Genomic DNA, 138,239 nt, shown 5'->3' with positions numbered 1-138,239 from the left:
AAGTAAATATTTTATGAAGAATAGAATATTTACATAGTCCCAAAGTACTTCCCCACAAAATGCTAATTTCAAAGGGACAAAAGAGTCACTTCACAGTGGAGAAGTTTGGCAGACCCAGCTTCGACTGGGGGAGGTCACCATCTCCAGTAATGGGACAAAATGAAATCATGTGCTACCTGAAAGAACACAGTGCAAAGCTCAACATCTCCTCTGCGATAACGCTGCCAAAGATGTATAACCCGAAACTATAATCATGAGGAAACGCCAGATGAATATAAATTTAGAAACACTCTGCAAAGTAATTAGAATCTTCAAAAGTGTCAAGGTCATGAAGGAAAGACTGTGAAACTGTTCCAGATGGAGAGAGACTGCGAGGCCCTCCAACTAAATACAATGCTTGATTCCGGGCTGGATGCCTTTGCTAGAAAGGGCATGATTGGGCCAATTGGTGAAATTTGAGCAGGGCATGAGGATCATATGGCAGAAATATTTTGATGTTAACTTCCTGACATTTCAGGCTGTGTTGTGGTTAAGTAGGAGATTGTCTCTGATTATAGGAAATTCTCACTAAAGCATTGAGGTGATGTGGTATCAGGTCTGCAATCGACTCTCAACTGGATCAAGATAAAACAGCTATTTGTATTGTATTTGTAAGTTTCCCCTAAGTTTGAGATTGCTTTCCAAATAAAAATATATAATTAGGGGCTGGGCGCAGTGGCTCATGTCTGTAATCCCAGCACTCTGGGAGGCCTAGGCGGGAGGATCTCTTGAGGCCAGGAGTTTAAGACCAGCCTGGGCAACACAGGGAGACCCCATCTCCACAAAAAAAATTTTGAAAAATAAAATAAAATAGGAGGGTGGGGAAGGGAGGGATATATACCTACATGATGGGTGCAACGCGCACTACCTGGGGAACAGACACGCCTGGAGCTCTGACTTGGGAGGAAAGGCGGTACATGGGCAACGTATGTAACTTGCAATTCTGTATCCCCCATAACAGTAAGATGATATAAAATAATAAAAAAAAATAAAATAAAATATAAAAAGTGAGGGCCCAGTGGGTTCTTAAAAAAGAATATATGTATATAATTTTTAAAAAAAAAAGAGCAGAGTGGAATAGGGGAATGGGGAGGGTGGGACAGCTGGGGTAGGGAGGGTGGGCTGCAGTGTTAGAGTGGTTGTAAGGTGGGCCTCATTGAGAAGGTGGCATTTGAGCCAAGACTTGAGGGAGGTGAAGGAGTGAACCAAGCAGGTATCCTGGAAAGAGCATTCTAGGAAAAGGGACCAGGCTCCTAACACGGGAGCCTGCCTGACATGGTGAAGGAACGGCAAGGAGGCCGGTAAGTGTGAGAAGAGGGAAGGAGGACCTGGAGAGATTGCGGGGGTGTGAACACACGTGGGCCTTGTGAAGGACTTTGGCTCTCATTCTGAGCGAGTCCGGCAGCTGCTGCAGGGTTTTGAGCAGACGAGTGACGTGATCTGACTAGGTTTTACAAGAATTCCTCTCTGGTTGCTATGTTAAGAACAGACTCGCTACAAGACAACTGGCCTGGATGCTTCAAAAATGTCAAGGCTGTGAAAGACCAAAAAGGGTGGGTGCCTGTTCTAGATTAAAGGAGACTAAAGAGACGTGACAGCTAAATGCAAATTGTGACCTTTGACTTGATACTGGATTTGTTTTAAGGCGATGAGGGACGTTTGGGGAATAATTGAGGAAATTTTAATATGGACTATATATTAGATGTTATTGCATCAATATTAATTCCTTGGGGATGACAATGTATTATACTACCAGTGTGTTGTAATTACATATGAGAATGTCTTTGTTCTTAGGAGACAAGCTGAAATATTTAGAAGTGAAGTGTCATAAAGTCTGCAACTTTATTATTTTGAAATGGTTCAGAACAAGTGTGTGTACACATACACACACACACACACCCCCTGAAAGCAAATGTAAAGTTATCAGTTGGCAAATCTAGGGGAAAGGAACATGAGTGTTCATTGTCTATTCTTTCAACCTTTTTGTAGGTTTAACATTTTTAAAAATAAAGGGTTTTTCAAAATAATAGATTTTAGGAAACGTCCAGAGAAACAGAACCAGTAGGATCTCTTTCTATGTGTGTAAAGAGACTTCGGATAAGGGATTGGGTCATGTGATTATGGAGTCTGGCAAGTCCCGAGATCTGCAGGGTGAGTTCTGGAGACCCAGGAGAGCTGATGGTGTAGTTCCCCTCTGGAGGCTGTCAGCCCAAGCCCGGGAAGACTGATGTTTCTGTTAGTGTCCAAAGGCAGAAGGCGGCTTTGTGCCTGTTCGAAGGGAGTCTGGCAGCAGAGTTCACTGTGTTTCAGCCTTTTTGTTCTATTCAGGCCTTCAACTGATTGAATGAGGCCCACCCATGTTGGGGGGGGTGGCAATCTGCCTTACTCATTCTCCTGATTTACATGTCAATTTCATCTGAAAAGAGCCTCAAAGAAACACCCAGAATGATCTTTGGCCAAATATCTGGGCACCCCATGCCCCAGTCAAACTGACACATCAAATTAACCATTACAGGAGAGTTAGAGTAGAAGCTGGGAAACCAACGAAGAGGCCTCTGCAACAATCTAGGTGAGAGATGATGGTGGCTTGAACCGTGGTGCTAGGCCATAGCGGTGGTGAGAAGTGGTCACATTCTGTGGTTGGGAGGAGATGGATCTTTTGTTCTGGAAATTTTCAAACATACAAAAGTAGAGTGAGGAGTACAGTGAATCTCCATCTCCATCTCAGCCTTAACTATTCATATTCAGCACATGGACAATCATGTTTAGTTTATAGTCCCCCCCAGCTCCATGCCCTCCACTAGCTTATTTTGATTCAGATCTTACCATTTCCGAGTTCTGGACGTTTGCGTAAGGTAGAATGGACAGGCAGACTGGATGTGGTGTGGGGAGAGAGAAGTCAAGGAAGACTCCAAGGTTTTGGTCTGAGCAACAGGAAGGACCCAGAGGAAAGCCCTTTGGTGGTGTAGTTTCTCTCCCCACCAGCAACTGATACCAGCTGGGCCTGGCCCGAGGGGGTCCTTAGGGGAGAGAGTGCAGGACTTTGCAGAAAAGATTGTCCAGCCTGTGGCTTCGGATATAATTCATTTTTCATTTGAAAATATTTTTTTGTGTTCCAGGCACTTTCCTAAGCCCTTGGTGACTCATGGTAAACAAATCAGACACATGTGCCCATGGAGTTTATGATCCAGGGAAAGGGGAGACAAACAACAAGAGTATCAGCGTAGGAAGTGCAGTGCAGGAGTGTGGGAGAAAAAGCAAGACTTCACCTGGTCTTTGGCGGTCAGGGAGGGCTCTGGAACGGACTTAAATATGAAGGAGTTCTCCAGTTTCCAAGAGGAACATGGCATTCTGGGAAGAGCAGAAGCAAAGGCCCAGAGGCAGGAGGAGTTGTGGGTTTGAGGAACCTAGCAACAGGTAGAGCCCTAAGCTCAGGCGGGAGAGCCGTGATTTGCCTAGATTTGCCACAGCTGCATTGCAGCTGTGGTTGGGGCCAGACCACAAGGACTTTGGTCTCTATCCTAAAAACAATGGAAGTCTTCAAGAGGGCTTTGCTTGTTTGTTGTTTTTGTTTTTGAGGTAGTGGGGTACCATAACCAGATCTGGTTTTGGAACGATTTCTCTGGCTACTCTGTAGGGAACAGGTTAGAGGTGAGTGGCTCTCACCCCTGCCTGATGCCGAGACAGAAACGACTGTTTTTCTACAGTTCAAGCTTTTCACATCCATTTAATCTTCACCAGAACCCTGTGTGGTCATGTGACGGCCCCTCCATTTCCCACATGGAGAAACTGAGGTCCAGGGAGGAAACCAGATTTGCCCAGGGTCACATGGCAGAGCTGGGCTGTGCCTTCCCCCCACTCCTCCAGGAGCTCAGGGTTATAATGGGGTTGCCCAGTCCTTCCTGATTCATTCCTAGCTCCAGCCTCTCTCCATGCAGCATCCTAGGTCCTAGGACCCCCCCACCCCACCCTGCTCTAGGCCTGGCCTAGGCCTCTTCTCTTCTCTAGAGGCCCAAATGAACCAGAGGCCCCAAGCTGGGCCTACTTCTTTCTGGGCTCTGCCCCAAGCTCTCAGCTCCCTGCTGGGACAGTCCTCCTGGTATTTTCTTGATCTCTTTGAGGAATCTGAATCTTCATAAACTGTTCTCCTTTTCTTCCCATCTCCCCCAAGACATCTCTACTCCTGGGCTCCCAAGACAATCAATCTCTGATATTCTGGCCAGGATCAAAGAATGAGATATTCAGTCTAGAGTGAAGTGCCTTAAAGTGCCAGGTGGGCCAATCCTTCTCTTTTAACATTCTACCAGGTTGTGGTCCCACATGGCCTTCCTGCTTCCTATGATAGGGATCTCAGTACCTCCTGGGACAGCCTCTTCCATTTCATAGCGAAGTCTGTTCTTAAGTCTCCCTGAAGTCTCTGTTACTAGAGTCCTAGTTCTTCCACTTCTTGGATGCACTGAGGCCAAGTCTAGCTCCCTTCCTTAATAGCCTCTTGGACATGAAAGAAGCTCCCATCAGACTCTGCTCATCGAGTCTGAGCACCAGGCAACTCTAGTCAGTACTACCGTTTTTTTTTTTGTTTGTTTGTTTTCTTTTTTTGAGACAGAGTCTCACTCTGTTGCCCAGGCTAGAGTGCATGGGGTTAGCCTAGCTCACGGCAACCTCAAACTCCTGGGCTCAGGCGATCCTCCTGCCTCAGCCTCCCAAGTAGCTGAGACTACAGGTATGTGTCACCATGCCCGGCTAATTTTTATTTTTTTTTATTTTTTTATTTTTTTAATTTTTATGTTTTCAAGTAAGGTTTATTTTTATTTATTTATTTTTTTTTTTGAGACAGCGTCTCACTCTGTTGCCCAGGCTAGCGTGAGTGCTGTGGCATCAGCCTAGCTCACAGCAACCTCAAACTCCTGGGCTCAAGCAATCCTCCTGCCTCAGCCTCCCGAGTAGCTGGGACTACAGGCATGCGCCACCATGCCCGGCTAATTTTTTCTATATATATATTTAGCTGTCTATATAATTTCTTTCTATTTTTAGTAGAGATGGGGTGTCGCTCTTGCTCAGGCTGGTCTTGAACTCCTGAGCTCAAACGATCTGCCCATCTCGGCCTCCCAGAGTGCTAGGATTACAGGCGTGAGCCACCGCGCCCGGCCTCCAGCTAATTTTTTTAATATATATTTTTAGTTGTCCAGCTAATTTCTTTCTATTTTTTAGTAGAGATGGGGTCTCACTCTTGCTCAGGCTGGTCTCAAACTCCTGAGCTCAAAGGATCCGCCTGCCTCAGCCTCCCAGAGAGCTAGGATTACAGGTGTAAACCACCATGCCTGGCCTAGTCAGTACTACTGTTAAAGAGAAATAAGGCTGGACACTAAAGGCAATTAAGACAGATTTCATCCAGTACTATTGCACTAGGGGAAAGAGATTTCAGTATAGAACTAAGCTCAATTCCGAATATAGCAAAGACAGCTGGTGATTTACAGCCAACAAGGAGAGTGAGGGGGTCAGTGGATGGAAAATGATTAAGAGGAGATATCAAGGGAAGAGGGATTCTTTTTTTTTCTTTTTTTTTTTTAATTTTTTCTTTTTTTTATTTGGTCCCTCCTAGAGATGGAACAGTGGAGAAAGGATGGAAGGGGGATTCTTGCTAAAAGCAGGTCAAGGACTTACACATCAGAGGTCGGGGGTGAGGATCTTGATCAGATATGGGGGTGATCAGGTAGCAAGAGTCGGGGGATTCTGTTAAACTGAGCAGGATTTTTGCAAAAACTAGGCAGGGTAGGCAGGCTAATGACAGGGCCCAAAGACTAGGCCATGAGGCCTAATCAAAAAGGGGGTTCAAAGGAGCCTACCTAAAGTTTGATCAAGGAGAGACTGCTATCAGCCATCATAGGCCCAGTTTGGGAGGCTTTCTAAACATATTCTGATTTTTCAGGATCCCCAAATGTAGGCCCCAGAATGGGAGCCACTTGCCCCAGGTGTGTTGAGGCCAGCCTAGATGAGACAGTCTCTTTCCCAGCTGGGCTTCTTAACTCTTGTCAGGCAACTCTGAAAGTGGGAATTTGGGGTCAGTAGCTCCAGCGCTGACAGTGATTTGACGAATGACGTCTGGCAACTCACTTAACTTCTCCGAGCCGACATGTGCTTATTAAAATTGAGAATGGTAATTCAATCCGTCCACAGAGCAGCGTTGTCGAGAAAACAGAATAAATTATTGCTACCTGTGGAGGTGCTTTTTCAGCCTGGGTGAGCAGCTGCAAATGTTGTTATCTAAGGAAAAATTTCTTCCTTCAACTGCATTCCGAGAAAACCGCTGCACAGATTTTCACCAAGTTTAGAGAGTAACTGTGATGATTTGACTTAAAATATAAGCAACGTGGCGTACATGAAGTTCATGTGAGCGGGGGTCCTGGGGCTCACCTCAAAGCGATTAGGAGGGATCCTTCAGAGTAGCAGACACAGGTACAACAAATGAGCTTCATATTATCCAAAGAGATCTGCCCTGCTTACTGAGATAACTAACCATGGACAGAGAAAACAAACGATTTCAGACATGAGTCATAATGTTTTTAATTGTAGGGGCTGATTGTCAGTTGAGTTCTTCCCAGGTGGACAATTGTGTGGTGTCTGCTTCCGACGTTAGCAGCAGCAGCAGCAGCAATTTCTCTCTTTAAAACTAGTTAATGATTCTGGTAACCCTTGGTAGCCAGTTTGCATTAATAGTTAATAATTGTAAAAATACAGGCTGAGGTGGCATGCCTTTTCAGCCCTTTGCACACGGCCGGCGTATGTCGTTTATGGTTTAGGAGGCAATGCTATCGTGCAAATCTCCTCACTCACAGCCGGTCCACGTTTTGAGTGTTAACGTGCCCCATCGCAAGCTCCCTTCCAGGTCCGGGCCAAATCAAAACTACATTTCCCAAGGGCCCTCGCGGATCCCTCCTTTTCTCCCTCCCCTTCCGGTTTTACACCGGGCCCCGCCCCCATCTCGCGCGCCGGCCAATAGCGGCCCCTCATCTCGCGCCAGGCATCAACAGCACGAGGGCGGGAACGTTTCAGGCGCCGCGGGGGCGGGGCCTGTGGCCCGGGCTTGGTCTTTAGAATTGGAGAAGCAGATTCGCTGTCGCAGCGCGGCTGGGGCTAATCCGGTGAAGAGTCAGGATTGGGGGGAGAGGTTCGCCACCAGTCGAGAGAAGACGTTAAGAAAGACGGCATTAATCTCCCTCCGTGGTTCCTGCCCAGCCCCCTCTTCGGCCTTTTCCTCCTGGAAATGAATCTGCCGCCGAATCCTGAGAGTCCAGTGACTCGGCAGGAGAAGATGGCGACCGTGTGGGATGAGGCTGAGGTGGGCACCGGGAGAGCTGGGGATCCCCGAGCCGGGGCCAGCTGGAAGACGCACTTGGCAGGAGGGGAGGGGGTGCCTGGGGGGTCAAGACCTGGCCTGGTCCCGGGGTTGGGTTCGCTTGGGATGTAGGCAGGGGTCCTGACTCCTTCATTCCTGTTATTATGGGCTGGGAAACTGAGGCTGTGAGTTCGGAGAACGCGGGATGCTTGCCCTGAGTAGAAGTAAATAAGTAAATATATAAATAATTTTTTTTTTTTAACAGCAAGATGGAATTGGGGAGGAGGTGCTCAAGATGTCCACAGAAGAGATCATCCAGCGCACACGGCTGCTGGATAGTGAGATCAAGGTGGGCGCATGCCCCTGTCCAGGCCGTGGAGCCCCCGCAGGACGGGCCCTGGCGATCCCGGTCACCTCTCCTGCTTCCTTCTCCGACACTCTGGGGGAGGCGTGGGTCCCACGGCTTCCTCTTTGGAACAGGAAAAGAGGAAAGAAAACTAAACCTTTAAAGGGATAAGAAGAGAGACAAAGGGATTGGAGATCAGGGCTGAGATGAGGAGTTAACAGACTGCCTTTCTCAACAAGAACTTTAAGTATTCTTCTCAAGAATCCTTTCAGTATATCCCCATTTTACAGGTGAGGAAACTGAGGCTCAGAGAGATGCTTTTACTCTGGTAAAGTACCCAACCTTTACAAGAGGCAGAACCTAAAAACTATATTTGCCTGACTCAGAGAGGCCTACTCTTTCCAAATACTACAACTACTTCACCAGGAGGCTTCCAGGCTGGCCTCCTGTTTTGACTTGTGGAGGATGTGGACACAGTCAGGCTCGGCTTTCAGAGAGCCTTAGGGCTAGGTGAATGGATGTGGAAGGGTCCCCTGGGCAGCTTGGACCTCACCAGTTACTGGGCCCTAGCATAAGCTGAGCCAGGGCTGCACATTTGCTCATCTACTCATCCGCATTCCAGATCATGAAGAGTGAAGTGTTGCGAGTCACTCATGAACTCCAAGCCATGAAGGATAAGATCAAAGAAAACAGTGAGAAAATTAAAGTGAACAAGACCCTGCCATACCTTGTCTCCAACGTTATCGAGGTGTGTGTGTATGTGGAGGGGAAGAGGGGGTCCGTAGGGCTTGGGGACAGCCTGGGCTGGGGCCACTAGGGAAAGAATGGGTCAAGGTTTTGAGGCTAAATGCATGATAAAACTACACTTCCTGGGGCCCTCTCCCTAGTATGCACTTCCAGGGGGGAGATATAGGGTCTGCAAAGGCCTTGGAAGTCTCATGTCTCCTTTACTTTTGGTTACTCTTCCTCCAGGGTAGATGAGCCCTGTGCAGAGAAGCAGTGGCTACACAGAGATCTTACCAATCTTCAGGTTTATCAGGCACAAATCTGCCAGGCTCAGGGCTAGTTGGAGGAGAAAGGTAGCAATGGCCAGCCCTGCAGGTGTTAGGAACTGTCTCAGCCAAGGAAGCACTGGGCGTTGGGGAGTTCAAGGCATTGAGCTTTTTTCCTTCCCAGTTACTGGATGTTGATCCCAATGACCAAGAGGAGGATGGTGCCAATATTGACCTGGACTCGCAGAGGAAGGGCAAGTGTGCAGTGATCAAAACCTCTACACGACAGGTGAGGCTGGTGCAATAATGGGAGAACAGAGGACAGTGAGGGGTGGATGTGGGACAGGACCAGTGAGCCTTACTGAGGACACTGAGACTGCATCTGTAATCTTTCCTGCAGACGTACTTCCTGCCTGTGATTGGGTTGGTGGATGCTGAAAAGCTGAAGCCGGGAGACCTGGTGGTGAGTGGGCCTGAGCCCAGGCACGGCTTTTCCAGCCAGGTTTCTCCCATCTACTAGCTGAGCCCCTGCCCTGGCCCCAGGTCACTACTGGCTCTGGATCTCAGTAGAGCAGCCCAGAGAATGTGGGATCCTGTCTACTTGCTCTTTGTTTCTTGTGTTGCCCAGTCCTATATCCTTCCTTTCACTCTACAGACACTTGTCTCCCACCAGTTAGGTAGGCCTTGAGCTGGGACAAATCTAAAGGTCCTGTGCTGTGTCCTCAGGGTGTGAACAAAGACTCCTATCTGATCCTGGAGACCCTGCCTACAGAGTACGACTCACGGGTGAAGGCCATGGAGGTGGATGAGAGGCCCACAGAGCAATACAGTGACATCGGGGGCTTGGACAAGCAGATCCAGGAGGTGAGAGAGGCCTGGCAGCGGCCAGCAGCCTCGTCAGCCTTTCCGTTTCACCATGTCATTGACCAGAGCATGACCCCCTAATGTGCCTCTTATCCTCATAGCATCCTAGGGAGGTACGGAGGGGTGCCATGTGACAAGTTAGGAGACTGAGATCCAGAGAGGTTGAGTGACTTGCCCAGGGTCACAGAGAGTTAGTGCCAGAGCCAGGACTGGCACTCTAGCTCCTGGTTCCTGGCCCAGTGTCTTTCTGCCGTATCCTCCTAGTCCTGGAGAGGCCATAGCCAGCCTTGGTGGGAGTGAGCGTTCTGTGTTCTCTTGACATGGGGGAAGGAGAGGGCATGTCCCTGAACTGGAGTAGGAGATGGGCAGATTGGGGCTGAAGCCATTAAGGGGTGTACTGTAGGAGCCCTCAGGGCTTCATCTCCTCACCCAGGACTTCTTCTTGGCAGCTGGTGGAGGCTATTGTCCTGCCAATGAACCACAAGGAGAAGTTTGAGAACTTGGGGATCCAGCCTCCAAAGGGGGTGCTGATGTACGGACCTCCGGGTACAGGGAAGACCCTGCTGGCCCGGGCCTGTGCCGCACAGACTAAGGTGAGCGCTTTGGGCGGGATGAGGATGAAGCAGTGAGAGGTGACGCTCCACCGTACAGGCTCCAAGGGGCCTCTGCCTTTGGCCTGACCCTACCAACCCCTTCCCGCCAGGCCACCTTCCTAAAGCTGGCCGGCCCCCAGCTGGTGCAGATGTTCATTGGGGATGGTGCCAAGCTGGTCCGGGACGCCTTCGCCTTGGCCAAGGAGAAAGCTCCGTCTATTATTTTCATTGATGAGCTGGATGCCATCGGCACCAAGCGGTAAGGGATTTGGGGGGTGGGGGGCTGGGGATTTCGTAGCAGGGTCCTGACTCTCAGTTGTGCCAAATTCCAGCTCTTTTTCACCCTGCCCCCTCCTCCTCCTGGGACAGTGGCTCCTCTACTCTTGTGGCTCTACTTTCCTAAATTCTCTCCTAACCAGCCTCCCTGCTTCTCTGGCCATTCTCCTCACAGCTGCCAGCATGGTCCTTTCAAAACAAATCTGGCCACCTCTCTGACCCAGACTGATCCTATTAAAGCCCTTTCTGGGCCTCCCTGTTGTTCCTTGGGATAAATGCTGGACTTGTCCTGGCCTGCAAGGCTCCTCCGTGGCAGCTTCTACCTACTCTACCCTCTAGCTACCCCTGCCTCCTGCTCTGGACACCCTGCACAGTATCCCCTGGTTTTTAGGCCCATTCTGGCTCTTTCCTTGTCCTCCACTGGTTGGTTTCCCAGCCACGGTGTTTTCAGCCTTCATATCTCAGCCCTAGCAGCACTTCCTAAGCTTTAGCTCAGTTTGCAAACACAGATTCATCAGAGGGATAGGCCTGGTTTTGCTCACTGCTTTATCTTCAGCCCAGCACCTGATCTTAGTACCTCTTCAGTCTCTGAGTTTTGCAGTCCATAATTAGTGCCCATCCCTGGGCTTGGAGCCCCAAGTTGAGCGAGCCATTTCCCAGTCTTGAACAGGTTGGGTTAGGCTTCTGGTGGGTGGAGAAGGGGTGCCTAAGCTGTGGCCTCACCGGTGTCCTGGGTCTTCTGTGTGCCCCAGGTTTGACAGTGAGAAGGCCGGGGACCGGGAGGTACAGAGGACAATGTTGGAACTTCTGAACCAGCTGGATGGCTTCCAGCCCAACACCCAAGTAAAGGTGAGTATTACTGTCACTTCCCAGATGAAGAAGATGAGGCTTAGAGGTCAGGGGGCTGTCTCAGGTCACCCAGCTCGTGAGTGGTGGAGCCAGAATTAGAATTTGGTTCTGTCTCTAACATCCCTGTATCTCACCCACACCCTGGCTGCCTCTCAGCCTCGTATGACTGTGACTGTCCTCGTCTGTGAACGCCTTGCTCCTCGATTCAAGTTGCTGCTTCTCCCCTTCCTCAGGTAATCGCAGCCACTAACAGGGTGGACATCCTGGACCCCGCCCTGCTCCGCTCAGGCCGCCTGGACCGCAAAATCGAGTTCCCAATGCCCAATGAGGAGGCCCGGGCCAGAATTATGCAGATCCACTCCCGAAAGATGAACGTCAGGTGAGCAGGACGAGGGCAAGGCACTGAGACCTGAACAGGCGGCAGAAGGGCGTCCGTGTCACTCCTTTTTGTACTGAGCTTCCCCAGCCTCCGAGTCCACCACCTCCCGCTCCCCACGCACAGGCAGTGCTGTTCCACACGGTTGCCCGATAGAGAATCTTGCTGGGGCCCAGGCCCTAATCTGGGTGCTCTGCTCCTGAGACTCCACCTGCTCTGCCCAGCCCCCCCATCCCTATCTGAAGGCTTCCAGGCCAGAGGCGCTCAGATCCCCAGCCTCCCACACCCCAGCAAATGAGCACAGCCCAAGCGTGGCCCCGGGAATCTAGCCAGGGGCCAGATGGACCTGCGTTCAGATCTGTATGACTTTCGGCAGGTAGTGTAGCCTCTCTGAGCCTCAGTTTTCTGATTTGGGACTTGAGGGTGATGGTACTGACTTCATGGCGTCGAGGTAAGGATTAAATGTGACGTCACACAGTGCTCGGCACACAATGAGGACAGTGACAGCAGTACTGTGGATGCAGGGCCGCTCTGCTGGGGGAATGTGAGACCATCTTTTGTCTCCATAAGCCCCTGCTCCTCTGCCTCAGGCCGAGCCAGTCCCTGGAGTCTCAGATGCAGATTTCTAGAAGGCCAGAGCTCAGGAGACTAAAATTTCCTGGTCTAACCTGCTTTAACCTGCTCCTCTTCCCCTCCATCTTGTACTGAGAAGAAAACAGGGTTCAGTAGGTAAAGGACTGGCGTCTGGTCACAGAACAAACTGACTTTGCTGCTTTATGGGGGCATGGGAGGATATCTGCCCCTCTGTTCCCCCCCATAGCAACTGAACCTGTGGCGTCTGTCCTCTCCCCAGTCCTGATGTGAACTACGAGGAGCTGGCCCGCTGTACGGATGACTTCAACGGGGCCCAGTGCAAAGCCGTGTGTGTGGAGGCGGTGAGTGGTCAGGTGGGGTGGGTGGGTCACTTCCTGCCTTCTTACTCCTTCCCTAGACAGGACAGGGGCATTTGGCTGGTGGAGACAACTGAGAGAAAGGCTGAGAAGGCCCATACTCTGGGCGCCGGGCTGGGGTGCGGGGAGGCACCTAGATTCTATCTGTCCTGGCTGCAGGGCATGATCGCACTGCGCAGAGGTGCCACGGAGCTCACCCACGAGGACTACATGGAGGGCATCCTGGAGGTGCAGGCCAAGAAGAAAGCCAACCTGCAGTACTACGCCTAGGGGTGCCGCAGGCCTGCCTCCCCTCTCTTGCTGGTTAAAATGTATAATAAAAGATGGTTTGGGGTCCCTGCCACTGGCTGTCTCGCCTTCCCTGGGCTGTGGGTGAGGAGTGGGCGTTGTGCAGGAGGGCCCTTCCCCAGGTGCTGCAACCTGGAAACACACATGGGAGACGGCCGTGGGCCCCAAACTCATGTCAAGGTGAGGCCCACCCCTCTGGGGTGTGCATGGTGCTGTAGCTGTTGCCTGGGGCCTTCACACCTCGCCCAACCTGAGGCCCCCTCTCCATATTCACTGCCGTCTCTGTGCTGTCAGAGGCTTGTGGCCCTGCAGTTCCCGAATGAAGGGCCTAAATAAAAGCCAGCTGTCCCTTTTTTTTTGCATTTCGGTGCTCTGGCACTAGTCCCTGCCATATTGTAAAGCCAGGCTTTGGGTCTTTGGTTGTCCTGGCTCCTGGGCCTCCTGTTTCTCCACTCGCCCCCATTAGCTCTTTCTGCCCATTTCTTCTGGCCAGAAAATGAGCCTTGAGCAGGATCCACTCTGAGAGCCCTTCTAGGCCTGACTTCTGTCCCACTGTTCTGGCTCCCCTTTCCCCATTCTGCCATCTTGTCATCAGGCCCCACATCTTGTCACAGTTGCTTTAGGGTCTCACTGGCACTCTCGTGTGCACCACCAACCTTCCAGCTCTCCAGCCTGTCCCCCAGCTATCGTGATCGCCACTCACTGAGGGCTCACTCTGGGCCATGTGCCATATAGGTCTTAATGCGTAATCTTACCTAGCTATCAGGGTAACCGCTAATAGAGTGTCCCCATTTTATAGATGCATTTGAGCAACTGGGCCGAGATCACACAACTATTAGGTGGCACAGCTGGGAGTAAAACCCAGGACTGGGAATGAAGCCAGTCTCCTTTGGCGGTCTCACAACTGGCCTTTCAAAGTGATGGTCCTTCAGAACTCAGCTCTCGCTTGCCCGCTGGCAAAAGTCCCTGCGCGGCGCATTCCTCCTTTCCCCCTTTCTTTCCCCTCCCCACGTGGACATGAGCACAGCAAGCTACTGACCATCCTGGCCAGGCCGGTTCCTTCTCAGCTCTGATTTCCTCCCTCTCACCCCAGGGCATTGGGCCCGCTTGGCACTCCCACTGACTTCCCAGCCCCTGGCCCAGGGGCCCAGAAGCACACCCCTGAAGTGCTTCTGCTTCCGTCCCCTTCTCTGGACCCAGCTACCCCGACTCTAGCATTCCTGTTCCCTCTTCTAACTGAGTAGGGCATTCGCTCTTGGCCATGACACCCGAGTTCCCCACAGGGACCACCCTCACCCATCTTGGCTTCCTCGTCTATAAAATGGGTCCCCTGCCTTCCTAAGTGGGCTGTGTGTGACGCCTGCATGTGTCTGCCACCTGGCAGGGCTTGCCACCACAACTAGCAGCCCTGAGCACCTGCCGAGGTGAGGAGGTGGCCACGGAGACAGCCCTGTGTTTGTGCCTCAGATCTCTCAAGCCCGGACTCATCAGGCCCTTAAGACAGTTATCTTACTGGTTAGTCACAATTAGGTGAGGCAAATATTGTCCTTTTTGTGTGTTGGCTGATAGAAATACCGAAAGCCAAGCACTCCCAGCTGAGGATGTCGCCGATTTGTCTCCCACCCACCTATCCCAGATGTCATGAGCTCGCCCAGACTCTGGTGATCGAGGCCATAGGGCTACTGAAGGCCGTCCTGGTTAGCTAGGAGAGGAAAGGGGTGGACGAGACTAGTCCCCTCCCCACCTTCTCCGGACAGCACTGGGGAAGTGGTGCCCCCTGGTGCCCGGTGGTGCTATGCTCAGCACATTCCGGGGAAGAGGGCATATGGTTTAGAATAGGGATCCCACTTTCTCTTTCCTTTCTCTTTTTTAATGAATGAAAATTGATTGAGGTCAAACCTGGACATGATTCTGTGGATGGAGCATCCTTCCTTTGTTAAATTATTAAGGGTGGTGGGCAGAGGAAAAGCCCTGTCTTGTTGGTCTGTAACATAAAGTTTGGGTGCAGTGGCTCACACCTGTAACCCCAGCACTTCAGGAGGCTGAGGTGAGAGGATCTCTTGAGGTCAGGAGTTCAAGACCAGCCTGAGCAACATAGATCCCGTCTCTGCAAAATAGGAAATTTAGCCAGGTGTGATGGTGTGCACCTGTAGACCCAGCTACTTGTGAGGCCGAGGTGGGAGGATGGCTTGAGCTCAGGAGTTTGAGGCTGCAGTGAGCTATGATCATAGCACTGTATTCCAGCCTAGGCAACAGAGTGAGACCCTGTCTCCAAAAACTAAAAAAATAAGGACCATGTCCTTGAGGCCGGTGAGGGGCTAAAATGGCATAGGGCCAGGCTCATGTAAAGTGCTCAGCCACTGCAGGGGTAAGTTAAGCCAGGAACACGTGCAATGTCCAGATGCACTGCGGGGGCAACAGTTCCAAGAAAAGGCTCTGGCCTGGGCACTGAGGAAAGCCCTGCCTGGCCATGGAGTCTGTGTGCAGAACAGAAGAGCCAGTTTGTGGATAATATTTATTTGTATCTTATCTATAGAACAAGTATTTACAGATATAAACGGAACCACAGCAAAATTGCTATAATATTAATGAAACCATTCAGATCCTCTCGATAGCCACTTCTCAAAACACGGTCAAGGGCAGGGCTGGAACCTGGCTGTGGAGCGGGCCAGCTGAGTACCTGGGCGTCAGCCAAGGGAAATAGCTAGGGATTATGGCTTCAGCATTCTCCCAGAGCACATTCCTGAGCGCTGACAACGGAGCCCTCACCGCCCCTGCCTTACCCCAACCCAGTGGGAGAGGAAAGGGGCCCGGGCAGGGAAGGGCAGCCGTGGCTCCCCCTCTGCCCGCCCCCAGAGTCTCCGCCCGCCCCCAGAGTCTCCGCCCAGCCCCAGTGCTGGCAGGAGCATCCCTGAGCTGGCCTGGAAGGCCTCTGGCCTGGGGCTGCTTGCTGCCCTGCAGGCTGCTGTTTGGCAGCCGGAGGTGGCAAGAGCTGCCAGAGCTGCCAAACGGGAGCTGGCCTAGGCGGGCAGCCCTGAGGAAAAGGTCTTAGAAAGCATCTCCCAGCCCAGTGCTGGGGCTGGGGCTGGGACTGTCAGTGCTGGGTGGGGCTGGGGGGCTACAAGAGCACCTGCCTTTCCTTTCTTTGGCTTCGAGGTGGCGAAGGAAGGGCTGGGAAAAGGGACACAGCAGAGAGAAGCCACTCCAACCTAGGCTGCCTGGGGCCTGGGTGTATGAGCAGAGGGGTTTCCTCCCTCAGGCTAGAGGCTGGGGGGGGGGGCGGGGAGCAGGAGGCAGGACAGCTTGGGAGTCCCCTGTAGCCCTGGGCTCCTTGGGCTGTTCTCACTCCTTCTGGGGTCCCGGTGGGGTGAGGCCCCTGCTTGGGGCCAGTGCTGCTGTTGCTCACTGCTCATTTTGGGGGGTGCAAGATGACAGGGTGGCAAGGAGAGATGACACAGCCTGACTGGGGCAGGCCCTGTGTTGCGCCCTGGGCCTGGCACACGAGGATCACAGTGTTGGTCTCGCACACACGCCTCTGACCACGTGCACACCACACACACTCCACACACACACACACACACACACACTCTCCTCCCTCCTGTCTGGTCAGAGGCTCATTCTCTCTCACAGGCACTCGCCTTCTCGGCCTCTCACATACACGATCACAGAGTGAATCTGAGTCTCTTATTGCTTTTTGGGGAGTGGGGGCGTCAGGGATGGTTATTCGACGAAGAGCGAGAACAGCACCATCACCACGATGCCCGTGCAGAGCAGAAGCACCTGCTGCAGGGAGTGCCTGTGGGGAGAGGAGCCGGGGCTCACGGTGGTGGCACTGGCAGGGGGAGTGGGCAGCGGCCACAAGCTCCCCCCTCTTGGGCCCCTAAGGGCCCTGTGAGTGTCTGTCCAGTAGGTCACTCACCACGGGTCATCTTCCTCCAAGAGGTCGGGCAGCACATTCACCAGGGCAATATAGAGAAAGCCGCCAGAGGTGAAGGGTAGGATCCAGGCCACCGTCTCCTCTGCAGTGGGAAGAGAATCCAGGGGACTGTGTGTGTCCACTGCCTCCCGCGGGGGAGACCAGGGCAGACCCCGGCCCAGATACCAGCAGCAGGGCAGCCACACCCTTTGGCTGGCTCCCCTCTGCTGACCACCACCTGCTGCCACCACCCTCCACGCCCGTACCTACTCCCTTGGGGGACTGCGTACAGATGGCGAAGCAGGCACCCAGCAGGCCCCCCAGTGCCGTTGAGAGTTGCAGCTTGGCTGCGCTCCATCGGTCAAAGCCAGCCCGGAGCAGGATGGCAAAATCGCCCACCTGAGAGGAAGTCCAGATGTTCACCCTGTGCCCCAGCTGGCCCAGATCCCCTGAGCACTCCAGGTACGGACACACACACCAAGCCCCCTGCCCTGCCCCGTCCCTGGGACCCCCATCCAGAGGAGGCAGGAGTGTGGCAGAGATGGCAGCTGCAGCCTGTGGGGTGAGGTGCTCCAGGCCCACACAGCCCAGCCCCCAGCCTGCCACTGCCAGGCAGGCCCACCCTAAAGCCCTCCCCACGCTCCACGCCCATGCTGACCATGGGACCTCTTTGGTCCTGGGCCCCTTGAGACTGCCCTCTGAGCACTCACCTCATGGGGGATCTCATGCAGGAGGATGGCCATGGTCGTCAGGAGCCCGATCTGCAGGGAGGGGAGCTTGAGTCTGTGGGGTCTGTGTCAGGGCCTGGGCACCCCACTTGCCCACTCATTCTACAAAGATTCACTCTGAGCTGGCTCTGGTCTGGACACTGTGTTGGCTACTGGAAATACAGCAGGGACCAGAGGGGACCAGGCACCTGCCCTCGTGAAGCTAACAGTCTAGAGGGGGGAGAAAGGACTAAGCAAACACACCCAGAACCATGTGCTCGCCCAGCAATAGGGGCTGTGAAGGAAAAGATGGACCAGGTGTCCTGGGGCAGGAATAACAGGGACCTAATTTAGATGAGGCGGTCAGCAGAGGCCTCTTTGAAGAAGTGCATTTATGCTGAGGCTTGAAGGATGAGCAGACAGCCATTTAAAGCGCGGGTGGGAGAACATTCTAGGCGGAGGGAGCTGTGAGGTAGGAAAGAGCTTGGCCAGTTGAGTAGGCAGACCACTGGGCCAGGGCACAGAGGGTAGAGGGAGGTGGGGGGAGAAGCATCTAGAAGCCGGCAGGGGCCAAGCCTAACAGCTTGATAGAGGCATTCCAACAAGGAGTGTTGGAAACAAGAACAGACCAGTGGCTCGGGACAAAAGAAGGTGAAGGGACACCAACCAGGAGGCTCTGGCAGCGTCCAGGCCAGCAGCAGGGAGGATGGGGAGGGCAGTGCTTAGATGAGGGTGCTGGTAATGGAGGGAGCAAGAAGTAGGTAGAACCAACTGGTCAACACAGATGCCACCAGAATCGCCCGAGCCCACCCGCCTAACCCCTCCTCACCTTCTTGCTCACAAGGAAGCTGGCAGCAACGGCCAGCCCATGAGTGAAGTTGTCGATGGTGTTGGCCAGCAGGTTGAGATAGCCACTGACCTGGGAGGAGAGAGAGCGCCAGGCTGAGCCAGGCGGGTAGGGCTGAGCTGGGCTGGCTACTAGGGGCTGGGTGGCAGCTGGGTGGCGGGATGGGATTCCAGGGTGGAATCCCAGGGTGGGATCCCTGAGCGGGCCACTCACTTTGATGCTCCGGACCACCGCACCAAGGCCAGGCTCTGCAGCCGGCTGGGCCAGACAGCGGCCTCCATTGAGTGTGGCAGCAGCAGAGGCAGCAGTAGTGGGGTCTTTGGAGGGGGCCTAGGGCCAGGAGAAGGAAGGAGAGGAAACATCAGAGGCCCCCTCAACTGGGCCAGGGTAGACACAGAAGGGGAGTGAGAGGTGGAGAAACAGGAACACCCCTTTTATCTGGCTAAACTTTGCTGCTTGGTCAGTTGGGTGCCCACAAGCTCGGCAAAGCCACCGCCCACACTGCAGTCATGATCAGTCTACTAGAACAAGCCATAGCAGGGGTTGATACCATCAGTCCCCAGATGCTCCCAAAGAAGTTGGCCCAGCCTCCCACAGTTCCCAGAAAAGAGGCCTAAGGTGAGGGCTCAACTCAGAACCTGGGCCTCCAGGCCCTGGGCACCACCACCTGGGTAGAACAGAGGCTGACGTATCCAGGTTCTGGGGTCTGGGGCTCACCTGGCTGGTCCCCTCCCTCTCCTTGCTGTCCAGGAACATCTTCTCCAACACCAGGAAGGTCAGGATGCCAGCAATGACCCACAGCCCCAGTTGCTGTTGCTGCTGCAGGCTCTGTCCCTCACCACCTGCAGGGGGCAGCACTGATGGGCCAGGCCGAGCCAGGGCCATAGGAAGGGGCCGTTTGGAATGGGATCTAGTCCACTGCAGTGGCAGGGGCAGCTGGGCCCCAGGACCCCCAAAGGGGCCAGGGCACTAGGAGGACAACGATCCTCCCTCCCAGGCAAGTTCCAGCCAGACACCCAAAGGTGCTCTCCCAGTCATCTTGGCAGAGCAAGCAGGGCCCAGGCGATTCCTGGGCATGGGAACCAGCTACCTACTCCTGCCCTCTCCGCCGTGGCCTGTGGCCTCACTCACCAGGGCTGGCACTGCATGTATAAGCCCAGGCCTCCGGTAGCAGGTGCAGGAACACATTGCCCAAGAGTCCTCCCAAGGCAAAGCTGAGCAGCTGCTTCAGGCGCCGGGCCCCAGCTACAAGGCAGAGGTGCGAGGTCTGGGGGCTGCCTCACTGGAGGCTGGCCTGACCTCCGCCCCACTCAGCTCACTGGGCTCTTCACGTTGCCTCAACCAGATTGCCAGGCTCCAGGAGGCTGGATGGGGGCCGGGGGCTCAGCAGGAATACACCACACCTGCTGAACGCCTAGAGCCACTTCTGCATCAGAGTTAAGAGACTGGGCTTTGGAGCCTGGTGGGTCCCAGCTTCTCAACCCACCAGCTGGTGACCTTGGGCAGATAACTTCTGAGATACAGTTTTCCCATTTGTAAATTGGATCTTGTGCCACTGTCACTCTCAGAAAAGTGACAGAGATTTGGGAACTTTCACAGACTTGCAGCATCCAGACTTGGAACTGCTCTAAGAGAGTCCAAGCCCTTGGTTTGATAGAGAAACTGAGGCCTGGAGGACAGAGGCAGCTGGGCGTGGGGTGGGATCCCAGGGGAAGCTGCCATTTCCAGGTTGTGTGACCTTAGGCTGGTCAAAGAACCTCTCTGTGCCTGCGCTTCCCACCTTGGTAAAATGGAGCTAAGGATCCAAGTGCTCCCCATGCTGACCGCAAAGGGCTGCTCTGAGGAGGGATGGGCTGAGGCACAGGCCTGACCGTGGGTCCTGACGAGGCTCCATTCGCAGCCATGGCGCCAGCTCTGAGCCCCGCGCCTGGCACAGAGGTATTGGGTGACCATCTGCTAAGGGAACGGTTCCTGAGCCTGGCAGGCGGCACACGCCTCTGGGGTGCTCACTTCTAACAGATTCATGGGCCCTGGTCCAGACCTACTAAGGCACACTCTTAGGTGGGGGATGGGCACCTGCATTTTTAGCAGCTCCCCATACAATCTTTTGCATTTTAAATTACAACATGTTACTTGTGAACAGCCAGTACATGCACCTGGGACAAAACGGTAGTGGAGGAAAAGCCTTCCACTCATGCCCAGGCCTGGTCTCCCAGATCCCCTCCTCCCTTCCACCAGCCTCTTGTGGATTCCCGGGAAGGCTGGCCCCGCTGCTCTTGGCAGGAGAACTCTTCCACTCTGCGCAGACACTGAGGCAGCGCTTTGCTCACTGCTGCAAACACCTAGCCCTTTCCCTGCCTTCGCACTCTCCCAAGTGCTTTAAGCATGTCAGTTCATTTAGTCTGCACAACAGGACCTATGAGGTAGATACTATCACCATTCTCAGGTTTAAGGTTGGGAGACAGAGGCAGAGTGAAGTTCAGTAACCTGCCCAATGCTACCCAGCTGGGAAGCAGCAGAGCCAGCATTTGAACACTGGCAGGACGCCTGGTGTCCATATTTCCAGCTACCATCCATGCTGCTTCCCGGCGAATGCTTGCTGACCGAAAGGATAAATGAATGCACAGATGCATGAACAAATGAACATCCGCACCCTGGCCCCACAGGACCAAGGCGAGAAATTCTATTCTATCCCCGCCCTCCCTGTCAGACACACTGTGAGCTGGTATGTGAGACCTGGGGTCTCCCAGAAGAGCAGCAGCATGTTTCCCACACTGCTGGCTGCCCCTGGGCGCCATCGGAGGGTCACCCACCTTCTGAGCGCAGCATGGTGCCCATCTCCAGGGGAATGACGAGCAACGGGAAGACCCCACTGAGCCCCACCATGAGAGAACCCAGGAGGGAGCAGATCCAGGTGTCCAGCCTCTCCCCACTCAGCAGGGCCCCCCAGGACTCGCTTTCCTTGTTGTCCAGGCGACAGGCTGCCGCAGCCCCCCGGTTCCGGAGGGCTGGCTGGGAACCCCCAGCCCTTCCCAGGAGCTCCAGGGCAAGGGCAGTGAGGAAGAGGAGCCTTTGGCCTGCCATGCCACAGCCAGGGCAGGGACATCCAGGCATGCCACGTACTGCAAAACACAAAGGCCACTTACGTGAGCTGCCACCCTTGGCCGCACACCTGCTTAGGAAACGTGGCACCTCCCCCCTACCCCCAAGTGGCCATGGCATCCACTCTCCTGCTGGCCTTGCCGGGGCGTCCAAGGATCTAAATGGTCGGCACACAGCAAAGGGGTTCTGCTCCTCCAAGCTCCTACTCCCAGGGACCACACATTTTTTCCTTCTGAGACAGCTCCAGACTGTGTGTCAGCACGTCTGCCTGAGGCTAAACTTTCCCTAATGACAGGGTGAGGCGCTGGCTGGGCTCTCCTCAGCCACCGGCAGGCTGGCCCAGCTGGGTGTCTCTGGCTGCCAGGGGAGGCTTTGCTGTCAGAACGTGCCCCAAAGAGGACACCTGGGGACCGAGATGGCATTATCTAGGTTGATGGGGTGGTATTCGGAGGCACAGGTGGTGAAACTGAGCAGCTGAGCTAGGACGGGACCATCAAAGCTTCTTCCTAGTACATGAATCCAATGTCCCTGGGTCATCAGGAGGTGGGCTGATGAGAAAGGAGCCTCTAGCCAGGAGATGCCTCTCAGATGCGCAGAGCACAGGCTTTGGACACTGCGGTTAACTTTGTGCTCTGCACTTTCAGCTGCTTGGCTGTGGGCAAGTCCCTGAAGCCCCCCGTCTGAGCCTCAGTGCCCTCATCTGTGGGATGGGGATAAGCATTGCCTCCCTCACACAGCTGCGCACATGAGACGACTTTGAGCAGGTGGCCGAGTTTGGCATGGAGGAGGCACAGAGAAGCCCTCCTTATGTTGGGGGAGGCCTGGGGCACCGGCAGCAGGAATGTGCCCAGCCGGGGGAATCACAGGATGTGGACATGAGTCAACCAAGCGAGAAGTTCAATCTGGAAACTTGGGCATGAGGTTTAACCGTGGTCTGCCCTGCCTCACGCTGGCTGTGACCTTGAGCTGGTGATGTCCCTGCCTCAGTTTCCTCATCTGCTGATGAAGATGGAAGGGAGAGAAAGCAGCTGCCTCTGGGCGGTGGCAAAGATGCCCACTTCTAGGATCTCCAGGCCTTAACTAGCCGGAGACCCTGATGACACCAGCGGGACTCCACTGGGGACTCCACTGGGGACCAAAGGCAGGACCGAGGCAGGACTGAGCCAGGCCGGGACCGTCGCGCAGAGGTGAGGGGGTCACAGGCTTGGGCGATGGAAAAGGTGTACGAGGAGGGTCTGAGGGGAGAGGGAAAGGAGAGAGCAACAGAGAGGGAGAGTCCAGAGAGAGCCAGAGTGGGGCGTGGGAGGGGGACACGGACGCAGAGAGGGCAGCGAGGGAGAGATGGGAGCGGAGTGTGGGGACAGACAGCGGGGAAGAGCCCACGGCAGGCAAGTTCAACTCCCGGGCTCTGGGAGAGGCCCAGGTCTGACCAGGACGAGCCGGGGCGGATCGGGGGATCGGCCGGGTCCGTCCCGCCCGGGGCGCGGGCCCTGAGGGTCGGGCGGTCACTCACCGTGCGGCAGCGGCGGTGGCGCTCCGGGCGGCCCCGGCCATCCAGCTGCGGTGCCGCGCCCCGCCCCGGCTCTGCCCCGCCCGGCCGCCCGGCCCCCGGCCCGGAGCCGCCCCCCGCGCGCGGCCACGTCACACGGGGCTTGTCCGGAACCGGACCCACCGCGCGCCGCGGGGCCAGGGGGAGCGGCAGCAGGGGGCGCTTCCGCCTCGTGGCCACGGGGGACACGGGCGGAGAGCGCACTTCCGCCGGGGCCGGGCCGCGGGGCGGTGGGGAGAACCGGACGGAAGTGGGAGCCCCACAGGCCCCGCGCTCAGCCAGGCTGGGCGGGGCGGAGGCGGCGGCGGCTCTGCGGGGATCGCGATCGGCCGGGCGGCCGGGCTTGCGGGTCTGGCCGCCGCTTCCCCTCCAGGGCTGCAGTCCCGCCCTTGGCCGCACGGGGGCGCGCTCGATTGCCAGACCGTGCTGCCCTGGGCCGGGCTGGGAGGATGGCTGTGGCGCTCCTACTCTGAGTCAGCCTGGCCGGGCTCCTCCATGAACAAGGCAAAGGGGAAGTGCCTGCCGCAGGGAGGGGCCTAGCCCCGGGAACCTCAGAAGAGGGAATTTTATTCTTACTCATCGAATTATTTTTATGCTTTGGTTTTTCACTGGGAACCTCAGGCCACTGTCTCCAGGACTTGTAACCCTTTGGGGTCCAATGCCTGGTGGCTGGACCCTGCTGCTTAGAACTCCAAACTCGGGCCGGTGAGGGCTCTGTGCAGCTCTCACCTAGAGTCAGCTAGACCTGACCTTTTCTCTTAGCTAAAACAGCAAACAATTGACGGCAGTTATTATTATAACTGCAATTTACTGAACACCTAGTATGTTCTGTTAACTCTACTTGCCATTCATCATCTCACTGAATCCTCGTTTTATCCCACAGAAGTAGGTACTGTTAGCCCAGGGTCACACAGTGGCACAGATGGCAGAGCTAGGACTCAAACCTGGGTGTCCCTGCACCCAGGGTGTGAGATACCACCTCTCACTTCTAGGGCCTGAACAGCAGCGGGAATCTGGCCTGGCGTTTTTACTTCATATCCTACTCTGGGAATCAGCCAGGACAGGAGGAAATTCAGGAAGGGGCATGTGGGTACTTACCTGGGCAGAGATTGTGACTGAGTGTGTGTGTGGGGGGGGAGTCTCTGAGTCTCTGGCCCTCCATCGGCCCCCCTGGCAGCTTCCTCCATCTGTTCTGCACCACTTTCCCCTCTACTGGGGGCTCTGAGGACACACTCAGCTCTCACATGCTGCATCATGGTGCCTGTCCCACCTCACACTCCAATGTCTGCCCTTCCAAGACCCCAACTCCTTCCAGGTGGACCAGCTTGTTCTCTGAAAGCTTCCCGTCTACCTCACCACACCAGGCCCATAGATCTGCCAGAATGTCCTATCTCCTCCCTGAGTTCTGAAATGGAAGTCCGGGTTAATGGGTTAGTTACTTTGCAAAAGAAAATACTTGGGGATGCTTGCCTGGGACATTTAAAAAGCCCCCCCCCCCCACATGCAAATCATTCCATCATATGCAAAGCATTTCACAATATGCAAATGATTTCACAATAACATAGTCAGCATTCCTGCCTCTGGGGGCTGAGGGCTCCTGGCCACCCAGCAAGGGGATGGGCAAGACCCAGCCAGAAATGGCACTCACCTGGCCTGGAATTCCCAACATCAGATGCCCTAATGCAGCAGTCCCCAACCTTTTTGGCACCAGGGACTGGTTTCATGGAAGACAATTTTTGCATGGACTGGGGAAGAGGATGTTTTCGAGATGATTCAAGCGCATTACATTTATCGTGCAGTCAAACCTCTCTGCTAACAATAATCTGTATTTGCAGTTGCTCCCCAGCGCTGGCATCACTGCCTCAGCTCCATGTCAGATCATCAGGCATTAGATTCTTATAAGGAGTGCAACCTAGATCCCTCACATGCACAGTTTACAGTAGGTTTGTGCTCCTAAGAGAATCCCATGCCACTGCTGATCTCACAGGAGGTGGAGCCAGAGCGATGGGGAGCAGCTGGCTGTAAATACAGATGAAGCTTGCTTGCTCACCTGCTGCTCACCTCCTGCTGTGCAGCCCAGCCCGTTCCTAACAGGCCACTGAGCTGGACCTGGGGGTTGGGGACCACAGCCCTAATGGATTAAAGAAGCAAGCACATTTGAGGGTGGGATGGGGCCATGAGTGGGGAGGGCCATGTGAAAAGATATGGTGGTGGGGACTAATGTGTGACTGTTTAAAGCACTGAATTAGGTTTTCCAGGGGCTTCCAGGTACATAAGAGAAAAATGAGATGCAGAAATGTTTATTTAATATGACCCAGTATTTTAAAATAATGACAAAAAGAAACTTCATATATGTGTATGTGATTATAGGTCTCAGTATACATAACTCTACGTATAACCATGAATAAATAAAAAATAATAGGCTGGCATGGTGGCTCACTCTGGTAATCCCAGTTCTTTGGGAGACTGAGGCTGGAGGATCTCTTGGGCCCAAGAGTTCAAGACTAGCCTGGGCAACACAGTGAGATACTGTCACTACAAAAAATAATTTTTTTAAAAATTATCCAGGCATTGTGACTCATGCCTGTAATTGTAGCTACTCAGGAGGCTGAGGTGGGAGGATTAATTGAGCCCAGGAGTTCAAGGTTACAATGAGCTGGAATTGTGCCACTGCACTCCAGCCTGGAAAACAGAGGGAGACCCCTTCTCTTAAAAACAACAACAACAACAACAAAAGACCCAAAAACTCATCTCATGAAATCTCTCTCTCTCTCTCTCTCTATATATATATATAAAAATCTCTGTGTCTATCTGTCTCTGTCTCTGGCCTAGCTTGGTGGTTAAGACAATAAGACTCTGATGCCAGACTTCTGGGGCAAATTACTTAACACCTTATGCGTCAGTTTCCTCATCTATAAAATGGATTCCTGTATCGGATTGTTTTATTTTTATTTTTTAATTTAAAAAAATTTTTGTGGAGACGGGGGTCTTGCTGTATTGCTCAGGCTGGTCTTGAACTCCTGGCCTCAAGTGATCCTCCCCCCTCAGCCGGGATTACAAATGTGAGCCACCACACCCACCTTGTATTGGATCGTTGTTGTGAGGACTGAATGAATGAATACACACAAAGTACTTAGAATGATGCCTGACATGGGAAGTTTTACATAGGGTCAGATACTAACATTATTTACATGGTATTTGTATGGATATGTGTGTGTAAAGAAAATGTTAAAGCAATGAAAAGAACTGATAAATTACAGATACAGACACAGGGTAGGAGCCACCCTCTCTCTTCTTGTTCAGCACAAATGAGTGTTTTCTGACACATTTATCAATTGGTTTGGAGGCCTCAGGAACTGAGGCGCCGGACAGACAAACCTCAGCAGGGCAGGATGGGCCTGGAAACTGCTTGGCTCCCAGTGACCAGGAGGTGTCTGGGATCCAGGAGCCGCAGATCCATTTCTCTGATTTCACTGTGACGCTGACAATCTGGCTTTAATAGCTTGTTCCTATCTCTTGTACTTTTCTGGGGTCCTCTGGGGAAACCAGAACTCAGCCCTCTAAACTCAGAAGGTGATACTGTGCCCTGGGCCTGCAAGACTGGCCTGGCCTGGCCATGGCCAATGCTCTGACAACCTGCCCTCCACTGTGACCAAGGCTAGAGACTCTGGGGCTGGGGACGGATGCTTCCAGAGTATGGCCTCTGGTGAGAAAGCGGGACTTCTCCTTGTCACGGGGCTCTCTGTGGGGGCCAGCAGACAAGCAGCAATCTCTTACAGAAGGCATCTTGGCTCTGGGTGGTGAGCACCTTGCCCAAGGTCACAGCTGGAAAGAGACACAGCCAGGTGCTGACCCAGGGCCACAGGCTCTGCCTCTCCAAAGGGGACCAGCCCCTCTGGAACCCTGACCCTAACCCTCTCCCAAGAAGTTCTCTCCAGAGCAGCCTTAGCTCCCTCGTGAGTTCCTGGGGTGCCTTCTCCCCTGAATCCTGAGCCCTGGCCAGACAATGCCCCAGTGACTCTGCAGGGCCTCCCTCTTCCTCCTCTGCCACTCTGCAACTCTGCCATGTACAGCATGGCTTTCTGTCCAGCCTCTGTGCCGTGGCAAGCACTGTAGCCCCAAGCAGGCCTGGGATGTCCTTCCCCTTTCACCATCTATCTACTGAAATCCAGCCTGTTTACAAGGCCTCCTCCTCCCTGGAGCCCCCCTGATCCGTCCAACCTGAAGGCCGTCAGTGTCGGTGTGTCTTTGGGGCTCTTAGCCCTATTCCCTGTATACCCAGGCCTCTTTCCCTGCTGGGTGTGGGCTCCTGGAAAGAAGGACAAGCTTTTGCCCGTGCTCTGAATAAAAGTCTGTCCAAATCAATTTAGTATCTCCCTTTCTCCTCCTATCTCAGGTGTGCGTACTGGAGTGAAATCCTTGTGTACTATGCACTGTCATCTTGGCCCTTGCAGGACTCTCCTTCATTTAATTTTTGTTTAATTACATATTTGCTCACTTGTTACCCCTCCTTTGCCTTTTTTTTTTTTTTTTTTTTTTTAGAGATGGGGTCTTGCGTCTTGCTATGTTGCCCAGGCTAGTCTCAAACTCCTGGGCTCATGTGATCCTCCCACTTTGGCCTCCCAGAGTGCAGGGATTACAGGCTTGAGCCACTATGCTCTAGCCTGCTTTTTTTAAATAAAGATTTTTCTCACATATATATATATGCCTAGACAATATTCTGTTTGATTTGACTTTTTTTTTTTTTAAAGACAGAGTCTCTGTCAGAAGGCTGGAGTGCAGTGGTGAGATCATAGCACACTGTAGCCTTGACCTCCTGGGCTCAAGTGATCCTCCTGCCTCAGCCTCCTGAGTAGCTGGGGGCATAAGTGAGCACCAGCACACCTAATTTTTTTATTTTTTGGTTTTTTTGTAGAGATGGGGTCTTGCTCTGCTGCCCAGGGTTGATTTGGCTTGTTTTATTAGGGGAAAAAAAGCTGTATATATTATTTTTAGCTGTCCATATAATTTCTTTCTGTTTTTAGTAGAGACGGGGTCTCGCTCTTGCTCAGGCTGGTCTCGAACTCCTGAGCTCAAGCAATCCGCCCACCTCGGCCTCCCAGAGTACTAGGATTACAGGTGTGAGCCACCGCACCTGGCCTTTATGTATTCTTTCAATACCTTATAAACCAACTACATTTTCTGGGTTCTAATAATTTCTCAATATATATTAATACTCTTCAATCTTTTAGGTACCTAATCATATCATCTCCTAATAATAAAAGTATTAGAAGGAAGGAAACAACATTGTTATTAGTTAAGGTATAGTTTGGCTCTTGGTTTTGAACTTCATAAGAAGGGTAGGTACAGCTGTCCCTTGGTATCTGCAGGGGGATTGGCTCTAGGACCCCCTGAGGCTACCAAAATCCCCGGAGGCTCAAGTCCCTTATATGAAATGGCTTACTATTTGCTTATAACCTATGCACATCCTCCTGTATACTTATATTACCTAATACTACATACAATGCTATATAAATAGTTGTTGCAGTATATTGTTTAGTGAATAATGACAAGGGGGAAAAAAAGTCTGTACATGTTCAGTACAGACACAACCATCCATTGTTCCCCCCAGATATTTTCGATCTGTGGTTGGTTGGATCCATGGATGTGGAACCCACGGGTGTGGAGGGCCGAATGTATTTGTCTTCTGGGACCAGTCCTTTTCACTGAACACCATGGTGAAGATTCCTTCATGACCTTGTGAGAAACTGTGGGTCATTCGCTTGCACTGCTGACTGATGTGCACTGTGTGAATGAATCTAGCATAATTTACTTATCCATTCTCTTGTCGATGGGCACTTGGATTATTTCCAGATTTTTGCTACTGGGGACAGGGCAGCTATGAACATTCTTGTCCACGTCTCTTGGAGCATACCAGAGAGCGTCTCTTGATTTGCTGCTGAAGGGGCATTTGCTGGGTTACAGCCTCTGTCACGGTCAGCTTCATAATAAGAAAAGGCCAGACTGGTCTCCCTGGTGGCTACTTGGGGCTGCACCCTGGCAGCGACAGGCTGGAGGTCTTGCCACTCCGCCTCTGCTCCAGCACTTGGTGCTGTCAGTTCATTTTTGACCTTCAAATGGTGTAAAATAGCATCTCAATGTGGTCTTAATTTGCATTTCCCTCATCACCAGTGAGATTGAGCATCCTTTAGATGGTCAGTGGACAAATGTGTTTCCACTTCTGTAACAAGGCTGTTCATGTCTTTTTTTCCTATTGCATTATTTGGGTTTTTTCTTATGGATTTGCAAGAACGCTTTATATATTTTGAGCTATCCTTCCCCGCTTGCACACAGCAGACGTCTCCAGTTTGTGGCTCGCTTTTCACTTTCTCCAAGGTGTCTGCACTTCTGTCTTCCTCCCGCACCTGCACCAGGGAGACCCAAGGGCATGGCTACAGTGTGTGTCGGGGTGGGGTGGGTGTCTCCTGCCCTTCAGAAGCCCCTTTACACTGACCCCACTGCTCCTCCTTAAAGTCCCTGGGGCTTTAAGGGACCCCTCTCCTCGTCCCTCCCAGCCCCCCTCCCATTTTTCGCAGAGGCGGGCTGGTTGGGGGGGCCACTGTCGGGCTGGGCTGGGAGCGGGCATTCTGGGGCAGGGAGGGCCTCACTGCGATGGGCTCCCCCCCCAAGTGTATTTATCACTTCCGGCTGCCCACCTTGGGGGCCGGGCCCCCTCTCCGCTCGGCTGGGCCGCAGCCGGCCGCGAGCGCTCCCCTGGGGGCGGAGGCCGCGGGGGAGGGGCTCTCCGGTCCAGCCCCTCCGGAGGCGGGGGCGGAGGGGGGACGGAGTGGGGGCGGGGGCCAGGCCTGTGGCAGGGGTGCGGAGGGGGCTGCGGAAGCTGCCGGAGCAGATAAGGGCAGAGGTCTGTCCTCCGGCGAGACAGTGCGGGACGCCGCCTCCTCCCCCGCCCCCTCCGGAGCCAAAGTCGGCCTGGAGACCCCCTCCCCCCAACCCGGGGCTGGGCATCCTGGGCCGGAGACCCCAGGGAGTCGTGGGGGTGGGGCTCCAGCCCGCTCACTCAGCCTCTGGACCAGTGACAAGTGACAGCAGGGATCCACGCCTTAGTGATCTCAGCTGGAAAATGGGGGTAGGAGCCCCATTTTCCCCGCGGGGCTGTTGGGGATGGAACAAGCGCAGGCTGCAAAAGCCCTCTGTGGGCTTGGACTGCTTTGAATGGTGGGTCCCCGAGCTCCCCTCATGGCTTTATGCGTCCCCACTGCAGATGGGAAAGTGGGGGTCTCGCACATCCCCCACGGAGCCAGCAAGCCAGGAGCAGGCGGGGAGAGGGTGGAACTCTTTCCACTGCCCCACTCCAGAGACAGATCTAGGTTTTGTGGAGCCTGAAGCTTATACAATTTGGGGGCACTCTTTAAGGAATACCAAATTGCTGGGGCCCCGCCCAGGGCCTTGGAAGGGGCGGAGCAAGTGAGGAAGCTCAAGTCCAGCTTTCTTAGCATCCCAGCCGCACCGGGCAAGCCCCCCTGGAAGAGCTTATACCCCTCTTCCAAGAAAGTGGGAGACTAACCTGTTACAGGGCAGGGTGACCCAAGGCAATATGGCAGGGGCCCGCCCTGGAGGAGGTGTGGTGCCGCTGGTCCCCAGCCCTTTACATGCCCAGACTGCAAGCCCAACCAAGAGCAAGGGCAGTCAGGCATTTGGAGATGGAGCCACAGCCGTGCAGGGCCAAGCTTGACCCTGCAGGCTGGGGTGGTAGGGAACAATTCCTAGGGGAAAAGGAAGGAGGACCTGGCAGGCGCAGTATAGTGCGTGGGACTTGAGTCAGACGGCACTGGGGTTCAGTCCCTGCAGGACTGTGTGGCCTTGGGAAGTCTTCCCCTTGGTTTCCTCATCTGTAAAACGGGGGTAATAATTGTACCGGCCAGAGCTGTTATGAGGCTTAAATGAGACCATGCATGAAGAAGGGCTGAGCCCATGGCCATTAATAGAAACATATTTCCCTTCTGTGAAATCTCCAGGCAAGAAGAGCTATTTTTCTTTCCATTTTCTGGTTAAATCCCTCACTCAAGGGATGTTCTCACAGCTGCAGAGCTGGAATTTAAATGCAGGAATGTCTGGTGCCAGCTCTGACCCCCAGGAATGCTGCCTCCTTGGGCCTGTCTCCCCGGGGAGTTGAGTCCCACTGGTGGGTGCCCGCCCAGGACAGGGAGCCGAGGGGGCTTCTTAGCCCAGGAGGCTGATTGCCTTTCCAAATATTATCATCTCCCTGCCCTCACGGGCACATGAGGTTGGAATTTTTCCAACTCTGACATCCTCCAACCTGGACCAGAGAAGCAGGAGAATTTGGGAATAGGGAGAGGGCAGGAGGGCTGGGAAGGAGCCCCTGGGCCTGGGGGCAGTATCGAGGCTCCACAAGTTTCCAAGTCTTTTTCCAAACAAAGAGGTGCTGCTTTGCCTCAGGGTTTGCATAGGATTTCCACTGGACTGGCACCAGAAAACTGAGTTCTCATCTCAGAGCTGCCCCCTTCTCGCCAGCTGACCTTGCACCAGGCCCTCCTCCCCTCTGAGCCTCAGTTTCTTCATCTGTGACATGGGGATGAGAATACCCCCAGCTGCAAGGACCACAAGATGTCGTGTGTATGGAGTGCCTGGTCAATGTCACCAGGTGTTCTAACAGTCTTGGGGGTCTGAGGATGCCATGTGAGGGCAAGGAGTGCCAGCAGAAGTGGGGAGTGCTGCCAGGGCAGCAGAGGGGCCCCCGAGGTCTCTGTCCCAGAGAGGGAGCACCTTGGGGCCAGGGCTGGGAACCCCAGCTTCAGCACTCTCCCAGATCAGGAAGGGTCAGAGCGAGGCCAGGGGCCCTGAGGGTGCTCAGAGAAGAGTGGGGAGCTGAGGTTCTCACCCGACTCAGGCAGGTGAGAGAGAGGAGGAGGAAGTGGGGGCTTCTGGGAGGACAGAGGAGGGCAGCCGCGGAGTGGTGCCGCCACATGATCACTCTCAGGCCCCGTTCCACGACTTCATTTGTCTCTTATGCAAACTTTCAAGGTAGGCACTTCTCCCCCATTTTCCAAATGGGGAAACTGAGGCACACTGCACACGCTCTTGGATCTGTCTGGCTTCATAGCCTGGATTCTTACGGTCACTGCCACTTTCTTTTCTTGTCTGTCTGACAAGGTTGCAAGTGAAGCAGTGTGATCCTCATCCTACAGACGAAGAAACAAAGGATCCCGTGCCCTCCCTCCCAAGAGCTCCAGCTCCAGGCCAGCAGCTGTCTGGGAGACATCACCGAGAGACCCAGGGCTGGGCTCCCAGTGAAAGCGGAGACCCCTGGAGTAAAGGAGTGAGCTCACCATCTCAGGAGGGCTTCAAGTTGAGGTATCTGGAATCTCCATCAATGCACCCCAACAGCTAAGATGTAGGAAGGTCTCCTGGGCATGGGGGACGTGGCTCATGGTGGCCCCAAAAACTAGCCAATATTTTTTCTGAAATTCCTTATTTTATCTTAAAAAGTTCGTACAAGTTTACATCCTTCTGTTTTATATGTGAGGACTTTCCCCTCCACCCCCCAGCCTTTTTTTTTTTTTGAGACAGTCTCTCTCTGTCACCTGGGCTAGAGTGCAGTGGCTTCAGCCTAGCTCATGGCAACTTCAAACTCCTGGGCTCAAGCGATTCTCCTACCTCAGCCTCCCGAGTAGCTGGGACTACAGGCGTGAGCCACCACGCCTGGCTAATTTTTTCTATTTTTAGTTGCCTGGCTAATTTCTTTCTTTTTTAGTAGAGACAGGGTCTTGCTCTTGCTAAGGCTGGTCTCAAACTCCTGACCTGAAGCAATCCTCCCACCTCGGCCTCCCAGAGTGCTGGGATCACAAGTGGTGTGAGCCACCGTGCCTGCCCCCCCCCCCTTTCTTTAAGTTTTTCCTCTCAGTCTGCTACCTGAGGGCACCCTCCAGAAAGACTCGCAGTGGTTAAGTGGTCACATCCTGTGGCTGTGTATCCTGTGCCCGCACAGGGCTCCTCAGGCCCCACACCCCAGGCCCCTGGGTCTGGCTGGGACAGGGCTGAGCTAAGCGCCCTGCCTGTTGTCACAGTCTGCAGCTGCCCCACCTTTGCTGGGCCCCGCCTGCTGCCTTAGCCCTCTCTCCCCTCCTGTCTCGCACACGTTTGTCCATCCAGCCCCAATCCTCCTGGTAGGGGTCCTCAGGATGCCTCACCCCTCCATTTGTCCCTGAGGGTCCCTGGTGCAGAGGGGGCACGACCCATCTTCACCCCTGTCTGCTGGGCAGCCTGACCAGCCCACAGCCCAGGGGGTTCTGTGCCCAGTGAGAGGAAACTGAGGCCCAGAGATGAGAGGCGCCTCGTCCCAGGGAGCACAGTGAGCAGAGTTGTTGGGTGCTGGGGGTGTCTCTCTGCAGGTGGGGGTGCCTAGGCCCGAGGAGAGATCTGGGCACTGGCCAGAGAGGCAGGAGGAAGGAGGGAAGGCCATGGGGTGCCCGGAGGCTGCTGCCTGGCAGGTCCCCGTGCCCAGGCTAGGGAAGTTTCTTATTTCTCCTGCTCTGACTTCCCCCTTTGATTTATTATAGCTATGAAATGCTCCGCTCTCTTCTCTTTTCCTTGCTGTCCCCGGGGCTGGAGGAGCACAGGGCTCCCCAGGCACCAGGCCTCGGCCTTGCTGGACTCCCATCTCCTCCCGGCAACTGGGCCTGGGGAGCCAGAGGCGAGAGGTGAGTCGGGCGGCAGGGTGGGCTGAGGAGGGGCCCAGGCCTCCCCGAGGCAAGCCTGGGCAGGACCGCAGGTGCTGGCAGAGCCCCCGCTGGGAGGGGCTGGGGCTGGGCAGAGGGTGTGGCAGGTGTGGACTTGACAGCAGCCGGCTCCCTGGGGTCTCGGGGTGGCTGACTCTGAGCCAACGGCCTTCGTGAGGCTTGGGGATCAGGCCTTGTCAGGGTCTGACGGCTGGGCACAGATTCTTCCTATGCCAAATGCAAGGTCAGAGAAATGGCTTCTCTGTGACCCCTGACCCCATATTCGGATTGATAGCTCTGGCTCTGGCTGGTCCGGGGCTGGGGCTGAGGACCTAGAGGAAGGCCTGAGGCTGGAGGCCTGAAAGACTCTGGGCTCCTAGAGGCCACAGCTGGACATCACCCTGAGGCCAGGCCCGGCCAGCGTCTGTGTCTGGCTCCTCGGCAGGCCCAGCAGCCGGAGCGTTTCTCCAGCCACCGTGTGGTGCCTGTGGTAATGGGGCTGTTGGCGTTTTGCAATGGGCCGGGGCCGGGGAGGCGGCACACACATGCTTCCTGTGGTGACTGGGCGCTTCCTGTTTTCTCAGGCGCCGGCCTTGCTGCTGCCGATGTGGAAACAGGGGCAGCTGCAGCCCGGGAGGCTCCGGGCCGGGTGCCCCGACCCTGCCCAGAGGGCCCTAAGTGGGCCCACCTCTCCCAGGCCCCAGCCCCGGGCAGGGGCGGTGATGGCCTGAGTGCCTCCCACACCAGGCCCCCAGCCTTCCCTTCCCCAACAGCTTCTGCCAAGGAGAAGGGGCCAGGCAGGGCCGTTGCTCTGGCCGTGCAGGTGTCCAGAGGTCAGAGGTGCAGGGACGAGGCTGGGGGTCAGGGCACGTGGCTCTGGTCTCGGCTCGGCCCTTCACTCACCTAGTGCCGCTGACCCACCCCAGGCCTCGGCTTCCTCTTTTTTGCAGTATCTCGGCATCCACGGTCTAAAATCCCTCGCCTGCTTTTGCACCAGTTGTGACAGTCATTGAGCTTTACATTCCAAGGGACTAAACTTTGGGGACAGCACTGAGGCTGGGCCCCTCAGAGGTGGGACAAGGTGTAGACTGTGGCAGGGATGGGAACTGGAAAGGCTGGCGGCGGAGTGTAGGACAGGGCCTGCGGGCGGGGGCCCAGGTTGGAGCAGGGCTCGGAGGTGGGAGGTGGGAAGACCAGGCCCAAGGCTGGCAGACAGGGTGTTGACGGGACAGGAGGGCATCAGGACACAAGCTGATCTGGGGGGACTCAAAAGTGGAGGAAGCTTCTAGGCACTTTTTTATTCCTGTGAACCATAGGAAAGGGCCTGACACCCCTCACGACCTTCTTCAGGAGGAAGACAAGTGGTCATCGGCGGGGTGGGGGCAGGGCCAGCCCTTCCCTGCTGCCAAGGAGGCGGGTGCCAGCATGGGGAGAGGTGGGAGCCTCAGGAGAGACCCGTGCCTCTCCCCACCTGCCGGCCGGCCTGGAGTGCCACCCCTGGGGCACTGCCCTCTTCCCGAATCTGTTTTGTTTTTAAGCTGATATTGCAAGAAGGGGAGGGGAGATGACTTTGCTTCTTGTTGAGTTTGCTGACAGCATCTGACCTCTGGAGGAAGAACTTCTTTGCAGGAAGGCCAAGGCCCAAGCTTCCTGGGGAGTGACCAGTCCACTGGTTGAGTTCAGCCACCCCCTTGGTCCAGGAGGTTCTGAGATGCCCATCCCACAAGTATCTCCCCCAGAATCCCAAGGCCTGCCCGTCACAGCACAGGGACTGGTCCCAGCCAAAGAGGCCTTGGGGATCTCAAGCCCCGAGGCCCAGTCTGAGGGGCCTTCAGACCAGCCACCCTGTGCCCTGCCATGGTGCCCGGGTGCTGAGTGCTGAGTTGGCAGCTCGGCAGCTGCTTCTGGCCACGGAGGCCCAGTTATAAATAAGTTCCGTGTGGCCGAGTCATCAAGTTCTGTCGCTGCTCCGGCCCAGCTGCATTACCTCAGTGACCACAGGTCGGGCTGCCCAGCCCTGGGCCCACCAGAACCCGCCCACCCAGGCCAAAGGCTGGCCGGGCAGGTACCTCCTGGGGCCCTCTCAGCTCCAGGGTCTGAGCATCTGCGGCATTCCAGACCTGGGCCTCCCTGGACACAGGCCACAGAAGGATAGGGCCTGTCCTGCCTGCACGGAGCCGGCAGCTATTTACAAACCGAAACTGGGAGAAGCGAAGTGGCTGTGGCCAAAGTGGCTCCAGGCCCCGGCCCCCACTCCCGCTCCATCCCCGCAGCCCATCCCCCATCCCCATGGCTTCCTCTTTCCTTCCCCCACAGCTCCCCGACCTCCCACTGCCCGGCCAGCTCACTCCGGAGGACCTGCAAGGACCTCATGTGAACCCCAACCCCACACCTGCCCGGGGATCCCCTTCTTCTCTTCACCCCAGGACCCCATCTGCCTGAGCTCCGTGGAGCGGCCCCCTCCCACTGGGCCCAGCCCACCCTGGCCTGCAGAAGGCTCATTCCCACAGTTCTCAGTTCCCCTTCGTGCTTGGAAAAGCTCCAAGCCCAATGGTCGCCATGGTGCTGCTGGGCCCTGCCCGGGTTTGGCTTCTCTGGGCACCTTGGCCCTTCGCAGCAGCCATGCAGGGCGCCAAGGGATCAGGAGTGCTGCACCTGGGGCCGTCGGGGGCACGTTTCTCAGCAGGAGGCCACGGCCGGCCATCGGCAGTCGCTCTTGAGTGGTTTCCACCCCCTTATCAGGCTGGTGAGAGTCAGGCCTTCCCGAGGTACAGACTTAAGCAGGGACAGATGGACGCTGGGCCCACACCTGACGCAACTTAGGAGCTGGCAGGCCCCAGGGAGAGCCCCCCTGTTATCAGTAACAGTTTACATCAGTCCGCTTATTCCACCCTCAGAATAAGCCTATTCTGTTATCTCCGTCATAAAGTGGAAACTGAGGCTCTGAGAGGAAGCTTTGTGTCCAAGGCCAGCTAGAAAGGGCTTGGAGTGAGATTCCAGATTTCATCAGGAAATCTGAAACCCAGTGCCCTTCTCTCTCCATCCAGCTGCCCCCTGTTCTGTCTCATACCTCAGCCTCCCTCCTGGGAGGACGGACATTTCCCAGCACTGTGACCAGGGCAGCGGCAGGGCTGGCTTGGAGCTCAAGTGGGACGTTGCCTTCCTTGGCCGGGCCATCAGCGCCCAGGGGCCCCTGCATTCTCCCCTCCCCTGCCCCAGGGAAAGGATCTTCCTTCCCTGTTCCTTTCCTCCTGCCAAATCCCAGCTGAAGATTAGGCTGGCCTGAGCCCCATTCTGCCATAGTCAGGGGTTGACAGTTCCACCTGACCCTTCTGAGCTTCGGATATCTCTTCTGTGAAATTGTCATTCCACAAATACTGAGCACATACTTGACGCCAGCCCTATGCTGGTTGCAAGCTGTCTCTGCAGCCAGGACACAGCCCCTGCCCTGTGAAACCCATAGTGCCATAGGGAAGGCAGGTGAGTTACAAAATCCTGAGAGCTCCAAGAGAGAAGTCAAGGCCTCGGACTCAGAGAAGGAGCCACGAGTGCTAGCTGGGTGGGGAGAGGCACTATTTGGGATGGGCCCTGAAGGACAGGAAAGAGTTCGCAAGCAAAAGCAGGGTGGATGGGCTGTCCATACTGAGTCACACCCGTGTGCCTTGGTTCCAGCAGTTCCCTTGGCCTAGAGTGCCTTTCCTTCTTCTGGGCATGGTGAACTCCTACCCATCCATCAGGGCCCATGGGCACACCATAGCATGATCAGGTCTGGCCTGGCCTGGTGGCTCCTCAGTTCCCTCTTCGTGCGCAGGGCTTGGGCAGACCTGCAGGCCAGGCGTCCTCTCTCACAGCACCCTCACCAGCCCCACCCAGGCAGGCGTCTGCTCCTGGGCTCCGGCCCCCGCTGTCCCCTGCTCCGAAAAGCACCGTTTCCCTTTTCTGGGTGACCACATGCTATGCACAGGGAATTTCCATCACAGCCTGTGGAGCCTCTGATTCACTCAGGCCCCTCACGCAGTTAACTCCTTCCAGGCCCAGGCCTGTGGCTCCTGCACCCAGGGCTGTCCCCCACCACCCAGCCCAGGACCCCTGGGCAGCTCCGCACTGGCCTTGGGCCCCAGAGCCTCGAGACTGAACTCAGCCCCCCACTCACTGGCCCCGCAGGACCCACTCGCCCCCTTCACACTCAGAGCTCCGACCCAGGGGCTCGCAGCGGGCACCCAGGCAGCTTTGTGCGGAGAGCACAGGCTGGGGAGTAGGACGGCCTGGGTCCAAATCCTGCTTCTGGCCCTCATGGCCTGTGTCGGCTGGAGGAGGTGTTAAGTGTCCACTGTGCGCGCGTTTCTCGTGTAAAATGGAGCTAATTTCGGCCGTATTGAAAAGAGCCAGCCTGCTGGGCCCATGGCGGGAGCTTAGCAATGACTACTTTTCCTTCTTTGCACAGGGCACCAGTCCTCCTGTCACGGGTCCCTACTCCAGAGCCAGCCCCTTCTCCCGGGCTGGCCTTCTCCTCCCAGGAGCTGGTTGCCCAGACAGGGAGGGTGAGAGACGTGCGGCCCCGGCCAGGCAGGTGGGGGCTTGTGGGGACGGGGAGAGGAGGCTGGGATGCCATCAGGGCTCTCCCCTGCCAGCTTCCTGGCTCCCCGCATTTCTGCTTTTCCAGGGTGGTGAGGAGAGGCCCAGGTGGGAGCTCTGAGGGGCTGAGGACTTCTGAGCCCTGAGGCCGGACAGAGTCTTCTTCCTGCCTTCGGTGGGTCGCCAGGCATGCATGTCACACATGGACAGCACACGTGTCATCCCATTGACTTCTCGCAACCCTGTGCCGTATGTTCCATTAGTGTTTCTGTTTTGCAGATGAGGACACTGAAGCCTGAGATGTGAGTGACTGGCCCTCAGCCACACCATGAACGAGGGGCAGGGACAGGATTCTAATCAGGGTCCCCAGAGCCACACTGCTAACCTCTGCAGGGCTCAGTAAGCCTTTGTGGAGGTCCATGGAGGACACTGCACTAATTGAACCCCTACTGAATACGAGGCAAAGGCTTACACAGATATCTCCTTTAGTGCTACCCAGAACCTTGCTGGGAAGTGGGGCTCGTTGGCCCCACTATAGAATAGGAGCATCTGAGCACGGGAGAGGGGAAGGAACTCACCCGGGGCCACACAGCCAATCCGGGGGAAAATCCAGGGGAACCTAGAGACACGGCATGGTGCAGGGGGCTCCGCGGAGGAGGGGCCTGGGGTGGGAAAGCGGCTCCTGTCCTCAGTGAGCGAACAGGGGGTGTGGTGCTGCCCGTGGTAAGCAGAAGGAAGTCACTGTGGGTGGCGGTGGGTTTGAGGTGCCGGAGGCCTAGTGATGTGGCCAGAAGGTGAGCTCCCCAGCTGTAGGCCTGGTCAGCAGGGACGGGGGTGGGCAGGTGGCCAAGATTTGGGGCTCAGAGGAGCTCTGGCTGCTCATGGCCATTGGGGCTGGGACGCAGGGGACCAGGAGCTGAGGCAGAGTTGGAGGAGAGACTGAGGCAGGGCTGGGGACAGATGGGGGCAAACTGGGAAGGAGACAGTCTGGGGAGGCAGCCTGGAGGAGGCAGCTCTTGAAAGACACGGCCTCAGGGCGTGGAAGGGGGTGGGCTGTGAGCAGAGGCTGGGAGATTGAGAAAGAGGTTCTGGGCATGTGGAGCAGTGAGTGTCCTCCGGCTGGAGGTGAAGGTGGGGCTGACCCATGGGTGGCAGGGGTGGCTGGCCAGACTCTGGGTCAGAGGTTTGGGCTTCAGCCTCTGGACAGACAAGAGCTAGGGAAGATTTTTAGGTAGGGCAATACCCATGGGAGAACCTGGAGGCAGGGCCAGCTGCGGAGGCACAGGCCTCAGGGCCATTCGGAGTGCGGGGGAGGCTCACCACTCACCAGCTCTGCGCCTCACCTCCCTGCCGGCAATTCCCCGGGCTGTAAAATGGCACTGATGAGGCCTGCCTCGTAGGATTGCGTGAGGGTGGAGTGAGCTGATGCAGGTAGATGCAGGGGCTCAACCAGTGTCAGTGCCTTTGCCCTGGCCTTTGTCGTGGCCCACAGGCACTGCACCCGCGCCTGCTGTGGTCAGGAACTGGGGCTAGGATGCAGGCAGGCCTGGGTGAAAGCCTCACCTACACCTGGATTGGCTGAGCCACACTGTGCAAGTCATGGGGCACTTCTGAACCTCAGTCTCTTCATCTGTATGGAGGAATGATAATGGCACCGACTTTAGATTTGAGTAAGACAGAAGGCACCTGTGGTAGCGCCCCATTTTACTCAGAGTCAAAGCCAAATTCCACACCACAGCCTACCTGAGCCGGCCCTGCCATATATTACCCCTGCTCCTGGCTCTGCTCCATGGGCCTCCTCATGGTCCCTGGTTCCTGCTCCTGCCTGGGGCCTTGGCTCTGGCCGGTCCCCCGGCCTGGAACTCTTCTCCAGATACCTGCCTGGCTCCCTCCCTCGCTTGCTCCATGTGCCCAGCCCACTGCCATTAATACTGCAAACTGCCCCCAGCCCTCCACTGAGATCCCCTCACCCAGCTGCACGTCCTCACTTCCTAGGGCACGTGTTGCCTCCCAACATGCAGCAGGACATGCTGATCTACTGTGTTCCTGTGGGTCTTGCCCTGCTGCAGAGCAGGCCCCCTGCGGGCAGGGATGGAGGCCCCTGCCTGCTTGGGTGGGCTGGCACGCAGAGGCCCGGAGTAAATGGTTTGTGGAATACCAGTGCCCTAAAGGGCCAGCCCAGTGCTTGCTGTGACCACAGCTTGAGGAGCTCTGAGGGGCCCAGGTGACCCAGGCTGGGGCCCAAGGAGCCTCTCCCAGTGTCTCAACTGCGAGAGGAAGTTGCAAGACAGCCATTTCTGTACACAGCCTCAGCTCTTTTTGGTCAACTTTCCCAGCTCTTGGTCTGAGGCCTATATTTTCTCACATGCCCTGTCACGCCCTGTGGGGACCAGTTGCTAGGAAAGTGGGGGGTGCCATTTCCTCATTTTTGAGCTCTTTTGGACTGAGGTTGAGGGGTCTACAAGGTCAGGGGTCATGTTCCCATCTGTGGACTCAGCTTCGAGGACACCTGCTCAGGTTTCCTGTTGCCTGCCTACCCTGTGATTGCATTAGCACCCAGCCTACCCCCATCGGCCACCCAGCCAGTGGGGGTGCAAAGGGCCTCCCCCGCACTCCGCAGGGCCCAGCCCTACAGAGCCACCCACTTGTACAGCAGGGCTAGGAAGCAGCACGGCCTTGTGCTGCTGGGCCCTACAGAGTGACGGGCAGGGTAAACAGGTGCAACCTTTATTAAGAGCAGTGTGACATATCTATCTTCTATCTATCTACCTGTCATCTATCTCAGAACTTATGCCTTCGACCTGGTAATTGAACTTTTGGGAATTTATCTGAGATATACATCTGCATATATGTAAATGAGCATATGTTATTGATTGCAGCATTATTTGTAATAGCAAAAACTGGAAACCCGAATGTCCATCAGCAAGAGATTGGGTGAATAGATTGTGACAATGGAGCACCCTCCAGCAGTGACAACGGGCCACAGCGACAGCGACGTGCAGCAACACGGCAGGAAAAAGAAGCAAGATTCAAAAGGATATTGACACTATGATTCTCTTTATGTAAAGATTAAAATCTGTTGAGATAAAAACTAAATTATCCAAGATCAAGGCACCAGGAAACAAAAAAGCAAAGCAAAACAAACAAAACTATATTGTTAGGCATGCTTATTTAAGAAAGCAAGGAAATAATTACTGAAAAAGTTGGGACAGTGTTACTTCTAGAGGGAGGTGTGGGACATTTCGGGGTGTTTCTGGGGTGCTGGTGATATTTCATTTCTTGACCTGGATGGTGATTACACAGGTATCAGCTTCACAATTGTTCTTTAAACTGTACATAAATGTTGCGTGTATTCTTCTGCATGAATGATGTTTCTCATGATTTAAAAAGATGACAGTATATCCAAATAGTGGGATACTATTAAGTCATTAAAAAGAACAAAACACCTCTATATGCATGGGTGTGGAATAGATTTAGGAAACAAAAAACCAAGGGAAACTACAATGTGTTTAGTATGTTACCCTCTGTGTAAAATTTAAAAAAGAATTTATCTGCCTACACGATTGTGCCGGCTCATGCCATCTCTAGACAGATACATGAGAATCAGGTAAGAGGGTGGTTGTTTACTTGTGTGTACCTTTTGAATTTGGTACCATGTGCATGTATTATCTATTCAAAAAATAAAATAATTAAAATGATGTTTTTTTTCTTCTTCATTCATTGGAGCTTCCAAGATTTTTGGTTTCAAACCAATTTCCTACTGATGAGAATGAGACAGCCACATTCTGGCATGACGCACTTGGTGATCTCTGCCAAGTCGGGGACCCTCTCTGGCCCCTGTTTACTCCTGTGCAGAAGGAGCCTGGGAATGTGCTGCTCCAAGGCCCTGTGTCCTCCAGCCACCTGCTGTCCCTATCTCCCCTGTCCCTCTCTGTCCCCCTTCCCCTTGCCCTGCTCCCTCCTCTTTCTCCCCCACCGAGGTCCTGCTGCCTCCTCACCTCTTGTCCTGGCTCTCACTTCTCTCTGCGCCCTCCGTTGTTGCTTCTCCTTCCCTCCTTCTCTCCTCCCTGCCCTGCCTACCCGCTCCCTGCCTCAGCTTCTCAGTCTCTCTTCTTTCCTCCTTCCCCTGCTTTCCCTGCCCAGTAACACCCAGCCCTTCCCAGAGCCCCAGAAGCCAGGATTCAAACCCCAACCTTCTGTCTACAAGCTGCCGACCCTGGGCCTGTCACTGGTCTCTTGGGCCTTGGTTTAACAGGTAGTTGTCTTGGTTACATGACATTCTAGGCATGCCAGCCACTCAAAAGATAAGGTTTGTTTTTTTTTTTTTCCTTTTTAAGGAAGGAGCTGTTAATCCTGAAGTTGTGGATTACTAGACCCTTCCTGCTCTTGGCATCTGGGTCGTACCAGTCCCAAGAATTTGAGTTGCAGCAGGTTCCTAGGGAGGTGAGGGGAAGAGGCCTCTGGTGTACTTTGGGAGGAGGGGGAGCGGGAGGAGGGGTGGGAAGGATTTGTTAATGTGCTAATGGCCACTGGCACTGCCCACAGGGTGGGAGGCACTCTCCCCATTCCAGAGATGACTGGTTCTGGACCTCTTTTATGGGTTCCTGACCCAGGCCCCTTGGCCTTGGCCATACTTGGAACAATGGAAGGTTTTTCTTCTCCTTAGGCCCCTTGAATCTTAGGCCTCAGGAATACGTAGCCTAAGGGCTCCTGGCTGCACGGACAGAGAAGGCCACACTCCCTGCCTATAGCCAGCAAAGGCTCCACAGTTGCCCCTGTGTACAGCCCAGGCTCCTCCGCATGGCACTCAAGGCTCTTTGCCTTCCCATCCTGCTTTGCTTCCGGCTACAAGGATGGTGGCTCACTGCTCCCTTGTTGCTTTCCTTTGCTCAGGCTGACACCTCAGCCAGATGTGCCCTTTGTCTTGCATGATTTCCCCAGGCTATCCTACCCAGGACCCTGACCAAGTTAATTTTCCCAAATTCACCTAGCACCTCCTCTCTTGTGCTCCCCCCACAAAGAACCATACTCTCTGTTTATATGTCTCTACAGCCTGAGCTCCTGGAGGCCCCAGGCATGCCTCATTCGTGTTTGTCCCTTCGCAGCACATGGAAGACACTCAATAAAAAGTTAGTGATTAAATGAATGAATGAGGAGATAGACAAGCACATAAACAAAATAAACCAAGACAATAATGAACACATGAATGAATGAACACATCAGGCAGGACCTAGTTCTTGTGGAATAGATAACCCCCTCTTCCCCAGTCCAGTCAGCTGGGGCTTGGCCTTCTTGTTGGGGAAGTAGGGAGCAAAGGTGGAATGATGTCAAGCCACCCTGTCTCTCCCCTCCTCTTGGGGAGGGACCTTGGTCAGGTCCCTAGGGAGCCCTGAGGACTTGTGACCTGGATGCTTTGGAGAGTCCCAAATACAGATGCAAAATGTCAATGAAGATGGAAGTGAAGTGGAACTAACGGTGAGCCCAGAGCTTGAAGCCCTGGTCTTTGCTTCCAATGAAGAAACACTTGAGGACCTAGAAATCCACTGGCAAGGAGGCAGGCTTGTCTTAGTGGGGAGGGAATATAAAGCAAGGGGGTGGCCGGGCGCGGTGGCTCACGACTGTAATCCTAGCTCTCTGGGAGGCCGAGGCGGGTGGATGGCTCGAGGTCAGGAGTTCGAGACCGGCCTGAGCAAGAGTGAGACCCTGTCTCTACTAAAAATAGAAAGAAATTATCTGGCCAACTAAAATATATATAGAAAAAATTAGCCGGGCATGGTGGCGCATGCCTGTAGTCCCAGCTACTCGGGAGGCTGAGGCAGGAGGATTGCTTGAGCCCAGGAGTTTGAGGTTGCTGTGAGCTAGGATGATGCCATGGCACTCACTCTAGCCTGGGCAACAAAGCGAGACTCTGTCTTAAATAAATAAATGAATAAATAAAGCAAGGGGGTAAATTACACAGGGGAGGAAACTGAATGCTCAAGAAGCTCTTTTCCAGCAGAGTGGACTTACCAGACATCCATGGGGAAAAAATGCCTCTACTCAGCCCTCCACCCTCCAGACTAGATCAGGAGCTCTCTGAAGGCAGAGATCTTATACAATACTTTTCTGTTTTCCCAACACTCAGCTTAGAGTCTTGAAGTCAATTGATTCTGGGAGGATACATGGATGGATAGATGGATAGGTGGATAGATGAATGGATGAGTAGATGGATGGATAGGTGGTGAGTGGATGGGCGGATGGATGGAGGGATAGATGGATGAGTGGATGGGTGGATAGGCAGATGAGTGAATGAGTGGATAGGTGGTGAGTGGATGAATGGATGGATGGAGGGATAGATGGATGAGTGGATGGATGGATAGATGGATGAATGGATGGGTGGATAGGTGGATGAGTGGATGGGTAGATGGATGGATGAACCAATGGATGACCAGATTCATAGATGGATATACAATGACAATGGATAAACAGATGGAAATATGATGGATTGACAGCAGATGGGTGGGCTGATCTATGGACATGTAGATGGCTAGATGGACAAGTAGATAAACAGATGAGTGGGTAGATGAATTGACTGACAGACAAATAAATGGACAGTTGGATAAATGGATAGATAAATGAATGTATGGCAGGCTTGATGAGGGGACAGGTGGATGGGAAAACAGATGAATGGATGAGCAGACAAGAAAGATTTGTAAACTAGGAAGACTAGACTGATATTCAGGCATTGGCAGTGGGTGGGGAAACTGAGAAATCTGGGCTGGGAACAGAGCCCTAGGGATTTGGAAGCAGCTGTGGTACTCAGGAAGCTAAGAGGGGAGGGTGTAAGAACCCAGGACCCTCCTCTGGTGGAAGGGAAGCCCATGAGAGACTCAGAAGGAAGGAAGGAAGCAGCACTCTGTTGAAGACTCTACCCCCGAGACCAGCTCCAGCCCAGGTAGAACCTAGGCAGTGGGGGTGCAGGGCCCACAGGAAGAGCCAGGTCTGGCAGTCTGCTGGGTCAGAGCCCTCAGCCAGCAAGGCTGACCCTAGAAAGTGGAGGTCCCAAGAGGCCACCCTTCCCAGCTCTGAACTCAAGGAGGTGACTGTAGCCACGTGGGGATCTCAAAAGAAGCAGGCATTTGTTGCCCTAGGGGTTAGAGAGGCTCAGCAGGGCCCGGAGTGTGGAGGCAGCAAAGCCTCCCTCCCTCCCTCCCCAACCCAGCCCCCAAAGCCACCCCTCTAAGTCCCAGCTTCCTCTGGGCAAGGGGCCTGGAACCCCATGGCTTCCCAGCCAGCCCCTTGAGCACCACCTGCCCCAGCCGGCCAGAGACTTCCTGTAGCGCAAGAGATTTATGCAAAAGGCTGGGGCGGTGATGTCACCCCAAGGGGACTATCTCCCAGCGGCAGGCCCTTCGATAAAATCAGGAACTTGCGCTGGCCCTGCAATGTCAAGGAAGGGGGCTCACCCAGGGCTCCTGTAGCTCAGGGGGCAGGCCTGAGCCCTGCGCCCGCCCCGTGACCGCCCAGCCCCCAACGGGGCACCCCATCCTGAGGGGCTCTGCACTGGCCCCCACTGAGGCAGGGGATCTGACTGGCTCGGAGCTCAGCTGGATGTTACAGGCGTGCAAAATGGAAGGGTTTCCCCTCGTCCCCCCTGTGAGTACTGGGACTCCTCCGCTAGCCCAACCGGTGGCCCTCGGTCGCCGGGCTGCCTGCCCACGAATCCGCCAGCCCACCCGCTGCCCTCCCGGCTCGCTATCAGTGGGAAGTCGGTGTTTCCTCCCTGGAGCTCCTGGCCTGAGACCCAGTAAGGGGGCCACCGGCTTCCTCGGAGTGTGCCCTGGCGGGCTGAGGGCTGGGCCCATGGTGGGGCTGTGATCGGTTGGGCCTGAGATCGGTGGGGCCTGAACAGTTATTTATAGACGGGGCTTGGGTGGCAGGCCGGGGCTCAGGGCAGGGTGCTGGGCTGAGGGCGGCAGCAGGGAGGTGGAGGAGAAGATGGGGGCATTGGCTTGGGGGAGGCCAGTCCCCAGGACGGGGAGGTGTTGAAGGCAGAGGTCTCGACCCATGGCCTGGGAGCTCCTGGAGACTGAGGCTGATGGAACTCTGGGTCCCCAGTGCCCAGTCTGGGGCTTGGCCCAGAGGACACAGTTGTTGACCAAAGAGTCTGGGCCAGGGGCCCACAGGTCCCCAGGAGGCTGGGGCTGGGGCTGGCAAGGGACGGGAGTGGAGCGGAGACATTGCAGTCAGGGTTGGTGCCGGAGCTGGGGTTGGGGAGAGGCAGGGCAGGGGATGGGGCTGGGACAAGCCTGGGACTGAGATTGGGGCTGGGGTAGGACCTGGGCTGAGCATGGGACTGGAGCTAGGGTGGGGGCTGAGGCTGGGACAAGGACAGGGAGCCCCAGGGGACCCAGGGAAGGGCAGGGTAGCAGGCTGGGGATCTCCACTGCTCCCTGCTCTCAGTGACAGTTACAGGCTTAAGCAGGTGTCAGACCAGGGTCCCTCTGAGAGGACTCTTCTCCCTTTTCGGGGTGGGGGGTTTAAGGGGAGCCGGGAAAGGCTTGGCAGGGCCTGCCCACCTGACTCAGCTTTCCCGGCCTAGAGGCAGCTCCCTTCCACTGCCCCAGCCCAGACGCAGAGCCCCAGGAGGCTCCCCGGGCCTGACATCACAGGGCCTGACGTCCTGTGCTGTGCTGCCTGGAAACCCGGAGAGGTTTCCTCGCTCAGCCAGACACAGGCAGGACCGGCCAGCCAGCCCCCTTCAGCATCCCCAGTCTCCACCCTGGCCCCGTGCCCTGACCTGGGACCAGGAAGCGGGGCAGTGCAGGCAGAGGTGATGGAAGTTGTTCCAGCCAGCTCTGCCTCAAGAAAGCCACAGGCCCAGGAGCTTGGATGCACTGTCTCTGACCCTTGACCTCTCAGTCCCTGAACTCCAGATGGAGCTGCACAGGAGGCAAATCTTCTTGGGCTCCTACCCCAGACCCCTCAGCCTTTCTCTTCAGCCCCAGGGGCTACTCTGAGTGTCTCCTGGGAGGGGGGCTCCCAGGGCAGCGCTGGTCCCCAAGCCAAGCCCTGAGGGCCAGAGTAACTGTTGTGCAATCCTTAGGCACACACTGCGGGGGTGGGGAGAGGCCTGATGACTGTTGGGAAGGCTTTGGGTGTGCATGTCCCTCTGCCTGCTAGTGGTGGGGAGGGGGAGGAGGATGGGAAGGAGGACAGGGAGGAGGGAGGGAGGGAGGAGGGAGGAAGGAGAGGAGGACCAGGAGGAGGAGGAGGAGGGGGAGGAGTGAAGAGGAGTAGGAGGAGGCAGAGGAGGAGGGGGAGGAGGAGTAGGGGAGGAGAGAAGAGGGGGAGGAGGAGGAGGGAAGACAGGAGAGAGGGGAGGGAGAAGGGGGTGTGAGAAGGGTCTTGATCCTCCATCCCTTGGCCCCCCCAAGCCTTCCCAGGCGACCTCTGTATAAACACCAGTGTGGATGGTCATCGTGGTGGCCCTGCACCTGCCTGGGCCGGGGCTTGGCCGTGACAGAGTGGAGGGCTGGCAGGCCGCGGTGGCAGGACGAATGTGTGCTGTGCGGGCCAGTGTGCAAGTGCAATGTGAGTGGCTCTGCGGGAGGCCGTGGGTGTGAACATGCGTGTCGATGCTGGAACGTGGGGTGTGCATGCAAGTGTCAGCCAGTGCGACTCCGCGTGTGCCCACAGGGGTGAGCGTACCGTGTGTGTGTGTCTGTGTGAGCGTGCACCTGTGTGGGTGGGCAGGGCTGGCTGTGAGAGTCCATGTTTGGGATTGTGGGTGAAGGTGCCACGGGGAGCACGTGGACATGTGGGGGATGTTGGTGCATCCGCGTGACTGGGAGGGGCGAGTGTGTGGGGTGGGGACCCAGCACACCGGTGTGAGTGTGGGGTGGCTGTGGGGAGTAGCTGAACAGGGGAACGGCCTGGACTTCTGACTTCTGACCTCCCAAGCTCCCTGTGACCCCCTTTCATCTCTCCTGGGTCCCCCGTCTGTCCCAGTTCCAAGCAGAGAGAGGGCTGCAAGCCCGATGCGGCCATTCAGCCAGGGAGGGTGGTGTGGACCCAACACACCAGGGGCTGCAGACCCGGCCGGGTCCCGCACCACAGTCCAGGCCCTGACACCTCCTCTCTCAGCAGCCATCGGAAGACCTGGTTCCCTATGACACAGATCTGTACCAACGCCAGTCGCACGAATATTACCCCTATCTCAGCAGTGATGGGGAGAGCCACAGTGGTGAGTACAATGCCGCCCCCGCCCCCTCTTCCCCAGCCTGGCCTGGGCTCCTGAGCAGTTCCTGGGGTCTGCAGAGAGAAAAGAAGAAATGGCTCCTAGGGCTGCTTTGGAATTCTGAGAATCAGATCGCGTTAGCTCTCGGGGGAAGTGCACGCCAGCGTCCCGCACCCCCACGCCCCAGCCGCCATTACTGAGCATCTGCAGAGTGTCAAGGCATGTGGTTAGTTTCCTCCACATTTATCTTCTGGCTGCATCCTTGTGCTCTTTTTATACACAAGGAAACAGGCTTAGGGAGCTAAGCGACATGCACAAGGTCACGTGGCTGGCCAGTGGAATCCAGGTATGTCTGCTTCAGGTCCAGTGCTTTTTCCTCTGTCCCCCCTCCAACTCCTTCCTTCTTCCTCTCTGTTATTGTCACTCCATTTGTCACAAACTGGTGCATCCCCACTCCATGCTGTGTGTGCTTAGCAGCACTTCTCAACCGTGGCACTGCTGACATTTTGGGCCAGATGCTTCTATATTTCGGGGGGCCTCTCTGTGCACTGTAGGAGGCTTGGCAGCATCCTTGGCTTGCGCCCACCAGATGCCAGTAGCACTGCCAATCTTGACAACCAAAAACGTCTCCACACACTGCCAGATTCACGTGGGAGACAAATCACCCCTAGTTGGGAACTGCCGGGCCAAGGGAAGGCCTCCGAGGACCCCTTGTCCAAGAGAGGCCAAAGCCCCCAATTTGCTGGGGTGGGACTGAGGAAGAGCCCTGGGCCAGGGGATCCTTCTGTCTGGGTCTCACTGTCAGAGGACAGGAAGCACCAGGTGTCTGGGAACTGGGCAGGGGGCAGTGAGAGGTCACCCGAAGTGGATACCCCTGAACCCAAGGCGAGGTGGCCCAGTCAGTGGGCGAGTCTTTGGTGGGGGATTATCTCTGAGACCGAGCCAGGCCAGACACCGGGGAGCCGGCAGCCCCAGAGTGCAGAGGCGATGCAGTGGAGGAAGGTGTCACACACCTTGTGGAGGCCATACCTTGTGGCCAGTCACACCTGTAGCTCCACTCTGCAGATGTGTCTGCAGCAGTCTCAGGCTGATGGGCACACCTGGGGCTGCCACAGGTGGCGAGTCCATACTTAGGGCCCTTCCACCTGGACCCCAAACCTGGGGAGCAGCGGCATGTGGAACTCGCACCTGGCAACCATTATAAAGACTGTACCTGGTAGCCACACCCTGGGAGTAGGTGGTGGATACACCTCAAGGCCACGTCTGGGAACACACAGGCACCTTTCAGAACCCTGGGGCTAGAAAGGCTTTAAAATATCCTTTTCAGGCCAGGCAGTGGCTCACACTGCCGGTAATCCCATAGCATTCTGGGAGGCCAACATGGAAGGATCGCTTGAGCTCCGGATTGGAGACCAGCCGGAGCAAGAGCAAGACCCCATCTTACTAAAACTAGAAAAATTAGCCGGGTGTGGTGGTGCACACCTGTAGTCTCAGCTACTCGGGAGGCTGAGGCAGTAGGATTGCTTGAGCCCAGGAGTTTGAGGTTGCGGTGAGCTAGGCTAATGCCCCAGCACCCTAGCCTAGGTGACAAAGCGGGACTGTGTCTCAAAAAAAAAAAAAATCCTTTTCATTCTTTCAGGCTTATTTGTAATTATATAAGAAATACACCCTGTCTGTAGAGAATCCAGGCAATGTAGAGAGAAAGTCTCCTTCATCCAACCGGCATAGGCCCAGCTCACCCCACCAGGATTAAGATCAGGGTCTGGGTGACCCAGACCACACACCTACCCTTCCACCAACCAGTTCCAGGGCCCGAGATGGTCCCTCTGGGCCTGAGGACTGGCGCCCCCTGGTGGCCCAAGTCCCAGCAAACAGCACAGCGGGATCCCTTCCTGCCTCAGGGATGCTTTCTCCCTGGCCCCATCCCCTTGCCAAGTCACTGGGTTTGTGCATTTCCTTTGGGTCTTGCAGCCTCAGCTTTCCTTCCTGTAATATGGGGGTGCTGTCCCCATGTCCAGAAACCAGCTAGGCCTGGGGCTGGGGCTGACGGAGTGAGCACGTGAGAGAAAGCCTGTGTTTTCCTGGCTCAGGGTCCAGGTAGGTTCCCTCTATCTAGGGTGGGGCTCTAGGAGTGACTCCTGGTAGGAGGCCTGGGGATGGACCCCCAATTCCTCCAGAGACTCCTCCAGTGTCCCCAGGTGTCCTTGGCCCTGAATCATTGCCAATCTGGGCACTGGTGCTGTCCCTTTCTAAAACCTGTTGGGAGGTACTGTCTGAAGACTCAAGAATAGAGACACCCCACATCCTTCCCCCAGTTCCTGCATGTCTCCGCGTCCACAGTTTTAGGTAGTGAAGCTTAGCGCAAAGGCTTTGGGGCTGGACCTGCGTGCGGCCTTGGCTCCCTCACTCACCAGCTGGGAAACCTGGGGCAAGTAGCGTAGCTTCCCCGGAGGCCCTGTTTCCTCGTCCATAAAACGAGAGCAGGCCGGGCGCGGTGGCTCTAATCCTAGCGCTTGGGAGGCCGAGGCGGGCAGATTGTTTGAGCTCGGGAGTTCGAGACCAGCCTGAGCAAGAGCAAGACCTTGTCTCTACTAAAAAAATAGAAACAAATTAGCTGGACAACTAAAAAAAAAAAAAATATATATATATATATATATATAAAAATTAGCCGGGCATGGTGGTGCATGCCTGTAGACCCAGCTACTCGGGAGGCTGAGGCAGGAGGATCCCTTGAGCCCAGGAGTTTGAGGTTGCTGTGAGCTAGGCTGACGCCACGGCACTCTAGCCATGGTGACAGAGCAGGACCCTGCCTTAAAAAAAAAATCAAAAAAAAAAAAAAAAAAAAAAAAACATAAAAACGAGAGCACGAAAATACTTACCTTCTAGACTGCGATGATTCGGTGAGGAAACGTGTGTAATCTGTGAGGTGAGGTGACGTGTGGGAAAGGCCCCTGGACTCTCTGGACACGCTGCGCCGGCCTCACGCATCCCCCGAGGCAGGAGGACTGAAGTGGCTGGGGCGGGGGGAGCACACAGGGCCCTGGACGGGTCAGGTGGGTCATTTTCTACCAACCCAGGTGACAGCCACCCCGCCACCCCCATCCTGCCAACCCCTTACTGTCCTGCCCACTTACCCACTCATCCCCTCACTTGTCCACCATGGAGTAGTCCCTGAGCAGACGCCATGTACCAGACACCAGACGTTGTTGTCGGCTCCGGGGAGTCCGCAAGGAGCAACCCAGACGAGGCTGCCGCTTTCACAGAGCTTACCCTCCAGTGAGGGGAGAGTGACAGTGACAATCAAATAGACAGACCCGTGGTCATAGCCCCGCGCAGAGCAGCGTGACGTAGTGCAGGTGTCTTGGGGGGGAGCGCTTTAACTTGAGTGGTCCAGGAAGGCCGCTGAGGAGGTGGCGGTCAAGCTGCAATCTGAGCCTAGAGAAGGAACCCTACAGGTAAGGCAGGTAGGGGAAGGGTGTTCTAGGTAAAGGGAACGGAAGGTGCAAAAGCAGGAGGGACCCTGACAGAGGACCAGAGAGGCCGGTGAGCACAGGGGCCGGGGCAAAGTGAAGCCAGAGGGCCAGCTACGGCAGGAGTTTGGCTTTTATAATAGCTACAATGGGAAACCACTGGCGGGTTTTCAGCAGGGAAATGACATGATCCGAGTAACCTTGTGTGTGTGTGTGTTGAAAACTTAAATACATTTTAAATCTTGAATTCTTAATTATTAAAATAACAAATACTGCAAAACCAAAAAATACAACAACATATCAAATAACACATTCCCCTCTTCCCAGTCTCGCTTCTCACCTTAGTCTATCCTGGCAGACATGTTATTCTACATGTGTGATCCTGTATGTTTGTAAATACATACACACACATGCTGTTCATTCAGAAACAGAACTGCTACATCATGTTGTTCTGCAATTTGCTATTTTTTACTTAAACTTGTCATAGACCCTTCTCCATGACCTGCACAGCATACGAGAGAGAGATAAAAGCTATTTTTCCAGTCTTTCTACTGCAGTGCTATGTATATGTACAAATGAAGATGTGGAATAGAGACTTAGAACATTATTCACTCACAAACATTTGCTGAGTGTCTTTTGTCCTTGTTTTTTTTTTTTTTTTTTTTGAGACAGAGTCTCGCTCTGTTGCCCGGGCTAGAGTGCCGTGGTGTCAGCCTGGCTCACAGCAACCTCAAACTCCTGGGCTTAAGCAATCCTCCTGCCTCAGCCTCCCGAGTAGCTGGGACGACAGGCATGCGCCACCATGCCCAGCTAATTTCTTTCTATTTTTAGTAGAGACAGGGTCTTGCTCTTGCTCAGGCTGGTCTCAAACTCCTGAGCTCAAGCGATCCTCCCACCTTGGCCTCCCAGAGTGCTAGGATTACAGGCATGAGCGACCACGCCCGGCCTGCTGAGTGCCTGTTATGTGCTAGGCAGGAACAAACCAGCTTGGTTTTTCAGTGTGAGATATTCGCTATTCATTGGTACTATGAACCATGAGAATTTGACTCTAGCCACTTGCAACATACACATACATTTCTCTACATGTCCCCACACCATGACTGTATATGGTAACTTGTGTTAAATGGGTGTTTGAATTTTCCATTATGACCATGTGAATATTACTCACAGCTGAGCCACATGGTGTCCTTGAATTACCTGTCCCCATGTTTCTGAGGGGCAGAGTAACAAGGAGATAAGAGTCCTGCTTCTGGAATCAGGTTGCTGGAGTTCATCCTCCTTCTCCCCCGTTGCTATCTGGGGTGGCCGGGGCAAGATATTCCACCTCTCGGTGCCTCGACTTCACACCAATACCTACCTCACAGGATGGCGGCGAGGGTTGGGTGAGCTCCTGTGCGTAGGACGCTTCCAGCAGCGTCTGGCTCGTGGGCAATGCCACGTGCAGGGTTGCTACCATTACCGTGGCCCAAGAAAGGGCACCTGGGAAGTACGGTTTTCGTTGTTGCTCTGTGTTTTACCTCAAATTTATTCCACGCTCTCACTTGATTCATCGCAGTTTGGCTGTGTATAGAAATCTAGGTGGAAAGGCATTTTTTCCCCCTTTAGAAATTTGAAAGTATTTCTCTACTGCTTTCTGGTTACTAGAGTTTTTCTTAGGAAGTCTGATGCCATTTCATGTTCTCTTTTTTTGTAAACAACCTGGTTTTCATTTTCATTTGCTTATTTTTTCTCTGTTTTATTTCTCTGGAAGTGTTTAGGTATCTTCTGATACCAAATGGTTTTACTGAATAAGCTTTTTAAAAGGCCACTGTGTCTCCTGGGTGGAGAATAGATGGAAAGGAGGTGAGGGCAGGAGCTGGCTAAAAGAACACTCAGGAAACCACCGGAATAATCCAGGCAAGAGATGGTGGAGGCGTAGCCAAGGGTGGTGGCAGGAAAGACAGAAAGGAGTGGACAGATTCAAGATGGATTTTGAAAGTAGGGATCATAAGATTTGCTGTGTTTATAATTCTTTTAAATTGTGGTAAAATACACATAACGAAATTTGCCATCTTAACCATCTTTAGGTGTACAGTTCAGTGGTATTAAATACTTTCACACGCTGTGCACCCGTCACCTAACACTCATCTGCAGAACTCTTTTCATCGTGCAAACTGAAACTCTGCCCCCATGAAACCATGACTTCCCATGCCCCCCTCCCCAGCCGCTGGCAGACACCGTTCTACCTTCCGTCTCCGTGAATTGACTACTCTAGGAGCCTCACGTTAGTGGAATCATACAGTATTGGTCCTTTTATACTGGCTCATTTCACTTAGCGTAGTGTTCTCAAGGCGTATCCATGTGTTAGCATGTGTCAGAATCTCCTTCCTTTTTAAGGCTGAATAATATTCCATTGTATATATAGACCATATTTTGCTTATCCATTCATCTGTCAATGGACACTTGGTTGTTTCCATCTCTTGGCTATTGTGAATAATGCTGCTATGAATGTGGCTGTACAAACAGCTATTCAAGACCCTATTTTCAATTCTTTTGGATATATACCAAAATTGGGAGTGCTAGATTATATGGTAATTCTACTTTTAATTTTATGAGGAACTGCCATACCGTCGTCCATAGTGGCTGCACCATTTTACATTTCCAGCAATAGTACACAAGGATTCTCATTTCTCCACGTCTTCACCAACACTTGTTTTCTGTTTTTTTTTTTATAGTAGCCATCTTAATGAGTGTGCCAGAATTTGCTATTTGTGATAGAACTAGTGAAGGAAAGAAAGTTCCAAAGTGTGAATCTTTCCATCCATCCATCCATCCATCCATCCGTTCATCCATCCCAATTTCCATATACTTTTGCATCCTTTCATATCACTAACCACCCACCCACCCAACAATTTATTCACACACCCATCTAATCATCTACTTACCCACCTTTCCACCTGTCCTTCCCTCCACCTACCAGGCCCGTCATCCACCTTGCACTGGTCTATCCATCCAATACACACACACCAAGCATCCTTTATATGCCAGGCACATTGCTAGATGCTGTGGGATAAATGAAACCTAGGTCCTGCCAGCTCCATCTTTGTAACAAGGGAAATAACTAAAACTCTAATACCTAGAATTTAGGTAGAGAGTAACAGGTACCATGAGACCTGCAGCTCTCTGCTCTCTGGGCCTCGGTTTCCACATTTGAACAGTTTTTAGGAGAGGCTGGGCTTTGGGAGCCCTGGTCCAAGGGTCTGTGATTTCCTGAGAAGGCTTTTTCTTGGCCGCTCCTTTCTTCATTCCTCATCTTTCTTCTCCGTTTTGATTGCACTTTTGCTCCCCTGGGGAGAGTCCTGGGCTTCAGGCTGGGGTTTCTGTTCCGAAGGATAAGGTCAACCGAATGACACTTAAGGCTTGGCTTTTTTGTGGGATTGTTTTGAATATCATTTTATTTTTGTCCTGGTGACATACAAGTATTAGTGACACCAAAAAACTGAGTAAAACTAGGGATGTGTGGATAGGACTTTTGCCCTAGATCCACAGCTGGTGTAGAGGGAGGAAATAAGAGATCAGGAGGAAGGGGTCATTTCTAGCTGGCTGGATGATGGTTCAGTAATGGTAGGCTGGGTGTGGTGGCTCACTCCTGTAATCTCAGCACTTTGGGAGGCCAAGGCAGAAGGATCGCTTGAAGCCAGGAGTTCAAGACCAGCCTGGGCAACATAGCAAGACCCCCACCTCTAAAGAAAATAAAAAAAATTAGCCAGGTATGGTGGTGCACACCTATGGTCCCAGCTACTTGGGAGGCTGAGGCCAAAGCAGGAGGATCACTTCAGCCTGGAGGTTGGAGGCTGCAGTGAGCTATGACTGTGCCATTGCACCCAGCCTGGGCAACAGAGTCTCTAAAAAAATAAAATAATAAAAAAAAAAAAACAATGCCTGGGTGAGATGAATGATAGATGGGTGGCTGATGGTTGGGTGATGCATAGGTGGATGGATGGGTGATGGTTGGTTGGGTGTTGATTCAATGATGGACGAGTGGATGATGGTGGATGATGGTGGACAGACAGATGGATAAGAGCAGCCAGTAAACTCTCTCCATCACCACAGGTCTTACTTAAAGCTTTCATCAATCGCCTTGGTCCGCAGAGGGGGTATGGTGTAGTGGTGAGAGTTCAGTCTCTGGGCCAGACACAGGTGGCTTTGGATCTTGACTCTACAAATGACCACTTTGGACAAAGGACTTAACTTCTTTGAGCCGTAGTTTCATCATTTGCAAAAGAAAGATGATACTATAGTGGCCACCTCCTCAGAGCTAGGGTTAGAATTACATGAGATAATGTGGATTAAGTACTTAGCACAGAGTCTGGTACATAGAAAACCCTAAAAGTTAACTCTTGGCCGGGCACAGTAGCTCACACCTGTAATCCTAGCACTCTGGGAGGCCGAGGCGGGTGGATCGCTCGAGGTCAGGAGTTTGAGACCAGCCTGAGCAAAAGTGAAACCCTGTCTCTACTGAAAATAGAAAGAAATTATCTGGCCAATTAAAAATATATATAGAAAAAATTAACTGGGCATAGTGGCACATGCCTGTAGTCCCAGCTACTCGGGAGGCTGAGGCAGGAGGATCACTTAAGCCCAGGAGTTTGAGGTTGCTGTGAGCTAGGCTGACGCCACAGCACTCACTCTAGCTCGGGCAACAAAGCGAGACTCTGTCTCAAAAAAAAAAAGTTAACTCTTTTTGATCATTTAATCAGATGTCGATTGAGGTCTGCTATGTGTTTAACAGATTAGAGAGGAGGATCCAGAGCTACATCCAGAAACGCAAATGACAATATATTCTTCTGAGGAGCTGAGAGTCATGTTAAGAGGGCACGTGGGTGGTCTCGGGGTGGATGGTCTGTGTGACCACCCAAAGAGCCCAGGAGTGCTGACCTTTGGACTATGCAGGGTTCCTTGTACTGTGTTCTCTCAGAAGGCCCCATATTTGGAATATTTCTGCCTACCAAACAGCACTTATTACATAATTGCCCAAGCATCAAATCAAGGGTAAAGGCAAAGTTTCCGTTGGGCCTTTTGAAACCTTCATTGTAGCTTGGGAGTCTCAGCTGCAGCCATCAGGAGACCCCGGGGTGGGGTTCCAGAACTTCAGAGAGCGCAAACCTCCGTGGGGGCCTGTTAAATGCTGATTCCCAGCTTCCCTCTTACTGCTTCTAGTTCAGGGGGTCTCTGGTGGGGCCCCAAACTCACAGGCTTTTCCAGCCCCCAAGAGGCTGGTGAAGGTGAACCGAGACCAGCTTTGGGAAATGCTGGTCAGGCTGGGACCACGCGAGTGAGCTCTTGGGTCCAATGTGGAACTAGAGCAGAGAGGGGCTGGGGAGTGACAGAGGGCAGTGAGGGGCCCTCACCTCGGCCCTGGAGAGCTGCCAGTCCTCAGAGTCCCCCAGCCCTGGAGCGGGAGTGGGCGTGGGGATGGGGGCTGGGGGCTGGTAGGCAGGATCTGGGCACTTCAACCTGGGCAGGGGAGGCAAAATTAGGAGGGCCCAGGAGTGGGGCTGGAGGGGGTTCTAAGCTAAAGAGGAATCTGAATCCGCTCACCAAGTCCCAGAGCCTGAGAACAGCGTCCTCATTAAAGAACAGCAAACACACAGCAAGGAGAGTTTCTGGATCTTGTCAACTCACTGCAAGACGAAAGTACAAATTAAGTTTTGTTTTGCTTTTTCCCTTCAGGTTTAGACAATTTTGTAGAAGAGAGTCTGAGAGAGTTCTTAAGGAGCTAGGATTCATTCATTTGTTTGTTTGTTCAGGAAGTGTTTGTTGAGTGGCTACTGCATCTTTTTTTGAGACAGGGTCTCACTCTGTTGCCCAGGCTCAAGTGCAGTGGTGTAATCATAGCTCATCATAGCTCACTGTAGCCATGAACCCCTGGGCTCAAGTAACCCCCCCTGCCTCAGTCTCCTAAGGAGCTGGGACTGCAGGCATGTCACCACACCTGGCTGATTTGTAAAATTTTTTTGTGGAGACGAGGTCTCACTATGTTGCCCAGGGTGGTCTTGAACTCCTGGTGGCTACTATATTTAGGTACTTGGAATACAGAGGTGAACAAAACCAGGCCTTGCCCTCATGGTGCAATACTGAGGCCCCAACTGCAGCCTCTGGGAGGCTTTAGGGGACAGCCGGGTCCCCTAATACTATTTCTCTGGGCCATTGACTAAGGTAGCAGGGATCAGGGAGAAGAAGAAATAAACATCTATTAAAAGTGCCTGCTATATGCTCAAGTGCTAATCCAGGCTCTTTAGAATAAAATATTAATAACGATAGTGATAATAGTTATGTTTCTTGAGTCTCTCTTTGTGCCAGGTTCTAGTCTAAGCACTTTGCAGGCATTGGCTCATTTACTCCTCACAGCAAAACTATGAGAGGGGTGTAATTATTAGCCCCATTTAACAGATGAGGAAACTGAAGCTGAGAAATAGAATGACCCGCCCACTGTCACGCAGTGGTAAGGGGCAAAGCCAGGACTCGAACCCAGCTCTGCCTGACTCCCAAATCGTGCACTTTCTCACTCCTATGTCATATGGCTTCACAGAGGTGGCAATCTGGGCCGCCTGGATCATGGGCTCACGTGATTTCGCTCGGGGACGGGGCCTCAGTAACTGCCCAGCTGCGTCTCTGACTTTTACCGTGGGGAGCCAGAAGCTCAAGGGAAAAAATGTCTTGTCCAGGGTCACATCGCAAAGTCACCACTGAGCAGGTTTAGAAGGTGACTCCTCTGCTATCCAGTCCAGAGCTAAAAAACATGTCATTTTTTAGGGACGTGTGAGTATGTGTGTGTGAGAGACAGAAAGAGAAAGAAGGAGACAGACATACGTGTCACCACCCGTGCACACACACACAGAGCTGGTGGTGGACTTATCCCAGAGACCCTTCCCAGGCCTCTCACACACTCCCTCTTTGGGCCACACGAGAAGACCCCTCTTGTCACTTTATCACCATACTTCCTTTTGGACCCCAAATTGTGCCCAGGAAGTCCCTCAGACATGTGGTAGTTTTTGTTCCTGGAAAAGGGGCCCAGAGAACCCGTGCTGAAGATCTTCCCTAGTCCCAAGGCAGGGCTCCCAGTGGCATGTGGCTGTTCCCCAGACTCGGGTCCACCCTACCGCAGACTCTCGAGGCACCCACAGGGGGTTTCCAGGGAAGTCTCGGTCCCGGCAACCTCACTGGGACACAGGTGCGGCTGCCCAAGGTCATGCCTGTGAAGAGGAAGCGCCAAGTGTCTGCACAAGTTCTGGTGTGTGGGGAATGTCAGCCCTGTGACTCTGCTGTCACACCTTGGCCATGTGACAAGGCTGTGTGTGTGTGTGTGTGTGTGTGTGACTGTGGGCAGCCAGGGAGCTCAGGAACCTGTGGGAGGTCTTAAGAGCAGGGGAAGGGAATCAATTTTCCCTGAGGGCCTGCTCTGGGGCTAGGAGATTTTACAAATGTGAAATCATTTGAATTCTCCTAATAACTATTATCCCCATTTTATAGGTGAGTCAACTGAGGTCAGAGAGGCCCATGTATGTGCCTAAGGTCACACAGCAAGCAAATGGCAGAGCCACGATTCAGATTCTCGGTCATTGTGACTAACGGCAAGCAGGACAGAATAGCTGTTGGGCACACGGGCATCGCTTCAGACCTGAGTCCCTGCTCTGCTGCTGCTGAGGCCTTTGACCTTGGGCATGCTATGTAGTCTCCTCAAGCCTCAGTGTTCTCACCTATAAAATGGGGTCGCAGTGTAACAACGTGGGTGGTGAACACTAAATGAGATGATTAATGTAAACTTGCAGCCCAGCCTGGCACAGAGTAAAGGCCCCATACTGCCTGGCATCGTTACTTCAGGTTACTGTAACTTTGCCTGCCCTGCCCACCCCCGGGCTCACCCCTCACTGCCTGCTGCCCCCACAGACCATTACTGGGACTTCCACCCCCACCACGTGCACAGCGAGTTCGAGAGCTTCGCTGAGAACCACTTCACGGAGCTGCAGAGCGTGCAGCCCCCCCAGTTGCAGCAGCTCTACCGCCACATGGAGCTGGAGCAGATGCACGTCCTCGACACCCCCATGGCGCCACCCCACGCCAGCCTCGGCCACCAGGTGCGTGCTGCCGCCAGCCTGTCCTCCAGGAGCCGCCAGGCCTGTGGTGAGGCCTGGGAGCTTCACAGGAAGCTGACACAGGCTCTTACCCAACTCGGCTTCCTGCCCCGCAGCGCCAACGGCGGCCGGAGCCCCAACGGCTGCCGCCTGACCCCCCGGCTGACCTTGTGACCCCACACCCCTTATCTCCCCTGGCACCGAGGGTGGACAGACCCCAGATAATTCCTGCACCCCCACCGAGCCTCCCTGCCCCGGTGCCTTGCTGTGGGCCCCTGATCCTCACTGCCCTTCATGGATCCGCATGCAGGTCACTGAACGCTGACCTCTACGGCCCCTCTCTCTCCCCAGCGACCCCTTTTACTGACCCTAACCCCAATCGGAGATCTCTGCTGACCTCTGCCACCCCTTACTGACCTCCAGGGCCCCCTCACTCAGTCATCACCCTGCTTATTAAACCCCCTTCCATGCCCAGTTCCCACCCTGCCCCAGGGCCCGCCGGGAGGGTTGGTGGGCTGGGTTTCAGCACCCTCTCGGCCATAACCTGCACCCTGTGTGCCATGGCCCGACTGGCCTCCACTTCCCCGGCCTCCCCTGGCCTCCCGCCCCTGCTGGCCCTGCCCAGCCACTCTGGGCTTTGAGCAGTCTCTTCCTGACCCTGACCGTCACTTCCCACATTTCCAGGTCTCCTACCTGCCCCGGATGTGCCTCCCCTCCTACCAGCCCCTGTCCCCGGCCCAGCCCAGCTCAGATGAGGAGGAGGGCGAGCGGCAGAGCCCCCCGCTGGAGGTGTCTGACGGCGAGGCTGACGGCCTGGAGCCCGGGCCTGGGCTCCTCCATGGTGAAACAGGTGGGGCGCCGGCCTCCACCCCAGCCCAGGCCAGCGGGGCCACTGACCCGGCAGCCACGCCCGGAGCTGTGTGTGTGTGTGAGCGTGCGCATGTTTGCCAGTGTGTCTGTGGCGGGGTCTGTCTGTGGCTGTCTCTACCTGTGTGTGTGCCTATCTGTAAGCACGTGTGTGTGCTGTGAGTGCACACGGGCATCTCTGAAGTGTGTGAGGTGTGTGTATCTCTCTGTGCTGTGTCTTTGTGTGAGTGAGTGTGGGTGTGAGCGGGTGTGTCCATGTGAGCAGGTGTAGGTATGAGTGGGTGTGGGTGTGAGAGGGTGTGGGTGGGACCAGGTGTGTGGCTGTGAGTGTGAGCGGGTGTGGGTGTGAGCGGGTGTGTACATGTGAGTAGGTGTGGGTGTGAGCAGGTGTGTGGGTGTGAGTGGGTGTAGGTGTGAGTAGGTGTGGGTGTGAGCAGGTGTGTGGGTGTGAGTGGGTGTGGGTGGGACCAGGTGTGTGGCTGTGAGTGTGAGCAGGTGTGGGTGTGAGCGGGTGTGTCCATGTGAGCAGGTGTAGGTATGAGTGTGGGTGTGAGCAGGTGTGTGGGTGTGAGTGGGTGTGGGTGGGACCAGGTGTGTGGCTGTGAGTGTGAGCGGGTGTGGGTGTGAGCGGGTGTGTCCATGTGAGCAGGTGTAGGTATGAGTGTGGGTGTGAGCAGGTGTGTGGGTGTGAGTGGGTGTGGGTGGGACCAGGTGTGTGGCTGTGAGTGTGAGCAGGTGTGGGTGTGAGCGGGTGTGTCCATGTGAGCAGGTGTAGGTATGAGTGTGGGTGTGAGCAGGTGTGTGGGTGTGAGTGGGTGTGGGTGGGACCAGGTGTGTGGCTGTGAGTGTGAGCAGGTGTGGGTGTGAGCGGGTGTGTCCATGTGAGCAGGTGTAGGTATGAGTGTGGGTGTGAGCGGGTGTAGGTGTGAGTAGGTGTGGGTGTGAGTAGGTGTGGGTGTGAGCAGGTGTTTGGGTGTGAGCAGGTGTGTGGTGGGACCAGGTGTGTGGCTGTGAGTGTGAGCAGGTGTGGGTGTGAGCGGGTGTGTACATGTGAGCAGGTGTGGGTGTGAGCAGGTGTGTGGGTGTGAGCGGCTGTGTGCGTGCCCCACGTGGTGGAAGCTGGGCGAGCTGTCCCAGCCACCAGCCCTTCCCGGCCGCCCCGCCGCTCCCCGGGGTCCCACACGAGGCCGGGCGTCCCTGTGCTGGGGCCCCGGCCGCCGCCCACCCGACCTGGCCCCTCACCCCACAGGCAGCAAGAAGAAGATCCGCCTGTACCAGTTCCTGCTGGACCTGCTGCGCAGCGGCGACATGAAGGACAGCATCTGGTGGGTGGACAAGGACAAGGGCACCTTCCAGTTCTCGTCCAAGCACAAGGAGGCGCTGGCGCACCGCTGGGGCATCCAGAAGGGCAACCGCAAGAAGATGACCTACCAGAAGATGGCGCGCGCGCTGCGCAACTACGGCAAGACGGGCGAGGTGAAGAAGGTGAAGAAGAAGCTCACCTACCAGTTCAGCGGGGAGGTGCTGGGCCGCGGGGGCCTGGCCGAGCGGCGCCACCCGCCCCACTGAGCCCGGCCCGCAGCCCCCGCCGGGCCCGCCAGGCCTCCTTCTGGCCATAGCATTAAGCCCTCGCCCGGCCGGACACAGGGAGGACCCTCCCCGGGCCCGCGGCAGGACTGTGGCGGGCCAGGCCTCGCCTCGCCACCCTCGCCCTCGCCCCTCCTTCCAGCCCTCCACATCCCACTTCCCCTCCCTCCAGGACTCCAGCCAGGCTGCAGAAGGCCACCTGGCGTCTCCCCCTTCCCTCTCTTTTCACCCCATAGCCTTTCCCAAGAAAAAAGTAAAATTATTATCAATTAATCCTCTTGCAGCACAGAGTCTCTTTTTAAAATTTGTTGTGCATCTCGTCTGGACCTCCTGTGCAGCGACATCTCTGGTTTTCTCATTTGTCCATTGGGTATTTGCTGAGGACTGTACCCAGTGCTGGACCCTGGGGACATGAGGACAAATGACACACAGTGCCTGACCAGGAGTTAGAGCTTGGTGGAAAGAACAAGTCCTTCAGTTGTTGTTAGGGGAATAGAGCATATTAAAAAGTCCTCTGCCCCTGAGAGTTTTCTTTAAAGCCTCAATGAAGGTTAAACTCATAATCTTTAGGTTACAACCTTGATGATGATGGTGATGGTGATGACAGTAACGACACTGTGTTTTCTGGTCATTTAGTACATGTTCCCTAAACCCACGTTCCAACCTTGAGATGTGGTGTCTAATGTCACCCCATTTTAGAGAATGGGAAATGAAGGTTTGTAGAGGTCAAATAATTTGTCCAAGGTCACGCAGCTGGTGAGTGGCTGGGCTGCATCCCACTCCGGGTCCGTTCCTGCCAGGGGCTGAGGTAGGAAGCTTCGTTTAGCTGGAAGAGGATGCTCTTCGCCATGCCAAGGAACAGGAATTAAGCCCCGACGCTCCAGTTGACCACACAGTGCTCTCACAAGATAACAGCCCAGCAGGACCTTGGACACAGGCAAGTCCCTCGTGTGCAGCCAGTGTCCTGTGTGTGTTTGCTCTCTGTCCCCTCGACCAGAGTCGGGAGAAACAGAGGTGAGCGGGGAAGTCTGTAAGTACTGAGTCTTGCTTTGGACGGTAGCAACAAGGCAGCAGACAGCTGGGGAGTTAGGAAACTCCCCCAAGCAGTCGAGCAGTCGAAGACCTCAGAGAACCCAGATTCTGGGACGGTTGTCATAGCGACGAACACCCCTGCACGGGCCCCACCGTGATGCTGCCCAGCCCTGCTGCAGGAAGGCTAAATGGTGTTCAGTGTCTTTTCTTAAAGAAGGCTCAGAAGCAGGTGATGTGGTTTAAAAGTAGTTAAAATGGCAGAAAATAATAAATTTCAGTGTTTAAAGAGATGGAAAGTCTGGACCACCTGGAAAGTGCTTGTGTGCAGAAATTCTCCCTTCTCACCGTGGGGGATAAAGGACCTTTCCTAAGACTGGGTGTGGCTGGGAGTGGGTCACATGTAATTTGTTTCTTTCTGTAGCAACTGATGTGACAAGGGCGGGATCCAGTCACAGGGGGCCAGGCAAGAGGTCACAGAGGAACAGTGGGGAGGGGAATGAGAGGATTCAGAACATTCTGGCATTAATCTTTGTGCTGATCCTTGTGACTTTCGCAAGAGCCAGCTCTGCTTCTGCATTCCACTTTGGGGTGTATTTAGAGCTTCGCCCCGATGCCCTCACCTGCAGGCTCACCCAGCCCTTCCCTTTGGGTGACACCAGCCCCCAATATTGCCTCCTCCCCACCTGGCCCTGGACTAAGCCCACCCAGGACTCCACAGCATGAAGCCAGCCCCAGGCCCTGAGCTGCAATGGCGTGGGCCAAGTAATAAGAGCAAACACGGATTCAGCATTTACTTATAAACCCACTTCATACGTGGAACAGTCCCATGCAGTGGGTGCTGCTGCCACCAGCCCCACTTCACAGATGAGGAAACCAAGGTGCTGCAAGGTTAAGGGAATGGCAGGGTCAGGCACAGGGGCAGCCCGGCCCCAGGGTCTGTGGGCACAAGCACTGCCCACACTGCCGGCAGGGGTGCTCTCGATCCGTTAGTCTAAGGGCTATGGGCCTGGCACACTCCTACCACACAATTTGCTATCAGACAGACATACAGGCAGGACTTGGGGTACCCCTGAGGCTCACCAAGGGTTGGGGAGGAAAGCTGGGGGCGGGGGGGGGGGGAGCAGGGACAGGAGCCAGCCAGGGACAATGAGGCCCTACCTTCTCCCTGGAGAGACCTCAGCTCTCTGGAATTTGTCTATATTTAGCAGGTGGCGGGCAGGAGGCAGATAAGCAGAGCCTGGGAAGGGGGGAGGCCCCCATATATAGTGGGATGGACAGGACCCCGCTCAGTCCCTCTTTGGGTGGCCTGTGCCTGCTGGATACCCCGTGTGACTTCTCTCAAGATGCCTGAGCCGGGGAAGAAGCCAGGTAGCTCCAGGCCTGTGGTTGGGTCTGAGTGTGGGGTTGGGGGTGTCTACAGTTGGGGGGAGGGCTAGGAGGGAGTTCTTGAGGGGGCTGCTGAGGACAGGGCCTCTGAGCCCCAGGACAGGGATGTGGTCCTACTGGGTCCTTTTTTGATTCTCAGTTTCTTTTTCCCATCCCTCTGATGAGACTGAGGGTAACTCAGGGTCAGGGACCACTGAGAGGGGACAGAGCCAAGGCAGGAAGTGCCCAGGGCCATCACCGCATTCTCAGAACACAGAGGAACCGCTTCCCTCCCCGCATCCCCTCTCCTGCAGCAAGGTTCTTGCAGACGGGAGCTGAGCTTACTCCAGACGTGAGCCAAGCTCACTGAGCACCCTCGGGGGAGTCCTTATGCTCTCTGGGTCTGCGGGGAGGGGTTGGGTGGGGTCCAGCTGCGGAATATCATCTGTTTTGTGAGCCTGTAGTGGTGTGGCCCCATGTGGAGGGTGACACAGCCCCTCTGCTCTGGGACAGAACAGTCAAGAGGCCCCTGAGTCTCAGCCAAGGGCAGAGAGAATCACAGCCCAGGGCCTGGTCCTGGGCTGTGCCCTCACCAAGGTTGTCCAGGGCAGGGATCCAGGCCCCCATCCCCCTCCGCCTCCCAGGCCAGCTTTATCTCGGTTGCTGATTCTCAGCCCTGGACAAATTTAGCCACATTCCAAGTCACCAGAGTACCTGCGCCCTGCCAGGGGCCCCCATGGTGGGCGGCAGGGGGGCTGGGCTCGTCACTGGTACCCTAGACAGGGAGGGTGGAGCATCCAGGGGACACACCTAACAAAAGTCTTGTGTGGAGGTTAGGACCACAGCCCTGGCTCTCCTGCCCACTGGCTGTGTGACCTCAGAGAAGCCACTTAACCTCTCTGAGCCTCGGTGTCCTCCTCTGAGAACTAGACATAATGACTGCACCCACCCCGTAGAGCTGTTGGGGTGTTACAAGCGGTGGTGCGTGGAAAGTGCTTGTCACAGTATTTAATAAGAGGGGCTGCAAAGGCGGGTGCACGGTCCAGCCAGGGCCCGCTGCAGCCTCCATCTGGGCCTCCAGTCTCAGCTTTCAGCAAGAAGCCACGGTCCATGGAGGTGGCCGCAGGCAGCCCTGCCATATTCGAGGCCCAGACAGAGCGGGCAGGAGTGAAGGTGCGCTGGCAGCGGGGGGGCAACGACATTGGAGCCAGTGACAAGTACCTCCTGGCAGCCGAGGGCACACGGCACACACTGACAGTGAGGGACGTGAGCCCTGCCGACCAGGGGTCCTATGCAGTCATCGCAGGCTCCTCCAAGGTCAAGTTTGACCTCAAGGTCATAGAGGCAGGTAAGATCCTGGTCAGCCTTCCCTGAGGTCTGGGCTTCTGGGCAAAGGGGCAGCCCAGCCACCTCTCCATCTGCCCAGGGCACAGGAGGTGTTTTCACACTTTCTTGCCCTTGCTTTGGCCTTGCCCTCGGCCAGGAATGCCCTCCCCCTTTCTGTACATGACCTCTCTGAGTGTCCCCATGTGCCTCCCTGGCCTGTTCCAGCCATTGTGGAGGCGGGAAAATTCAGAGATGAGCAAGGCACAACCCCACCCTCCCATTGGAGACCTCCCCGGGGAGACGACCCACACACAGATGGCAGCTTGGCGGGCTGCGTGTGCTGGCAGGGAAGCCCCGGGAGGTGTGGGCGAGGAGGGGCCCAGCCCAGCCTGGGGGCTGGCCTGAAGCCGGAGCCTGGGGGTGCAGAGCAGGGTGGACCCAGAGCTGTTCGGGGCACATGCACCAGGACGTTGGCACAGGTGGCCTGTGACGGTGAGGAGAAGGTGAGATGCAGGCTGGCCCCCTGGCTCAGCACGGGCCACCTTTGAGAGTGGCCTGGCAGCAGGAGGACAGACGTGGCTGCAAGAGTTTGCTCACAGGCGGTGGGTTCACGGGGCTGATGCTCAGGAGAGACGCAGGTCAGGTCTCTGGTTAGAGGCTGTACCATGACCCCCACCTGATCCCCTCCAGAGAAGGCAGAGCCCATGCCAGCCCCAGCCCCTGCCCCAGCTGAGGCCACTGGAGCCGCTGGAGAAGCCCTGGCCCCAGCCACTGAACTGGAAGGAAGCGCCCCAAGTCCCGAAGGTGAGAGGGGCTGGGCAGGGAGGGACAGGGTCCGTGGGTAGGGGGTGTCCCAGGCAGGTCTCCGAGGCCTCTTTGCTCACAGGGTCAAGCTCGGCAGCCCCCAGTGGCCCTGTGCCTGGGTGCCCTGGAGCCCCCGAGGACCCCATCGGCCTCTTCGTGATGCGGCCACAAGATGGCGAGGTGACTGTGGGTGAGTGTGGGCTGCTGTGCCCCAGGGTTGAGGTGGGAAGGAAGTCAGCAGGCAGGGCACCCCTCAAGCCCAGCCTGTCACCTCTCTCCACAGGCGGCAGCATCACCTTCTCAGCCCGCGTGGCCGGGGCCAGCCTCCTGAAACCACCCATGGTCAAGTGGTTCAAGGGCAAGTGGGTGGACCTGAGCAGCAAGGTGGGCCAACACCTGCAGCTGCATGACAGCTATGACCGGGCCAGCAAGGTGGGTCCAACTGGGGTGGTGGGGACACGTGGACAGGGGACATGGAGAGCTCCTGGGAGGCATGGGGCACGAGAGGCAAGGGGGCACCATGAGACTGGGGGCACGCGGAGGTGCAAGGAAGGGGCGTAGGGAGACGGGAGGCAGGTAGGGGGCCAGGGAGCACGGTGAGCCGCCAGGGGGGTTCCGGGGGACTTCGGGAACTTGGAGAATGTGACAGTCTCAAGGGGGCCTAATAAGGCTTGGGGGCCCAGAGAGCTCAGGAAGGCTGGGGGACACCATGAAGCATGAGGGCCTCAGCTAGTGAGATTGTAAAGCCCCTGGATGGGCGGGTGTCAGACCTCAAGGGACCCTCAGGGATTGACCAGAACCAAAAATTCCTCATTATACAGAGGAGGAAACCAAAACTTGAGAGGTTAAGGGGCTGCTCCAAGGTCACTCAGCGCCAGGCCTAGAACCTTAAGCCTTAAGTCCCCTTGTGCTTTGACTCCCAGCCTCTGCTTTTCCCAACCTTCCACAGTCCTGGGCCAGACAAGGGGACCTCTAGCAGGGCAGGACCAATGTGTTCAGCTGTGCAGGCTGTACACTGCACAAATGCGCCTCATCTTGTAGAGGTGCCATTTGCCTTGTAACCATCACAGCTTTGTATTTTATCATGATCATGTGCCAGCAGATGGCAGTCTTGGGTCTTGAGAAGGGGCCCCTTTCTCTACACAAAATCTCTGTATGGGTTAACTAAACCAGGAGGGTGAGGTTGATAGGTATTTGCCACTCCCAGTCCCCTTTAGGGGTGAAGAGCCTTGCCTCCTGGCCCCTGGTCTCCCCTGACACCCCCCACCATACACACAGGTCTACCTGTTTGAGCTGCACATCACCGATGCCCAGGCCACCTTCGCTGGTGGCTACCGCTGCGAGGTGTCCACCAAGGACAAATTTGACAGCTGTAATTTCAACCTCATCGTCCATGGTGAGAAGGGCCCTGATGTTTGTCCTGGGCTCGGCCGCCCCGTGGGTCCTCGTCCCCCACACTGCCCCCATTTCCCAACACGAGGGAGCTGCCTAGTCTGGCCAGATGTCAGTGCTGATCATGTGCCCAACACTGTGTGCACAAGGTGGGGACAGAAGTCAACGGAGGCTTCCAGGGTTGGGGGAGGCCTCATGACGGAGTCCAGATCTCATTTGGGTGGGACTTTGTCTCATCGTCTTGGTGTCCCTGGCTCCTGGCACAGAGCCTGGCACCATCTGAAGGACTGGAGGACAGGTGGAGGGTGAGTTGAGAGACGAGCAGGAGACCAAACGGGGGTCCATAAACTGCCCCACCTCCCTGGTGCCTGACCCCTGGGAAGGCAGAGAAGGTGGGATTCTGGGGCAGATGCTCACCCTCAAGGGTCATGGACGAGCAGTCTGCAGGTGCTGAGGGACCCCAGGGAAAGGCTTCTCGCATGGCCCCCTCTGAAGCCCCCTTCCCTGCCTCCTCCCCCTCTTTGAACCCAGAGGCCATTGGCCCCGGAGAACTGGACCTCCGAGAGGCTTTCCGCCGCACGTGAGTGGCCGTCTCTCCTCAGGGCCTGGGGGAGGCCCGCGCTGGAGCCTGAGGCTCCTGGGGTCGGGGCTGGGGGCTGAAGTCACTGGGGGGTGGGGGAGAGCAAACTGCCCTGGGCAGGTGAGGAAACTGAGTCTACCCCACAGGAGCGTGGCCGGAGGCGGTCGGCGGATCAGGTACCCCTCCCCGGCCCCCCCCTGCACCACACACAGACCTCCGGGGCTCTGAGAGGGGGCGGGGAGCCCCGTCTGGCCCGTGTCTCTTCCTCCCGCTCCACCCCACACCCCGTCCTGCCCCCAGGCCTTCCAGTGCCTCCACTGCAGCCTCACTGGGGTCCCTCTCCACAGTGACAGCCACGAGGACACTGGGATTCTAGACTTTAGCTCACTGCTGAAGAAGAGGTGAGTCCTTGGCTGGCAGCTCCTGGGGGAGGTGGTGAGACGCAGTTTCAAATCCCAGCACTGTGCTTTTCCAGCCATGTGGCCCTGAGCAAGTCACCCTCTCTGAGCCGGTTTCCTCGTCTGCCAAGTGGGTGATCTCAGTGCGGGGAGGAGCTAAAGGGCTCTGCAGACATTATGTCCTGTGAACAACCGTCCTCACAGTGTCCCCCTAGGCACCCCACACTTGACTCTGCAATAACTCACCTCAGTGGACTCCAGGGTCCCCAAAGCTGCAGGAATTGTGCACCCAGTCTGGCCCAACCAGAGGACAGAGAGGACTTCTGTTCTGTCCTCTCCCGCCCTCTCCCCCGACCATTCCATTATGGCTCATGCTGCTGCGGCCCCGAGAGTGAGAAATGGGGTCCGAGTGCTGGGGGCAGCAGGGTGCTGGCGGGTGCAGAGCTCACCCTTTCGGGATCCTGTGCCCGTCCCTGCCAGGGTTTGGGGAGAGACTCGGACAGCCCGGGGCGAGGCTCCCACTGACCGGGGCGAGTCTCTGAGCCTTGGGATCTCCCGATACCCACCTGACTGTCGGGGTTAGGAGGACGAAGGAGCGGCAGTGGATGTGGGGGCTGCACAGTGCCTCCGGCGCATCGTGGGTGCCCTGTGCACGCAGGGGGTGCACGTGTGGCAGGAGGGAGGAGGGGAAGGCCCACGGGTGGGGTCCCGGGTCTTCGTGGGGAGGTGCCCAGACCACTAATGTGTCCACTGCCCTTTCTGCCCCACCTGGAGCAGCAGTTTCCGGACCCCGCGGTGAGTACCCACCATAGCCCAGCACCCTGGTCACCCCCCCTACTTAGCCAGGAACCCCTCCCTAGCCCCAGTGCCCCTTAAGCCCCCTTGGCCCCCACACCTGGCCCACCAGAAGGGCAGGAGAAGAGGGGCAGGGCAGCTACGGCTCCTCAGTCCCGGGCCCAGGAAGCCCCATCCCAGGGAAGGGGGCGCTGCAGTCTTGCCCCGGGCCACAGGGCATCCCCTGAGGGCCCCCCCCCCCCACGGACTGCGGGACGCAGGGACTCGAAGCTGGAGGCGCCGGCGGAGGAGGACGTGTGGGAGATCCTGCGGCAGGCGCCCCCGTCCGAGTACGAGCGCATCGCCTTCCAGCACGGCGTCACCGACCTGCGCGGCATGCTCAAGAGGCTGAAGGGCATGAAGCGCGACGAGAAGAAGAGCACAGGTTGGCCCGTCCCCGACGTGGGCACGCAGAGGGCACGGGTTAGCCCCTGCGTCCGCGTACGTGGACAACCGGTCCAGTTTAGCGCAGAGACACACGGGAAAGAGGAGCCCACGTTAGCCACCCGCTTGTATGGGAATAAAAAAAGGAGTGCCCAGGTTAGCCGCTTCCCGCACGGAAAAGGACAACAGCGAGCGTTAGGCCAGAGTCAACCGCAGGGAAAAGGACGGAGCACAGCTTAGCCCTCCTTCCCGGCAACAATCAGGCTTTTCTCTTCCGTCCTCTGAAATGAAGCCCAGTTAACCTTTCCACGCCCAAAGGACGAGGGAAGAGGCCAGCGAAGCCCAGAGAGCCACAGCTGGGGAAAAGAGCAGAGCCTAGTTAGTCTTCCTGGAGTCCAGCATGGTGCCCCCTAAACGCCGACTGAACGGAGGGGTCAGTTTCCGCGCAGAGGCCTGGAGGACGAGCCCCTCCCAAAACACACGGAACACACGCACTCACATGGAAGGGGAGAAGAGTTAGTCCCTCCCTGCCGACCTCCCTCAGGCTCCCTGGCCCTCTACCCCACCCCCGCCGGACTCACCCTCACCAGGCCCCCACTGCCCCATGGCTCATGGCCTGGCCCTGACCTGCCTGGGGCCCCCATGTAAGTCAGGAGTTCCCTTGATGCTGCACGTGTTCCGCTGGGTTAACCCTCGAACTTTTGGGCCCAGAGGACACCAAGCAAAGGCCTGCAGGTGACTCAGGAGGAGCAGATGGAGGCCGGGTGAGGCAGACGGAGCCACTGAGGGTAGGAACATCTCACAGTAGGAGTGATAGTAATATAGTAAAAAGAGGCCAGGTGGGGTGGCTTCCGCCTGTAATTTTAGCACTTTGGGAGGCCAAGGCGGGAGGATCACTTAAGGCCAGGAGTTTGAGACCAGACTGGGCAATACAGCAAGACCCCATCTCTACAAAAAATATAAAAATTAGCCAGATGTAGTGGCAGGCACCAGTAGTTCCAGCTACTTGGGAGGCTGAGGCAGAAGGATCACTTGAGTCCAGGAGTTTGAGGTTGCAGCGAGCTACCATGACGCCACTGTGCTCCACCCTGTCTCAAAACAAACAAACAAACAAACAAAAAGAAACAGAGGGAGAGAAGGTACATTTATCCCATCCCTGGTTCTCCTACAAGCTTCCATCTTTCTGGAAGCCTCTAACCTTACCCCTGAGCTAAGTGCGTGGAGAGTGCCCCAAGGAAGACAGAAGGACAGAGGCAGAGAGACAGACAAGGACGGACACTTAGACAGAGATAAGGAAACAGAGACACAAGGGAGACACAGAGAGGTGGAGGCAGGAGGCTCAGAGGGGTGGGGAGGCCCTGCCACAGCGGCAGTGGCCAGGCCCTGGGGAGGAGGTTACGGGCCGTGGTGGCCAGGGGCTGAGGGCTGGTGCTCAGTCTTTCAGAAGAAGCTGGAGCCGGCCTACCAGGTGAGCAAAGGCCACAAGATCCGGCTGACTGTGGAGCTGGCTGACCCTGACGCCGAGGTCAAGTGGCTTAAGAATGGACAGGAGATCCAGATGAGCGGCAGGTGCGCCGAGGCGGGGAGGGGCCCTGGGACCTTGAGGGGGTGGGAGACCCCTCGGGAGAGGGCTGCTCCTGCCGCCTGCCTCCCTGCCTCTCTCTCCCCGCACGTGGCTCTGGCTCTGGGTCCCCACCTCTCTGTGTCTCCCCACTCCTCTCTCCGGGTCTAATTTCCCATCTTCCTGCTTCTGCCTCTCTCTCTTCCTCTCGGTCTTGCCGCCTCCGTCGGGAACGCTCCAATGACCCTTTCTGCTCCACAGCAAGTAAGTCCCCCTGGACGCCTCGGGGTGGGGCATGGGGGCTGCACTGGGGCACCAAGGGCCAGGAGGTCCGTCCACGACTGTCCGCCACTTCCCCGCCCAGGTACATCTTCGAGTCCGTGGGCGCCAAGCGCACCCTGACCATCAGCCAGTGCTCGCTGGCGGACGACGCGGCCTACCAGTGCGTGGTGGGCGGCGAGAAGTGCAGCACGGAGCTCTTCGTCAAAGGTGGGCCCGGGACCCGGGGGCCTGGGGAGGGGAGGGGCTGGCCGCAGGGGGCTCACGCTCTCCCTGCCTGGACAGAGCCCCCCGTGCTGATCACGCGCCCCTTGGAGGACCAGCTGGTGATGGTGGGGCAGCGGGTGGAGTTTGACTGCGAAGTGTCTGAGGAGGGGGCCCAGGTCAAATGGTGAGTGTCACAGGCAGGGGGGGTGGGCGGGGCTGGGGGCATCCGCCCAGAGGAGGCCACAGCGCTTGCTGCACACCCACCCGGCCAGGCTGAAGGATGGGGTGGAGCTGACCCGGGAGGAGACCTTCAAATACCGGTTCAAGAAGGATGGGCGGAGACACCACCTGATCATCAACGAGGCGACGCTGGAGGACGCCGGGCACTATGCGCTGCACACCAGTGGGGGCCAGGCACTGGCCGAGCTCATCGTGCAGGGTGAGGCCCGGGGGCGGGGGTGGGGGCTCATAGAGGGGTCGGGCCTGTGTGACCTTGGGCAAGTCACTTTGACTCCCAGAGCCTCCCCTTTCGCATCTCCAAAATGAGAGTACCAGGCCGGGCACAGGGTGGCTCACGCCTATAATCCCAGCACTCTGGGAGGCTGAGGCGGGAGGATTGCTTGAGGTCAGGAGTTCAAGACCAGCATGAGCAAGAGTGAGACCCCGTCTCTACAAAAAAAATAGAAAAATTAGCCGGGCGTTGTGGCCTGCACCTATAGTCCCAGCTACTTGGGAGGCAGGAGGATTGCTTCAGCCCAGGAGTTTGAGGTTGCTGTAAGCTACGTTGACGCCACTGCTCTCCAGCCCGGGCGACAGAGTGAGACTGTCTCAAAAAAAAAAAAAAAAAAAAAAATGAGAGTGCTGAGGCGACCACTCCAGCGGGTGTGGAGGGTCAGCTGGGCCTGGTAAATGTTCCCTGTTCTCCTGACCTTTGAGGTTCCTTGTGTATGCGGCACACACACGTCACACGTGTTTTCACGTGCCCACACGTACCCAGACGGGCACACTGCCGCCCACGAGCCCACATGCTCTCCACAGGGATTCACGCCCACGCCCACGCACCCTCCCGAGCTCACTGGCTCTGCCCTGCCCCCAGAGAAAAAGCTGGAGGTGTACCAGAGCATCGCCGACTTGACGGTGGGCGCAAAGGACCAGGCCGTGTTCAAGTGCGAGGTCTCGGATGAGAATGTGCGGGGCGTGTGGCTGAAGAACGGGAAGGAGCTGGTGCCCGACAGCCGCATAAAGGTGTCCCACATCGGGCGGTGAGTGTGCGGGGCAGGCAGAGACTGAGACGGAGACACGTGGAGAGACAGAGGGAGACAGACAGAGATAGAGACAGGGAGAGAAAGAGACAGAGAGAGACAGGACAGAGACTTAGAGTCACGGACAGAGGGAGAGACAGAGAGAGAAAGACAAAGAGAAAGAGAAAAATAGTCATAGAGAGATGGAGATACATGGTGAGAGAGAAACCTGCAGGGAAGGGGAGTCCGTCAGGGACGGAGAAGGACGGTGCTACAGAGACAGAGAGGAGCAGGGAGACAGACAGACAGGTCAGGATCCCCCGCCCCCACCCAGCCGGTGACCAGGGCAGGGCAGGCGCCCCGGAGCCGGCTCTGGCCGGAGGCCCTCGCTCTCTCTCCTACCCTCTTGCTCATCCCCGGAGCATCTGGGCCGGCCGTGCCGGGCCCGAGTTCACAGAGATTAGTGAGCCCCAGCCCCTGTCCAGTCTCCAAGAGCCCAGCCACGGGGACGCTTTGGGCTAGAAATCACTTCTACACTGCCTACCTCTGAAAACATGTGAGGGAGCTGGAAAATTGGAAAATAAAACATCATTAAAAACTGGAACACCACCAAGCCAGGACAAGGTGAGGGCCCCTTGATTGTGGGGTCATTGGGGTCCCCTGAGCCACTGCTGCCCTGCAGGGTCCACAAACTGACCATTGACGACGTCACGCCTGCCGACGAGGCTGACTACAGCTTTGTGCCCGAGGGCTTCGCCTGCAACCTGTCCGCCAAGCTCCACTTCATGGGTGAGCCTGCATCGGACGGGGTGGGTGGGGGCGGCAGGGCCAGGAGTCCCTGTCCCTGGGCCCTGCCTTGGCCCCAGTGTCACTTGCTCTTCCTTCTCTTGCAGAGGTCAAGATTGACTTTGTCCCCAGGCAGGGTGAGTCTCGGGGCCCTGCGTGCCGCCTCGGCTCTGCCCACCTCCCCGCAACCCACCGCGGCCGTGTCTCCCCTCACTCGCAGACAGGGAGCAGCAGGGTCATGGACGGGGCCCTGAGGCCCAGCTCCAGCTGTGCCACTCACGACCGTGGGCCAGTTATAATCACCCTGAGCCTCAGTTTCGTCATCTGTAAAATGGGGGTTCTGACAGTGCCTCCTCCACAGCATGGTTACAAAGATGAGGTGACGTGTCAGAGCTGTCAAATGGTGTCACAGATGGGAAGTTTTATTATTATGTCTTTTCTTGTGGAAGTATCACTCCTGCTTTTAGATTAAATTTTAGTCAAACATTTTAGGATTCTAACCTCAGGAGAACAGTCCAGGCTGAGGCATGCTCCAGGCTCAGCACTTTCCGAACTGGGTTCACTTAGCATTATTAACCCAGTTTTAAAGGGTTCTGTGGTGAAGTCAGTTTGGGAGACACTGAACATTTGATCCACCTCTTGTTGACGCAGAAGGTGCATTAACATGTGAAAGCTCTGAAAAATCTCACGATAAAGAAATGCTTCACTTCATTTAACCCCGGGTGGGTTCCCAACATATCTGTTTCTGGCAGGCCATTGGTGTGCCCCCAAACACAGTTTGCAAGGTGCTATGGTAGGTGACCTGAATATCAAAAACCTCCCGGAGAACTTCCTGGGGTGATGGAAATGTTCTCACCCTTGACTGGCTCAGTGGTTACACAGCTGTATGCATTTGTCAAAATTCATCAGACTGTGCTCACCTCTGTGCATTTTACCATGTATAAACTATGTGTCAATAAAATTTTAAAAATAAAACCAACAACCGGGGACATGGATCCCCTAGTGGCCCCCTGCCTGGTGACCCGTGCTCGTCCCATCTTCCCCCCCTGTCATCTCCCCCCAGAACCTCCCAAGATCCACCTGGACTGCCCCGGCCGCAAGTCAGATACCATCGTGGTTGTGGCTGGGAATAAGCTACGCCTGGATGTCCCTATCTCTGGGGACCCTGCCCCCACTGTGATCTGGCAGAAGGCCATCACACAGGTACTGCGGGTGCCTCCTCAGTTTCTCCCCCTGTAAAATGAGTGTGCGGGACCAGCTGAGGAGTTCTGGGACCCGCTCCACGCCCCAGCCCACCCCAATGTGCAGGCCCACAGCTGGCTGCGGGGACACCAGGGCAAGGTGGGCAGTGGGGGAGGGGCGTGGAAGGAGAGACAGAGGGGCCTTCGGGCTGAGTCAGCCCCTCTTCCCCCTACTTCCCTCCTGTTCTGTTCCCAGGGGAGTAAGGCCCCTGCCAGGCCAGCCCCCGATGCCCCAGAGGATGCAGGTGCCAGCGACGAGTGGGTGTTTGACAAGAAGGTGAGTGAGGCTGAAGTCAGGACACGGCTCGTTTGTCTTTTGTCTGTTTCTACCCACCTGGTGTCCACCCCTGGGCGAGGTCTCCATGGAGGTGCCACACCTGGCCAGGTGTGTTCCTGCCCCAGGCAGGGGCCCTCACATCTCAGGCAGGTGCACTGCAGAGCAGGTAACTGACAGGCCCCCCACAGGGGTGTTGACGCCCTCCACATTGCCAGGAAGCTCTCGTGACTGGGCTACTCCCTGGCTCCCTTCCTCCTGAGCTGACCTTGACTTTGTGTTTCCTCCCAACTAGGGAGTGGGTTTCCCTGGCACTTTTTGGTAAGTGTGGCTGCCCAGGGTGTTGGTTCTCCTGCAGGCCTGCCCACCTGGGGTCTTGCTGGATCCTCACAACAGCTCTCTGTGGTCGTGCTATCCCCATTCAGCAGACAGGGAAACTGAGGCACAGAGAGGACAGGCCATTACCCGAGATTCCATGACAAAGCTAGAGCCAGAGCCTGAGCCCCTTGCCCTGAGCGCTGCCCCCGGCAGGTGCTACATAAAGGTTTTTGAACAAGATGCTCACATGGTGCAGTTTTCCCTCAGGCTATGTGGCCCCCCGTGGACCCTGTGCTGAGCTCCGTTCCGTCTCAGGCCATTTGGCTGTTGCAGAGGCTGCAGGGGCCTCTGGGCTCTGACTTGAGTCCTGCCCCAACTCCCCCTCCCTCCCAGCTGCTGTGTGAGACCGAGGGCCGGGTCCGTGTGGAGACCACCAAGGACCGAAGCATCTTCACAGTTGAGGGGGCAGAGAAGGAAGACGAGGGCGTCTACACTGTCACAGTGAAGAACCCCGTGGGCGAGGACCAGGTCAACCTCACAGTCAAGGTCATCGGTGAGGCTGGCCGGGGTCCAAGACAAAGAACACAGAGGGGCAACTCCAGGGAGGGCCCATCCATTCGCTCATTCAGTCACTCAACAGACATCACAGGGCGTGCTGTCTGAGCTGGACAACAGGATGGGTTTTTCTGCCTGCAAAGAGCCCTGCTTTAGGGGGCGATGGAAGCGGACACATTTAGCAGATTTCCTGTGCCACTGCTGTGCATGAGCTAGTGCCGTGGGAGCGCTGCGCATGGAGCCTCCCTTGTGCCTCGGGGTGAAGCCTTGAGGAGGCTGAGAAGACGGTGGGGAAGGCATCCCGGGCAGAGGAAACAGTGTGTGCAAAGGCGTGCAGGGGTGAAGGGCCTTTGGGTGTGGAGAGCGGATAGAACAACTCTGTGTAAGTGGAGGACCGCGAGGACGCAGAGGATCGGACCTAGGACATGGGTGAATGTGGGGAGCCGTAAAGGGCTGCTTGCAGGCTGGTGACGTGATCAGAAATGCCTTCTAGGAAGATTGCTTTGGCTGTGGCGGTGGCGGGGACAGCCTGTAGAAGTTGGTTGGGGTGGCGAGGGGGCGGGCAACGTTGTCCAGGGCCCTGAGCCGGGCAGGGCTGATGTGGGCCCACCCCATCCCCCCCAGACGTACCAGATGCCCCTGCGGCCCCCAAGATCAGCAACGTGGGCGAGGACTCCTGCACAGTGCAGTGGGAGCCACCTGCCTATGATGGCGGGCAGCCAGTCCTGGGTGAGCCGAGGGCACGGGGGACAGAGCGAGGGCAGGGGGCGGGGGTGTCTGGGCCGCAGACCAGAGCTCCCGCCTCCCCACACGCCAGGCTACATCCTGGAGCGCAAGAAGAAGAAGAGCTACCGGTGGATGCGGCTGAACTTTGATCTGCTGCGGGAACTGAGCCACGAGGCGCGGCGCATGATCGAGGGCGTGGTGTACGAGATGCGCGTCTACGCAGTCAATGCCATCGGCATGTCCAGGCCCAGCCCTGCCTCCCAGCCCTTCATGCCTATCGGTGAGCCTGTCTGGCCTGGCACTGCCACCCGCGCCGTCCCTGGTCAGGCGGCCCCAATACCAGCAGCTGCTCTGAGGACGGCTGGCACACGAGACATTTATGTCCACGGACTCCGTTAATCCTCAACTGGGGATAATCTACCTCATTTTACAGATGAGGAAACAGGCTCAGGGAAGTTAAATGACCTGGTTGAGATGGCCCAGCTGGTAGGGGGATGGAGCTGAGATTCACACCACCCTGACCCCTGGTTTACTTTTGGAGCCTCACTTTCCACGTCTGCAAAGTGGGGATAACCACACTACCTATGTTATAGAGCTGTTAGGATGAAATGAGATGACACAGGCAGGGCATCTGGCATACAGCAGGTGCTCAATAGGTGTTAATTGTCCCCCGTTCCCCACTCCCTTCAACCCAGGGTTTTTCATATGTGGGATGGGGCAAGGGTAGTGGGTACCAGAGGAGTCCGGGGGCATCTGTCTGTGCAGAGTCCCGGACCAAGACTCAGAGACGTGGTTTGCAGAGCCAGCCCCATCGTCCCCAAGAGGCCGTCTGGAGTCATCTCTCCTGGAAGCCTTGGTTTCCTCATCTGTACCATGGGGGCTGACGGGTAGAACAGATGCTGAGCGTGTGGCAGGGCTCCTGAGGGACACCTGCCCCCACCAGGGTGTGTGAGTCTGGGGGCAGTTGTCTGTGGAAGGGGCAGGCACAGGAACCCCTGAGCCTAGGGAGACGGCACAGCTTGGGGAGACGGCAGGAAGCAGGGGGTGCCTGTGGGGAGAAGGGTCCCGGCCTCTCTTTTTAAGGACTGACTTTTGGTTTGCTCATCTTAGTCAACTCACCTAATCACACAGTGCCAGGAAATGCTCATGTTTTAGAATAATTTTTTTTTTTTTTACTTAAGTTACCATTATAGCATTTCCTACACCACTGACAGGAGCTCCCTGCAAGCGTCTCTGTGCTGTCTTGGCCATCTTTTCCTATTTGAGTGCCTCTTTTGTCATTGCTGTTTCTGATTTTTTTTTTTTTTTTTTTTTTTTTTGAGACAGAGTCTCACTCTGTCACCCTGGCTAGAGTGAGTGCCGTGGCGTCAGCCTAGCTCACAGCAACCTCAAACTCCTGGGCTCAAGCAATCCTCCCGCCTCAGCCTCCCGAGTAGCTGGAACTACAGGCATGCGCCACCATGCCCAGCTAATTTTTTCTATATATATTTTTAATTGTCCAGCTAATTTCTTTCTATTTTTTAGTAGAGACGGGGTCTTGTTCTTGCTCGGGCTGGTCTCGAGCTCCTGAGCTCAAACCATCCACCCGCCTCGGTCTTCCAGAGTGCTAGGATTACAGGCGTGAGCCACCATGCCCAACCTGTCATTGCTATTGCTCTTTGTTTTTAACCCAGTCTGGAGACCTGTCTTTTACTGGAACCAAAACATTCCTTCAAGTGCTTCGGAGCCAGCGGAAGGGGAAGTCCTCCCTGTGTGACCAGCGGGCAGCGGAGGGTCTGGGCGTGGATCTCCAGCTTGCCCACACTCGCTCAGACCCCTCTCTGACCTCTCCTTTGCCCAGGTCCCCCCAGCGAACCCACCCACCTGGCAGTGGACGACGTCTCTGACACCACGGTCTCCCTCAAGTGGCGGCCCCCAGAGCGCGTGGGAGCAGGAGGCCTGGACGGCTACAGTGTGGAGTACTGCCAGGAGGGCTGTGAGTGCCCTGTGCCCGCAGCACCACCCTTCCACCTGTCCCCTGCTGGGCCCGACAGCCATCAGAGGGGTGGGCAGTGGGGATGGGGTGTTGATGCCCACACGGCCTGTGGCCTTGCCTCCCCCGTCCCCACCCCCAGGCTCGGAGTGGGTGGCTGCCCTGCAGGGGCTGACGGAGCGCACGTCGATACTGGTGAAGGACCTGCCCACGGGGGCCCGGCTGCTCTTCCGAGTGCGAGCACACAACGTGGCGGGGCCTGGAGGCCCGGTCACCACCCAGGAGCCTGTGACGGTGCAGGAGATACTGCGTGAGTGCCCCTCACACACAGTCCCGAGACCTGCCACTGACTCCCAAGGTGGTGTCCAGTGGAGGTGGGGACAGTCCTGTAGACCCTTCCTCTGTGCCCTAGGCTCAGGGTACAAGTTTTTCTATGTCAGCCCCCCAGTTCTAGAACAGGGAAAATACAGGCCATAGTCCCCAAGCCCTGTTCTGTGAGTGTCTCAGCTCCAACAGGTAGGTTATCGTCTTTGTCATCAGGTCCGAGCAGTGACGCCACTCAGGGTCACATTGGTCATTTGGGATCCACTTCCCATTCCTTGTCCCAACAAAGGGACAGTCGTGTAAGAGTTGGTTCTCTAAGTTGGAAAGAGGCAGCAACCTGGGGTGGGAACAGCACGGGACGTCTGTTACATAGGTGTACATCCTGGCTGTGGCTTCCTAGCTGTGTGACCTCAAACAAGTTGCTTATCCTCTCTGGATCCTGCCCCTTGCAGCAGTATGGAGAGGCTTCAGTGGACGCAGCTCTGTAAACCATTTGGGGCCAGGCGGGCTAGAGGCGTGTGGGTTGCGGGGAGCTGAAGGAAGGGCAGGGCGCTGCCTAAAGACAGGAGGGCGCTGCGGAGCTCCTCAGGGCTGGGGCTGTGGTGGCCCCTCGCTTGGCCACCCACTCTGTACCCACAGAACGGCCGAGGCTCCAGCTGCCTAGGCACCTGCGCCAGACCATCCAGAGGAAGGTTGGAGAGCCTGTGAACCTCCTCATTCCTTTCCAGGTAGGGCTGGCCCCTTCCCTGTCCCCAAGGGGAGAGGCTCCGGTGCGTTGTTGACACCCAGCAGATGGGAATGTCTCGGGGCTGACCAGACCCTGAGGCCTCAGAGGCCAGGATGCTGGCCGGCCCATGGGGAGAGCCAAGCCCAGGCTTGAGCTGTCCCTCCCTTCAGGGCAAGCCCCGGCCTCAGGTGACCTGGACCAAAGAGGGGCAGCCCCTGGCAGGTGAGGAGGTGAGCATCCGCAACAGCCCCACGGACACCATCCTGTTCATCCGCGCTGCTCGCCGGGCCCACTCAGGCACTTACCAGGTGACAGTGCGCATTGAGAACATGGAGGACAAGGCCACGCTCGTCCTGCAGATTGTTGGTGCGTGGCCTTGGGCCTCCCTCTGTGTCCACTAGTGTCCTAACCCTGAGCTGGGTTGCCAGGGCCCAGGGCCAAGACCAGAGCCCTTGCAGAAGGTGGCAGGCAGGTCCCGGCTGGCGGGGGTGAGGGGCCCCTGGAGCCTGGCGTCCCTCTGCTCTGACTCAGGCAGTATTAGGGGGCTGATCTGGCCGGGTCTGTCTCCTGCAGACAAGCCAAGTTCTCCCCAGGACATCCAGGTCATCGAGGCTTGGGGTTTTAATGTGGCTCTGGAGTGGAAGCCACCCCAAGATGATGGCAACACAGAGATCTGGGGTTACACAGTGCAGAAAGCTGACAAGAAGACCATGGTGAGCCGGAGGTCCGGGCCCCCCACATAACCTTCCCAAGGCCCGGCAGACCTGGGCCCAAGCTGCCCTTTCCAGGGGCCCACCTCACCCCTCCCCTGCCCATCCGGTTCCCTCCACAGTAGGAGTGGAGATGCCAGGGGTGTTGAAGAGAGGCCCCTGGTGGGGGGGGGGCCTTGGCCCCCACGGATCCCTCATAGCCCGCACACCCCCAGGAGTGGTTCACCGTCCTGGAGCACTACCGCCGCACCCACTGTGTTGTGTCAGAGCTCATTATCGGCAACGGCTACTACTTCCGGGTCTTCAGCCATAACATGGTTGGTCCTAGTGACAGAGCTGCCACCACCAAGGAGCCTGTCTTTATCCCCAGACCAGGTGCTGTACCCTTACTCTCACCCTGGGGGTGGGGGGGTGCTAGGGCAGGGAGGCAGTGGGAACGGGGAGGGGAGCCTGGCTTGGTGTGGCCCTCTTGGTTCCAAGCGCTATCACCAACAGGCATCACATATGAGCCGCCCAACTACAAGGCCCTGGATTTCTCCGAGGCCCCAAGCTTCACCCGCCCCCTGGTGAACCGCTCAGTCATCGCAGGTTACACCACTATCCTCTGCTGCGCCGTCCGGGGTAGCCCCAAGGTAGGGAACCTCAGGCCCTGGTCCAGGCTGACCCTGGGGCAGGGCTTGCAGGCCATAACCGCCAGCAGTCCTCTCCCCAGCCTGTGTCCCCTGCTTTCTTTCCACCCTGGGGTGTCTGGGCCAGGTTCCTCTCTCTGAACAGGGCCTTGGTACTCACTGTGGGCTCCGTCTCCACGCACACCTTGGGCATAGTTTGGGATTCCAGTGGGAGACCCCAGAGTAGAAACACAAATGCCAGTTCCCCTGGGTGCCTGCCAGGCCCCTCTCAACCTGGGATGGCCTCCCTCCCTCATTTATAGCCCAAGATTTCCTGGTTCAAGAATGGCCTGGACCTAGGACAAGACGCCCGCTTCCGCATGTTCAGCAAGCAGGGAGTGTTGACCTTGGAGATTCGAAAGCCCTGCCCCTTTGATGGGGGTGTCTATGTCTGCAGGGCCACCAACCTACAGGGCGAGGCACAGTGTGAGTGCCGCCTGGAGGTGCGAGGTGAGGAACTCGCTGGGCCAGGGGCTGGGAGGTGGAGAGAGAAGGGCAGCAGTGGGGACCCTGGGCTTTGCTCTGCTGTCCTGGTCCAAGCAGCTGCTCTGGCTGCAAGGGCACTGACCCTGTCATGTCCAGCCGGGTACTGGCTTTCTGGCATGGCCTCCTTCTCTCCTGCAGTGCCCCAGTGACCAGGCTGGCTCCCTGGGGATGGCCAGGTATGTACTCCAGACCGCTCTGACACCCAGGGCGCCAGTCAGAGGCTAAGCCCGGGCCCTTGGGCCAGGGGCAGCCATCAGGAAATGGGAGGGAACAGGTGGACTCAGTTCACTTACAAAGGAACCTGTGTCTCAGGTACGGCCAGATGCCAGCCCTATGTGCCAGGAGCCTGGAGGGAAGATGGAGAAGCCCCCTTCCTGCTGTGGGACGTGTGTACAAGCGTGTCTCCTGGGCTGGGGGAGGGACCAGCGGGCAGCAGTTATGATGGGAGGCCGGGGTGGGGGCTGCACTGGCCCTCAGGGCTCCTGCGGAAGCTCCTGGATCTCTGGGGCAAAATGGGGGTGGGCTCAGGAAATGGCGGTTGGGGACAGGCCTACCACGTCTTCCCAATGTGTAAGGGCAATAAAAGATCAGTGCAGTGACAGAGAACTCACTCTTCTTACCCAATTCCAATGTGCTTGTTTCCACAAAAAAAACACCGGGACGTTTACTTATCTTCACAGCAAACTGAGGGCAGGTCTTCCGTTTCCTGGTGGTTACATGAGGCTCGAGTGGACCCCTAAGCTCATAAAGCATTAATCCTAGAGTCTTCCCCCACTGCACTCACTGCTCGAATGAGGAAACTGAGGAGCTGTGACAGAGGAAAGTATATTAGCAACAGAGCCAGAAAACCGGCGTCCCAGGTGCTCAGATGATCCCTGTAGCCCATGGTCACAGCAGCCTGGGGCTGAGGCAGTGCCCAATCTCAGTATTGTGATTGTGTGTCCACAAGGCCTGGAGTGGAGCTACGCTGGGTTGCTTTGGGGTCCCAGTGAGCAACAAGCCCACAGCCCATGCATACCCGTCTTACATGGGAGAAGGCAATCCTGTCCCACCCGGGACACTGCGACCAGAAAGGTGGAGGGGCCAGGGCCCTCCTCTGTTCTCACTTTTCCTACAGGGAGCCTAAATCTATCACCAATTTCCTTTTGGGAAGAGGAAGCCGGAAGGTCTCAGATGTTCCCTTACTGTAGTGGGTAGAGCACCAGGATTTTCCGTGGCATAGAAATTCCATGAAGGCTGGTCCTAGGGTTGCTTTGTAAGAGTTCTCCCCAATCAATGGAACATGCTTCTGGCCCGGAGTCCAGAGCCCTGGGCTTCAGACCCTGTGAGAGGCCCTGGCTGAGTCACAGGACTTCTCTGGACCACACATAACCTGTACAAGGAACAGAGAGGGCCAGGGACTTGGATTTCTTTCACTGCTAAATTAATCTCTGTTCAGGTGTCAATGCCAGTCCGGCTGCTCCCTCTAGTGGCCAGTTCGTAGCACCACAGCCCTCTGCAGGGCCCCGGGAAGGAGCCTCTCACAGCCTTTCTGGGAGCCCTGGAAGCCCAGAGAGTGGTGGCAGGAGCTGAGACCTCTGTGCCAGAGCTTGGATGTGGATGACCTCATCTCCCTTCCTCCTTCAAGCCTGAGGTGTCTTTTTAGAGTCCAGGGACAGCCCTCCTCAGGCCTGGGCTGAGAGGAGGCATCATTTAATAATGCAAGGCAGCCAGGCAGCCCAAGGGGAGTCAAGGACATTTATTTCACATTCACACGGAGCTGTACATTTTCTATAAATAATGAGGAGCTGAAATATTTACAATCATCTCTTGCCCACCCCCAGGCCGTCTCTCCCTTCTGGCGCCCAGTGCCAGGAGGTACTGCCTGCAGACCAGCTATGTGTACCCAACTTGGGCTTTTCCCATCCCCTCCCTGATGCTGGGGCAGAGCAGCCATCGGTCCCTGGGACTCTACCAGCCCCGACCACTCTGTCCTCCAATGCGGAAGGCACGGCAGGCCACAGGGAAATCGCTGCTCCGCTGCAGGGGTGGAGGCCATGGCAGGCCGCAGCAAAGCAGCCGCTGCCAGCCTGGGAAATGCGTAAGGCAGCAGGGAGGCCGCCACTCCCTCCAGCTGCCCCGTCTCTTCCTTCCCTTCCCTGCCTGCCCCTCGTCTGGGAGGCAGGCCCCAAGTTCCCCTCACTCCCCACAGAGTGGGATTCTCCAGGTGCCCAGTCCTACCGGATCACAGAGGACGGAGAGCCAGATTCCTGCACTGGAAGGTTATGATGCCAAGGACAAGGAACCACAACACGAACGTCTCAAGGACACACAGTAGTGGGCTCACACTGGCCCGACAGACACACACACACACACACACACTTAAGCCCTGAGGGGATAGTAGTTTGGTCTTCTGGGAGTGGAGAGGGAGAAGGCGGAAGGGTCTAGCTTAGCCCTGCGACAGACGTGCTCGAAGACACACTCAGACGCGTAACTGGTAACCAACTTAGCCGAGGGGCTTGCAGAGAACGCACACGCATCATCCACGCCTCAGTCACGGCAGCATCATGCACTTGGGAACAGCAAGAGGCAAGAGGCGTCCCCTGGGCGGGGGCAGCTGCTTAACCCCTCTCCATCAGCTAGAGACAGGCCGGGGTGGGGTTCTGAGATCTTCCTCGCTGCTACGCACTGCCGCCACATACGAGAAGAGACACAACACTGAGTAGCAGATCTCGTGGGCCTAGGGGGGAAAGAAAAGCAGACAGATCAACAACACGGAGATCCCCACACCTTCACATGTGGAGGACCTGCCAAGTGGGCACCTCCTGTCCCGACACTGGGCACGGGCCTCTGGGCGAAATGCGAGCCCCAGGCAAGGCCTCAAGCTGTCCCAGTGGGAGACGGGATTAGTGTGTGTGCACCTGTCTCCCGGGGCTGAAGATGTGCTTCGGCTTCGGTTGGAACTCTGGCATCAAGGCCAAGTCCCCTCTCACCCCTGTGCCCTCAGAGGGCCCACCCTTCCTCCTGTGCGAAGGTCCCCAGGGAGCCCTGCGCAGACCGGCCTGTCAGGGTTGGGTGGCATACTCACCATTGGTGTCTTGTACTTGTGGCTCACCACTTCTTTAATTTCAGGAACTAAAACCGGACGGGCAAGAGACAAAACAGAAAGTTCAAAACTAAGAGCAACAGTGCCATGCTCCCCCAGGCGGCAGCGCCCGGCACCAGGGTCCCCTTCCCCTCTGTGGCCTCTCACAGTGGCTGCAGCAGCTTAGGCTACGACAGGGCAGAGGCCACCAAGGCTCTGTCTAGACCCTTCAGGATGAGAGGACATTGCCCCAGACTCCTCAGTTAGACCTCTGATGTCTGCTGTGGCTCTTTATTTGATGGCTGTGGTTCTATCCACTTGTTTGAAAGCCCCAGGGCGGAAGGGGCTGCCCTTTCGTCAGCCAGGTCACAGCTACTCTCCAGGGTCTCAGGAGTTGCAGGGAGGAAGGCCCAGCTTTTGGCCAGGAGAAGACAGTTGTCTCTAGCCTGTGCCCAGCCTTGCTGAGACGCCTGTGAACTCATCCCTGTCACCGGCCCGAAAGGCTGGTAGTGTTAAACCCGGTTCCTTTTACACCCAGCCCCTACACAGAGGGCCCTGAGGCTGGATGAAGAAGTATCATGGCACTAAACCCATCAGACTTGGAAGTGTCCTTCCCTGAGTGGCAGGAGAAGCCCAGGCCTGCCTGTGTGAGGGAGAGCGTCAGAGGGCTCTGGAGCAGACACACCGAGCAGAAGAGACAGGCGAGTACAGCACCCGGGAGGGAGGTGACGGGGAGCATCAGGCAGAATACACACATGTCCACAGCCCAGAGTGCACGGTAAGAGTCACCCCGCTCCAGCCATGCAGGGGTTCTGCTTGGCCAGAGGAAGGAGTAGGGCCCCCAGGATCAGCCACTGTCATGGCCCCTGGAGACTGGGAGCAGAGGGGCATGGCATCCCCCTGGGGGCCAGAAAAGGCAGGATGAGAACTGGCCACACCTTCTTCTGACCCTGGGAGGTAGAATTCCGGGGAACCCAGGATTAGCAGGGAATAAACTCATCACAGGTAGAGCAAGGAGCCCCAGGTCATTCTCCCGAGTTGGAAGACTCCCTCAAATATCTCTCTGGCAGAAGAGAGAAGGGAGCACATGAGGGGAGAAAACTCTGAACCAGTGAGCCAGCAGGAGGGTGGAGGCAAGTAGGGAGGAAGAGGTGGGGAGAGAGAGGAAGAGACGACTTGGCGATGTGAGCAGCTGGTTTGAAGGGAGCCCTCCCACCCACTGCAGGGCCCAAGGCAGGGGCCTGGGGAGAGGCAGCACGAGCCGAGCCGAGGTCACTTTACCTGCTGGAGAACGAAGGTTTTCATAGCAGCGATGAGGGGCACAAAAGAATGAAGCACAAACACAGCAGGAACTCAAAGCCCCAGGGTGAGAAACACTACACCACTCCTTAGCGCTGGCTGGGGGAGGCTGGCTCCCACTTCCCGCTACAACTGCCCCTTCTGCCTCAGAGGCCCACTAGGCTTCTCTGCCCCTGGAGCGGGTCTGCCTGGGATGTCCCGCGCCCCTCCTCTAGCACAGAGGCCAGGTGGAGACCAGAGCAGTGCCAGGGCGGCTGGGTGGAGCGCTGGGCTGCTAGAGAGATGGCAGCAGGCCACATGGACACAGCAGAGCTTGGGCGTCACCAGTCTGCTCTGCCCCAGAACTTCCTGACCACCAGCCAAGCACGGGAGGGTGGCGCTACTTCACTGACCTCTTCAGTACCATCCCTAAACTCGTCTAAGGCCACCTGCTCTTCTGTGACCCACTGTCTATCTTTTCCTTCTCTTTCCCTTCTCTCATCTCAGGGCTCTCTCTTCTTCCCTGTCACTCCTGTTCCTCCTGACCTCTCTGCAGAGGGTCTTCTTCTCCCTGCCCCTAGACCCTCCTCTGGAGCTCCAAGGTTTGAGTTACTGCCATGTGAGTCCAGACCTAAGAGCAAAATAGTGTAATTACCAAATTCCTCCAGGACAAAGACGCCTCGAACTGTATTGCACTTTTTAATGTGATTCAGCTCTATGAAAACCTGCAAGAGAGGGAGGGAGGGTGGGGTAAGGCCCAGAGGCTCCACCCCTGCCCCACGAAGCACACTCTCCCAGCTATAGCCCCACCCACACACAGAAAACCTATTTCCCAAAGGGAGGACAGAAGAATCCACACACACACACAAAAAAGCGCTAAGAAGCGAAGATAGCAGAAAGGGTATGTACCTTCCGCTCCTGGCCGGAGGAGAAAGCATGGGAGAGAAATGAAGGTGTTAGTTTTAATGGTCAAACCCAACCCGAAGGCCCCTTTGCTGGCCTGGGCTGCCCGCCATACCCTCTGCCCGTAGGACACTGTGCCCCAGGGGTCCCCCCACTCAGCCCATCAGGTCTCTACCCTTCCATGCATCCTCCTCCGGCGCAGAGGGCTGGCACGGGCGCAAAGCTCCCCTCAGACTGTCCTTGGGGTGGGAGGTGTTGGTATCCTCCTTGAAGCAGGATCCAGGATCTCCCAAGAAGTATGTGGGGATAATAACAACAGCTACCACTTGCTGAGCACCTACTTGGGAGTTTTACAAATCCTATAATCCTTACACCTATGTGGCAGAGTATATAGTATCACCCCCATTTTACAGATGAGGAAACTGAGGATCAGAAAGTTTATTTGCCCATGAATACTGAAGCTGGGCTTCAAATCCAAGCATGTCCTGACTCCAAAGGCTGTGCTTCTGTTCAGCCCAGACTCCGTAACTTCACCAGGAGGGTCGAGAGCTTCCCCCACTCCCACTGCTTGCTGTGGTACAAGACGGACCACAGGCCACTATCTCCTCATCAGACTGTGAGGTGAGGCCCCTCTGTAGGCTCTGTCTTCGAGGGGCCAACCCTTCAACTAAGACCAGTTTGTACAAGCGCTGTAACTGTTAAGCAAGGAGGCGGGCCCAGAGGGGCTACACCAAAGGCAGCACAAGGAAGCGGGCAGAGCATCTGGGCATTGTTTAGCAGGATCTCGTCTTCAGAAGGGGAGGCCACAGCACTAAAACATGGTCAGAGACCTGCTCCCCCAAAAGTGCTGGCACCTTCGCAGTCCAGGAAAGTGCTTTGGCAAACCCCTCTCTGGGCTGGCCCTAAGGTCTTTGGGGGTTTGCTGCTACTCTAAGCCCTAGATTGGAAATACACTAAGGGGCTGCCAGGAAGCCCAGGCAGCTATTTCCTGTTGCACCAGAGCTGCCCACTAGATTTCTGGAAGCAGGAGAACTACAATGGCAAGTGGAGGGAGAAAGCCACAGTCACAGGCAGACGTCCACCTCCCCTGAGTGTGTGTTGCCTGGCCAGGGCTGTGGGGCCCCACACGTTGGGATCTGGCTCCGAGCCTCAGGGAGAGGAACCAGGACATCGGGGAAGCGGGGGGAAGGCACTTGTGTGAAGAGTCAAGCTGTGAACGGACCTGGGATGATGCGCTGGCCTCAGAAAGGAATTAGCTTAAGGAATGTCCACTGAGAGAAAAAGTAACACTGTGTTAAAAGACCAAGAGAAAAAAAAAAAAGTCAGCTCCTATGGTGGAATCACAATGAGGGAAAGATGTATCCAGAAGTCCTCCCCAGTCAAAAGAAGAGGAATGGGGCCTGTGGAGCAGGGCACAGAGTGGGAACACTCAAAGGAAGGAAGAGAACGGGAAGAAGAATCAGCAGGAGAAGAAAAAGGCAAATAAACACACACACTCCAGAGGACAGATACAAGCTACTGACGCACGCGCACACACACGCGCACACACACACACACACACACACACACGCACACAAGCTTCGAGCACACCAGAAATACGCCAGGGGACAGCCAGTCTAGACTCTCAAAGCAAAACCACCGAGCGAAAGCACACCCTGGGAATAAAGGGAGGCAGAGACACTGCGAAGAAGGGCCAAGTGAGACGCTCCCACTCACACTGTGCGGAGTCTAACGGGTGGGGCAGCAGCACTGCCACGTCTCACTCTCTTTCCAGCCTCCCCACAGGCTCCCTGCGGCACGTCCACAGCGCCTGGTGGTCGCCAACGTCACTGTGCCCTCCCCTGTGATTCTCCTCCTGGGTCTAGCTGCTCCAGTTCTCCCTCTAGCTGCAGAGGCCCTCTCTCATGCTCACTGGGACACACCGGAGGCCTGAGCACTGATCTTTATTACGGATGGAACAACAGGGCTGGAAGCCTTGTGCTGCCGCTTGCACCTACCTGGTTGTGCATGAACTTGAGATTGATCCCTTCCAGGGTGACCTGCAGCAAGCCACCCTCCCCAGTCTTCATGTCCTGCACAGGGAACTCGCCACCCAGTTCAGGTCCTGTGGTGAGGGAGGAGGTTATCAGCTAACCGGTGAGGCAGGGAGCCCACCCCCTGACTTCTTCGTCAGGCCTCTGGCACGCAGGACTGGTGAACAGAGAAGGAAGACACTCTCGCAGGAAACCGTTCTCTTCTCACCGGGTTTGATGCTTTGCTGTCGGGCGGCAGCACGCTCCATGCTGTCCTTCACGCAGTAGTACAGCTCCCGACACTGTGACATGGGGGGAGAGAGCTGTCCTGTCATGCGAGCCAGCAACCCCTGCCGGGGACCCCCAACCTCTGCTCCATAATGGCCACTGAAGGCCTGGGCTGATGCCAGGACCTCAGTCAGCTTTAGGTATCCCACACAATAGCTGGGGACAAAAATGTGGCTCCAGACATGAATTTTGGAATTTATTTTATTTTTTTGAGATAGAGTCTTGCTCTGTTGCCTGCGCTACAGTGCAGTGGCGTCAGCCTAGCTCACAGAAGCCTCAAACTCCTGGGCTCAAGCGATCCTCCTGCCTCAGCCTCCCAAGCATCTGGGACTACAGGTGCACACCACCATACCCAGCTAATTTTTTCTATTTTTAGTAGAAACGGGGTCTCACTGTTGCTCAGTCTAGTCTCAAACTCCTGACCTCAAGCGATCCTCCCCCCTTGGCCTCCCAGAGTGCTAGGATTATAGGCGTGAGCTACCGTGCCCAGCCCAATTTTGGAATTTTAACTTCCCAGTGAGGAACTCAATACTTGGCCTTCAACGCCTACCCCAACCCCAGCCCAAACAGAGATCCTGGGTACCTTTTTAGTATAGAACTTGTTGAGCTGGGTCTCAGAGCCATTTCTACGCCACAAGCACAGCACCTTGGTCTTGGGACAGTAGGTCATGTTGATGAGCTTCTCGTACCACCAGCGCTCGTACACCGTCCCGATGTTACTGCGTAACACCACACAGTCATCGCACACCTGTGGACGTGCACAAAGCAGTTCAGCGGTTCTCGTCTCTGAGAGCCCCCCCCAGCACAGCCCACACTACATTGTTTCCCACAGGGAAAGGATGGGACAGGTGGTCCTGGGACCATTCCCATGGCCTGGTTTCTGCCTGGTACTTATGGTCTCCCTAGGTGGAGACACAAACAGACTGCTGGACATAGTGTCTGCTATAAGGATTGTGGAAAGCAATGGAGTCATTGAAAGGAACCTGTGTATAAGGAAGGAGGCTCTGGTTGTGCATGAACTTGAGATTTCTCAAATCAGTGTTTATTACCTCTCATGTTCTATAGCCTTAAAGTACTCAGAGGGTATCTCATGCCTCCATCTTACAACCCTAGGAATCATTGCTGTTGACAGCCGCAAAGGTAGGAGATTATGGCAGACTTCACCAAGAAGAAAAAAAACAGAGCCAATGCATTTTCTAATCCTGGCTGTGCCCTTTTTCTATAAAAATATTTTGAAAAATTATACAAGTGACATATGAACAATTCTTACTGCATAAAAATTATACAATACAGGGTGATATAAATAAAAAATCAAAGTCTTTTTCACACCCTCTTCTTATTCAACATTATCCCATGGGTGACTTCATCCATTCCTTGGCTTCAATTATATGGCAGACATTAGAGCACAATGGTTTAAAGGCACAGGTCTAAGATCAGACAGCCTGGTTTTAGATTCTAGCTCTACCATTACTTATCTGTGTCACATTGAGGAAATGCATCTGTGCCTACATTTCCTCATGTGTAAGATGGGGACAGCAATAGGAATAACTTCGTGGAGTTACTGTGAAGACTAAATAAGTTAACGTGGATAAAATGCTTAATGTGCATAAAAAGCCAGGCACCCTAGTTAGCTGCTAGAATAATATAAGAAATATAATTACTATTATTATCATGTTGATAGTTTTTAAGTCTATCTCCACAGTATATGTCTCTTCCTAAACTCCTGAACCTCTCTTTATCTGGAGGTCTCACATGTAGCCCCTCAAACTCATCATATCCAAATCTGCTCGACTCTCCTCCCAGGCAGATCCTCCTAAGTCCACTATGTGAGTGAACGCCCCCCCCCCCCCCCCCCCCCCGCAGCTGCCCAGGGCTGAACTGCTGCTGGAGGTGTAAACTGGGACAGCCCCTGGGATGGCAATTTGGCAGAATCTATCAAAATTTTAAATGTATATGAGCTTGATCTGGAAATTGCACGTCTAGGAATATATTATAGAAATTCCTTTTTTTTTTTTTTTTGGACACAAAGTCTCACTCTTGTGCCCGGGCTAGAGTGCTATGGTGTCAGCCTAGCCCACAGCAACCTCAAACTCCTGGGCTCAAGCAATCCTTCTGCTTCAGCGTCCTGAGTCGCTGGGACTACAGGCATGCGCCACCATGCCTGGCTAATTTTTTTTTTCTATATATATTTTTAGTTGTCCAGCTAATTTCTTTCTATTTTTTAGTAGAGATGGGGTCTCACTCTTGCTCAGGCTGGTCTTGAACTCCTGACCTCGAGCGATCCTCCTGCCTTGGCCTCCCAGAGTGTTAGGATTACATGCGTGAGCCACCGCGCCTGGCCTAAAACCCTGATTTTTAAAAGTCTTCCCAAACTGCTGTCCAACTGAGCATGCAGCCAGCAGGCTGTGCTATGAGAAAGGCTAAATCAGATAACCTTATAGTAGCCAGTTGATGACACAGTGATCAAGGTACACTCTCACTTGGAGTGGCAATACTTCAAGAACAGGCATCTATGAGGATAACGAATCCAATCCCACACTCCAGAGACGTAGCAAGAGACTCCCTTGTACAGTGGTGAGAGTAAGTCTTATACTTCAAGGAGTCTTCTGGTGAGACTTATTTTTAAAAGAAAAAGGAAACGGCAGAATCACCTGCTGCCTCTACTGTGGTACAGATGCTCTGAGAAACACTTAGCCAAATTCTAACACCTTAAAGGGTGACATGAAAATGACTCCCTTCTTAGTTACACTGACATGTATGATTCTGCTTCAGAACAAACTCCTCTGAATTTGGCAAACCACCTGTTCAAAAAGCTTTGAATGTGAAAACCAAGTTCAACTAAACCAAAGGGGAACAGATAACTTGTAAGCATTATTTAATTTCACTACTTTATATAGGAGTTGTACCTAGTCCCTAAAAGTACTCAGAAGAGATCCATTTTAGAATTAAAAACATGGGAATGAAGAAAACCTGGGCAATTTTCTTTACAATCCTAGAGTAGGAAGGCTTTTTCTTTCTTTCTTTCTTTTTTTTTTTTTTTGAGACAGTGTCTTGCTCTATTGCCCAGGCTAGAGTGCCGTGGCATCAGCCTAGCTCACAGCAACCTCAAACTCCTGGGCTCAAGCAATCCTCCTGCCTCAGCTTCCTGAGTAGCTGGGACTACAGGCATGTGCCACCATGCCCAGCTAATTTTTTTTTCTATATATATTTTTATTTGTACGGATAATTTCTTTCTATTTTTTAGTAGAGACGGGGTCTCGCTCTTGCTCAGGCTGGTCTCGAACTCCTGACCTCGAGCAATCCTCCTGCCTCGGCCTCCCAGAGTGCTAGGATTACAGGCGTGAGCCACCGCGCCTGGCCAGCTTTTTCTAACTATGACTCAAAATCCAAGAGCCATAAAAGAAACAACTGATTAATTCAATTATATAGAAGTAAAATTTTCTGCAGGTCAAAAAATACCTTAGGCTGAAGTACTGTCTTGGGTAGATTAAAAAAAAAAAAAATACCCTGGCAAAATCAGAAAACAAATGAGGAACTTTCCAGTAGGTAGATTAGGCTGCCCACATCTGAATCCACTAATTACTAGGGGAGAGACAACCAGAAGAGGCAATAGGAAGCCTTCTTGCCAAAAGAGTGAATCTGAAACGGATCATACTTCTAGATTGAACTACTAGTTTGTTTGTTTGTTTATTTATTTATTTAATTTTTATTTAGAGATAGGGTCTCACTCTCTTGCCTAGGCTGGAGTGCAGTGGCACAATTATAGCTCACTGCAGCCTTGAACTCCTGGGCTCAAGCGATTTTACCGCCTTAGCCTCCTGAGTAGCTAGGACTACAGTCACATGCCATGATGCCCAACTAATTTTTAAATTTTTGTAGAGATGGGGTGTCGCTATATTGCCCAGACTGGTCTCAAACTCCTGGCCTCAAGCCTCCCATCTCAGCCTCCCAAAGTGCTGGGATTACAGGCATGAGCCACTGCACCCAGCCTGAACTGCTAGTTTAAAAGAAATATAAGTGATAGAGAAACACATTAATGACAACAAAGAGATGTAATCAGCAAAAAAAAGAGATATTTAAGAGTCATGTCTACTCATGACTAGAAGGATGTAAAAGAAAAAAGAAAAAAAAAATGTCAACCAAAATTACAAATACATTGCATCTCTGACCCAGCAATCCCACTTCTGGGACTTCTTAGACACACCTGTACATGTATGAAATTAAGCCAGCACAGCATCATTTATAATAGCACTATTAGCAACAACAAAACATTGGAAGCAACCCAAGGATCCATATGTACTGACTGGCTAAATAACTTATGGTACAGTCACACAGTGGAATATATGTAGTCATAAAACGAATGAGAAAGGTCTTTTTGCACTGATGTAGACAATCACCAAGATAATGTTTAATGAAAAAAGCAAGGTCTAAATCAATGTGCTACCTTTCTGTAAGAAAGGAGAAAAATAAGAATTTATGTTCATATTTTGTTTGCATAAAAATCCACTGGAAGATACAAAGGAAACCAATAAAAGTGGTTACCTATAGGATGAAGGGGTGAGGTGAGTAAGAAATTGAGTGGAAAAGGACAAGAATGAGTATAAGACCTCCCAAAGTATACTCTTTTATATTGTTCTGATTTATGGACAATGTGACCATATCATATATTCAATATATATGTAAAAGAAATGGTAGGTATCATCTACTATTATAAATTTAATTATTTGCATAACAACTTGATGATTTAATAATGAATGGATCATGAAGGTGAATGAGATAAACGGGACAAATATTCTGGCATTGGTTCTACAAGTTGCTTGTGACTCTCAAACATCCCTTTGGGCCTCCAGCATGAACTAGCACCCACCTCCATGAAAAAGATATCTCCATTCGTGTCCGTCCCTGCATGGACCACAAATGTCTGCTTCTTCATGTGCCGGCTGCCACTGGACCGGATAGAGAGATCACGTCCATTCTGATGAAAGAGATTTTTAGGGACATTCATACATCCTTCTTACAGAGGGCTCTGGGCTAAGAATCCCCATTCAGCAATTAAATTCATAGCAGCTTCCTTAGCACAGTCTCATCTGCTGGCCACTGGCCACTAGGGAAGTGGTCTCAGACTTTTTGGTCTCAGGATCCCTGTACCTCTTAAAAATTATTGAAGATTCCAAACGGCTTTTGTTTATGTGAGTTATATTTATAGATATTTACCATACTAGAAATTAAAATTGAGAAATTTCTTAAATGTTTATTAATTCCTTTTAAATAATTAATAATTCTTAATAACCCATTACATGGTAAAATAAATAACATTTTTAATAAAATAGCTATATTTTCCAAAAAAAAAAAAAAAATGAAAAGAGTGGCACTGTTTTATATGTTTGCAAATCTCTTTAATGTTTGGCTTAATAGCAAATAGCTGCCTTCGCATATCTGCTTCTGCTTTCAATCAGTTGTAAAATGTTGCTTTGGCTGAGGAATATGAAGAAAATCTGACCTCATAAATAACGTACTTGGAAAAGGGAGGAGGGGTTCATTAGCCTTTTCAGATAAATATGTATATTCTTCTTTGACACTATGCCAGAACTTGAGAAGCAGCAGTTACTTAAAGTTAGTTGCAATGTAGAATCTGAAATCTGACGTGGTTTCACACGTCAATGAACATTTTATACTGTTACCTTAAAATCTATTTATCTGCCTTACATTTTGAGTGGATCTTTTATCCATACTTGAATCTGTAACATCACACATTAGTATTTGGAAAATACTGGTTCACTGAGTTATGCAGCTCTTCCAAATGTTGCCATATTTCATTACATAATATTAAAAAAAAAATCACACTCATTACTATTATCACCATTCTCATTAGAAAAGACTTCAAATTGGGAAGCTTCAAGCTCAAAAGTCTCCCAAAATTCTCATTTTCACTTAAAAGTTGAATCTTATCATTGGTGACAAATACTGTCAGTTGTTTTCCTTGAAAGAACAGGCTAACTTTAGTAACTTTAGAGAAAATATCTGCCAAATACCCAACTATGAATAACCATAGTTTTTTGGTCATTCTTTCAAGTAAAAATGATGTTCCATGAACAAAGCTTCTAGCTCACCTTGCAACTCAAACTGTTGTAAATTGCTCTTTCTCAAAACAACCATCATACTTGGGTTTGCAGCAGAAATGCTTTATGTATACTTCCCATTTTGTCACATAGAATATTAAAAAGATGTATAATCAATGACAGAAATTTAATAAAATTAATGATTTTCACTGTTTCATTAAGAACATTCTTAAGTAAAACGAGTTTTTTGTTTTGTTTTTTTAGAGACAGGATCCCACTAGGTCACCCAGGCTGGAGTGCAGTGGTGCAATCATAGCTCACTGCAATCTCAGGCTCCTGGGCTCGAGCAATCTTCCCAGTTCAGCCTCCCAAGTAGCTAGGACTACAGGTGCACGCCACTACACCTGGTTAACTTTTAAATTTTCTGTAGAGACAGGGTCTCACCATGTTGCCCAGGCTGGTCTCGAACTCTTGACCTCAAGCAACCCTCCCACCTTGGCCTCCCAAAGCTCTGGGACTATAGGCATGAGCCACTGCACATGACCTAGATTTTTTTTAAAAACTGAGAGTGCAAAAGGTGAGGAATACAATGGCTGCTAACATAGTTTGGGGCCACTGCCTTCATTTGTGTTAAGGCACCAGCAGTTTTACCTGCCTCTGCTTTTGTACTATCACTGCTAACGTTAACCCATTGGAAAAGGCAAGTAACATTTTAGTATTGTGATGAAAATAGTTTTCACCTTGTGTATCCTCAGAAGTCCATAGACCACACACATGGAAACGGCTGCACTAGGATGGCTTCGGTAGAGAGAACCCCATCACAGAATGGCTGAAGCCTCATCCAGAGCCAAAGATTACTGCCCCGTTTTCGAAACTAGGGGTTTACTGGACTGCAGAGTGACACACGCCACGCAAAGACCAATGGGGAAGCATCTGCATTAGGCCAGAAGGCCCAAGCCAGGGAGGCTGACAAGGGCAGTGGAAGGGGAACCTAAAGGAGGGCCCAGATGTGCTTACCAGGTTCGCCAGCTGATCAAGCACCTCATTGATTTGCTGGCTGTACACAAGCCCAATATGGGACTTTCCCATTAGGCGCCTCACCTTCTTTCGTATGTCATTCTTATTTACCTGAAAAGCCAAAACAGGAATCTTGATAAGAGATCTGTCCTCCTCTCGACTGAAGTAGACGGAATAGAATGTAGCAGGCTTCCTTCTAGCTGATAGAAATGGAATTCTGAAAGACCACATCACTGAATATGGCAGAAAACTTTCAACTGTATATTCAGCGAACTTGCTGGGAAGAAAAGCCCTGGCTTTACCTCTAATTAGCTTCTGTAGAAGAGAGGCTCTTACAGCAGTTCTAGTTCCTCCCTATCCTCAACCAAGACTACAACATTTGCCCCTAAAGGGGCTCTAAAAACCCCTAGGGCTCCGCAGAATATAATTTAGAAGCAATGACCTACAGTGGCAACATCGGGATTCAGCCGCAGCCAAGACACCTTCTGAAGGTTTAGGATCATCATCCCTTCCCAACCAGGTGATGAGCCTTAACCTTCAGAGAGTGTCTTGGCTGCAAAATGAGTCCCAGTGTTGCCACTGTTCCCAACCAGAGTCAACTGGTACCCTGGAATTCAACAGAGTAGAGTGAACCTCACAACATAAAATGAAGCAAACCAGGAGGGGCATTCTCTGCATTCGATCGACTGCTCTCTTCACATTTAGAGAGGCTGGGGAGAACAGGAGGAGGAAAAACTCAGGGGCTCCTTCTCAAAACAGCCCTCTTGTACCCACCAACCCCAAAGTTATGTTTCCCTTTGAGAGCAGGACTCTTCTATTTGGTAACACGCTTCTTCCACAGTTACAAAACAAAGTGCAACCAAATCAAGCTAGACCCTACCCTTACTTTGTTAATGGGTAGCTTTTTTTATAGCTATAGAAATTCTCTAAGATAAAGGGCTATGCTAAAACATGAATTCTGAGCATCCTAAGATTTTAGAGTCTACTACTGTAAAAAAAAATTTTTTTAACTCATTGTCTTCTGTGGGGAGTTCTTTTGGCATTCTAAAACTACTCAGCCTATATAAAATTCAAAATAAACAGATAGTATGGAATTATTAGTTACCTTTACACTTTACAACATTCCTTAGCAAAACAGCCTAACAACTTCAGATAAATGGATCACATATAAGCTGGCAGAGAGGCCTCAGACTTTTAGTCAGGAAGAGAGCCCTAGTAAGGTACTTTGACAGCTTCCCAACTGCGCCAGAATTTAGGTGGTAGGAATAAGCCTTGCTCTTTTAGCAGTATCTGGTCTTGCTCTTTTAGCAGTATCAGCAGTAGCTGGATTGCAAAATTGACATTACCTTCATCAGCAGCATGTAGGAGATGAGGTTGTGCAAAAGCGTGGCCAGCAAGCGATCTTCATCATCCTCTAGGCGCTTCCGATCATGTTCTCCCAGAGACAGATATCTAAGCAGAAAACCAGGCACAAGTCAGCCCTCGGGTAGGAGACCACAGAACTAAATGGGAGGAGGCTGAATTTGCATTTTCCCAAGGGTTTCCTAAGCCCCATACCTGTCGATCATTTCCTGGGGACCCTGGTCCATACCCATCCCTTCTCTCTCCAACATCACAGCATCTAAGAACGCATCCTCCCAGAACTGCATTTGGTCCCATAAAGTAGAACGCTCTTTGCCTGTGTAGAATCAAGAGTTTTTTAAGGGGCTTTTTAACATTTAAAGAATACAGCTATCAAACAAAAATAAAGAGTAAACTCCAGATAAAAGGGAGTCATCACAAATTCCAGGGCAAAGGAAACACAAACCTCTCTACCCCAGATCCACTATTCCTGCCACCAGCCCCAGATGCCTCCAAGTAAGGCCCCGTCCCTCCCAAGAAGGAGGGATGAACACAGCACACAAAGAAATGTGGTTACTTATAGAAAAGGTCTCCATAGCAGCATCCTCTAACTGGTCCCACATCGATCCTTTGTCCCTTCCTGCCAATTTGTGAACAGGAAGGACCACATGGTAGCAAGAAAGGAAAGAAAGGAAGACAGAAAGACAGAGGCTGTTGATTAATACCAAAATCCAGTCTCATCTAGTTTTCACCCACTACTTGTTCCAGACCCAGTAAGTTGCTTGCTTCAGATAAAAAATGCTAACTAATGTCAGCAATGAGATCAGCAAAAAACCAAGCAGCTTGTTTGGTGCTACCCTCTGCCCTGGCGGAGCCCAGCTTTCTTCCAGTGCAAGCGGCTTCCCAGACTACTCACCTAGGAGTCCCTCATAGAGATAGACTCGCTGGCTCACATCTTCAGAAGAGCGAATTGGGCTGCCTGCTGGCTTCTCCTTTACGTTTGGCTTCAAGCTGTGGGCTTTACCCTAGAGAGAAGGGGTGACAGGTCAGCTGCCAGAGGTACCAACAAAGAGAGGCAAAGTAAACCAAGCATCTCACTAAGAGGCTTGCACACTCTCACACCAGTCTCTATCCATTAGCAACATAATCGCCAGTACTCCTGCTCCTGCTAGTCTGCTTGGCCTAGGATTTGACCAAGTCAGTCTGATACTCCCGCTTTCTGTTACTGCCTCCTAAACCATGCTATCAAGTTTTCATTTTGATTTATCTTTAATCTTTAGTCCCCATAAAACTATTTTCTCTTTAAGAAAAAAAATCAGCCTAATTCTCTGCAGTAGCATGACACAGAAGAAAGAACGCAGGGTTGGAAGTCAGATTAACCGAGGTTCAGATCCCCATCTCTTATTAGCTGTGTGAACTTAAGCACAAAACGTAGCTTCTATGAGCCTCATTTTCCTCATCTGCAAAAAGAAATTTATAATACCTTCCTCATAAGACAAGGATTAAATTTGAAAATACATATAGGCTGGGCGCGGTGGCTCACGCCTGTAATCCTAGCACTCTGGGAGGCCGAGGTGGGCGGATCGTTTGAGCTCAGGAGTTCGAGACCAGCCTGAGCAAGAGCGAGACCCCATCTCTACTAAAAATAGAAAGAAATTATATGGACAGCTAAAAATATATATAGAAAAAATTAGCCGGGCATGGTGGTGCATGCCTGTAGTCCCAGCTACTCGGGAGGCTGAGGCAGGAGGATCGCTTGAGCCCAGGAGTTTGAGGTTGCTGTGAGCTAGGCTGACGCCACGGCACTCACTCTAGCCTGGGCAACAAAGTGAGACTCTGTCTCAAAAAAAAAAAAAAAAAATAAGGGACAAATAAAGTCTTTCCCAGACAAGCAAAAACTGAAGGAATTCATCACACTATGCAGGCTTACAAGAAATGCATGAAGGAGTCCTACATTTGGAAGTGAAAGACAATAATCACTATCATGAAAACACACAAAAGTATAATACTCACTGGTAGAGCAGATATACACAGGAGAAAAAGAAAAGAATCAAACTTTATTACTACAGAAAAACATTAAACCACAATGATAGATAATAAGGAAGAAAGGAACAAAGGATATAAAAAGCAGTCAGAAAACAATAAAATGACAGAAACCAGGAGCAGTGGCGCAAGCCTGCAATCTCAGCACTTTGGGAGGCCAAGGAGGAAGATCGCTTCAGGCTAGGAATTTGAGATTAGCGTGGGCAACACAGTGAGACCCCGATTCTTCCAAAAAATATAGCCAGGTGTGATGGTGCATGCCTATAGCCCCAGCCACTCAGGAGGCTGAGGCAGGAGGATCTTTCTCTTAAGCCCAGGAACTCAAGGCTACAGTGAGCTGTGATAGTGCCACTGCACCCCAGCCTCCACAACAGGGTGAGACCCTGTCTCTAAAAAATAAACTTACAAAATAATAATAAAAATGAAATAAAATGACAGGAGTAAGTTCTCACCTATCAATAGTAACCTTGAATGTAAATGAATTAAATTCCCCACTTAAAAGATATAGACTGGTTGAATGGATAATAAAACATGACCCAACTATATGCTGCCTACAAGAAACTCACTTCGCCAGTAAAGACACACATAGACTAGGCCAGGTGCAGTGGCTTATGCCTGTAATTCCAGCACTTTGGAAGGCTGAGGTGAAGGATTGCCTGAGGTCAGGAGTTTGAGACCAGCTTGGGCAGCATAATGAGACTTCGTCTCTACAAAAAAAAAAAAAAAAAAAGATGCTGGACACAGTGGCTCACACCTATAATCCTAGCACACTTGGGAGGCCAAGGCAGGAGGACTGCTTGAGGTCAGGAGTTTGAGACCAGCCTGAACAATAGTGAGACCACGTCTCTACCAAAAAAAAAAAAAAGAAGAAAAGAAAAGAAAAAAAAAATAAAGAAAAATTAGCCAGGCTTGGTTGAATGTGCCTATAGTCCTAGCTACTCAGAGGCTGAGGCAGGAGGATCACTTGAGCCCATGAGTTTGAGGCTGCAGTGAGCTATGATCGCATCACTCCAACCTGGGCAACAGAGAGAGACCCTGTCTCTTAAAAAAAAAAATAAATAAATAAATAAAAAAATAAAAGACACATATGCATTTAAAGAAAAGGGATAGAAAAAGATACTCTGTGCAAATGGAAACCAAAAGCAAGCAGGAGTAGCTATACTTATATTAAACAAAACAGACTTTAAGTCAAAAACCATCAAAACAGACAAAAAAGATTATATAATGATAAAGAGATCAATTCAACAAGAGGATATAACAATTGTAAATATATATACACCCAACACCCACAAGATATATAAAGCAAATATTATTAGGTCTAAAGGGAGAGATAAACTCTAATATAATAAAAGTTGGGGAATTCAGTACCTTGCTCTCAGATCATCTAGACAGAAAATCAACAAAGAAACATTTTTTTTTTTTCTGAGACAGAGTCTCATTCTGTTGCCCCAGCTAGAGTTCCATGGCGTCAGCCTAGCTCACAGCAACCTCAAACTCCTGGCCTCCAGCAATCCTCCTGCCTCAGTCTCCCGAGTAGCTGGGACTACAGGCATGTGCTACCATGCCTGGCTAATTTTTCTATATATATTTTTAGTTGTCCATATAATTTCTTTCTATTTTTAGTAGAGACGGGGTCTCGCTCTTGCTCAGGCTGGTCTCAAACTCCTGAGCTCAAATAATCTGCCCGCCTTGGCCTCCCAGAGTGTTAGGATTACAGGCGTGAGCCACCACGCCCAGCCAACAAAGAAACATTGGATTTAAACTATACTTTGGACCAAATAGACTTAATAGACATTTACAGAACATTTCATCCAATAGCTGCAGAATACATGTTTTTTCATCAACACATAGAACATTCTCCAGGATAGACCACATGTTAGACCATAAAACAAGTCCTAAGAAATTTTTAAAAAGTGAAATCATACCAAGTATCTTTTCTGCAGAATTCCACCAAATGTTTAAAGAACTAATACCAATTCTTTCCAAACTCTTCCAGAAAAGAGAAGAGCAGAGAATTCTTTCAAACTCATTATACAAGGCCAGCATTACCCTGATACCAAAACCAGACAATGACACAACAAAAGAAGAAAATTATAGGCCAATATCTAATGAACACAGATGTAAAAATCCTCAACAAAATATTAGCAACCTGAATGTGGCAGCACATTAAAAAGATCATTCACCATGATCAAGTGGTCTCACTTCATCCCAGAGATACAAGGATGGTTCAACATAAATTAATAAACATGATACGTCACATCAACAGAATGAAGGACAGAAACCATATGATCATCTCATAGATGCAGAAAAAGCATTTGATAACATTCAACATCCCTTCATGATAAAAACTCTCAACAAGTTAGGTACAGAAGGAACATACCTCAACACAATAATTAAGGCCATATATGACAAACCTAAAATCAACATCAAACTAAATGTGGAAAAGATGAAAGCTTTCCTCTAAGATGTGGAACAAGACAAGGAAGCCCACTTTTACCACTATTATTCAACATAGTACTGGAAGTGCTACCCAGAGCAATTAGGCAAGAGAAAGAAATAAAGGGCACCGAAATTGGAAAGAAGGAAGTCAAGTTGTCCCTGTTTGCACAGAGAACATGATCTTATATATAGAAAACCCTAAAAGCTCCATCAGAAAAACTCAGAATTGGCTGGGCATGGTGGTTCACGCCTGTAATCCTAGCACTCCAGGAGACTGAGGCAGGAGGATCACTTGAGGTCAGGAGTTGGAGACCGGCCCAAGCAAGAGCAAGACCCTGTCTCCACCAAAAATAGAAAAATTAGCTGGGTGTTGTGGTGTGTGCCTGTAGTCCCAGCTACTCAGGAGGCTGAGGCAGGAGGATCACTTGAGCCCAGGAGTTTGCAGTTGCAGTGAGCTATGATGACACCACTGCACTGTAGACAGAGTGAGACTGTGTCTCAAAAAACAAACAAACGAACCAACAAAAAATCCCCCTCAGAACTGAGAAGAGAATTCAGTTAAGTTGCAGGATACAAAATTGACATATAAAAATCAGCAGCATTTCTATACACCTACAATGAATTAGTGGAAAAAGAAATCAAGAAAGCAATCTCATTTACAATAGCTACAAAAAAGAAAAAATAACCAGGAATAAATTTAACTAAGGAGGTAAAAGATCTCTACAAGGTAAATATGGAATGTTGATGAAAGAAAACGAAGAAAACACAAACAAATGGAAAGATATACCATGTTCATGGCTTGGAAGAATATTGTGAAAATGACCACACTACCAAAAGTGATCTACAAATTCAATGCAATCCCTATCAAAATACCAGTGATATTCATTTTGTGAGGGAAATAAAAATTATTAATCCCAAATGACTCTTATAAACTGTTTGTAAATGTCACTTATTCATTAGTGTTTGGCAGAATTTTTTAAACATTTATTTTGAATCAACCCTTTCATTACAAAAGGCTTGAGGTCTTACGCCCTCCCATGTAAGCCCCAATACATTGTCAGCACAAAGAAAAAATAAATAAATAAAACGGCCTGGTTAGACTTGAAGAGCAGTTAAGGCCCATTAACTTGAGTAGCCTTACTGACTCTCAATCCTATTCCCAGCCTTAACTCTGGGAGGTCACTGGCTCTATTAAAAACACACATGCAAAAGGCCCTGGGGGTGGGGATGATCACTAGTGTTAAATAATTGATTTTATTTAAATTCAATCTTCCATTTTCCCCACAGACCAAAGAGAAGGACCTTCAAGCTCTTGTAAAGAAAATCCATTCTCATCTCTCATAAAGTGGCAAGTGTATCAGAGTGTTTTAATACCGCCTGAAGAGGCACATATACATACATACTGAAAAGCAGTGTGTCTAAAGCAAGGACTAAAAAGAATTCATCTCATTCCAATGGATCATGGGCTTATTGTGCAATCTAGGGAAGTCTTTTTTCCCTAAGGCTTCGTTCCCCTCACCTATTAGAGACCATTCACAGCAATATACTGAATTGCAAACTTCTTAAAAGTGGGAATCATGCCTTATTCATCCCTATTTCTTTAGTACAGAATCTGGTACTTAGTAAATCACAGATGTTTATTAATGAATGAAAACTTCAAATAACTGTTAGGAATATACGAAAATAAAATGCTATTTTAAGGGGCTATATAAATAGAGCAGTGACCAGAATAAAACTGGACTAGTTCACAGAAATAGGGAGACTGGCACTAAACAAGAGCTGTACTTGCCCTGATGTTGCCACAAAGGTATTGCTTTGTCTGTTTTAAACCTGGGGTTTATTACTTCATAGGATTGGAAGCTCTTATCTGACTGGGCAGGGAGCCTAACTCATCAATGATTCAAGGGAGGGTTCTAAAAGTATATATCATGGAGTCACACAACTCTGAAAAATGCCTTAGGAAACATTTCCTTAAAGCGAAATATATAAGGATTACCTATTCCTTATTTAACCCTTTCCACTTATCATCTTTTAACTTTTCATCCACTTCTAATCTACTTCCCTCCCCCATTAAAGTAATGGCCTTCTTTTGATAGTAAACAAAGCTTACAAAGATGGTGCTTGTGGCAGAGTTGGTCTCAATTTCACTATCAGACAAAGTGCCCCGAGAGCCTGCCAAGTGGGCACCGCCCTCGCCACCTGGTCCATCACCTGCATTGCTACTCAGGTCACTGTCTGCTCCAAGGGTCTCTCCAGAACTATTACTCACCTGGAAAGGAAAAAAGGTAGTAAGAGACATTCCCCAGGGATGGGCCCCAGAAATGCCAAGCTGTTAGAGATTTTTGCTATCATTAAAAAAGTATCAAATTTCATACTTTACTTAGCATAATGGTAAAAAAAAAAGAAAAAAAAAGAAAATGAAAAAAAAAAGTATCAAATTTCAAAGGTGTGTCAGTGTGTGGAAGTACCTTCTTTATAAGATGAGGAGAAGCCCTGGGTGAAATCTCATGTATACACACCTATGACAGGTAAACATCTCCACCAGGAGAACCATGTTGACTTGAGACTAAGAACAGCCTCCAGAGAGAAAATAGCTCCCTTTTCCAAAGGGGAAGTCCATACCCCACCCACCAAGATGCCAGTGTGGTGTTCCCCTACCACGGTGCTAACTTCAGAATCCTGACTTGAGCTGCGGATCATAACAGCTGGACTCACACCAGTGACAGAGTCTTGATCAGTCCTCTGAAACAAGACACAGGGACACAGACACATTAGGGGAGGTGTCCAGTGCTCTCAGTTTCCCTCAGAAATACTGTACCTTCTTCTTTCTCTCCATCCCCACCCTTCTGTTATCATCCCTAACAGTCGTGAGCAATTAATTTTTTCCTGGATATAAAATATATATGACTTACATAATAAAAACGAAATAATACACATGAAAGAAATACATGCTCACTGTAGAAAATACATGAAAGAATGAAGAAATAAGAATAAGCTATAAATCTACCACCCACATTAACCACTGTTTTTAGTGTATTTCCTGTAATTCTTTTCTAAATATGCTTTAAAAATAAAACTGGAATCATACCGTACATAACTTGTAAACATTTTCCCATGTCACTAAATTTTTGAAAACACAATCTTTAATGGATACTAATATTGCATTACAGGGATCAATTATACTTATTTAATCATTCCCCTATTATTAGATATTTATGTTGTTTTGAGATGATTGTTTCATTTTGGTTTTTTTTTTTTTTTTTAACTTAAAGAACTATTCTGAGATAGCAAATTTAATCCTTGCAATTTTCAACAAAGTTGTCACAAACCTGGGAACCAGATGTCAGGCTCACACCACTGTCTGCGCTGATCTGGGACTTTTTCTCCTCTGTCTCACCAAGGTCAAAGACAGGTTTGAGTACTTCAGGCCCTGAGTAGGGGAAGACTTCTGTTACTCGGTAGACAAAGGCAAGGGGCAGGCTGGTGAAGGGAGTGGGACAGTAGCACAGCCTGGTCCCAGACCTGTTCGGCCCGTCCCAGTCACCTTTCCAGGGACTGCCCCCCACTCAGGACCACTGGAAGAAGAGGTCCCCAGATGCCTTAAGAACCAAGTAGGACAAACTGAACGTGGTCTCAAAGGTTCTAAAGCCATCTTCTCAACCTGAGAAAATTCTGAGCACATCATCTTAAAACAGAAAAGCTCCACAAACAATATCTAAACCACATTCCACGGCACTCAGAATCAGAGCTTCACTGGTGCCCGAGACCATTAAAGGGTCCCAGGTCACTCAGTGTTTCCCAGACAAATGCGTCTAAAGGAGCTAGAAAAGGTCAGGCCCCAGGAAATAAAGAAACACCACCTGCTTCAGAGGGCACTGCCTACCCCCAGCCTACAAATTCGATATTTGAGATAAAAACCACCCCCATTTTTCCCCACCCATTCAAAATGGTATGGCAGAAGGACAGAATGACAGAAAGCAAGAAAGCGTGCCTAGGCAAGCCACCAGAGAGAGAGTTGGGCAGCTACAGACTCAACACGGAGGGACAGCAACCATCTCTGCCAACTTTACCCACAGGCCTTCTAACAGGTGAGGGAGATATCAGCCAATGAAGGGCACTAAAGTAGGCAAACTTCTCCCCACCAGCTCTGAAGCATACAGAACCAAGTTCTAGGGATTTCATTCAGTAGACACCTTGATTATAGCCTGATTGCTACGAGAGGAGAAGCAAAGCATCAGCCTACAAACCACACCTAGGAGTCACATACCACCTACCTGCTTTCATTCCAAACACCCTCCAAGAGCAAATTTGGGGTGGGGCTGACAAAGAGAGCCTGCCCCAACTGGGCCTGGGGAGTTGGCAGGTATGGGAGACTTGGGAACAGGAAGGGGCATTTGTTCCTTACTCTGTTTTTCCAAAGCTTTTTGCTTTTTCACTTCCTGGTGCTTGTTCCACAATTCTACCCCAGATGCAATGCAAGCGGGAGAGAAAGACAGAGAGAGTGAGAGGCTGGTCAGACAGGCGAAATGGAAACCCACCCACCCAAGTTGATTCCGTTTCAGGCACAGGATTACCAATCAAGAGATATCTTCATCGGGAGGGGCTGGGGAATCAAGAGAGCCAATGCCTTCCCCCAAATTCATGAACTAACGACTTCAAATTTCTAATTCTAACCCTATTGTGACAGTAAAAACCCTGCAGAATGTTAGGGCTGGAAGGGCCCTTAATGAAGCACCTTCATTTTTGCACGAAGAAAACTGATCCTAAATAAAGAGGATCTTCAGCCCTTGCTCAAGATCATGTAACTTAGGATCAGTTTAAACTTCTACCACGCCATGCTCTCTCTGCCAAATGAGGTGGGGAATGGCAATTTTTACAGATTTCAGATAAGACAGGTGATCACCTCAAGTAGCCAAAGGGTTTCAGAAGCATGAGCACCAATCAGTTTGATTTACTGGACTGGACAGAGGCCACTCATGCGGGCAGTCAGCATGCCTCCTGATTGCTACCTGAGAAACCAAGTCACCCTCAGAAGCAGTTCCTACACTACCAAGAGACCCATTCTTAGCCAGTCATCTGGGAAAATGCTTCCAGTAGAGGTGACAGAACATAAAATGGTCAAGACTAGCTTCTTAGCAGGGGAAAGCAGACAGAATACCAATCACAGCAATTCTTTTTCTGGAAGGAACTTCAGAGTTTATTTAGTATGATCTCATTTCACAGCTGAGGAGACAGAGACCCTGAGAGAGGAATTGATTTACCCAAAGATGCATTCCTAGCTGGCGGCAGGTATAGGACTAAAACTCCAACCTCCAGACTAGCAGGTCAGTACTTTTTCTAGAACATCACATCAGGCAGGAGAAAGCCAGGGTTGATTGCCTCTAGAATTATATTATGTTGCTAGGGAAGTGTAGTGCCCCTAAAAAGGAAACTGGTTCCTCATTACCATTGATGGGAACATAGGGCAACTGCTAATGATCGTGGCAAAAGGCTTCAGCTGGAAGCATAGTGCCCAAGGACCCAGAACCAGAAAAAGACAGATATAACCTAGATGACTCAAGGACAAGTAGGGAGCAGGCCAAACAGATGACACCGAGAGCTCACTAAGGCACTACCTTAGTGGGAATGCAGAAACCAAATATAAATAAGACTTTAATCAAGTCCAGTGAGGAGGAGTTCAAAGAAGAGCTGACTCAGAAACCTGTATCTCTAAGGTCCAGAACACAGGAAAACCCCATGTCTGGGGTTGCCAGACATGTCCCAGAGGAGCAAATTCCAGGGCAATGTAATGGTTGAACAGGAGGAAACTGGTTTCAGAGACCCAGATGATCATAATTTTATAGCCTAAAAATGCATCTGTAAACTTCCTAATAGCTTCCAGGAACTCACATGGCCTCTAGACTATGTGAAGAAATGCAGATGTAAACAAAAAGAGGGGCCAGGAGTACAGCTCAGACTCCCTGCACTAAGCCTCCTGGGACCCTCTAAACAAACTTCCATTCCTCAAAGACATAGGTGGGGGGTGGCTGGAGATGAAGCTTAAGGAATAGAGAAGTACAAAGAAATGCCATTAGAAATGGACACAGACCTATCTCCTTCTCTAGAAAGCAAAGCATGGGGAAGAGAAAGGTGGGATTCTGGATGAATTGAGACTAGAGAGGGATATTTAAGAAGCCAGGACCCCTCCACCACAAAACACAGTGATACGTACCAATAGATGCTACAAAATTCTCTTCCTTTAAACTTCTGGTGTCTGGTTCCTTAGGACCTTTTCCTGTGGCACTTGATGCCCGAGGTCCCAGCTGGGGAACTCGCAGCTGTGTCATAGCCTTTGGGTCCCCCCGCCCAGCCAGGCCAGGATCCTTGCCAACTGGGGTACTTATACTTTCTGTTGGACTTCTCTTTCGCTTATCTGGTTCTGAGGGAAAAAAATTGAATATAGCAAGAGGTCAAAAGAGGTAATGAGTAGGAATCAAGGCACAAACATGAGGTGAGAGAAGCCAGGATACAGGAGGATGTGGAATGGAAGAAATGCAGGGAAAGAAGAGCTGACATTTTTCATGACAGAAAAATATCCACTACATATAAACATGCACTAGAAAATAAAATCCCAAAGCCTGATGAGAAGCAGCAGGGAACGGCCAAACTTGTCCAGGAGACAAGTACATTTTCTCTCTTTTAGAGATAAGTGGGAGAGTTGTGGTTGGCATGGTGCCCAGCTGGTACGATCCCTACCTTTGCTATAGTAGTGGGTCTGGGCGATCTCCAGAAGCCCAAAGATGCTGGCCATGCCACCCAGACCTGCATGGGCATAGGACTGCTCCAGACTGAGGACTGTGCACTTGAGGAGATCTAACATTCCCTTATACACCTTTCGACTGATCTCCTGCAACAATAACCCAGGGGCTAGAGTTGGCAAAATTGTCTTTGGTGTCCGCATCCCTCTCCCCAGTTTATTCCGACTCCCTACCCCAAACACTGACCACATCCGGGATGATGTCCTGCCGGGCATCGTCCTCTGACTGCACTGTGCGGTTCAGCTTGCTCAGGACAAAGACTCGCAGCTGCTCGCTCTCCAGCAGCCGGCGCACCTTTTTCATGTTGAGCCAGCCGACTCCCTGGCCGTCCAGCACGCTGTGCACCACCTCCTTCAGGAACTGCTGGTTCTCACTACGGGGTCCACAGACCACTTCTGTGGTCATCAGCTCCTTTGCAGAGTATCCCCCCCCACCAGACTAGATGTTTGCCTCCAGGGGCAAAACACAAGCCAATTCTCTGAATGTCCAAATCCACCACATCCCCCAGCTCTCCCGATAACCTGGTTTGCCCAAATACCCACCACTGCTGTTCCACCCTTCTCAACACTGTAAGCTCTGACTGTTGCACACGGATCGAGTCAGATGGGAACTGCTGGCAAGAAACTGATTTTATGTACCTTACTGAGAGCTTCTCTCTCACTCTTGAGCATCCCTGAAGTTTTTACAGGAATCACTACCTCTACTTGAGAACTTTTAAAACAGCTCTCCCATTTATTACCTAGAATTGCTGGATCGACCCTGGGGTGATGGAGGTTCTCTTTTCACTGTTGGGCTGTGTTTAATGACAGATGACTTCTGATCCACTAAGGCCCTCCTGTTTCCTATAGCAGGGAAGGTAGGAATGAGAGACATCACCACTGGAGTCCAGAAGCTAGTGTTAGCATAGCCCTGAGTAGCCACGTTCCACACCCAATCCCCAGAAGGGCTGGGTGAGGGTGGCACCAGGGTATCACACAGAGGTAGAAACCAGCCATGGCAATGTGAGGAGGTGGGGATGGAGACTCAGGCCACTCCACATGCACCAGCAGCACGCCCCACGGGCAAGCATGGGTGTCACGGGGGGCGGGGCAGGGCAGGTCACTCAGGTGACGCTGCTTGCTCCATAAGGAAGATGGCCCTCAGGCAGGCACGAAAGATGCTAGGAAAAAAAAAAAAGATCATGCACAGCTCACGGGCAAGACCCACCTTCACCACTCCCGGGGCCGGCTTCAGTAACAATCTCCATTAGAGTATTTAGCCCAAATACTGGGACACAAAATACACAATTAGTAGGTGCACCACAATACCGCAACCCCTAGACCCCTCAGTGGAGCATAAGTCAGATAATCTGAGCATTTTCCCAAAGCTTGTATAGTGCACATAACCTTGGTTCTTGAGCACCTCAGAGCTGGAAGCCAAGTGACCAGGAGAAAACCAAGGCTGTAAGAAAGACCATCCTTAAGACGGTGGCCTCTCAAAGCCAGGGGCAGGGTAAATGACGCAGTGAGCCTTCAGGTACTAAACAGACACATGCGTGAAAGAGGGACCACGGTTTTCATGAAACATCTGGCACAGGGGTCCAGAGGGCCTGCGGGTATGCACAGGAAAGCATCTTGCAGATGCTGCTGTGAGGAGTGGACTGGGGGTATGAGGATGGGAGGTGGGTGGGAGGAGAGGTGCAGCAAATGAGATGAAGCATCAGCATGCAATGAAAGTCTCAATCACTCTGCTCTTCAAATATATCAAATGAAAGCCAGTGACATCAACACCTTTCCACCCCTACCTACCCAGCCACGTGTGAACTCACTGTGGCGGCACTAGTCATTCCCTACACTGCAGCTCTGATGTCCTTTTGCCCATCTATCTCATGGTCTCATTCCCACCAAAGAACATTCCTTAGACTCCTGACATTTTTAATCACTGGGAATGAAAGGTCAGTTAAATAATATACGGAGTTGCTTCTCACCATACATCCTATCATAATTAAATATTTCAGCACAATATCCAGAGAAAACAAACAAAAGGCAAGTTAATTTCAGAAGAGACCCTCAAACTGTCAGAGATCACAAATAAAATTCAAATACAGTCTTAACTTCCCCTAGAGGCAAACCAAAACTATCTGGCACACTTATAGGCCCTAAGCTGACATGAAGCCACAGTAACCTAAGGGACTGGACTCTAACGCTGCCAGGCTGTCCACAACCACCCTTTGGTGGGCCAGCTCCCAGGGATGGAATTCATCCTAAATTCATGCAGTGGGAACCTGGCAGATGACGTGGGGCATCTGATGATCCCTATGTTAATCATGTCCCTCTAACAAGGTCCCCCCAAGAAGCAGCAGTAATCCCATAGTTGCCATTATCCTAAATGATATAACAGGGCCTTCTCTAGCTACAAAGACCGAAGACAGTTTCCATCTGACAACCATCAAGAGCCCATGATGTGCAGTGAAAGCCATGAGAAGCGATATGACGGGCGACAGCCAGATCAAATGACTCATCATACACAGGGGTCCTGACAAGCACCCATACGCCTGAAATGTCTCTCAGAAAAATCCGTTTTGGCAAAAGGAGGGCTGTAGTTACCTTTCAGACTGGGGAAGGGTGTGGTCTTCTCTCGGGCACCTTTGGTGGGCAGTGTAAGGTTTGAAAGACTGAAGCTCGTACTGTGGTTCCGATACAGGCTGCCTATCAAGGGGAGGGTGTGAGCGCAAAGAGTTAAGTTAGCAGGATAAACAATCCAAGCATTATACTCCAATGACTGTTATCATCATCTCCTCTCCTACCTTTTTTTTTCCTTTCTTAAATCTAGCTTAAAGTATACTATCTCCCTCCTTTTCGAACAAAATCCAAGTCCGGTTTATCAGACAATCTCTGATCTATCTTAGAAAGGATCAAGTCTAACTTAGGGCAAACAACAAAGCCATCACCAGGATTACTCAAAACCCAGTAACAACTTTCTCTGACTACCTTCCATGATGATAGATGAATCTCTCATCTACTGCTATGGCAGCATGAAAGCTGGTAGTTAATATGCTCCTGGTCTGAAACTGGTGCTGTTCTTCCCTAGCTTCTGAAAAAAAATTCACAATCACCATTATTCCCTACGTCTCTCTCTAGTTCTAGTTCGTCCTCAACCTTTAACTGATACCACCCCTCACTGCTGGCAATACTTTCTGAGCACTAAAATCAATCTCACATAGATTTCAAAGCATGTTCATGAAAAAGTGCCTCACCAGGGAAAGATGATATCAGATATATACCCAAATCAAATTTGAGCAGAATATCTCCACAAAATGTAAGTGATTTTGAATTTAATGCCTATTTTTCAGTTGACCACTCAGCTATCTTCCCTGAAACAGACTGAAACCTCCAGGTATAATCTCTCCTATCCTTTATTGACCTCACTTGAAAACACCTTATCCAGTATCACCCAAATGATCTGAATTAGGGGTTGGTAATGCTAACCCAGCCCTACACCTGAATTTCTGAGCAGCCAGGCCCTACTGTAGAGAGAATGGAACAGAGGAATGACAGAGCATAAGGCACTTACTGGCAAAAGACATGAGGCCCCCGAAGCCCTCGGTGCTGGTGTTGGAGACGGTGGAGGTGGGAGAGCTTGCCCGAGAGTCTGACTCTGCGTCTGAGTCACTTGCCAGTTTCAAGCTGTTGGGCCGCAGCAGCTTTTGAGCCCTTGAATGCACAGTGGCACCTATGAGCCCCAAGCAGGGGTGCCTAACCTTGGGAGTGTGGGCCTTAGGCTACACTGCAGTCACCGCGCCCTTCCCATAATTCCTAAACCCTTACATCAAAGCACCACCCTCTGGGATGGCAGGACCACGAGAGCATTCAGACTTCTCAGACTTTCTGATTAACCCTCGCCCAGGGTCCACTGTAGTGAGGTCCTTCAGTCACCCATCTAGAAGGGATCCCCAGGCTCTCACCGATTGCCATTGACATGTTGGCTGAATCGGGGAGTGTAACTTTCCCCCTGCTCATCATCATCTTCCTCAGGGGGAAAGCCATATTGGGGCTCGAAGTATGGATTGTCATAGGTTCGCCGGCGCACTGACCCCTCTCCAATTTCTGTCTGACGCCTGTCCACGTTCGATTTGCCAACGCTGGGAGGCACGGACGGGAGGGGCTTGAAGACGCCTACTGCTGCCTTATCATCCATCTCGGTAGAGTCAGCAGGTTCCTAAAAGCCATATTAAATAAAAAGTGGTCACCTGGTGCCCAGTGATGCCTTCCCATATTCTCAGTTTGGCAGGGCTGGGCCAGGCCTGTTAGATTCCTAGCCTAAGGAATATGTGGGAAAAGATCTATTTGGCACTCCTGTTCTTGTCCCCACAAACTATGCAAGGGGGATCTTAGTTTTTCCCTGAACAAAGCCCAATGACCTCCTTCTGAGGTCAAAACTGCCTCTCACAGGGCTTTAAGCTCTAGGGCCTATGGAGAGGAAGATGGGAAAATTATAAGGAAAAAAGCAAATGAATAGCTACAACATGGCTTTCCTAATAGACATAAAGCCCACATCCCAAGCAATGGTTTTCACTCATCCACCTCTCCCAGTCCTCACGTACAGAGTTGGCTCCATGGATGACGGTGCTGGGGCTACTGCTGGCGGTGGTGCTGGAGCTAGAGCGCTGTGGGGGGTTTTCCTGAGAGTTCTCGCTGTCTGGGCCAGGCTCCTCTGCTTCCTTCTGGTTCTGAAGCTCATCAATCTCCACTTCGCTGGCATCCCCCAGTGCTGCGTGCGTTAGAGGGTCCACATCTGCCAAAACCCAAGGGAGGCAAGTACAGACCACCCCATCACTGAACCCCGACGCCTGCCCAGAGCTGGCCAATCTCCCCAAGCACACTTACTGGGAGTGTCACCATTGATGTCGCATTTCATCATTTCACTGACAAAGTCACCAAGAGAGGAATAAGAAGAGCTCGAGTCATCATAATCCATACTGTCACTGCCACTGCAGAGTGTAAGGGCATAAAAAACAAACAAAACAGAAAGGGACAGGGAAAAGAATCTACAATCAGCACTAGTTAAAATAAAAGGGGAGCAACTCTTAACTCAAGGCCAACAAGATAAAATAAGGAAGCCAAGAAAAACAACCAACCACAATATAATCCAAGGGCTCAAAGACTGATATGTAAATCCTATGAGATTTTGCATCCTATGTGCTGAAGAAGGGCTAGGGAGAGCCTCTTCACCTTAAAAAGCACTGTGCCGCCACAAGGGCTGCTCACCTGTCGTCAGTAGGGTCAGAGTCAGAGTCACGCTCTGGTGGCACGCTCAGTGCCTCGGCCAACTGGGAATTGCTATCATAGACTCGATAGTGGATGGGCTGCAGCTGATGAGCATACCATTTTGGCTTGTCACCAATCAGGGCTGGATCAAACATATCTACCAATGAGGAAAAAGAGAATTAGCAGCAAGGAAAAAAAGGCAAGCAACACATAAAAGAAAGGCAGGAAAAAAGTCTAAAGCAAAACAAGAGTAGAAGGGGCAGGTCAAAGATTAGCAAAGGAAAAAGCAAAGGCAAGAGCCATCGGGACGACAAAGCCAGAAGGTAGGGCAGAGCAGAGGGCAGGTAGACTCACTGTTGTGAATTCGCTGAAAGGCATAGTTGGTGGGGTTAAGGATCCATTCCCCAAAGTACTCCACAGCCTGAGTCCTGGCCAGTTTCTCAGCAAAAGGAGTCTGCCGGGGACGTGAGGCTAGAAAGGAACCAGCTTGAAAAGCTACCACAGGCCGGGGGAAGAGACGCAGGGTACGTGTGTGCATCTGAAAGCCCTGCAGCACGTTGGCAGAGTTGAAGAAACGCACCATGGCCACTCTGGGGAAGAAGGGGATGGTGAGATAATCCGAGACCCATACCCTGTAGAGTAAGGATTCCTATGATCCAAGGTCTTAGAACAGCTCCCAAAGCCATCATTTAACAGGCTTCCAACATCAAGGGGAGAGATATCTTAAAGGATCATCATCAATCCCCTTCTTCATCCTGAGAGTGTGATTTACTATTTCTTCTCTTTGTTTTTACTAAGGTAAAAGGTACAACCAAATATCATATATATTTTATATAAAGAAACTCTGGCTCAGAAAAATAGTCTACCCTCAGGTCACTGACAGAGCAAAGAGACCAACTGAAGAATTTATGATTGTATAGTGTGCTTGGTCTTACCTGGTTGCAACATCCACGGAATCCACATCATTGCCATAGATAAGTGGGTTGAATTCAGTGGAAGGTGTGGACTGCAGGTCATTAGAAGGCCTTCCCAACAGAAGTGGGATCTCCTGGCCCTCGTGAAATTTCTCCAGATTGAGGATGGGCTGAGTGTTGAGACTCATGCTTGCTAGGGCCTGTAGAACAACAAGAAATTCCTCATATTAGGCAGGTTCCTGGGCAGCTAGCCAATCTCAACTCCTAGAAAAGCGCCTTCTTGAAGTCTTCTACATCATACTCTCTGGTGAAAAAGTTCTGCAATAGGCTAGGCACAATGGTTCATGCTTGTATCCTAGCACTCTAGGAGGTTGAGGGGGGAGGATTGCTTGAGCTCAGGAGTCTGAGACCAGCGTGAGCAAGAGCAAGACCCTTTTCTACCCAAAATAGAAAAAAAATTAGCCACGCATGGTGGTGCACACCTGTAGTCTCAGCCACTCGGGAGGCTGAGGCAGGAGGATCGCTTGAGCCCAGGAGTTTGCGGTTGCAGTGAGCTATGACTCTACCCTGGGAGACAGAGCGAGACTCTATCTCAAAAAAAAAAAAAAAAAGTTCTACAACAAAGGAACTGTGCTTATTTGCAAATCATGGCAAACGTATTTCAGACCCTTCAACTTTGAAATAAGAATCCAAATATTTTAGTCTTTAGAAAATAGTCTAAACTATGTAGCTCTTCATCTTAAGCCAACCTAACCCAGGGCAACTTGATCAGATCTGAAGTCCCGGACAATAGTTTTCAAATTTATTTTAGTCATGAAATGTTTTTCAAAATTGAAATCTATGTGGAAATACAAACAATTGAAATGTAAAAACAGAACTTCTTTGAAGGACATAAGGAACCACAGCCTCATATGCTCAATGCTCCCAACCTAAATTAGCCCCTAAGAGGCTCCATGGGGCAGTTTGAAAACCACTGGTCTAGACTAGCAGTGTTTGTTAAATGTTAGTGAGTACAGCAGTCACCTGAGGATGTTGTTAAAATGCAGATTATAATTCAATTATGTATGGATGATTCGTTGTTGTTTTTTTTTTTTTTTTTGTTTTGAGAGACAAGGTCTCACTCTGTTGCCCAGGCTGGAGTACAGTGGTGTCATTGTAGCTCACTGAAACCTCAAACTCCTGGGCTTGAACAATCCTCCTGCCTCAGCCTCCCAAGTACCTGGGACCACAGGTGCACACCGCCATGCCTGGCTAATTTTTCTATTTTTTGGTAGAGATGGGGTCTCTCTACGTTGCCCAGGCTGATCTCAAACTCTTGGCATCAAGCAATCCTCCCGCCTCAGCCTCCCAAAGTGCTAGGATTAATAGGTGTGAGCCACCATGACTGGCCTTGACTCTGCACTTTTAACAAGCCCAGGTGATGCTAATGCTACTGGTCCATGGACCACACTTTGCGTAGCAGAGATCAGAATACAGGATCAATGAGCCCAAGGATCTTAGCTCCCACAAACATTTAAAGAATAATTCCATATATCAACCTGTCCATCTCAGTAGTCATACTAAAGCAATCATCAAGAATGAAAATACAGAAAGAGAAGACACCTAGAGAACTTTCTGAATTTGCAATTTTCACCAGACTCTACAGCAATAAGATATCATATTACATCAGGTATGATGAAGCAAGTGAGAGTGAGAAGGATGATACAAAATGACCCATTTAAATTCAAACAGATATCATCTAGAGGTACTACTAAGTACTTCAAACAACATAGGAAAAGATTTCTAAAGACCTTTCAAATGAGAGCAGGGGTTCCTAAAAATAAATACAGCGCTACATAACACATAAAGCAAGGGGCAGGAATGGAGCCTTGTCATGTTTTACCTTCAGGTACTGTGTTCAGCATGCAGAAGTAGAAGAAAACAATCAATAAACAATAAATAAGGGATTACTCAAATAAAGGAATTTTCTTTTTTTTTTTTTAGGTAAGTATTAAAATAAAGGAATTTTTGAAGAAAGGATTCTACAAGAACCTCAGGATCAATTCTAGAAGATAAAATAAAAGGAACCAGACTGTCCAAACTACTGACTCCCACCTAGTAAGACTGAGAAAATGCTCCAAGGCCATAAAGAATGGCAGACATGACAAGAAACAGAAAAGTGAAGGGTTGTTTTATACGGCATCTTAAGCATTTAGAGGGTGACAGGGCATGTACTGAATTAGAAGAAACCTCAAAAGTTCTTTTTGGAGAGTCACCCTGCCACCCAGAAATGGGATACACCTCTTCTTAAGCCCATATGAAGCAAAGAAAATCCACTCCACTTGAAGTTTGAAAGAAAACTGGCCCTTAGAATAGCTGTCTTCCTACAGGAATCCCACAGCATCTATGACCCCAAATCCTCTCTTTCATTCTTCACCTACCTGCTTTAAATGTTTCTTCAGCTCTAATGATTCTGGTTCCGGCAGGATAGGTAGCACTTCTGCATTGGTGGGGGCAATCACCTACACCAGAGAAATGATAAAAGACATGACCTTAGAATTGCTCAGGAGTTTCATTTACATAAGGGTAAATAACAACAACAAAAAACGAAGATAAATATACAATGTTATACATGTATGTGAATACATACATTAAATACCTATACGTATAAAATATATACACATACAAAACATATATACATGCAAATATATGATATTCATACACATCTGAAAGGAAACATACCTAAATGTTATTTGTAATTATCTCTAGATAATAGGAGTACAGTTTTTATTTTCTTCTTTACACTTATTTTTATTTTTAAAGTTTTATAATGAACATATATAAGGGCTTCCTACCAAAGTTTGAATGTATTTGCACTGAAAAATGTTAAGTTTTTAAGTCTGAAAGACAGTTTCCTACTGGAAACTACACCCCAGGAAAACCATTAGGAGATGATCTACACCACATACAATGGTCCCGAAACCACAACTGCCCTACTGCTCTTGGAGGATGTAGGGGGAGCATTTAATTCTGGCAAAACTAAATCCTGTAATTCTTTGAGTCCTAACCAAGGGCGTATTTGGCCAATTAAGTAAACAGCATTTTTAAAAATTATTTCAATGAGTCTCATATTAGAAAACATCCAACAACTTAGAACCTTCCTGAGAGTAATCTAGAAAAACAGATATCACAGGATCGGGCCCTATTTGCAGGGTCTAGAATGACACTGTAGACCCTACAATGCCCTCGGCCAAGAACCTCACCCTATTGCTGTCCAGATCCACTAGCCATACATCATCAGGCATTTTGAAGTCCAGTTTGTAGAGGAAGAAGCTGGCAGGGACCCCGATGATGTATGGGGTTGGAGCCAACAGCAGCTGTGGAAATGATAAAGAGGATAAGAAACAAAGACAAAAATCTATCACAAGTACTTATCAAGTCTGGATTTTTCTAGATAAGGAAGTACAGATCCACAATCCCCCTTCCAAAACCCTTGAGGCTAGATGTCTTTCAAAGTTCAGAATTTTTCAGATTTTAGTACGGTAACATGGTACATTTTCTGTATACGGTAGTCCCTCCTTATCCGCAGTGTTGCTTTCTGCAGTTTCAGTTACCCACAGTCAACCATGGTCCAAAAATATTAAATGGAAAATGCCAGAAATAAACAATTCATAGGTTTTAAACTCCATGCCAGGATGTGAATCATCTCTGTCCATTGTAGCCATGCTATATACGCTACCGGTCTGTTAGTCACTGAGTAGCCATCTCAAGTTATCAGATCAGCTGTCACACTATCACAGTGCTTCTGTTCAAGTAGCCCTTATTTTACTTACTAATGGCCCAATGCACAAGAGTAGTGAAGCTGACAATTTGGATATGCCAAAGAGAAGGCAAATATATGTCAAAGAGAAGTTGTTAATCTCTTACTATGCCTAATTTATAAATTAAACTTTATCATAGGTATGTATGTATAAGAAAATAAATAGTATATACTGAGTTCAGTACTGTCCACAGTTTCAGGCATCCATTGGAGGTCTGGGAACATATCCCCCACAGATAAGGGAGGACTACTGTTTTACAACGTATAACACCTGCAGCGGGGTAGCCAGTAACTTACAATCACCAACTGTGACAAATAAAAACTATAAATGGCATAGGTTTTGCCACCAGATCAGTTCAAATCAGTCAGATTTTGCAGACAAACAAATTATGATAAGGGATTGAGTGCTGACTTGCTTCTCTGGGCATTGAGCCTCCTCCCTCAGGAAGACAGAGGTGACAAAGCCAGAAGACACTTTGACACTCACCTGCTCTGCCGATGCCATGCAGGTGGGAAGCAGTGGGATGACAGGAAACATATATTCCAGGGGGTAGATCATTGCCACAAATGCCATCACAGACATGGAGAGTGCATTGTAGTCTCGGGACTGTAGTACCACCTGCCATAAGCCATACCATAAGGATGACTCTCAACAGCATAAAACAAGGTTTATAAGAAAACACCTTCCAACATTACAATTTAATTTCAATTTTGCCACGCCTACAGCTCCAGCTTAATTTCCACAATCACATTGTCCCCTGCCCCACCATGCCTGCCACCTCCCAACCCAAGCACCATAGTAATCCTCCCTCAAATAACTCCCTTGTCTTCCCAGTTCTTATGCTCCCCAGCCCAAGCCCACTCACTGAAACAGAACTACTGACATTTCCAGAGAATTAGGTCAGTATAATTAAGGATAATTCACATGAATGGCAAGCCTTCTGAACATATCCCACACGATACCAGTACCTTAATTCAACCCACATCTACCAAGTACCTCCTGTATACCTGGCATCATGTTACCTCCTGGAGACAAAAAGATGAAAAAAACATAGCCCCTGTCCTCAAAGAACTCATGGTCTAGCCTCTGCCATATTTCAAAGCTCTTTCCCTAGAAAGGTGTATAAAGCTGGCCCCTTACCTTGTGCTCTAACAGGATGCAGGTTAGCACCTGAAGACAGGCATCCACACCCAGAAGTTCCAAGGGAAGGTGCAGTGGGAAATCCACTAGGGTGAATCGAGAGGGGTCTGGAAGAGCAAAGGTGAGAGCTGGCTGGAGCTCCTGGGGCAGGACCTCAATGTCTACTCGCTTCTGCCCAGAGACGGGTACTGGAGAGCGCAGTAATCGATAGATCCAGGCCTCAATCTCCCGAAGGTCATGCAGAAGGGCACTTGACTTCTCCTCCACTAGCAGTGATCCAGTAAAGATCCGCCACATGGTGTCCCTGAGGAGCAGATAGCAGGAATGAGACACGTATCTGCAACAGAAGCAGACAGTCCAGTGCAACCCAATATAACCACAGAGGGTAAAATGATGACAAGTGGGAAGTCATTATGAAAGCCCACTCTTTGAGCTCAGATAGGACCACAGGGTTTATACAAGGGCAAGGACAAGTATAAAAATGTATACACGGTAGGACTTAAGTGTCCTGCCCACCATAAAATATCAAATTCCTCATCATTATTCCAAACACAATAATGGTAGGGGGTCTATCTCTGCAGCAGTCTTTTGCTTAGTAAGACTAACATAATATGCTTAACTAGGTCTGAAGGACCTCAGGCTGTAGAGGAAATCTCCTGTATGCCTCATAGACCAATTACACCTAATCTCTCAGTGCTCCCCCTTGCTCTGAGCATCAGTGGCAAACTCTACCTTTGTATGCCTCGAGGGATGCCCAGTTTCTTGCCCAGCAGTCGCTCACTACAGCAGTCCACCAGACGTTTGAGGGTGTACAGACACTCTCGGAAGGTGGAGAAGAAAGGGTAGTGGCTGAGCACACATAGGGACGTCAGAGTACTGTTGCGGGAACGGCTGCCTCCCTTGGCCCGGCGTTTGCCCCGAGGAGACTGATTCACATCCGGGGTGGAGTCGGCACTGGGAGGCTGCAGGGATGAGCCACTCTCTGAGCTCTCAGTGCCAACCTCTTCTGAGGAGCAGGTGACACGGGTTCCTTCCTTCCCACGGGACCCTGCCCCACCTTCCCCCTTTTCCTTAGGTATTCGCTTTTGGAAGGAGCGGTAGAAGTTAACACAGATGCCGTAACGAGTGACTCCTGTGTCCTTGTCAGTGAGGGTGAAGACAAAGGAGGTATCATCCCGAAGGCTCATGCGCCGCTGCCGCACACTGAGACAGCCCTCTGGCTGGCAGAAGAATACAACGTCTGGGGGCAGGGGAAACTCAGCATGATCCTCTAATGGGTATCTCCGCAGCAATTCAGGAGTCTGGGCCACACTGTCACTGCTCGGGTGCCTGAAGAATGGAAAGACAATTTCAGCAGCCTGAAGTGATAGAACACTCTATCAAATTTTAATGACAGTCAACAACTAAAGCTCAAAATGCGATTTTAGATAAAGTAACCTAACCGTAAGACACTGGAAAATATGGGTGCTGCCTGCCACATTTAGTTGGTAGGCCAAATGATGTCTGCACTGTCATGAAGACAGCTATCCTGAAATGAAAATTTTGACAATAAAATTCTCACTAACATGTTAAGATGATTAACACCTTGCCAGGTTAATTAGCTAATGACTTACTAAAAGAGCATATGGATATGGAGGTAGAGAAGGAGCACAATGTACTTTTCCTTTTTACAAAGTAAGAAACCTGGGGTATAATGAGTATATGTGCTCAAGATCACAAAGATGCTAGTTAAGAGCAGCAGTCTCTGTCCAGACTGATACTCTCAATCCACCTTGCTGTGTTGTTTTTCCTACTGGCATCCATGCTCCCATCAGGGTAAAATAATAGGGAAAGAATGAGATAGGCAAAGTGATACGGAAATAAGGAAGGGGAATAATTTTGTGGCTATCCCATGACAAGACAAAATCAGTGTCTTCTTGGTTACCTGGCCCCTACGATCACTAGATAGTCAAGTAACCGAGGACAGAACTTCTTCTTTTGCACCATGGTTCCAATTCATCAGTTCATCTCAGAGCAACTTCAGGGCACCAAGCAAGGCGTCAGTGTTCCCAGGAGAAATTCTGATATTATCTGAAAGTCCAAGTCTAATAGGAAAAAAGTACTGATAAGATCCATTGCTGTGCCTAAGGGACTCACCCCTCTCAACTTCATCCCAGCCAGGGCACAGGTCAGAAGTTCTTCCACTTTAATACTAAAGATAGGAAAACCTGATGCTTGCCTATTCTAGTGTCTGGGCCTATGAGCTCACAGAGTCAAATGTCAAGAAGTAGGATAAATAATGGCTCATCTACCCATCTCTACCAATAGCTCATTTCCAGCCTAACTCATGGGGCTCTGTTTCTGAAAACAGACCTAGGCAGTCTCATCTGGACTCAGTCATTATGATAACAAAAATTGAGTCACTTTCAGGACCCCTCCAGGGTGGATCAAGATCAAACCAGGCTCTTCATCCAGCACTAATCTGCACTTCTAGGTCTAGATGGAAACCTAATTATGCTGTTTCAACATTCTACATTCAGCTTGATGTGAAACTACCATATAGCTTGTCTAGTTAATTGCACTCAGACAATAACAGCTGGCTATTCTACCCCATGCGATCTCAATTGAGGAATGTCCATACCCAATTGCTTTATTGGAACTATTATACTTTTCTCCCCCTTCAAGCAAGAAAGGGGCCCCGGGGCTACCGCTACGAGCTCTGCCCTTGGTGCTGAATCATAGTCTTTCTCTTCTATTTTGGTCTCAGGATAGGAATCAGTAACACAATACATACAGATAAGGCCTTGTCCTACTATATATCACATAGGTTCTGAATTAGATGCAGAAATCCTAAGGACAGGGAAAGGTGCTCAGGGAATTTCTAAACTGTGTCCTAAAATTAGGAAAAGCTTACATGGTCTTAATTTGAATTTATTTCCTCTTAGGTCTCCACACATTTCTCTAAATAAAATGTTTCACTCCACTACAGGGCTATTTCCAGGGCTCCAGGATTCCACCTCTGTGCTCCGCATGTGGCCTTATTAAGACCTTTTTCAATATTCACACAAAGAATCCCATTACACTACACACACACCCCCCCCAATCCCTAGTCTGCTGCTGCGTGCACGCCCATACACACAGACATACACACTCCCTGTGTGCTTAAAGTCCTATTTGATTTAGATAATGAAAAGTTTTATCTTTTTTCTCTCCACCTAATAATAAACAAGACCCATCTGCATCACCTCTCGAATCTTCAGGATACTGCTCCCCCTTTTCCCTTGCTCCCAGTAGAGGACCTGCAGGTAATAGGATTCAGTTTTATCTCCATAGCGACTCTGGCTCCCAGCACTATTTATAGCAGAGCCACAGCCCCTCCCCTGCTTGGTGACCGCTCAGTGCTAGCAGCTGCTACTCAGAGTCGGCCAGGGCCCACAATAATTTACTCTCCTTGAGCCTGGAGACACCTCTTCCACTGACAGCACCTGCTAATAATTAGGTTATCTTCTGCCCCATCTGTCTTTAGTTTGTATTTTGTCCTAATTCTGGCTTTTGATAGCCCTATCTCCTCACCACCAAGTTCCCAAACATACCATATATTCATTTCTAGGCATCACCACTGCTTAATGAACACAAACAGCCCTGTGGTTCCCCCAACTGCTACAGAGCCACGAGCATACTACAGAAGGTGAGACACCAGTATAAAGCTGAGCTCAGCTCCTCCTAAGCACAATAAGAAGAGAGGGAAATAGAGAAATGAAATGGGATATGGGTGAAAGCATAATTTGTTCTACAAAGAATTATGTGGTTAATTTGTCATGGGATTAAGAAAAAAAAGAATTATATAGAAATGTCCACACTGAGAGCCAAAGTAGCTTAAAGTAAAACAGAATTTATAGGACCAGAGCTCTAGGCTAAGCCTTGAAATCTTACACTGAAAGCCAGAAGCCCTTTCCAGCCAAAATCTCAAAGATCAGGCCGGAAGCCTCTCCTACTAGTATATTAGGCATGGGGCCTCTCTTGCCTTAGTGGGATCTCAGCTCCTCTCCACTGAGAACTGTTTGATTAAACCCAAGTCATTCACAGAGCTCATCTCCTTCCAGAGCCACAAGGCCCCGAGATCTTGTGACTATTCTAGCTACAAGTGGTAGGATAGATTTTTAGCTACAGATTCATATCTCATCAACAGCAACTGTCTTCAGTTACTCAGATTGCAGAGATAACCAAGGCTTTTCTTCTCATTCTCTCTCCTCAAAGACTAAATCCTTTAACACCACCCACAACTCATAGTCTTCATAACCAACCAGACTCAGACTCTGCCTCTTGCCTCAACCATATTTACTAATGTGGAGCCCCTGGTTCCAGCTCCATATATTCCAAAGGTATAAAGCTCAAAATTCGTGCCTATCTGCTGAAGTCCCACATCACCATCCACTCCATCCAGATGCAGATTCAGAATCCACAAACCTTTAATTTATCCATGCCCTTTTCAGCCTGCAATGGCCATGCTAACCAACCCTTTGGATCTGTCCCTCCCCCGTTTTAGGCAGGATCTCATAGTAAAGGCACAGGAACCGGAGAGCGATATGACATCTCTGCTGACGTGAGCACAACAGGAGGCTCTCCTCCCCTCCTCCCCATCCCCAGGCAGTGACCTTGCAAGCTCATCAGCACAGACTGGTCCAGCGTGAGGGAGAACTGGAGCAATGAGGCAGGCAACTGGCAGGGCTGGGGGAAGAGCGGAAGACAGGAAAAGGAGCAAGAATTTATAGATGCACGAGGATGGGGAGGGGAGCGGTTGCAAGAAAGATTAAATGGTGTCTCCAGTCTCCAGCAAGTCAATTTGAAACATCAAATTTTTTAAAAAAAATCTTTATTAAAAAACCAAACGTGGTTCTCCAAATCATAACCAAAAGTAACGCGAGCGCGCGCACGCACGCACACACACACAGGCACACCACCAAACGCTCGTGCAGGCTCGGGCCCGGGGCTGGACAGCTCTGCCCGCCCCCTCACCTGCTGGACAGTTCTCCCCCGCCCCCGGCCCGGAACCAGCGCCGCCCGCCCGGCGGAAATCCAGCCGAGCAGCCCAGAGCTGCGCCGGAGCCCGCAACCCGCACCCCCTCGGTGGCCTGGAACGTCCCCCCCACCAGCCACCGGCCTGTCCCCTTACTCCTCCGACCCCTGCCTCACTCCCTCCCGAGACTCCACGCCCTTTCACTCATTTAGGGCTTCCTCAGAGACCCTTTCCTCCTAGAGCCCCTGTCTCCCTCTAGGAGTCCCTAAATACCCAAATACCCTTCCAAGCCCCCGGTGACCCAGGTTCTCCTACCTCCCGAGCCTCGGGGGACCGGCTAGGCCGGGTCGGACGTCCCCCGGCAGCGGAGCGTCAGTCGCTCCGGCGCCGAGCGAGCGCCGCTGCGAGCTGGCGCCAGTTCCGTGTCCGTACCGGGGGGCGCGTACCTCTCCCACCCGGTGCGGAAGCCGGAGGCCGAGGGGGGCCGGGGCCGTACCATTCACCCCTGGGGGGGACTGGGCTGCACCAAACCGCGCTGAAGGGTGGAGCAGACGTCTGGAGAAAGGCGGGTCCGCACACGCCTATCCGTGTGGAAGTGGGAAGGAGACGGGGCGTGCTGGGCCAGTCCAGCGCCACTGAGTTGCAAGGGGAGGACCCGAAGGAATACCTTTGGTTAGGTTCCTCACACAGATTTTAATCCGACATGGTAATAGAGCCCATTTCGACGAAATATCGATTAATTTGAAAGTGACTTCCCAGGATAAACTGCACCTGCGACTTTCTGACCCTCTCCCCACACCTCACCTCCCTCCCCCCACACGCGGCGTGGAAGTGCCCGGCCGCCAGGGCTGGGAAGACGGCTGCCCCGGCGGCGGAGCCTACCAACTCTGGGGCAGCGGGGGGGGGGCTTGAGCTAAGGCGCCGCCGCGGTCTCACCTACACGGCGCGCACCAAGGAAGGGGGCGTGAACAGTGCCGCGGTGCCCGCTGGGAAGTGGAGTCCAGTCCTTTCAAGAGGCCAAACCCGCCGCAGGGCAGCCTACCTGTGGCCTCAGGGGGCTTTTCCTCCTGTCCCATAGGGCTTGGGGGCCGAAACCCGGCCCTGGGTCTTTAAGGTTGTGCCTTTTTTTTCCAGACGTCAACGGAAAACCTAAGGCATTATACCCACGCACGTGAAGTGCACGGCTGAGGCGTTAGTTCTGAAAATCCACTTCCTCCCCCACAGAAAGATAACCCGATCCCACCTGGAACACTAAAGGGGAAGGGAGCGGCGTGTAATCCTCAGCATTTCATTTACCCATATGGCACGGTGGGCTAGTAAAAGGAGCCCTCCGCCCCCCCCACTGCCAAGACTGTCACTTGTGTCATTTGTGACTTGTCTCCCTTCTCTGAGTCTGGAGGCGGATCCTAAAGGACATAGGCTTCCTCCTCTACTGCTGTGCCCCACCCCCAATCCAGAAATTGGTTTCTCCCATTCTGTGTTCATTTTGGTCTGTCTTCCTGTTCAAACAGTGCCAGACCCATCAGTGAGGCAGCCCCAAGGCATTTATGGCCAAGCCACAGAGTGACAGTGAATTTTTCTTGGGGCCCTGTGGGGAAAACAGGAAGTAGTGGAGGCAGGATGGGCAGGGCCATGGAGAACCTTGTGCAAAGCGGCCCCCCGGTTCATCGGTTTGGTGGGCCCAGGACAGTCTTCAGATGGAGCACAGCTTTAGCAGGCCCCTCACTGCCTAGCAGCCACAAAACTCCCAACCCTTTGACTCTCCTTTAATGCCACGTGAGGATCTCCTTGCCCAACTCTCCCAGGAATGTTTGCTCTTCTCAGTCACCTCCACCTCTAGGAGGCAGCCATGGGGCCTCCAGCCATCCAGCCCAGAAAACAGAAGATATGGGGGAAGAATAGTCATTCGTTCACATCCCAGATCTCAGAGAGCAGCGGGGGGAGCTTTTTATCCTGCAGGCGCAGTGCGAACACTTGCTCTGAGTGGACACTGCTCAGGGTCCGGAGGCTCACCAGTTTCATTAGCATCCGTGGGAACATCAGTTGGTCCTGGGGAAAGGAGAGGGACAAGTCCAGCCTTTGCCTCTCCCCAGGGAAGGAGGGAAAGGGTAGGGGAGTTGTGGGAGAGGTAGAGAATTGTCTGTGCACAATGTAGGTAGAGGGGGATTCTTGAAGAGAAAGTAGGTGTGTCAGGGAATGGACCTGTTGGAGGAAGAGCAAGGGCACCATGGGGAGACTCACATGGGGGTGGTGGATGGAGACGTAGGCATGCAGGGCCTCCACATAAGTGTGCTGCAGCCTCTCTACCTGGAGCTGGTCCTGCACGTTGGGCCGGTCTATAGATCACCAACAGAGTTGAAGAGCAGGTCTGGCCAGGGTCTTAGTTCCATACCCCATATCACAACCAAAAAAGCAGGATATGCCCCACCCAACCTCTCCCATCCCAAAATAACACAGCAAGAGCCTTCCCCCACCCCTTAGTGCAAGCCTCTTGCTCTTTGCCCCTCCTCCACACCTGCAGAGAAGATGCTGATGGCAATGAGCAAAGCAAACTCGGCATCATTGAGCTGCAGCTCATTCATGGCTCTGGAAAACTCAAAGATGGGGTTGATGAATTCCACCTGCAGTCCTGGGGAGGAAGAAGGGAGGCTGAGGCATGTGGCAGGAACAGCAGGAACTTCCTTCTCTCCTCCAACTCCTCAACTTAGGGAACTACTAGGAACTCACTAAGAAGTTTTCAGGGCTCTGTTGTGTAACCTTGGGCAAGTCTCTTAACCTCTCTAAGCCTCATCTGTGAAATGGGAATCATATCTGAACTTATTCATAAGAGTGTTGTGATGATTCCATGATAAAGCACGCAGAATACTTAGCAGTGTGCTTTGCACACAAAAGGTGCTAAATTAAATAATAAACCAGTTATTCTTTTTTTCTTTTTTGGAGACAGGGTCTCACTCTGTCACCCAGGCTGGAGAACAATGGCACAATCATAGCTCACTGCAGCCTCAAACTCCTAGGTTCAAGCAATCCTCTCAACTCAGCCAGGACTACAGGTACACATCACCATGCTCAGTTAATTTTTAAGTTTTTTGTAGAGATGGGGTCTTGCTATGTTGCCCAGGCTGTTCTTGAACTCCTGACCTCAAGCGATCCTCCTGCTTCAGCCTCCCAGGAGGTGCTGGGATTACAGGTGTGAGCCATTGTACCTGGCCAATTCTGTTATTCTAATTAGAATTCTTGAGGGCCACATTTCTAGAAATAGAGGCAATTCTTATTTTTATTTATAAAGAAGCCTTTTTCACTGGCAATTGGCCTTACTTATTTGAATACTAGAGATACATTTCACACATCACATGCTAGAGGGAATATAGGGCGTACAGCAGTGTGGTTCAGGATGTGGACTCTTGCACCAGATTGCCTGGGTTTGAGTCCTGGCTCTACCATTTACTAGGCTTTGTGACCCTGAGTAAGTTATTTAACTTCTCTGGGCCTTGGTTTTCCCATCTGTAAAATGGAGATAATAATAGTACCTACCTCATAAAGTCCTTAGAATAGTATGTGGCACATATGATAATTACCGTGTGTAAAGTAAATAAAAAAAATTAATGGAGCCAGTCTTCTTGCTGAGAAGACTAAAGTGCAACAAACCATGACCTAAAGTCATGACACTTAGAGAAAACTTCTCCCATAAACATTGTCAAAGTCTTTGCACCCCACACTGTTCCCTAGACTCTGTTAGATTTCTGTTAGCAACCATCTGCTATCCTTTTCCATTTGAGGCTTCTTGATTAGTCACTTCCTGTACTTTCACCCTGATGTTTATCAAGAGTTGTGTATTGATACATTTAATGAGCAAGCCCCATTTTATAAAGCATTTCTTGGTGAGGTTTTGAGCCCCAAAATGTGCCAAACAGCCCCATTATACAGAGATTAAGAGAAGAATTGGGTTATGCACTGGGGAGAGTCTGTTAACGCTTGCTGAAAGAACACCTCAAATGCGCTCACGGTCCGCGTGATTAGTCATCCACTACGTGCAGCAAATAGTAGTGGATGTAGAGGGGGAAGAAGACCTGACAAAATAGAGCTCCTGTTCCCTCTCCCCAAGACCTCACTGATGAAATGAGAAATGAAAGACAAACATGATGACATCAAATCTGCTTATATAAATAAATCTATAAATAGGTGCAAATTCAAACAGCACGAGTCCACCAGTGCTGAAGGAACACAGAGACATTAGAACTGGGAAGGGTTCAGAAAGGAGGATGTTCTGAAGGAGATGGAGGCCACAGTTAAGAAGGTCTGGGATAATAACCATTTGGGGAAAGGTGGTTTGGTAGAGAAGGGGGACATGGCCAGGCTTTAAAACTGGGTACAGTCATCAAATCACCCCCTGATTAGGTGCCTAGACCTTCAGGCAGCATCCTGAACACTACAGAAGGCAAAAGGTGCCAATAGAGCCCTGTCATGCCCTACAGTTAAGAGAGGTCTTCCTAGAAAGCTCACTGAGTGGCCTGTGTTGGGACAACAAGAGGCACATAAGCTGCTCTGAGTCATGAGAAACCAGGGAAGGCTTTATGACTCTGGCCTAGAAACAGATCTACCAGCCCTGAGAATGGAGTTACAGCATCAACCATATTTTACAGACACACTCACTCAGCTGTTAAGCTCCTCAGTCTCCTTTGCAGGCTCAGGGCCAGTTCCTCCAAAACTCCCTCAGCCTCCCGTCCTCTCCCAGCCCTGCGCCCAGAACACAAACATTACCAGCAGTTGAATATGACGAGGCTGTCTGCTTAGCCCCAAGCAAGCATCAGATAGACAGCAGCAATGTGAACCAATTCTTAGAGAAAATGTTGCTCCACAGATTGTTATTGCTATACAGAGACAGAAATGATTTCAGGAGTTTTGCAGGGCTTTGCCCTGAAGGAATACATGAACGTGTTAGTTCACGTATCAAAAGCTGCCTCGCCTCAGCAGGGCGTCTCAATGGTCAGTAGCAGTTGCTTTCCAAGGTGACACTGCTGTCTCAAACCTGTGGCTTTCACCCGTTTTGTATGACAAAGCAGGCTTGTATGGAGCCTTGGGATGAGAGCTGATCAAAGAGTGCCCGCCTGACAGACAGACGGACACCTGCGGCTAAAAGCAGTTAGCCTAAGGGACAGTTCCTGCTTCACTCCTGACTACCTGTCTCAATCCACAAAAACTAGATAAAGAAATACAGAGCCACTATATTTCTGTTTAATCTTTCTGCTACGTGATAGCTTTACCTTAGAACTTAGAAGTTTGTCTTAGAAAGATTTTGTAACCGTTTGATCACGAGATAGAGTTAATTAAGGGATCTCTGGAAGCTTTTGGGAGACTTTTAACCTAAAACGAACTACCTATTATTATGTAAATCTGTTACCCCTGGCAACCGATCAATGTACCTATAAATACTGATGTGAAACTTTACTCAGGGCCTCACAGCTCACAGGAGTGCTGGGGGTCTCCCGATCCCCCCACCTTTTATAAATTCTATACTTTATAAAACTGTACTTTCATCTCTGTTTATTCTTTTATTTCTATATTCTGTTATTTTCTATTTTCTATTATTTCCTTATCCTTTCTGACGACCTTATCCTTTCCGATGTCCTTGCCTAAGGGACCTGATTTTTTGCTCAGAGAACACAAACATTACCAACAATTGAATATGATGAGGCTGTCTGTTTAGCCCCAAGCAAGCATCAGAGAGAGAGCAGCAATGTGAACCAATTCTTGGAGAAAATACTCCGATATGAGACGGGGATGGAAGGATTCACTCTTATCTTACAACTGCCCCATCTGGGCTCATTTGCCACGTTTCAACTCTGGTTCTCCAGTTCATCAGGAAAAGCAACTGAAATAGAGTAGGGGAAATCAGCCCACAGGATCCCTAAAGAGCACATCTGAGAAAGATTGTTCATTTTGTGATGACTAAAAGGCTTGGAGCAGTAGTTTTCAAACTTTCTTTTCTAGCTGCAAAATCTTATCTTCAAGTAAAATGTTATACAGAAGCACAATATGTAATGCAGATTTAAATGGAGCTTCTTGTTTGGCTAAAGTAAGGATGAAGGATATTCCTATACCACCCTGTTTCTTCTCCAAGATGACACTTCCAAAACCCCTCACGTTCCTCAGAACGCAGTTTGAAAACCACTGGCCTAAAGCAACATAGGACAAGCGTCTATTTGGAGCAGTTGAGAGAGGTCTATGAGCATTCCAAGTTTCTGTCTTCAAAAAACAAGTGGAGCCTTCTTTCCAGCCACCCAAACCTTAGACCTGTGGCTCTGTGGTCACTGTGGGCCCATGACCAAAAAGCACCTGACCATCCAACCCTAATCCTTTTGTGATTTCAGTCCTACCTGCTTTGGCAAAGTCTTCCCGGTTGTAACTGAAATCCTTGAGGAAGGTGATACTCTCACTCCCAGGGTTGTACCTCCGAGATGTCTCCAGAAGCATCACCTGCACACAAGTAGCAAACCTCAAACATGGTCTAGGAGGGCTGGTCCTGCCGCATGGCCCCTTTGAGGGAAGATTGATTCCCCTCATCCCTTACTTCCCAGTGGATTTGGCTCTCTCAGCTGGATGTCTGGAGGCCTCTCCCACAGATAATCCCACTGTGGTCCTCCCTTCATCCCTTGCCCTTTTCCAGCCACCTCGATTGCAGAGGTCTTGAGCAGAGCGATCTGGTCCTCCCGGCTGAGCTGCAGGAAGCCAGGCAGCTGTTTGGCAAAGTCAACGATCTCCTGCACAGAGACGATGGCCAGCTCTGTGAAGTGGGCAAAGCGCTGCTGACGGGCCTCCCGGCTCTGGGGATCTGGTGCCATGGGCCAAGGCTACCCAGGAGGGCAAGGAGGGAAAAGGCAAACTGCTTTGAGTGGGACATCAAAAAGCTCACTGGTGCTCTTGGCACAACCACCCCTCCCCAGACCTGTCAGGTACCGTAACTCGAAGCAGGTCGGAAAAGGAGCGCCTGTTACACTGTTGCTGGGCGGCAACCAGCTTCTCGATCATGCCCAGTTGCTCCGGGCTAAGCTGGGGCAGGACCTGGGGAGGTGAAGAAGCCCCTGGGGGCAGGGATGTAGCCTGAGCCTGTTCCTCCTCTTGCCGCTTCAGTTTCTTCAGGCGGATCTGTTCTTCTGACAGGACACCTAAGGACAGGGCCAGACGTGAAGAAGGGAGAAGAGGGGAGACAGGAAGCAAGGATGGGACACAGGAGTGGTTTGGTGCTCCAGAAATGCAGAGAGCATTAGCTAAAGGCAAGGAAAAGTTTTTTTTCCTTAGAGATGGGGTCTCACTCTGTCACCCAGCCTGGAATGTAGTGTTATAATCATAGCTCACTGCAGCCTCGAACTCCTGGCCTCAAGGGATCCTCCTGCCTCTGCCTCCCAAAGGAGGAAATTTTAATCCATACTCAGAGACTGGGCAGCCCCTGCAGGCTCAGGCACCCATTCCCCTCACCTCTCTTTCCCCTCAGCCTCTCCCTCCACTCCGGCCCTGGACACTCACATTCCTCCCTCATGCCAGCCTGGCGGCATTTACGAAGACGACACTCCTGGCACTTTCGGCGCATGTAGGTGTCCATGGGGCAGTGGCCACCGCTGTGGCAGATGTAGCGTGCTCCCTTGATGACACTGCGGCGGAAGAAGCCCTTGCAGCCCTCGCAGCTCAGCACGTTGTAATGGAAGCCAGAGGCCTTGTCCCCACACACACTGCACAGCTCGTTCCCCAGCATTTTGGGGGCTGGCCCCTTTTTCCGCTTTTGTGGACGGAGCTCTGGAAACAGGGAAGAGCCTTAATGTTCTCCCCAACCCAGCCACTGCGCTGGGCACTTAGTGACCTGCATTCCCTTTATAATACAAAGTCCAGTCTCTCTCTTATAAGCTCTCCTTCGCCAAATGCCATTGTGTCCTAGGTACTATATGAGCCCCTTATATGAATTGATCCTTATAACAACCATAATTATTATTTCCATTTCACAAATAAGGAAATTGAGGCTCAGAAAGGTCTAAGGTAGAGACAAAATTCACACTCAGATCACTCAGGTCTAGTTAACTCCAAAGCCTTTGGACTTCACCATGATATTATAAGGTAAAGAGCCCCAAGGAACCCATCCCAGATCCAGGGAGCTCCTACCCGCTCCAAATCCAGAAGCTGCTCACCTGTGGGTTCTGAAGGGAGCTCTGCCCTGGGGAGCAGGGTTGTGGGCTCTGCTGCCTCCAGCTCCATCCCCAAAGTGCCCCCAGCAGATTGGGGCATCCTGGCTTCCTCTCTGAGGATGCAGTTGCTGCCTCCTGGGCCCTGGCTGCTTGGATCTTGTGCATCGGGCTCCCACAGCTCCACTGCAGAGTCTGAGCCCCAAAAGAGAGGCACAAAAGGGTCTCAGGCCCCATCCCAGCTCCACTTCTCAGCATCCTAGCTGGGAAACTGCAAACTTAGCCCCACCCTTAGAGGGCAGCAAAGCTGCAGCTCAGGCTTTGAGACCCCAGGGTTTGTGTGAGCTCTAGGACTAGTCACTTGTGGTCCCTTGTACCTCAAGACTTTAAAGAAGATGTTAACCTTTGTTCCTTGGGGGACTGGTATGCGATCAGACAGAACTCTTCAAACCCCGAGCTGGGTAAGCACCAGGCGTGCCAACTCTCCCCAGCAGCAAGCCCAGAGTGGGGAGGATAGGTGGGTGCCTGCATGGGCCAGGCGCCAGAACCAGGGCAGAGGTGATCTGGGCAGGAGGCAAGCAATACTAAGAACAAGCTCTGGACTGCTCTTTGGAGGACAGCAGAATGCAGGTAATGAAGGAGGCTTATTCCTAAGGGAGAAGAGGAGCCTGAGGTCTGGGCTCGGGGGAGAAGACTGGAATGAAGACGCTTACCAGGAGAAACATCAGGCACTGGGGCCTCCAGCCACAAGGACATCTCTTCCTGGAGCCCTGGACATTACCAAGGCACTGTCCTGCAGGAATGACCCAGGTTACAGTCTTCGGGAACTGGGTTCCTTTCTGGCCTCAGCTCCCTTCTCCTTCTGATCCTGCCTTTTTATCAGTACGAACAATATCAGCCAACTTACTTGTCATATATCATTAGCTTGTACTAAGGCTTCATATGCCTTCCTCATCTCACTATGTTGCCCACGCTGGAGCTAGAGTACAATGACTATGCACAGGCACGATCATTGCATACTACAGCCTCGAACTCCTGAGCTCAAGGGATCCTCCGCTGTCAGCCTCCCAAGCAGCTGGGACTACCAGCAGGTGTCACCATGCCTGGCTCAGTTCTTAAGCCCATTTTACAGATAAGCAAACTGAGGTTCAAAGACATTAAGTAAATTGCCTATGACCACACAGTTAGGCAGAGGTAGAGTCTCTTTAACTCCAAAGTCTGAGCTCCCAGCCACTATGTCTGCCTTTCTTCCCAGAGCCACTCTCCAGGCCATCAGGGAATGTCTGGGCACATGTGCCCTGCTTCTGTCAGAGCCCCTTCCCCCTTGCTCCGGCAATGACAGCAAATTGGGCAGGGCTGGGAGATGGAATCGAGGCTCACTGCACCTAGTGAAACACGCTGCTTATTAGAGAAGCTCACTCCTGCCACTTTCCAAGGTCCCAGAACAAATCTCTTGCCTCCAAGAGTCTCCCCACTTCACATACAGGACCTCTTCCGCCAGAACCCCTCATGAGTTATTCTGGGATCTAAATAGAATCCTGTCTATGCCCCGAGCTTCCATAGCCATCACCCCTAACTTCTCCCCGGAGACCCCTTTCTAAGATCCTCAGAACATCTCCCCACCCCAAGCCAGACATGCACACAGAGCCCCAGGCCACTGCTGAGGAGCAGACCCACCGAATCCCCAGGCCACCAGACTTCCTGGCTGGGCAGTCTCTGGAGCCCCCTTGCTGGGAGAAGAGAATGGTGCAGTCCCCTGTCCAGAGGCCTGAGTGCCGCCAGCTGGTGAGCCGGAGCTGAGCACAAGAGGGACGTGGAGCCCCGGGGAAGTAGCACTGTGGGGAGAGGCTGAGGGGAGGGACCGCCAAGGGGTCGGGCCACCTCTCCTTCCTGCCTGGCTGACTGGAGCCTGCTGGAGCCCTCGCCTCCTCAGCCCCCGCCCACGGGGCAGCTTCCCCCCCAGGCTGACTCCTCCCCAGCCGGCCACCCCCTCAACCCCGCGCCACCCCCGCCCCCTACCCCCAACTAAGACAGTCGCATTTCCCTGCAGACCGGCACGGTTCCAGGTCTCTCCCCTTCCTCTCCTCACTCCACGGCTCTTAGCTGCTCTTTGAGAAGGACTGCCTCCCAGGCACCCCCACCCCAATCCCAGCAGCCTCCAGAGTCCGCGTTCCCTCCCCTCCATAGACACCTCGCAGAGCAAAGGTCCCAGCACGGCCCAGAATTGCGACACTGACACCGAGCCCCAGCCTGCTTTCCCAGCCTCCCTCCTCCTCCCTTGCCTCTGGGAAGGGGCCAAGAAGCATTCTCCACTCGCCCCAGGCCTCGGCCAAGCTGGTAGAACTCCAGGGGTGGAGACAGGTGCTGGGCCTTCCAGGGAGTCTCTGTAGGTGGGTGCCCTGCGGGGTGAAAGAGAGGTGATAGGAGAGATATGCTGGTATGAAGTCAGCCATGAGCAATGGCAGGCCTGGACGGGTGGGAGTGACAGATGGCAGGCAACCCAGGTGCCAGCCCAGGATGGACCTGAGAAGTACGCAGGTTGCCTCATCTGGAGAACAGTCCAATCGGAAGTGACGGCAGGCTCTATCCAGCATCCACTGAGACTACAGCCGTAGTCTTCCTGCCCTGCCGTCTACGATGTGAAATCGATCCCTGAGGGTAGACCCCACATTTTATTGATTTTATGTCTCTCCTAAGGCCTGGAACAGGGCCTGGCATAGAAGAGGCAACAGAGTAGGTCCCGTGTCCCTGTTTGTTGAATGAATAAGTAAACAAGAAAAATATGGCCCTCTTCCATCCCATTCTTGTTAGTTTTAGTCGATTTCAACTCAGGATGTTGATTTAGTGTTTGGGCTCTGGGCTCAGATTTTTGGGTTCAAATCCTGACTCTGCCTCTTTTTGCCTGTGTGATCTTGATCAAGCAAGTTACGTAATGTCTCTGAACTTTTGTTTCCCTATCTTTAAAACAGGGACAATAATAATAGTTTTGTCACATAAGGTTGTGAGAATGAAACAATAGATCATAGCACAATGTGTGGAACACACCAAGTGTTCAAGAAATGGCAGCAGTTGTCATTTACCCTCCCAATCCTTTTGGCTGTGGGTCTTCCCATCACCTCGAAGCCACACATTGTGAACTTTGTGCTTGTTTCCATATACAGTACAAACCCCTCACTATCTTTTCTGGTCTTCAGAGCAGCCCCAGGAGAGAGGGAGGATCAGTAACCTGAGCTCCATTTGACAGAGAACACTGAAGCTCATGTGAGGGCCTTTTCCAAGACCACACAGTTAGTGGCCAAGCTGGGATCAGAATCCAGATGTCCTTACTCCAGTCCGCGTGCTCTTTTTGCGCTGTGTCAGAGTCCAGGGCAATCTTGTCTTGTTGCCTCTCAGGTCTGATGGGCCAGTGGAACGCTGAGATGGAAGAAGCCAGGGCTGGTGGGCTGTAGGGGAGAGGCTGGGAGCATCTGCAGATGCTTCAGTCCAGATGTGGGAGGTGAGGAGCTGAGGTTACTGCTGGTCATTCACCCCTTGCCCCATTCCCAGTTTCCTGCTCAAGGGCTCTTCCTGTTTTGCTGTGAACTCCAGTTCCCATGGGCCCCACATTAAAGCATAGAAGGACAGGGGGCCAGGGCAGGCAGCCAGAGGGACCGAAACAGAGATGAACAGGGCACCAGGGAGAGGAGAACAGAGGAAACAGGGAAAGAGTGGACATGGGGTGTGGGGGTGGGACAGAAGGAACAGGATGAGAAAAGGACAGGGAAAGGTGAAGCAGAAAGGAGCTTGCTGAAAGATGGGAGGAAGCATGGGGTGAGGAGGGGAACAGGCTGGGGGGGTGGGGAGGGGAACAGGCAAGGGGCTGGGGAGCAGATTTGAGAAGACAGCAGGCTGGGTGGTGTTGCAAAATCTTCATTTTCGCATTTCAGAAAAGCCCCTGTGACACTCC

At 52.4% G+C, this 138,239-nt stretch overlaps 6 protein-coding genes across 17 annotated transcripts; 3 read left to right on the top strand and 3 right to left on the bottom strand.

Annotated features, from left to right (window-relative positions):
- Positions 1–7,146: 7,146 nt before the first annotated feature.
- Positions 7,147–12,958, top strand: PSMC3 (proteasome 26S subunit, ATPase 3). The gene is made up of 12 exons (XM_069469882.1): positions 7,147–7,378; positions 7,641–7,724; positions 8,344–8,469; positions 8,898–9,002; positions 9,114–9,176; positions 9,440–9,577; positions 10,027–10,170; positions 10,281–10,429; positions 11,199–11,295; positions 11,529–11,674; positions 12,525–12,606; positions 12,781–12,958. Exons 1-12 carry the CDS (start codon positions 7,304–7,306, stop codon positions 12,889–12,891), a joined length of 1,320 nt encoding a protein of 439 aa, XP_069325983.1. The 5' UTR covers positions 7,147–7,303; the 3' UTR covers positions 12,892–12,958.
- A 2,816-nt stretch (positions 12,959–15,774) lies between these two features.
- SLC39A13 (solute carrier family 39 member 13) lies at positions 15,775–23,104 on the bottom strand. Its single transcript, XM_069469881.1, has 10 exons — positions 22,995–23,104; positions 21,193–21,501; positions 19,511–19,624; positions 19,097–19,221; positions 18,593–18,709; positions 18,362–18,451; positions 17,536–17,586; positions 17,092–17,224; positions 16,829–16,928; positions 15,775–16,705 (listed from the first exon to the last, which is right to left on the bottom strand). Exons 2-10 carry the CDS (start codon positions 21,491–21,493, stop codon positions 16,630–16,632), a joined length of 1,107 nt encoding a protein of 368 aa, XP_069325982.1. The 5' UTR covers positions 21,494–21,501; positions 22,995–23,104; the 3' UTR covers positions 15,775–16,629.
- A 22,633-nt stretch (positions 23,105–45,737) lies between these two features.
- On the top strand, positions 45,738–62,839 carry SPI1 (Spi-1 proto-oncogene). 2 transcript variants are annotated; one of them, XM_069469880.1, is made up of 5 exons: positions 45,738–45,976; positions 48,470–48,566; positions 59,960–60,147; positions 60,829–60,994; positions 62,261–62,839. In XM_069469880.1, exons 1-5 carry the CDS (start codon positions 45,932–45,934, stop codon positions 62,578–62,580), a joined length of 816 nt encoding a protein of 271 aa, XP_069325981.1. In that variant the 5' UTR covers positions 45,738–45,931; the 3' UTR covers positions 62,581–62,839. The 2 variants fall into 2 exon arrangements, with proteins under 2 accessions (XP_069325981.1, XP_069325980.1); XM_069469879.1 differs by having other exon boundaries at positions 48,467–48,566.
- Positions 62,840–64,973: 2,134 nt separating this feature from the next.
- MYBPC3 (myosin binding protein C3) lies at positions 64,974–82,937 on the top strand. Its single transcript, XM_069470568.1, has 33 exons — positions 64,974–64,998; positions 66,077–66,343; positions 67,012–67,125; positions 67,208–67,315; positions 67,409–67,557; positions 68,404–68,521; positions 69,049–69,097; positions 69,244–69,273; positions 69,445–69,498; positions 70,270–70,290; positions 70,551–70,714; positions 72,150–72,282; positions 72,536–72,538; positions 72,639–72,763; positions 72,839–72,944; positions 73,033–73,199; positions 73,857–74,022; positions 74,684–74,790; positions 74,895–74,924; positions 75,851–75,990; positions 76,225–76,305; positions 77,014–77,173; positions 77,800–77,904; positions 77,993–78,181; positions 79,742–79,876; positions 80,016–80,183; positions 80,837–80,925; positions 81,095–81,290; positions 81,498–81,637; positions 81,850–82,009; positions 82,130–82,266; positions 82,566–82,752; positions 82,927–82,937. Exons 1-33 carry the CDS (start codon positions 64,974–64,976, stop codon positions 82,935–82,937), a joined length of 3,834 nt encoding a protein of 1,277 aa, XP_069326669.1.
- Positions 82,938–84,516: 1,579 nt separating this feature from the next.
- MADD (MAP kinase activating death domain) lies at positions 84,517–126,478 on the bottom strand. Its single transcript, XM_069471325.1, has 37 exons — positions 126,441–126,478; positions 123,054–123,213; positions 121,862–122,458; positions 121,130–121,433; positions 120,476–120,607; positions 119,432–119,545; positions 118,610–118,690; positions 116,211–116,389; positions 115,630–115,865; positions 115,276–115,432; positions 114,895–114,998; positions 114,612–114,802; positions 113,973–114,226; positions 113,582–113,721; positions 112,615–112,716; positions 111,236–111,295; positions 110,769–110,871; positions 110,216–110,402; positions 109,968–110,118; positions 109,444–109,650; positions 107,638–107,691; positions 106,562–106,662; positions 105,891–105,974; positions 105,343–105,501; positions 99,667–99,775; positions 99,328–99,390; positions 98,967–99,087; positions 98,756–98,861; positions 97,410–97,520; positions 95,201–95,308; positions 90,917–91,081; positions 90,275–90,347; positions 90,031–90,137; positions 88,040–88,048; positions 87,786–87,855; positions 85,856–85,902; positions 84,517–85,507 (listed from the first exon to the last, which is right to left on the bottom strand). The coding sequence occupies exons 2-37, from the start codon at positions 123,113–123,115 to the stop codon at positions 85,403–85,405; spliced, it is 4,953 nt and encodes a 1,650-aa protein (XP_069327426.1). The 5' UTR covers positions 123,116–123,213; positions 126,441–126,478; the 3' UTR covers positions 84,517–85,402.
- A 551-nt stretch (positions 126,479–127,029) lies between these two features.
- On the bottom strand, positions 127,030–136,835 carry NR1H3 (nuclear receptor subfamily 1 group H member 3). 11 transcript variants are annotated; one of them, XM_069471330.1, is made up of 11 exons: positions 136,313–136,835; positions 135,971–136,128; positions 135,007–135,165; positions 134,300–134,488; positions 133,647–133,913; positions 133,080–133,288; positions 132,794–132,973; positions 132,500–132,599; positions 128,641–128,754; positions 128,367–128,461; positions 127,033–128,174 (listed from the first exon to the last, which is right to left on the bottom strand). In XM_069471330.1, exons 3-11 carry the CDS (start codon positions 135,047–135,049, stop codon positions 128,028–128,030), a joined length of 1,344 nt encoding a protein of 447 aa, XP_069327431.1. In that variant the 5' UTR covers positions 135,050–135,165; positions 135,971–136,128; positions 136,313–136,835; the 3' UTR covers positions 127,033–128,027. The 11 variants fall into 11 exon arrangements, with proteins under 11 accessions (XP_069327437.1, XP_069327438.1, XP_069327436.1 ...); XM_069471328.1 differs by having other exon boundaries at positions 135,971–136,141; positions 136,346–136,835; XM_069471329.1 differs by having other exon boundaries at positions 135,971–136,141; positions 136,313–136,331.
- Between the last annotated feature and the right edge of the window lie 1,404 nt (positions 136,836–138,239).

This window comes from Eulemur rufifrons, chromosome 6 (genome assembly GCF_041146395.1).
Source record: "Eulemur rufifrons isolate Redbay chromosome 6, OSU_ERuf_1, whole genome shotgun sequence".
NCBI classification, from domain to species: domain Eukaryota; kingdom Metazoa; phylum Chordata; class Mammalia; order Primates; family Lemuridae; genus Eulemur; species Eulemur rufifrons.
This window is presented reverse-complemented; position numbering and strand designations above follow the sequence as displayed.

Bases quoted from the DNA above. Each gene is read 5' to 3' on its own strand.
- MADD (XM_069471325.1), bottom strand. From the start codon at position 123,115: ATGGTGCAAAAGAAGAAGTTCTGTCCTCGGTTACTTGACTATCTAGTG. The intron at 115,433-115,629 runs GTGAGTCTACCT...CCTCATTGGTAG, and splicing joins CTTTCAGCGAATTCACAACA to ATATGTTTGATCCAGCCCTG. The intron at 111,296-112,614 runs GTAACTACAGCC...TTTGTGTCCCAG, and splicing joins ACCCTTCCCCAGTCTGAAAG to TATTTGGGCTAAATACTCTA.
- NR1H3 (XM_069471335.1), bottom strand. From the start codon at position 135,049: ATGTCCTTGTGGCTGGAGGCCCCAGTGCCTGATGTTTCTCCTG. The intron at 132,600-132,793 runs GTGGCTGGAAAA...ACTTGTGTGCAG, and splicing joins TCAAGACCTCTGCAATCGAG to GTGATGCTTCTGGAGACATC. The intron at 128,462-128,640 runs GTGTGGAGGAGG...GGTGATCTATAG, and splicing joins CATCAGCATCTTCTCTGCAG to ACCGGCCCAACGTGCAGGAC.
- PSMC3 (XM_069469882.1), top strand. From the start codon at position 7,304: ATGAATCTGCCGCCGAATCCTGAGAGTCCAGTGACTCGGCAGGAGAAG. The intron at 9,578-10,026 runs GTGAGAGAGGCC...TCTTCTTGGCAG, and splicing joins TGGACAAGCAGATCCAGGAG to CTGGTGGAGGCTATTGTCCT. The intron at 11,296-11,528 runs GTGAGTATTACT...CCCCTTCCTCAG, and splicing joins AGCCCAACACCCAAGTAAAG to GTAATCGCAGCCACTAACAG.
- SPI1 (XM_069469879.1), top strand. From the start codon at position 45,932: ATGTTACAGGCGTGCAAAATGGAAGGGTTTCCCCTCGTCCCCCCT. The intron at 45,977-48,466 runs GTGAGTACTGGG...CTCCTCTCTCAG, and splicing joins GGTTTCCCCTCGTCCCCCCT to CAGCCATCGGAAGACCTGGT. The intron at 48,567-59,959 runs GTGAGTACAATG...CTGCCCCCACAG, and splicing joins TGATGGGGAGAGCCACAGTG to ACCATTACTGGGACTTCCAC.
- SLC39A13 (XM_069469881.1), bottom strand. From the start codon at position 21,493: ATGCCTGGATGTCCCTGCCCTGGCTGTGGCATGGCAGGCCAAAGGCTC. The intron at 19,625-21,192 runs GTGGGTGACCCT...TCTGCCTTGTAG, and splicing joins CACCATGCTGCGCTCAGAAG to CTGGGGCCCGGCGCCTGAAG. The intron at 16,929-17,091 runs GTACGGGCGTGG...TTCCCACTGCAG, and splicing joins GCAGTCCCCCAAGGGAGTAG to AGGAGACGGTGGCCTGGATC.
- MYBPC3 (XM_069470568.1), top strand. From the start codon at position 64,974: ATGCCTGAGCCGGGGAAGAAGCCAG. The intron at 78,182-79,741 runs GTGAGCCTGTCT...TCCTTTGCCCAG, and splicing joins CCAGCCCTTCATGCCTATCG to GTCCCCCCAGCGAACCCACC. The intron at 79,877-80,015 runs GTGAGTGCCCTG...CCCCACCCCCAG, and splicing joins GGAGTACTGCCAGGAGGGCT to GCTCGGAGTGGGTGGCTGCC.